Here is a 142,700-nt window from a genome sequence, read left to right on the forward strand (position 1 = left end):
GCCATTTTGATTATTATGTGTCTAGGTGTGGGTCTTTTTGGGGTTGTCTTTATTGGAACTTTCTGTGCCTCCTGAACTTGTATGACATTTTCCTTCACTTGGTTAGGGAAATTTTCTGTCATTATTTCTTTAAACAGGTTACTCTCTTCCCCTTCTGGCATTCCTATAATGTGGATGTTATGTTTCATGTTTTCCCTGAGCTCCTTTATGCTATCTTCCTGCTTTTAATTCTTTTTTTTCTATTTGCTGCTCTAATTGGGTATTTATTTTTATTTAGTCTTCCAAATTTCTGACTTGGTCTTCTGCTTCTTCCAGTATACATTTAATTTTTTCCAGGGTGTTATTGGTATCAGGTATATCATTTTTCATTTCTTTCTGGTTCTTGTTCATGGCCTCTATTTCCTTTTAACTGTTGTAATTTCTTTAAACATCTTTATAACTATTGCTTTGAACCCTGTCTCATAGGTTGCTTGCCCCATTTCATTTCATTCTTTTTCTGTAGATTCCTTCTTTTCCCTCATTTGGGGGTTGTTTTTTGTCTCCCTATTGTATCTGTCTCTCTGTATTTGCTTCTATGTATTAGGTAGAACTGTTTTGCCTCCCAGTCTTTGTGGGATGGCCATATGTAGAAAGAATCTTGAGGGGTCCAGTGGTGCAGTCTCTTTGTTCACCTGAGCTGGATGCTCTAGGAATGCCCCTTGTGTGCCTTATTTGGTATCTCCTGTTGTAATTTGGACTTTATTGTTCATGTCCAATTTGTGAGAGGGATCTCCCCTCTGACTTGTTGCCAATGAGGTTCAACCCCAATTGTGTGCAAGTTGTTATACAGGCACTGACAGAATAGAACAAGACACAACAGGACCAAACCAAAAATAACACCACAATAATCAAGCTACTCAATGCAACAATAGTAGGAAAGACTAAGAAGGAAAGGGAAGAGAAAGCAAGCAAAGAAAAAAATAATACTATACTAAAAGGCATGCAACCAAATTCTTAGAGGAGATATAAAGAAAAAGGGAGAAAGAAGAAGATAAAAAAAATGGCTATATGGAAGCAAGGAGGAAGCTAAAAGAAATAGTATAGGAGGAAAAAAGAAAAGGAAACAGAAAATAAGTGAAATAGTAATGAATTTAAAATGTATTGATAATGGACTTTAAGATATAGAGATAAAAAATAAAGCTAAAAGAAAGGAGAAAAGATAAAATCAAAAGAAAAATTAGTAATAACAATAAGAATAGACAAAGTAGAATACAATCAAAGGGAACAAAGGAATTAGAGATATGCAAGAAAAAGGAAGAAAGGAAAAAAGGGCTGGGAGGAAACCAACCAACCTGCGCCCCCCCCCAAAAAAATCCAATCACACATATCATAGCCCAATAAACAAAACCACTCACACTCTTACACTAAAAAACCTTTGGGTCCACTATTTGTGGAGCTCACTGGATTTTGCTCTGATGTTGTTGTAGCTGGCCCCTTGGTGTACCTATCCTGGGCCCCCTGGAAGCTTCTCGGGTGCAGGTCAATGTGAGTCACTGTTCTTTCTGGCCCTGGGAAACCTGATTGAGGTCCAAGAGGTTGAAGCCTCTGGTAATCCCATGAGCAGGGACTCCTTAGGCCAAAGACTAGATCCGCCTTGAGTCTCTCACCTTGATTATCCCTGTTCTGAGCTGGAACTCCCTTCCCCCATGGAGCTGGGCTCTGTGAGGGTATCCTGTTCTTGGCCAGGATGGTTTGAGAAGACTCATGTTGAGGGAGGTGCCGGTAGCCTTTAAGGGAGGGGGGGGGCGGGCCCTTCCTCTTCTTTTAATGCAAGTATGTCAAACTCAAATGCTAACTCGGGCCAAATAAACAAGGTTTATGTTTATGTGCGCTGCAAAAAAACAAAAGCTTCAATTTTCATAGAAATGTAGGTTTATTTTGATAGAGACATGCTGAATACAAAGGGCTGAAATAAATGAGTAATTGTTATAAAATAATAGAACATTTTAAGAAAAATTAATATTTTTCTTGAACATTAACTTACCAGACATTGAATAACTGCACAAGTTAATAAACGTAACTCAAATAAACCTATTTTTCTTGTTTTCCAAAAGTGAAATATTTCCTGTTGTGCACACCAACCAAGTCAGTACAAGACTAATGATGTGGCAATTGGCTGCTAAAATATTCGCTGCTAGTATTAGGGGAGAGAAATGGTGTGCCTGCACATAAGGCACTTAAGGGAAGTGAATGCAATACAATTATAGTAATCAGTCATTAGCGAACATTGTAGCTCATTATTAATAACTAGGGGCCCGGTGCACGAAATTCGTGCACTGGGTGTGGGGCGGGGAGGGGGAGTGTCCCTCAGCCCAGCCTGCCCCCTCTCACATACTGGGAACTCTCAGGCGTTGACCCCCATCACCCTCCAATCACAGGATCGGGCCCTTGCCCAGACCTGACGCCTCTGACAGAGGCGTCAGGCCTGGGCAGGGGACCCTCATTTCCCCCCATCACTGGTTCTGCCCCCAGCCCAGGCCTGATGCCTCTGGCCTAGGCATCTGGCCCGGGCAGTGGGGACCTGCAGTGGCAGCGGGGGGCGCCGCGATCACACGGGCTCCACCCCTGTCCCAGCAGGATGCCTCTGGCTGAGGCGTTCAGCCCGGGCAGCAGGGACCCACAGCTGCAGCAGCCCCGCGATCGTGGGCTCCGCTTTAGGCCCAGGCAAGGGGCCCCTAGCTCCTGGGACTGCCAGCTTTGACCGTGCCCAGCTCCCATCGCTGGCTCCACCCCTACTTCCTGCTATCACTGGCCAGGGTGGAAAAGGCGCCTGATTCTCCGATCATGGCTGGGGGGCAGGGCAAAGGCGGCCCCAGGGCCGCCTTTGCCCTGCCCCCCAGCTCTTAGCTCCCCGCTGTGTTCCCGATCACTGTCAGTGGCAGGGGGCTTCTTCCTGGTTTCCCTTTCGCCTCCCTGCATTATGCCTACGTATGCAAATTAACCGCCATCTTGTTGGCAGTTAACTGCCAATCTTAGTTGGCAGTTAACTGCCAATCTTAGTTGGCAGTTAATTTGCATATAGCCCTGATTAGCCAATGAAAAGGGTATCGTCGTATGCCAATTACCATTTTTCTCTTTTATTAGTGTAGATTATGTATAACAGGATATTGTAAAATTTAAGTTGGGAAATTTTTATTAAAATGTTTCTTACAAACCATTATATTGGCTGGGCTGCAAAAATATTTGTTGTGGTCCGCATGTCGTCTGCGGGCCACGAGTTTGACATGCTTGTTCTAGTGCCTCAGCTCTTTCAGGTTTGCTGGCACCTCCTCTCTGTCACATACAGGGGCACATATTTCCTGCCACGGGATGTTCCTCGGTGCCTCAGGTCACTGCAGGTTGGGTCAGAAGCAATTTTTTGCCAGTGGGAAAGCGGGTACCTCCCCTGCACTCCAGGTGGGCAGGGATGACCTCCTTCCTAGACCTACTCTCTAGCCCCCTTTCTCTTCACCATCATGACTTCTTCCAAGAAATAGAGCCCCCCCCCCCTCCGATTCAATCTTAAATGTATCCTTCAGACCCCTCCAGTGTATGCTGGCCCTGAGATCCACTGTATGACCCTTCTCACTGGTCAGAGGAGATTCCCAGGCTGCAGGATGACAGGGTGCTAGCACTGTTCTATCCAGGGACTTCAACCCCAGGCTTCCACTGCTGCACCCACTCCCAAGTCTCCACAGCCAGTGCTCTCAGGCCCCTTTTCTCAGTCCCAGGTCCTCCTGTCTCACCTATAGATCTGCAGCCTCTTCAGTCTCCTTATGTCCTCAGTTCAATAGGTCCATGTCAGGGGAGGCTACATCAAAGTCCTGGCTTTCAGTTTAGTTCCTGCCCCCAATTCCTGGTGGTGTAGCTGAGCAGCTGAGCTCTAGTGTGGCAATGGCAGCATAGTAGTGGTGGCAGTGGGTAAATATAAGGCAGGGCAAGAGCCCTTCCATGTCATTCTTGGTCACCCAGAGGTGGCACAATGTCCAGGCTGGTTCCTATCAGGCACATGGTGCAGGTTGGATACATGCCAGGCATGCAGAGGTTTCTAGTTTGTTGCAGGCATATTGTTTTGGGTTGTGACCTCTGTGGGTGCACATAAGTTCAGGCCCAGGCCACCTAGCAACAGCTGCTCCCCACAGCCTCTTCCCAAGGAGGACCTTGTCAAGCCTTCAAGGTGGCCCACTCTCTAAGCTGGAGCTATTCCCTGGGAGGGGCTGTGGAGGTGGCGATAGTGTGGAGTCCCACAGCTCTCAGCTGCAGGCATGTGGGGTCTCACTTCTCTTTACTTAGGTGTTGGCAGGGCTTTATCTATGGCAGGTGAAAACAGGGCCTTGCTGTTGCTGCCACTATTAACATAGGTTCGCAAACCAGGCATTGTTTGCAGCAGATGTGTGTGGAGTCTGGGTTGTGTCCTTGGTGGACACAAGTATATGAGGTCCGGTGGGGGGGGGGCGTTGCCCATGGTTTCTGGCTCAAGCTGTGGCTAGTGTGGGTGGTAGCGAGGCTGGGCACCTAGCTGCTGCTGCTCCTCACCTCCTCCTCCCAAGGACCTTGAAAACTCTTCAAAATGGCATGGTCTCTGAACCAGAGCCACATCTGGGAAGTGCCTATGGGTGTAGCAGGACCTCTTTGGCTAGGAGAGCCAAAACCGCCTGTCCCCAAGACTCCCCATGATTGGACTGCCCCTCCCCCATGACACACACAACCACACACCTGTGTATGTCCACACACTCTCACTCTTTCACTCACTCAAACTCTCTCCCTCACTCCAATTCTTCCATACTTATAGGGATTTATGTTCCTCTTCATTCTTTTGATTGGAGCATTTAATCCATTTTCATTTAAAGTTATTATTGATAGGTACTTATTTATTGCCATTTTAATTCTCTATGCCTGTGTTTCTCTCTCTCTCTCTCTCTCTCTCTCTCTCTCTCTCTCTCTCTATTACAGCAATTCCTTTAACATTTCTTGCAATGCTGGTTTGGTGGTAATCAACTCCTTTAGCCTTTTATTTTTGTCTGAGAAACTCTTTATTTTTCCAACTATTTTGAATGATAGCCTTGCTTGATAGAGTAGTCTTGGATTTAGATGCTTACTTTCATTTCATTGTATACTTAATACCTATCCCTTCTGGGCTGTAGAGTTTTTGTTGAGAAATCAGCTGACAGCCAAATTGGAGCTCTTTTATAGGTAACACATTGCTTTTCCCTTGATGCCTTTAAGATTATCTCTTTGGCTTTAATTTTCAACATTTTAATTGTGATGTTTCTGTGCATGGTCCTCTTTGGGTTCATCTTGTTTGGGACTCTGTGCTTCATGAACTTGTGAGACTTTTTCCTACACCAGGTTAGGGATGTTTTCTGTCATTATTTCTTCAAAAGGTTCTCGTTTGCTTTTTCAGTTTATTCTCCTTTGGGTACTCCTATGATTCAGATATTATTACGCATTCATGTTGTCCCACAACTTTTTAAAACTGTCTTCCTGGTTTGTTCCCCACTGTCTGGTTAAGTGATTTTTTTTTCTGTCTTCTAATTAGCTAATCTAATCCTCATCTTCCTCTAGTCTGTTGTTTATTTCTTCCATTGTTTTCTTTATTTCCACTATGTCATTCTTTATTTCAAACTGGTTTTTCATAGTTTCTATATCTTTTTTTTCATGCTGGTGAGCATCCTTATAATCATTATTCTGATTATATCCATTTCATTTAGCTCTTCTCCTGGACAATTCTCTTGTCCTTTTATTTGGAGCTTGTTTCTTTGCCTCCCCATTTTTTGTTGCCTTGTTTGAGTTTGCTTCCATATATTAGGTACATCTGCTCTGACTCCCAGTCTTGGTAGGGTAGCCTCATGTAGTAGGTGATCTGTGGGGCCCAGTGCTACAGTCTTCCTGATCACCAGATCTGGGTGCTCTAATAATGCCCATTGTGCACATTATGTGGACCCTCCTGTTGTAATTGAGTCTTAATTGCTATTGGCCCACACATGTGTGGGCTTGACCCACTCATGTGTGGGCTTGACCATCAGGCTGACAGTAAGGCTCAAGTGTGTAGGCTGCTATGCAGATGCCTACTACACAAAGTGGAATTCACCTCAGTAGGTTTTATAGCCTGCCAATATCTTCCTTTTGATACACTGCTTGTGAAGATTATTGGATCCTCTTCTGTTCTTGTCTAAAGTTAACCACTGGGTTTATTGGTTTTGGGTCCCTTTGGAGGGTCTCTGGCACAGGTCAATATCAGGTGCTGTTTTGACTGGCCCAGAGTACCCTCTTTGGAGCTATCAGCAATCCACAAATTGTGTCTCCCTCTGCTGGGGCTGGGTGCATGCGGAAAGGACCAAAATGCACACAAAGGTCTCCTTTTCCTAGCCCCAGTCCCAGAAGCAGGTTAGGCAAATACTTAAAGCATCCTGAGATCCGCCTAGGGCCTACAGGCTGACTGTTAGTCTCAGTCACTTAATGGACCTCAGGCTGCATACCTCAGCAAGGTGAAAACTCTACAGGCTGGGGCAAGAGGATTTCCAATGGGTGGGGCTATTGCTTCCCCCCAGGTTAAGGCTGCATTGATGGGAAAGCTCTGCCTGAGAAAGATGGCTTCTGCAGCATGGGGAAATGACTCAACACAGGGATCCTGGCAGCTGTCTTCCCAGCTCTCTCTCCTGAGCCATCAGCCCCATATTCTCCTCATGCAGCTCTAGTCCACTTTTTTATCCCTCTGTTGGAGCCCAAGGTGAGTGGCTGCAAATTAAATTTAGTGTGTTGGCCCTTTAAGTGATTGTCTGTGTTTCTAGCCATCTCTCTCTGCCTGACAAAACCCTCAATGCTTTTTACAGCCAGATGTTATGTGGGCCATTTTCCCAGTTCTGTTACTCTGGAGGAGGATCCCAGCTTGGGGGTTAGACCCAAGACTTCTCAAGGAAACCCCCAGCAGCTAAGATATCCCTCCAGAACTTCAGCTGCTGCCCATGAGGGCCTACTCAACCCTCTCATGCCTCTATACTTTCGACCAGTCTTGATGTGGCCTTCTCTTCATGTTCTTGGTTATAAGGGTTCTCTGCTAGTCTTCAGTTGTTTATTCAGGATGATTTTTCCACATTTTAGTTGTTATTCCAGTTTGGTCATGGGTGAATGCCCGTGTAGATTCCACTTATTCTTAACAACTTCAAGGGCTATCTTTATTTATTTTTTAAAATTTTATTGAATTTATTGGAGTTACATTGTTTAATAAAATTATATAGATTTCAGGTATACAATTCTATAATACCTCATCTTGTACATTGTATTGTCTGTTCATGATTCCATGACTTTTATAATCATTTATCTTCCCTTTACCCTCTTCTACCTCCCTCCATCCCCCCTTTTCCTCTGGTAATCATCATAATATTGTCTGTTGTTGTTTTTTTCTTAATCCCTTCACCTTTTTCACCATCACCCCCAACTTAAACTGGACCAAAAAATTAAGTCCATCACTGCCTGTCACTACTGAGCCATTAAGCAAAGACAAGATTGAATCATTGATGTGTGTTTATTTCATATTTCCAGCAATGTGGAATGAGCAACAGTGATGATCCCTTGGAAAAAAACCTGCTTCCTGACATTTCATTTTAAACAAACTCATATAGGATTAGTGGGTCAAAAAAAAAATCTAAAGTTAGTGAATTCACAAGGTCTGCCCTTAAAAAAATCTTTATTGTTGAAAGTATTACATAGGTCCCCTTTTTGCTGCCATTAACCTTTACAGACCACTCCTACAACTCCCCTGCCCCCTGCCCAGGAGCACACCACCTCATTGTCTGTGTTCATGGGTTATGCATACAAGTTCATTGGTTGATCTGTTCCCACCCACCCTCCCCTGCCTTCCCTCTGAGGTTCAACAGTCTGTTCATGTTTCTATGTCTTTGGGTCTCTTTTTGTTCATCAATTTATTTGGTTCATTAGATTCCACGTATGAGTGAGATCATGTGATATTTATCTTTCTCTGACTGACTTATTTCACTTAGCATAATACCCTCCAGGTTCATCTATGCTGCTGCAAATGGTAAGAGTTCTTTCTTTATTATTGCTGTGTAGCATTCCATTGTGTATATGTAACATAGTTGTGTTTTTTTGTTTTGTTTTTAATTTTATCTACTCATCTGCTGAGGGCACTTAGGCTGTTTCCAAATCGTACTACTGTAAATTGTGTTGCTATGAACATAGGGGTGCATATATTCTTTCTGATGAGTGTTTCTGGTTTCTTAGAAGATGTTCATAGAAGTGGGATCACTGGGTCAAATGGGATTTCCATTTTTAAGTTTTTGAGGAAACTCCACACTGTTTTCCACAGTGGCTGCACCAGTCTGCATTCCTACCAGCAGTGTAGTAGGGTTTCCTTTTCTCAACACTTGTCATTGGTTTGTTGGTTTGTTGATGATAGCCATTTTGATGGGTGTGTGCTGATATCTCATTGTCATTTTGATTTGCATCTTCCAGATGATTAGTGACTTTGATCATTTTTTTATATGTCTCTTGGCTTTCTGAATGTTCACTTTAGAGAAGTGTATAAGTCCTTTGCCCTTTTTTTTTAATTGAATTGTTTGTCATCCTTTTGTTAACTTTATAAGTCCCCTATATATTTTAGAGAGTAACCCCTTATCTTATCTAATAAAGAGGGAATATGCAAATTGACCTTCACACCGTAATGGTCAAGATGGCTGCGCCCACAGTGGAGGCAGGGATTCCATAACACAAGATGGCTGTGCTCACATTGGAGGCTGAGTTCCTGTAATGAGCCTTAACGAGCAATCAGCAGGGACCTGAGGCTGCACCCACCCTGCCTGGTGGGGCTTGACAGGGGGCCTCAGGCCACACCACCCACCCAGGCAGAACTTGATGGGAGACCTCAGGCTGTGCCCCCCACTCCAGCACTGGGCCAGGGGACCAGAGGCCATGCCCCCCACCTGGTGGAGCTTGACAGGGCACCTCAGGCCATGCTCCCCACCCAGTGGGGCTTGACAGGGGGCCTCAGGCAGTGCTCCCCACTGGGCAGGGATTGATGGAGACCTCAAGGTGCACCCCCTGCCCAGCCCAGGCTGGGGGACCTCAGGCCAAACCCCCTGCCCAGAAAGGCTTGACGGGGGACCTCAAGGCACACTCCCTACCTGGGTGCTGGGCCGGGGAAACTCAGGCTGCTTTCCCTGCCCTAGTGCCAGGCCGGGGGACCTGAGGCTGCACCCCCCACCCAGATGGGCTTGACAGGGGACCTGAGGCTGCGCCCCCTGTCCGGCGGGGCTTGATGGGTCTGAATCTTGCCCAGTGGAGGTGGGGCCAGCCAGGTCTGGGTTTTGCATGATTTTGAGGCATGCACGGTTGGGCAGGGACTTGACTCTGGGTCCCATGGTGTGCCCAGACTCTCACAGAGGAAGATTTTCATATACATTTTACTAATTTTCTTTCATCTCTGACACTTCTATTATAAGGGCAAATAACATTATTAAAATATTTCCTCTAATTAATTCCTTTCTAATGTGCATAAATTTCTTCCACCAGGCCACTAGTAGAATGTATAATGGCAAATATATTATCCCATGTAGTGGGCTCTATTGATATATTGTTGTGCAGCTATTTATTTTAATGTTGTCCCATTTATTTTCTCAGTTTACATTATCCTAGGAGATGTATCAGTAAACATATTGCTACAAGAGATGTCTGAGATTTTGCTGCCTATGTTTTCTTCTAAGATTTTTATGGTTTCACAGCTTATAAGTATTTTATCCATTTTTGATTTTATTCTTGTGTATGGTGTAAGTTGGTGGTCTAATTTCATTTTTTGCATGTACCTGTCCAATTGTCCCAAAGCTATTTATTGAAAAGATTGTTTCTGCTCCATGGTATTTTCTTACCTCCTTTGTCAAATACTAATTGAGCATAGTGGCTTGGGTTGATTTCTGGGTTCTGTGTTCTGCCCCATTGAGCTATATACCTGTTCTTTTGCCAGTACCCAGTTGTTTTGATTACAATCGCTTTGAAGTATAACTTGGTATCTGGTATTGTGATCCCTCCAACTCTATTCTTCTTTTTCAAGATTGCTGTGGCTATTTGGGGTCCTTTTCTTGTTCTATATGAATTTTTGGAGTGTTTGTTCTAGATCTGTGAAATAAGCATTGGTATTTTAATATGGATTGCATTGAATCTGTAGATTGCTTTTGGTCGAATGGACATTTTAATTATGTTGAGTCTACCAATCCACGAACATGGTATATTCTTCCACTTATTTAATATCTTCCTCTATCCCTTTTTTTTCAACATCTTATAGTTTTCAGAGTACAGGTCTTTTACCTCCTTGGTTAAGTTTATTTTGAAGTATCCTAATTGTTTTTGTTGTTGTTGTTGCAAAGGTAAATGGGATTTTTTGTTGTTGTTAGTTTATCCTTCTGAGAGTCCATTATTGGTGTATAAAAATGCAATGGATTTTTGGGTGTTACTTTTGTATCCTGCTATGTTTCCAAATTCATGTATTAAATCTAGTAGTTTTTATGGAGTTTTTGGGGTTTTATAAGTGCAATATCATGTTATATTCAAATAATGAGAGTTTTACTTACTCCTTTCCAATTTGGATGCCTTTTATTTCTTCTTCTCCTTTTCTGATCGCAATGGCTAGGATTTCCAATACTATGTTGAACAAGAGTGGTGAAAGAGGGCATACTTGTTTTTAGGGGAAATGGTTTTAGTTTTTGCCCGATGAGTTTGATGTTGGCTGTAGGTTTGTCAAAAATGGCTTTTAATATGTTTAGGTATGATCCCTCTATTCCCACTTTGCTGAGAGTTTTTATCAAAAAAGGGTGTTGGATAGTGTTGAATTCTTTTCCAGCACCAATTGATATGATCATGTGATTTTGGTCTTACAAGCTGTTTATGTGCTGTATCACATTTATTGATTTGCAAATATTGTACCAGCCTTACATCCCAGGAATAAATCCCACTTGGTCATGGTGTATTATTTTTTTAATGTATTGCAGCATCCAGTTTCCTAAAATTTTGTTGAGGATTTTAGCTTCCATGTTCATCAGGGATATTGGCCTGTAGTTCTCTTTCACTATCTTGTCTTTATCTGGTTTGGGAATTAGAGTAATCCTGGCTTATTAGAAAGAGCTTGGAAGTGTTCCTCCTTTTTGAATTTTTTGGAATAGTTTGAGGAGAATAGGTGTTATTTCTTTGAATATTTGGTAAGACTCCCCTGTGAAACTGTCTGGACCAGGGCTTTTATTTGCTGGGATTTTTTTTTTTTTTTGATTACTGCTTCAATTTCATCAGTAGTTACCAGCCAATTCATGTGTTCTGATTCCTCCTGATTGAGGTCTGGAAGGTTGAATTTTACTAGGAACCTGCCCATTTTGTCCAGATTCTCTCATTTGTTGGAATAAAGTCATTCTAAGTATTTTATTACAATCCTTTGTATTTCTGTTACTTCACCTCTTTGGTTTCTGATTTTGTTTATTTAGGTCCTCTGTGCTTTTTTTCTGGTGAGTCTGGCTAGAGTTTCATACATCCTGTTTATACTTTCTAAGAACCAGCTCTTGGTTTTATTGATCTTTTGTATTTTTTATTATTTGTCTCTATGTCATTTATTTCCACTCTGATCATTATTATTTCCTTCAGTCTACTTACTCTGGCTTTCCTTATTCTTCTCTTTCTAATTTTTTTAATTGAAATAATAGATAACTTATTACCAATTTTTCTTATTTTTTGAGGTAGGCCTGTAGTGCTAAGACCTTCCCTCTCAGAACTGTTTCACTGTGTCCCATAGATTTTGGATTGCTGTATGTTCATTTTCACAATTTTTTATGTCTTCTTTGATCTCTTTGGCAACCTACTCATTGTTTAATAGCATGCTATTTAGCCTCCACGTGTTTGATTGCCTTATGAGCATTTTTATAGTAGTTGATTTCTAATTGCACGCCATTGTGGTCTGAGAAGACGCTTGATATGATTTCAATCTTCTTGAATTTGTAGAGTTAGTTTGTGACATAATATGTGGTCTATCTTTGAAAATGTCCCTTGTACACTTGAGAAGAAATTTTATTCATAGCCTTGGGGTGAAATGTTCTGAAGATGTCAATTAGTTCCATCTGATCTAGTGTGTCATTTAGAAATGCTGTTTCCTTGTTGACTTTTGTGTCTAGAAGTTTTATTCAGTGATGTCCCTGGGGTATTAAAGTCCCTTACTATGATTTTATTGATGTTGATATCTCCCTTTATATCCCCCAGAATATATTTTTAAGATTATTTATTGTTTAAAGTATTACACATAGTATTATTACATATGTTTAATTTTTGCCACATTGAGCTCTCCCTGGCCACCCTCACCCCCCAGCACATGACTTCACCCCATAGTGTTGGTGCCCATGGGTTATGCTTATATGCATGCATACAAGTCCTTTGGTTAATCTCTTACCCCCACCACCTTCCCCTGTCTTCCCTCTGAAGTTTGATGGCCTGTTCGATGCTTCTCTGTCTCTGGATCTATTTTTGTTCATCAGTTCATGTTGTTCATTATTTTCCACAAATGAGTGAGGTCATGTTATATTTATCTTCCTCTGACTGGTTTATTTCATTTAGCATAATGCTTTCCATGTCCATTCATGCTATTGCTAATGGTAAGAGTTCTTCTTTTATAGCAGTATAGTATTCCATGGTGCAGATGTACCACAATTTTTTAATCCACTCATCTGCTGAAGGGCACTTAGGCTGTTCCCAAATGTTAGCTATTGTAAATTGTGTTGCTATGAACATAGGGATGCATACGTCCTTTCTGATTGGTGTTTCTGATTTCTTGGGATACATTCCTAGAAGTGGGATTATTTGGTCAAATGCCAGTTCCATTTTTAATTTTTTGAGGAAACTCTGTACTGTTTTCCACAGTGGCTGAAGCAGTCTGCATTCCCACCAGCAGTGCACAAGGGTTGCTTTTTCTCTGCATTCTTGCCAGCCCTTGCAGTTTGTTGATTTGTTGATAATAGCCATTTTGACAGGTGTGAGATACTATCTTATTGTTGTTTTGATTTGCATCTCTCAGATGATTAGTGACTTTGAGCATGTTTTCATATGCCTCTTGGCCTTCTGTATGTTCACTTTTAAAAAGTGTTCACTTAGGTCCTTTGCTCATTTTTTTTGTATTGGATTGTTTACCTTCCTTTTGTTAAGTTGTGTGAGTTCCCTATAAATTTTAGAGATTAAACCCTTATTGATATAACATTGGCAAATATGTTCTCCCATGCAGTTGGCTTACTTGTTGTTTTGTTATGGTTTCTTTTGCTGTGCAGAAGCTTTTTATTTTATGTATTCCCATTTGTTTATTTTCCCCTTAGTTTCCATGGCCCTAGGAGCTGTATCGGTAAAGATATTGCCACCAAATATGTCTGATAATTTTGCTGTCTATGGATTCTTTTCAGATTTTTATGGTTTCCCGTCTTACATTTATGTCCTTTATCCATTTTGAGTTTATTTTTCTGTATGGTGTAAGTTGGTGGTTTAATTTCAGTTTTTTGCATGTATCTGTCCAATATTCCCAATAAAGTTTATTGAAGACTTTCTTGACTCCATTGTATGCTCTTGCCTCCTTTGTCAAATATAAATTGAGCATAATGGCTTGGGTTGATTTCTGGGTTCTCTGTTCTTTTACATTGGTCTGTATGTCTGTTCCTGTGTCAGTACCAGGCAGTTTTGAGAACCGTGGCTTGGTAATGTAGCTTGGTATCTGGTATTGTGATCCCTCCAACTTTGTTTTTCTTTCTCAAGATTTATGTGGCTATTTTAGGTCTTTTTTTATATTCCATATGAATTTTTGAAGAATTTGTTCTAGGTCTGTGAAATGTGCCATTGGTATTTTAATGGGGATTGCATTAAATATATAGATTGCTTTGGGTAGTAAGGACACTTTAAGGATATTGATTCTATCAGTCCATGAACCCGGTATATTCTTCCATTTGCTTAGGTCTTGCTCTCTATCGCTTTTTTCAATTTCCTGTAGTTTTCCAAGTACAGGTCTTTTACCTCCTTAGTTAAGTTTATTCCTGGGTATCTTAAATTTTTTTTTTTTTGGTTCAATGGTAAATGGTATTATCTTTTTGTTTGTTTGTTTCTCTTTCTGTGAGGTCATTATTCATGTATAAAAAAACCATAGGTTTCTGGGTGTTAATTTGTATCCTGCTACATTGCCAAATTCATTTATTAAAACTAATAGTTTTTTTTAAAAAGAGTCATTGGGGTTTTCTATGTACAAATTCATGTCATCTGCGAATAATGACAGTTTTATTTCTTTTCCATTTTGGATTCCTTTTATTTCTTCTTGTCTGATCGCTACGGTCAGGACTTCTAGTACTATGTCGAACGGGGGGGGGGGGGGGGTGAGAATAAACATCCCTGTCTTGCTGTCTTGTTCCTGTTCTTAGGAGAAATGGTTTTAATTTTTGCCCATTGAGTATGATGTTGGCTGTAGGTTTGTCATTTAATTCTTTTATTATGTTGAAGTATGGGCCCTCTATTCCCACATTGCTGAGAATTTTTATCAAGAAAGGGTGATGGCTTTTGACAAATGCTTTTTCTGCATCAATTGATATGATTATGTGATTTTCATCTCTCAATTTGTTTATGTGATGTATCATGTTTATTAATTTGTGGACAATTTAGTTGTATTCCCAGCCCGGCCCTGGGAGGAGTTGCCCAACAGGTCTGACTATTCAGCTGCCATTTTCTCTTCCCCTACCTTTTTTTTATTGTCCTTGCAAAGATTAGCCCTGAACACTGTAAAGATTAGTCCAGAATGCTGTCTCCCTTCAGATAGATTCTGACTGTTAACTGGGCTCCAGGCTGCCTTATCTCCAGGGCCTATTCTCCTTCTTGCAAAATGCCCTTCAGTTTCCCAGGGTCTGTAAGAAAATCTCTTCTTTACAGTGAGTAGCTATTAAATAACTCTAATTCACCTATGTGCCCCTCCCGTATCATAGCCATCCTCCCCTTTGACAGCCTCCAGTCTGTTCATTGTATCTATAAGTCTGTTTCTGGTTTGTTCGTTAGTTTACTTTTTTCATTAGATTCCACATATAAGTGAAATCATGTGATACTTGTCTTTCTCTGATTGGCTTATTTCACTTAGCATAATACTCTCCAAATCCATTAACATTGTTACAAATGGTAAGAGTTCCTTCTTTTTTATGACCAAGTGATTATTGAATAATATTACACTGTAATGCACCACAGTGTTTTTATCTGCTTATCTGTTAACTAGGGGCTCAGTACACGAATTTATGCACCTTGAAAAGAACTGTGGGTTGTGAGGCTGCGGTGGGCACAGGGACAGGCTCATCCTCTGTGACCCCACCCAGGCCCTCCTGCCAGTGCCCCGAGTCCCCTGCCTGCTGGCAGCTCTGCTCCCACTGTCACCGCTCCCACGTGCTGATGGCGCCAGCCCCACTCGCACCTCCTGACAGTGTGGAGTGATTGGTGGCTGCTGCCCCCATCTCCCCTCAGGAGCAGGGGGAGGTGGAGAAGCCCTCAGGGGTGATCGGGGCTGGCAGCTGCCTCTAGCACCCGCTGATAGTGCCGAGTGATCAGAACTGGCACTGGGTGCTGGCAGTGGGTGCAAGCAGTGGGTCTGGCACCGGCAGCAGGTGCAAGTGGGGCTGTCGCTGGCAGCGGGTGCAAGATGTGGCTGCTGGCCCTGATCACCTCTCAGGAGCAAAGAATTTTCAATAACCACCAGAGGCTCACCTCGATGACAGCAACTGGTGCCCAGCCTTGGTCTGGCACCCTCGCTCACATGCTCCACTATCCCACCGTAGCCAACGCCTGCTATGATCCGCACTCTTCTGCCTACTGCTGACGCCCGCCATGTTCCGTCATACCCCCTGATGGTCAGCGCTTGTCATAGCAACTGGTGGTTCAGTTGTTCTGCTATTTGGTCTATTTGCATACTAGGGTTTTATATATATACATGGGCACTTGGGCTGCTTCCAAATCTTGGCTATTAGAAATAATGCTGCATTGAACTTAGGAGTGTATATATTCTTTCAAATCAGTGTTTCAGGTTTCTTTGGCTATTTTTCCAGAAGTGGAATCACTGCATCATATGGAAGTTCCAATTTTAATTTTTTGAGAAAAATCCTGATATCAATGAATCAACAAACAACCAGTGTTGGCAAAGATATAGACAAAAGGGAACCCTCATGCACTATTGATGGAAATGCAGATTGATACAGGCACTGTGGCAAACTTGATTGTTTTAAATTGTCACCCATGCAAGAGTCTGTTGAACGAAATCAGTTACTTGTGATGTGTTTTTTTCCTCAGGGAGATTAAAAAAGTACTATCTATTATTTTTAAGAGAATTAACATTTGTAAAGTCATTGCTATAAAATAAAATATAAAGAGAAAGAAAATATTCTGATTGGACTCATACAGATGCAGAAAGTTTGTTCTGACAGGAAAAAAAGATGCAGTAGTCTAGACATATTTTTTAGTGAAATATATGGAGAAGAAAATTCAATTTATTATTCACTTCCTATACATATATAATTATAGGGTTTCATAATGGAATATTTCAGAGAGTATATTTGACCTCCTTTTTTTAAAAAAAAAAAGCAGCAAATTTACTTTAATGCTACAAGTAAAAAATTGTATTGTGCTCTTTACATACCTTAATATGAAGATAATTCAAAGCTGACATTTATTTAACATAAAATAATTGCTGGTCAAAGTTTAATCTAGCAAATATTTTTCTCAAATCACATCCTATCTAATAAAAGAAAACCATGGTAATTAGCCATACCTCCGCTACCCTTCCAATTGGCTAATCAGGGCGATATGCAAATTAACTGCCAGCCAAGATGGCGGCCAGCAGTCAGGCAGCTTGAAGCGAACATGAGGCTTGCTTGCTTCAGTGACGGAGGACTCCAACGTTCCCCGCTTGCCGCTGCTGGCCTCTGAACTTCCAGTTTGAAACATTGTTACAAATATAGAAGCTAAACAAAATCCCAGAAACCTGCTTTCAGTCAGCCGGGATCTCAGAGCTGGAGTTGAAACAGTGTTTCGATTATAGAACCCAAACAAACCAGATACCTGCTTTCAGCAGCTGAGGCATAAGAGCTGGAGCCAAGCCTCAGAGCTAAAGCTGGCCCAGAATAAAAAAAAAGAAAAAAAGGAGCAGTTGGGAGCTTCAGTCACCCGCCAGCCTGAAAACAGCCCTCATCCCCTTACCCAGACTGGCCAGGCACCCCAGGGGTGACCCCCACCCTGATCCAGGACACCCTTCAGGGCAAACCAGCCACCCCCCCACCCGTGCACCAGGCCTTTATCCTATATAGTAAAAGGGTAATATGCCTCCCGGCACCGGAATCAGCGTGACAGGGGGAAGTGCCCAAACTCCCTGATTTCCCTGCGGCTCTGTGTGTGACAGGAGGCGGGGCCACAACCTCCCTATCCGCCCTGCTCTGTTCGTGACAGGGGAAGGCACCCCAACCCCCTGATCAGCCCTGCTCTGTGCCTGATAGCGGGGAGCTCCCTGACCCCCTGATCGCCCTGCGGCTCTGTATGTGACAGGGTGTGGTGCCCCAAATCCCCCCCATGGGCCCTGCTCTGTGTGTGATGGGGTAGAGCCATAACCTCCCCATCGGCCCTGCCCTGAATGTGACAGTGGCGGCGCCCCAACCCCCTGATCGGCCCTGCTCTGTGAGTGATAGAGGGCGGCGCCCCAACTGCCCCCCACGGACCCTGCTCTGTGTGTGACGGGGTAGAGCTATAACCTCCCCATCGGCCCTGCCTTGAGTGTGACAGGGGGCGGTGCCCCAACTCCCCTATCGGCCCTACTCTGTGAGTGACAGGGGGAGCTCCTCAACCCCCTGATCAGCCCTGCTCTGTGCGTGACAGGGTACGGAGCCCCAACCCCCCTGATGGGCCCTGCTCTGTGAGTGACAGGGGGCAGTGCCCCAACTCCCTGATTGGCCTTGCTCTGTGCGTGACAGGGGGTGGTGCCACAACCTCCCCATCGCCCCTGCCTTGAGTGTGACAGGGGCTGGTGCCCCAACCCCCCAATCGGCCCTACCCTGAGCATGACTGAGGGTGGCATCGCAAACCTCCCAATCCGCCCTGCTCTGTGCTTGACAGGGGGCGGCGCCCCAACTCCCCAATCAGCCCTGTTTTGAGCCGGACCAGGGGCTGCACCCAGGGTTGGGCCTGCACTCTGCCACCCAGGAGCAGGCCTAAGCCAGCAGGTCGTTATCTCCTGAGGGGTCCCAGACTGGGAGAGGGCACAGGCCAGGCTGAGGGACCTTCCCCCGCGCCCCAGTGCACAAATTTTTGTGCACAGGGCCTCTAGTGTTATATAATTAAGGAATGTTAAGATAAATAGCACATTATCTACACATTAAATATTTTAAAAATAGCAATTCATTGACATCCAGCATGATTTGTAAGTTAGGTTTTATTTACATTTAAGATATAACAGATACAAAGTACTTACTGTTATGCCCATATTGGCCATTACTATTTCCACAGTAACCGACCACTACTTCCACTCATTTATATGTAATTTGTATCATACATGCATTTCTCTAGAATAGCCAAGGGTTTCAAATATGGTAAGTAAAGTCATTGTTACTTTGTTAAAAATTTAGTGCCTTTCATTTATAATGTGTTTTTCTTTGTTACAATGATATTGCTATATTTTTCCATTGTAAAATCAGATTTCCCCCTATATAACACTTCCGTTTTTGAAATTCCATTGGAAAGGCAAGAGTAGATGTAATTCACATATTAATGAATACTACAAAAGTCAAGGACAGATCAGAAAGTCACTTTAATTGAAGTTTATAAATTATAAATTAACTAGAGGCCCAGTGTATGAATTTGTGCACCAGTGGGATCCCTTAGCCTGGCCTGCAGGATCGGGCTGAAACCGACTCTCCAACATCCCCTGAGGGGTCCCAGATTGTGAGAAGGCACAAGCCAGGCGGATGGGCCCCATTGGTACACAATCAGGGTCAAGGAGGGAGATGGGAAGTTGGCCAGCTGGGGAGGGACCACGGGAGGGCTCCAGGGTATGTCCATCCCATCTCCTTCAGTCCCAATTGGTCATACACCAGCAGCAAGCTAACCTACCAGTTGACTGTCTGCCCCCAGGGAGTCAGTGCACGTCATAGTGAGTGGTTGAGTGACCATAGCATATCAATAGCATATTACACCTTCATTGGTTGAACAGAAAACTGGACACTAAGCATATTAGGCTTTTGTTATATAGGACTAGAAGCCTGGTGCACAAAATTTGTGCACTTGGGAGGGCCCCCCAGCCCAGCCTGTGCCCTCTCGCAAATGGGACCCCTTGGGGGATGACCACCTGCTGGCTTAGGCCCACTCCCCGGGGGACTGAGCCTAAGCTTAGAGTCAGACATCCCTCTGGCAGCCCGGAAGCCCTCGGGGGATGTCCACTTGCCAGTGGGTAGCAGGCCTAGCTGTAGTCGGACATCCTTAGCGCTGCTGAGGAGGCCAGAGAGGCTCCCACCACCACCGCTATACTGGCAGCCGGCAGCCTGGCTTGTGGCTGAGCAGAGTTCCCCCTATGGGAGCACACTGACCACCAGGGGGCAGCTCCTGCATTAAGCATCTGCCCTCTGGTGGTCAGTGTGTCATAGTGACCAGTGATTCCCAGTCGCTCTGCTGTTAGGGTCAATTTGTATATTACCCTTTTATTATACAGGATAGAGGCCTGGTACATGGGTGGGGGCCAGCTGGTTTGCCCTGAAGGGTGTCCCGGATCAGGGTGGGGGTTCTGCTATGGTTCCTGGCCAGCCTGGGTGAGGGGCTGAGGGCCATTTTCAGACTGGCCACACCCCCTTCAGGGTGGGGGTCCCCACTGGGGTGCCTGGCCAGCCTGGATGAGTGGCTGATGGCTGTTTTCAGGCTGGACAAGCCCCCCAGGGAGGACCCTTACCCCATGAGGGTGTGGCCAGCCTAAGAGAGGGGCTGATGGCTGTTTTCAGGCTGGCCACAGCCCCTTCAGGGTAGGGGTCCTAGCTGGGGTGCCTGGCCATCCTGGGTGAGGGGCTGAGTTCCATTTTCAGGCTTGCCTGCCCCACAGCAGGGACCCTCACCCCATGAGGGTGTGGCCAGCCTGGGTGAGGGTATGATGGCTGTTTGCAGGCTGGCCACAGCCCCTTCAGGGTAAGAGTCCACTCTGGGATGTCTGGCCATCCTGGATGAGGGGCTGATTGCTGTTTGCAGGCTGGCCAAGACCCCAGCAGGGACCCTCACCTCATGAGGTTGTGGCCATCCTGGGTGAGGGGCTGATGGCTGTTTGCCAGCTGGCCACAGCCCCCAGCCACCCAAACTCCCAGTGGAGGCTGGCTGGAAGCAGGTATCTGGGATTTATTTAGCTTCTATAATTGAAACTTTGTTGCCTTTTGCAGAAGCCACAGCTGTCCCAGGCCAGTGGGAAGTTTGGCTTCTTCCATCACCGGGGCAACCAAGCCTCCTGCTTGCTCCAGCTGGGTGCCTGCCGGCCGCCATCTTGGTTGGGTTAATTTGCATATAGTCGCTCTGATTGGTGAGGCTTTGGGCGTAGCAATGGTACGGTCAATTAGCATCTTTGTCTTTTATTAGTTTAGATACTTTTTTTTTTTTCTGATTAGTATTGCTGCCATTGTTGTGGAGGACATCAGCTTCCTGAAAAAGTATCCTGGTCTGACATATTTATATGTATGCATTTGTTTTACTTTTTGTTTTTTTTCTTTTCTTCAGTACAGTGCTCTTAATCCTCGAGAATCTTGGGACATGTGGCATCCCACTCTGGTGGCTGAAGCTTTATTTGCAATTGCAAACATCTTCAGTTCCCTACGCTTGATCTCACTGTTTACTGCAAATTCTCACTTGGGGCCTCTGCAGATATCTTTGGGAAGAATGCTCCTGGACATTTTGAAGTTTCTATTCATATACTGCCTTGTGTTGTTAGCATTTGCTAATGGCCTAAATCAATTATATTTCTACTATGAAGAAACAAAAGGTTTAAACTGCAAAGGCATACGATGTGAAAAGCAGAATAATGCATTTTCAACGTAAGTCCAAACATTTCTATCAATAACATGCAGAAATTTAGAATGCCATACATTATGAATTTGAAAAATTGTTGACAAGTGGTTGCAAAGGAAATTACATTTAATGCAGAGAACAGAATTAACATGCCTTTAAATATTTAATTAATTCATTCATTCATTTTACTTTTCTCAGTGCTTCATATAAATGATGTCACATCATATGTGAAAAGAAAAATAATAAAATTATAATTTATTCTGTTATCTTCATGGTATTCAAAGTAAATAGTCCTTTTCTTATAATTTTATTTTAATTGTTGACACTATTACAGATGTCCGCATTTCCCCCTCCCTTTGCCCACCTCTACCCAACCCCTGTTCCTTCTTTCCTCTGGCCATCACTATATTGTTGGTTGTGAATATATGTTATTTAGCTAAGTTTTAGTAAAATGATAATTTCTTTCAAAATGACCTCATTAAAGACACCTATATATACTTTTTTGAATTATTAAATTTATTGGGGTGACATTGGTTAAAAGGATTATATAGGTTTCAAATATACACTTCTGTGATACATTTCTCTATATTGTACTTGTGCACACAGTCTTTTTCCATCACCATATATTTGGCCTCCTTTACCTATTACTAACTCCACACCTGCTTCACTACCTTACTTTGTCTGTCTATGAATTTCGGTTTTATATCCCACATATGGGTGAAATTATATGGTTTTTCTGACTGACTTATGTTGTTTAGGAAGATATTCTCAAGGTCCATGTAAACTCTTAAAATGTGGAATAAGCCCACCAGAGTGGCTCAGTGAGCATGGACATATGAACCAGGAGGATACAGTTCGATTTCTGGTCATGACATATGCCCGGGTTGTGGGTTTGATCCCCAGTGTGTGGCATGCAGGAGGCAGTCGATGAATGATTCTTTTTCATCATTGATGTTTCTCTCTTTCTCCCTCTCCCTTCCTGTCTAAAATCAATAAAAATATAATTAAAATCAATAAAAAATATAATTAAAAATAAAATAAGTAAATCATAAATAAAATGTAGAATAAAATGGAAATCTGTGTCCTACTGATAGCTTACACACCCATTAAAAATATAATGTGTACATGTAAAAGCAATTATATAAAAAAATCCAAGTGCTTCTCAGTCCTTTTTCATGTGTTTTCCAGATGTTAAAGTCCTTTCATATCTCTTTGATTCTCTAGTTTTCCATACGAAAATGTAAGCATATAGAAATAATCCAAACCTTATTATGCACACAAAAATTTCTGTGCCCTTCCATCTGAGAAGCAACAGGCCTTGTGTAGTATCACCATCTATATCTTACAATCAGATTTGCTGGACAGCACAGGTTCATCACCACTATGTTTGATGTTCACACAGTCCTCATACAATAGACCTCTATATATCTGTGTCCATTTTCTTCCCACTCTAGTAAACAGTTAATTAGCAGATTAATGGAGAAGTTGGGTAATTTTTATCTACACAGTAATCATATGTGAATACATGGTCTTTTGTAGTTGACTTTTAAAAGTCAGACCCTATTCATGGACCATTACAGAATTTTATGTAATATGAGAGAGTACAGTAATTTTTCAAGTATAAGGAAATTAATAAACTCACATGAACTAAGTCACTCATAGTTAAAAAAATTGTTGATTAAATTCTGTCTTTTATCTTTGATTCCAGTACTTAAAACTCCATTTTAATTAATCAAGATCTGATTATTTGCACATGAAATTTTAAGTGCTGCCTTAATTGCCTTAAATATTTTTAGAAATAGATTTGCTACAACCACGAATCATAAATAAAACGAAAAGCCGTTCCAGCCTCTTCCTGCCTTGTCTTCGGAGCTTAAGTAGCGTCTCTTCAGCTGACCAGCTTACTTGGCTTGGTTGTCTTCCTTTATTCTCTCTGACTCTGGGCAGGGCAGGTTCAACGAACCCCTTGTAGCAACATCCTTGTGACTAGCATGGTTTTGGACTGTCTCAGTTTTGATACCTAAACCTATCTTTCCCCACTCATTTGTGATCCTTGTCTTGGTATTTGCCCGTAGCAACTAGGTCCAGGGATTTACAATGGCCAGATCGTACCACTTTTCCCTAGAATTCCACCTCCAACAAGCTGCCTGTATATTATCTGTCTGCTTACTGGACTGCTGGATTTCTGGTGAGCTCTTATGCACGCTGTGTCTTGCACAACTCCTTTGCTACTTTGTACTGCATGCCCTGATGCAAACTGCTTGCCAAGACCACTCCATCTATATTTCCATCTATATTTGTTGTCATATCCTTCTGATTCCATGCTTTGTCTTCCAGAAATAACTTCTACACAGCACCTAGAAGTGAGTAAATTCCCATGTCTTTTTTAAATTCAGGGAAAAGCTCTGGTTCCAAGACCCCAATCCCTTCTCAGAAATCTGATTCATCTGCAACCAACAGGATTATACTTAACCCCATCCTAATTTATGTTCCCTAAGATTTCCAGAAATCCTTTTGCTTCATGGTAAATGATTAAATATTAACTAATTTAAATCTCCATTCAAGAACGTATGGCTAGAAAATTCTGATGTAAGATATCCAATATAAATTGTATCTTAAAAGCAACTGTATTGAATTTTTTAATTATGCATTATTTTACTTTGTCCATACTGATGGTTTCCTCTGTTATAATAAAAAACAAACGATAATTGCATGCCTCAAATATTATAGACCCAAATCATTCAACCTAAATAAATCGAGTATTCTACCTGAAATTTTTCCAATGTAAACTTTCAAGGAACAAATTATTTTTGTTCAAAATTATTCAAAATCTAAAATATATATATTCATAACTTCTCATTTTTTAATATACTAGAATATATAGGATGTAGTAGGCAGGCATGAATGACTTATCCCTTAATGACCCTGTTTGGCTAAATGGATATGAATCACTGAGGGGATAACTAGTGGTGTCCTCAGGACTCCTGCTCTACACCTTATTTCTGTGCTTTTGTTGCCTTCAGTTTTCTTTTCATAATTATATAACTGCTATAAATTTTAAGCTTTCACCCTAGCCTGTTTGGCTCAGTGGATAGAGTGTTGGCCTGAAAGGTCCCAGGTTTGATTCTGGTTAAGGGCACATGTGGAGGCAACCAATCAATGTGTTTCTCTCACAAAGATGTTTCTCTCTTTCTGTCTCTCCCCATTCTTCCACTCTCTCTAAAAATCAATGGCAAAATATCCTTGGGTGAGGATTATTAAAATTTTTTTCAAACTTTCTTTTACTAACTGCTCTTTCAGAGATTTTATTCCATGTGAGGATTAAAAAAAACACATAATAATTTATGTAAAGTACCTGAATACAGCAGCTGTCATATAATATGAAAAAATGTTAGCTACTTTACTTCTTTTTATTATTAGTGGTAATAGTACAGTGTTATCTCTCACTTATATCTCAAATGGTTACTCTCTTTTACTCCTTTCACTCAGGGTAAATATGGACGCTGAAACTTTATAACCTTGTGTTTCTCATTAGTTACCACTCCTGTTTCTCTTCTTTCTTTCATCCAAGCAGCCATGAAATGAAGCCTGAACATGATACCTTGTTTTCTTGCTTCTTATTCATTCTTCACCCAATTGCAATTTGGTTGTTGCTTCCATGACTCCATCAGAACTATTCTAGAAAATATCTAGAGCAGTGGTTCACAACCTTCCTAATGCTGTGACCCTCATGTTGTGGTGACCCCCAACTATAAAATTATTTTCGTTGCTGCTTCATAACTGTAATTTTGCTACTGTTATGAATCATAATGTAAATATCTGATATGCAGGATGTATTTTCATTGTTATAAATTGCACAGAATTAAAGCATAGTGATTAATCACAAAAACAATATGTAATTATATATGTGTTTTCCGATGGTCTTAGGCAACACCTGTGAAAGGGTCGTTCGACCCCCAAAGGGGTCATGACCCACAGGTTGAGAACAGCTAATCTAGAGCCTTCATATCACCACTATCGATGGATTTTATTTCTTTACATTTTCTTCAGTATATCTGAATCATTTAACCCTGTTTAACACTTTCATGTTTTAACATTATTTTATTTTTCAATTACAGTTTATATTCAACATTTTTTTATTAGTGACACTTTCATTTTTGAAATCTTGTCCTTTTTAAATTATGTTACTCTGCTTTAATATTTACAGAGAGGAAGGGAGAGAGATAGAGAGTTAGAAACATCAATCAGCTGCCTCCTGCACACTCCCCACTGGGGATGTGCCCACAACCAAGGTACATGCCCTTGACCGGAATCGAACCTGGGACCTTTCAGTCCACAGGCTGACGCTCTATCCACTGAGCCAAACCGGTTTCGGCGACCACAGGACTTTTTACTATGAGAACCAACATTAACATGACTTAGCTAGTCCATGTGTACTTTCTTTTCATCCTCAATTCTCTGCTTCTTAGTTTGTCTCTCTTAAACTTTTGACTTCTCATAAGTCCAGTGATCCCGATCTTACATCATAACTCCTGTCATTTCAGTCACTTTGGCAACTACCACATTCTCTTGATATTTCTAAAATAAACTCTCTTAGAGAACAAATCTGATTGTTTAGGCTCATCTTCACATTAGGCCATGTCCCTGCTTAGGTCATTTGACCTTGACCAATCTAATCCATGTGGCTTTGGGTGGGGAGGGTCAGAGACCTACATAAAGATCGCCCTTGCGTGAAAGGGTGCACATGAAATAATGTCACTCGGGCTGAGAGCTGCCAGAAAACATTATTGACTTGGTCCGACATCATGATTCCAAACTAATGTCAATCTCACTAAAGATTGAAATCCTAGGTATATGTTATGTATGAGATATTTTTTTTTTATTTTTACAATATAATTTAACTAAAGACTTATTGTAACCATTTATCAAAGCGTATAAGACTTTTGTCTTTTTACAGCATTATATTAAGGTAATAAAATGGTCCTTTTGAAACAAATAATTCTTCATTAAGTTCAGACATTCTTCCTCTTATTCTATTTCTTGCAGTAAGTGAAATAAACTTAACTTTTAATTAAATCACCTAATTCATTCATTGACAGGAATAAGTAAAATATTCTCTGAAATATTAAAAAAAATAACAAATTTTATTAACTCAGCATTCTCAGACACTGCTATCTTACAGCATTTATTATGTGCAACTTAAATAGCCAATGTGGAAACCAATATTGGTAACTTTATCTTTTTAAATATATTTTTATTGATTTCAGAGAGGGAGGAAGAGAGAGATTTAGAAACATCAATGATGAGAGAGAATCATTGACCAGCCACCTGCCGAATGGCCCCTACCAGAGATCAAGCCACACCCTGGGCATATGCCCTGACTGGGAATTGAACAATGACTTTCTGGTTCATAGGTCGATGCTCAACCACTGAGCCATGCCAGCCAGCCAATAAATTTATTCTTAATCCTATTACAACTAAAAGCAAAATCAGGAAAAAGAAATGACATTTTTCAAAGATTAGGCTTGAGGATCAATTATTTGTTAACTCTTGCTAATTGCCCTAAGATGGGACAAACTTTTTATGAAAAAGACACATAGTAAATATTTTAGGCTTTTGTGGGCTATATGTTTTCTGGTACAGTTAGCTCTGCCATTGTAATACAAAATAAATAATAGGTGATGCATAAATAAATGACTGTGGCTGTGTTTCAATAAAACTTTGTTTATACAGTATGAAGTTTCCTCAAAAAATTAAATATGGAACTATGATTTGATCCAGTGACCCCACTTCTAGAAATATATCCTAAGAAACCCAAAACACCAATCAGAAAGAATGTATGTAGGCCTATGTTCATAGCTAAGATCTGGAAATAGTCCAAGTGCCCATTAGTAGATGAGTGGATAAAAAAGCAGTGGTACATTTATACCATGGAATACTATGCAGCAGTAGAAAGAAGAATCTCTTACCCTTTGAGACGGCATGGAGGCACCTGGAGAGTATTATCCTAAGTGAAATAAGCCAGTCAGAGAAAGACAAGTATCACATGATGTCACTCATATGTGGAATTTAATCCTATATAGTAAAAGGCTAATATGCAAATTGGTGGAACCACCAGTTGCTATGGTGCTCACTGAGCACCAGGGGGCAGACGCTCATGTAAGAGCTGCCCCCTGGTGGTCAGTGCGCTCCCACAGGAGTAGCGCAGCTCAGCCAGAAGCTGGGCTCACAGCTGGCGAGTGCAGCGGCAGTGGTGGGAGCTTCTCCTGCCTCCACAGCAGCGCTAAGGATGTCCTCTCCAGGAGAGCAGGCCTATAAGCTGTCAGTCGGACATCCTCTGAGGGCTCCCAGACAGCGAGAGGGCGCAGGCTGGGCTTAGAGACCCCTGCACCCGAGTGCACAAATTTTGTGCACCAGGCCTCTAGCGAACAAAATAAACTGTTAAACAAAATAGATCCAGAAAAATAGAAGCATGGAACAGACTGTGGAATCCTAGAGGGAAGGCTGGTGTGGGTTAGGGGCGGAGAGGAAATAGGGGAAGGCAGTGGAAGAGATCAACAAAACCCATGGACACAGACAATAGGGTGGCCTGGGGCAGAGGTGAGCTCTAAAGATTCAATGGGAGAAAAAAGGGGACATATAGACATATATAATATTTTCAACAATAAAAATTTTAAAAATAAAAATAAATAAACTCTAAAAAAAACCCTTTGTTTATGGACATTAAATTGTGAATTCATACAATTTCATATGTCATAAAATATCACCCTTTTTCTGTTTTTTTTTTTTTTCAACCGTTTGCAAAAGCAAAACTTATTTTTAACTCAGGGGTCATACAAAAACAGGCTGTGGATCAGTTTTTCATCTCTGACCTATAAAAGTAAATATAACTTTCAAAGCTCTTAGGAAAATCAAGTACACCATTTACACTAGTATGATTAAAACAAATTTTTAATTCTTTTTATTAAGTTTAATTTTATAATCACACTAAAATTTTATTTTACTACTGACCTGTATTTTTTCTTTTGTCATTCATGCATTTATTTATTTTTCTTTTTAATTAAATTTATTGGGGTGATATTTGTTAATAAAATTATATAGAATTTCAAATATACATTTCTATGAGACATAATCTGTATATTGCATTGTGTGTCCTCTACTCAAAGTCAAATCTTCCACCACCACATATTTGATCCCCTTTAGCTTTTACTACCTCCTTATCGTTCTGGTGACCACCATACTATTATCTGTGTTTATGATTTTTTGTTTGTTTTTCTTGTTTGTTCATTTGTTGCTTTCAGTTTTATATCATATGGTTTTTGACTTTTTCTGACTGACTTATTTTGCTTAGTATGATATTCTGAAGATCCATCTATGTTGTCACAAATGGCAGTATTTCATCTTTTCTTATGACTGAGTAGTATTTCATAATAGCTATAATAATAAAAGCAATATGCAAATCGACCGAACAACCAAATAGCAGAAAGACCATCTGGACAACCTTCCGGATGACCACACTATGACACACACTGGTGCCAGGCCAGCTAAGGCAGGTGCAATGTGATTGGTTGGGGTCCTGGCCATCACCCCATGATCGCCCTGCCGAGGGAGGCCCAGGCTACCCGCCAGCAGGCTGTGGTGGGTGGGAGGGGCCTCCCTCTGCAGGGGCGATCCATCGTGGAGCCCTGACCAGGTGGGCGGGGCCTACCTCTTTGGGGTGATCGATCGAGGGGTTCCTGGACTGTGAGAGGGCACAGACTGAGCTGAGGGACCCCCCCCCCCCACCCCTGAGTCTATGAATTTTTTGCACTGGGCCTCTAATATATATGTATATCACATCATATGTTTTTTATCCAATCATCTACCAAATGACCCTTCTGTTGTTTCCATATCTTGGCCACCTTAAATAATGCTACAATGAACAAATGGGTACATATATTTTATGATTAAATGTTTTCAAATTTTTGTATAGATACCCAGTGGAGGACATGTATTTTTAAATTAATTTTATATACATAACAGTATTCCAGTTTTACTGTTATGTCTTTGTATACTGGTTCTATTAATATAGTTATTAGTTCATTTTACATTTATTCCAGGTTATTTGAGACACTCCAGTCCCTGTTTTGGTCAATATTTGGCCTCATCAATTTATATGTGACCAATGTTAAAGCACAGCATGAATTCACTGAGTTTGTTGGTGCCACCATGTTTGGGACATACAACGTCATCTCTCTGGTTGTCCTACTCAACATGTTAATAGCCATGATGAATAATTCTTACCAACTTATTGCTGTAAGTTGAATAATTTTATTTTAATACAGTATTTTACCTTAGAATGCATTGTTCATCATCATTGTAAATAAGGTTTGGAATTGGCTATTGATAAGACAAAAGTATAATATAAATGGTTAATTTGAAGTTTCTAAGCAGTATTCACCATATTTAGCTATATACTACTCTAGTGTTTTACACATGATTATAAAATAAACTACATTTATCCTTCCAGGTAATCATTATAGCTATGGCAAGCAACAGGTAAGTGTCCTTTGGAATTTGCTTTGTGTCTTTTCATTTAACCTACAATCTTGATATAAGCAAACTCAGGCCAGCTTGGCAAGATACAAAAAATAGTCCAGAGGAGAATCTGAGGGAAAAAGTCACAGGATTTTTAGTTTCTTAAAGCCTAGCAAAAGCAATATAAGTATAACCCTGAATTCTGTAGCAGAATATTGTATATTCTGTATATATTGTATATTCTATATTGTATATTGTATATTGAATCTGGAATCCAAACACTTAGTTTAACTTATTTATTCATTCATTCTACAAATTCTTATTGAATACTTACTCTGATGCCAGGTACTGTTCTAGGAACTAGAAATACAGCAACGAACAACGAAGATAAAGCCCTTCATCCCCTAGAGCTTACATGTATAACTATAGCCAAACACAATTGTAATAAAGTAAATCATGCTGGAATGAAATATGTTTTTAAGTCTTTAATATTTAGACAAGTATCATTTTATAAGGATAATTATAGGCTTCTCAGTTTCTCCATAAATAACTACAATTATATTGCATTTTGGAATTTATTGCTAAAACTCTGAAATGTTATTATTGTTATTTTGAGAGGCAACATTCTGAATTTTACTTAAACCTCTCACAGATGAAAAACTGCATAAATATAAGAAAAAATATTTTCATTTACTGATTCACAGTCTAACATATTCCCATGTGCATGTACCTAGGTCCTGGGATTTACATGTTAATAGCTAAATTTGTGGAGCTTTATTTAAACATCTTACAAATCTAAAAATTTTTAGATACTCCCTATATATTTGTATCAGAACTTCTGTATTCTTCTAGTTAACACATTTTCCTAATGGGAATTCTATTTTCTAAACTACCCCTTCAAAAACATTAGGAAGCCTCTAATTATAAAGCTATACACAGAGAAGCTGTATATACAATTTGGATTCTATAAAACATGTATGGTGTATGGAGTTTATGAAGAGAACACTATTCAAGAATAGTATGACATTTTCTTTTTGCTTCTTTGTGGAGTGTTACTTTTTACATAGATTAAAATAAGCTTCAAATCTCTATTTTTGTTTAACCCAAATACTAAAACTACTTGAGAAGAGACCAGGCACTCAGAAGCTGAACCAGGTGTCCTTTCCAGGATCCTGCATATGATGCCTCCTTGAAGCATGCACATGACAAGTATTTTATTTCCTCCTGTCCTAAAATACCTGAATTTACCCTGAGGGCTTTTTCTTTTGTCCTGCTAATCCTAACTCAGAGCTTTAGGATAAAGTATTTTAAAAATAATAAAGTTTAATGGTTAAAAGGAAAAAGCAATCATGCAGGCCATATCTAAAGCCTGTTTCTCATTCACTCATGTATTCTTTAAACAAATATTTATTGTGCATCTAATATATGCCAAATATATGCTTGCTTTTAGGGATAAAAAGAATAAGGAAGTCTCTGCCCTCAAGAAAAATGTGATGTAGTAGGGATAAAATAAGTAAATGATTTCAATATTGAGAAAATGGATTTGCTAATGTGATGAAAGTACAGAAGAGAAGGACCATGCATGCTGGGGTGGGAGGCAGCTGAGATTGATGGTGGTTGGGGCAGGCTTCCTATGAGAGCAAATAGCTAAGTGAAGCCTTAAATATTGACTAGGTTAGAAGATGGGTAGCAGTAGGTGGTTTTTAGTCATCACCATCATAGTTCAGTTCCAGTTTTTCTTTTTTTTACTTTCAATTACAGTTTACATATATCATTAAATTAGTTGCAAGTATACACCTCAGTGACCAGACATTACAGAATTTAATAAGTGATCACCCCAATAAATCCCATACTCATTCAGCACCAGAGTTAGTTATTAAAATATTATTGATTATATTCCCTATGCTGTACTTTGCATGCCCATGGGTACTCTGTAACAACTAATTAGTACATCTTAATCACTTAACCTTTATTGCCCAGTCCCCCACACCCTCCCATCTAGCAACCAACAAAAATATCTCTGTATCCATGAGTCTGTTTCTGTTCTGCTTATTCATTTTGTTTGTCAATTCAATTGTTGATAGATATGTATTTATTGCCATTGGGACAACTTTAAGTGTACTGACATTTATATCATGGGAGAGTGGAAGGAGAACAGTGAGAGCAAGAAATTGAAAACCTATTTGAAAAAATAATAACAGAAAACTTCCCTAACTTGGAGAAGAAAACATACATATAAACCCAGGAAGTGCAGAGAGTCCCAAACAAGATGAGCCCAAAGAAGCCCACACCAAGACACATTGTAATTAAAATGCAAAAAGTTAAAGACAAAGATAGAATCCTCAAAGCAGCAAGAGGTAACAGTTACCTATAAGTGAGACCAATAAGACTTTCAGCTGATTTCTCAAAAGAAACTTTGCAGGCCAGAAGGGAGTGGCAAGTAATATTCAAAGTGATGAAAGCAAGGGCCTACAACCAAGATTATGCTATCCTGCAAAGCTATCATTAAAATTGATGATAAAGTTTCCCAGACAAGAAAAAGCTAAAGAAGCTCATCACCACCAAACCAGAATTGTATGAAAGGTTGAAGGGTCTTCTTGAAGAAGATGGTCAATAATATGAACAATAAAATGGCAATAAATACATATCTATCAACTGTTCCAGTTTTTCTAACCATTGGAGACTTTGTGTAGACTCTTTCAGAATCACAGGCTTTGTTTAGTAGTAAAATAGCATAATGAAATCAAGATAACACTTAATATATGACTCCTTAAGAATCAGGAGGATCAGAAGCTACTCATAAGCCAATAATTTATTTATTTATTTATTTATTTATTTATTTATTTATTTATTTATTTATTTATTTATAAAATATGTTTTATTGAAGGGAGGAAGGGAAAGGGATAGAAACATCAAGATGAAAGAGAATCATTGATCAGCTGCCTCTTAGGAACATTTATGGCAACTAGTTAGAGAGCAGCCATTCTCCTCTTGAATTAGCCATAAATTGAATTAAGTAGACAATCTGGGAAGTAGGAAGTGCTAGAAACTGAACCCACAACTGACATGTGTCCTGGCCAAGAATTGAACTGGTGACCTCTTGGTCCATGGGTTGACAGTCAATCACTGAGCTATACTGGCCAGGCTAAGCCAATAATTTAGGTGACCACCTTTTTATTATCTTAAGCAGATTCTACTGAATCCCATTCTCCATAACTGCAGCAAACAAATATACTTTTCTTCATTGCATTAGAATCATAAGCTTGTTTAGAAAGAAAGTAAAAAAGAGAGAACTAGAGGAGAGGAACAGGAAGGAAAATGCGTGGGAAACTACAGCTTCTGTGCTTCCATCTAATGATTGAAGCCTCCAATCAGACAATTGCTAAGCAACAATGGAGGCTATGCATTTTCTAAATATAATGATTCCTATTGAAAGCACAATTTGTCCAGTGCCTAGACCAGCCGTGGGCAAACTACGGCCCGCGGGCCGGATCCAGCCCATTTGTAATGAATAAAACTAAAAAAAAAAAAAAGACCGTACCCTTTTATGTAATGATGTTTACTTTGAATTTATATTAGTTCACACAAACACTCCATCCATGCTTTTGTTCCTGCCCTCCAGTCCAGTTTAAGAACCCATTGTGGCCCTTGAGTCAAAAAGTTTGCCCACCCCTGGCCTAGACTAAAGTATATATTGTTCATAGTAGAAAGATATATACAACCTATGCATTCATTGGCACCTAGCAATTTTGTAATATTGGAATGATGTATAATCTAACATTATCTTACTCCAAAATCTGAGTTCGTTTTTATAATAGTAATGGGTTAAAATGAATTATTTTGAATTATTTAACTGTATGTATACCTAGTTTCTAGCACTTCCTACTTCCCAGATTGTCTACTTAATTCAATTTATGGCTAATTCAAGAGGAGCATGGCTGCTCTCTATCTAGTTGCCATAAATGTTCCTAAGTTTTCTCAGGAGATAATAAAATCCTATATAATAAAAGCCTAATATGCAAATTGACCAAATGGCAGAACAACCGGTTGCTATAATGTGCACTGACCATCAGGGGGCAGACTCTCAATGCAGGAGCTGCCCCCAACCTGCATGCCCCAGATCAGCCAAGGCGGGTGCCAGCGGGGCCCCCTGATCGCCCCACTGGTCGCCCCAGAGATCGGCCCTGATCGCCAGCTAGGCCTAGGGACCCTAAACATGCAAAAATTTCATGCACCAGACCTCTAGTAGAATGATAAATAAATGATAATGAAGGATAACCTCAGGCTTATGGTCAACCACCAGTCATACTCCTATCTGGTGCCATTTGGCCAGGATTAAGTCAAGGTTCAATGTTGTGTCATAGTCCCAACTCTGCATTTGTTAGAGGAACTTCTCTCTGAGTTTATGTCTATTCCCTAAAGGTGGTCACTAATTATTCACATGGAAATGTATCAAATAAGACTTTTCCTAGAAATACCAGGAGGCTAAGCCATGAGCAGCCATGAGGGTGACATTCACATAAGTAGGGGTTCAAAGTCTTGGATAATACATAAAGCCCTGTTTGTGGCCAGAATCTAATGAAACTGAGCTAATGAAACTGAGCAATGCAGGAAATTAAAATTCATCCTCAAGGCATAAGTAATCACTGTAGTCTCTTTAACATGGAATTATTTTAGATGTCTGTTTCAGGGAAGAGGGAAGGATGAAAAGTTACATGAAAGCTGTGACTCTTACCAGTATAAGCCATCATCTGAAATGTTTAGATGGCTATCTCCAAGAGTCAGCAGTGTTTTCATGAGTAATTAATGTTCCAAGAGCTACACAAGTCAGGTTACAGGCTCTCTGTGATGTTTATCTGACATTAATAATTAAGAAACCTGTCATCAATTATCATGTTCTTCTCTTCAGGACCATGCAGATATAGAATGGAAATTTGCTCGAACAAAGCTTTGGATGAGTTATTTTGAAGAAGGAGGAACCCTGCCTACTCCCTTCAATGTCATTCCGAGCCCCAAATCTCTTTGGTTCCTGATCAAATGGATATGGACACACCTGTGCAAGAAAAAGATAAGAAGAAAACCAGAAAGCTTTGGAACAATAGGGGTAAGAACATAACATGTTAGTATTACTCTTTATTTTAATTGTTCTTTAACTAAAGAACTTGTAAGCATATATGCATAACTCACAAACACAGACAATAGCGTGGTGGAAGGTTTGGGGTCAAGGGCAGGTGTGGGCTAGAAGGGTACAATGAGGAAAAAAAGAGGACATCTGTAATACTTTCAACAATAAAAATAAAACAACAACAGAAACCTACATGACTATAATTCATTTCTAGTAAAGCATCATCAAAAATAATTTAAAAATAATTGTGTATTTAAATATATTTGTATTTCATATTGAATATTTTCCATTATTCTTAGAGTCTAACACAAGAGCATATTATGTTTAATAAAATGTTCTCAATTAAATGATTATATGAATATTATAACTAGAAAATACTGTGCCATATTCAAGCACAGTGATTTTGTAACTGGACAACCAAAGAGTCCAGGCTGTCTGTCGCTACTTCAACCAATTAAGCAGAGGCAGAGTTGAATTTATATGAGCGATTATTCCAATAACACTCACAGTATGTGAGAGCAACAGGTCATCCACAAAAATCTACTCTTCAACCCACCATAAGCCAGCTGCTTATATTGGGTAGAAGGACAAAGATTATGTGGGGAAGTAGGAATTACAGGCATGGAAAAGTAGGCATGGGATAATCGTTACAGGTTATAAGTCATGCAGGCATGGAGCAGGGGGAGGGCGGTCACAAGAGGGCAGGCACCTCCGGACACTCTGGGACCAGATTATAGGTAATAGGGGCTGGGGGTTGGAAAGAGCAGGTGCCTCCCAGACTAGATTGTTTCAGCCACAAGGTTGTAAATATTGCCATAATGACAGGCAGTTCTTGGGTAGGAGGATGAACTGCATTCCAATTCCAATGTTAGCTCCCATGTCCTGGGGTGTACAATTCCCAGCCAAGTTAGAATGTCCTTTCTTTAATCAGAACAAAACAATCATGGTTTACAGAGCATGATTAATATTTCTTATTTTATTTCTTATAACTAATAGCTAGTCCCCCAATATTATGTTTCTACCCCTAACATTCCCCACTGGTTTTGTTTTTTTTTTTAATCATCTCATATATATGAGATTAGGTTTATATGAAAAACCTCATCCTGCTGGACTATATTTGCTTTTGTCTTGAAAGCAGTTCCCAGGGATAGAATACAGCGAATGTACGATCTTGAAGATGGTTTCCCTAATTTGATGAACGTTGTTTTCTATCAATTGAGAATTGTCCGAAAGATTAAAACAGAACATTTCTTTCAAGTCCTCACAACTGTGTTTATGCCACAACAACAAATAATCTATTGCTGCCCAATTCTCTAGAACTGCTCCCTGATATTTCTCAGCTCTCAATTTATCCCTTGAATAGCCCTGGAAGTGGCATTTGGAGCTTTTACCATGCTAAAGCCAGCCAGGTCACTTCTACATTAAAGGAGCCTACCATTACCAAAATGTTTAAAGAAATATATTCAGCAGGGCTCCACAGATGGAGATCGTTGTTGCAGTCTGGTGCCACAGCTGTGAGAAGGTCTTTTTGGTTGGGACCCTGTGATGTTTCTGAGACATAAAGACAGTCAGTCGTCCTAAGGAACAGGTGCTGTTAGCACGGATATATGAATAGATAGTTACCCCACATATCAGAAAACAACCAGCTGGCAGCTTAGTATGTCCATTATTATAAGGGATTGTGTAATTATCAGAACAATTCATGTTGTAGTTATTAGATACTGAAGCACTCCCAGTAAAATGTCTCACATTCTCCTCAGATAACTACTGCGGTAACCTTTAGAGACAACATCCCGGCATCCTTTTCCCAAACAATGGGTCCCAACAAACAAAGATCCCAGTGTATGACTTTCCTCCCAAAATAAGTAGAATGAATATAATTCAATATATTAACAATAGGTATCCCAACTCCTACTAGGCAAAATGTCAAGTTCTATTCTACATAGGTTCCTCAATTGCCAGCTTCAGAGCAGTTGGAGTGGTGAGATACATGTCTCAGGGTCCCATCCATTTCTCCCCCAGTTGGCCTATCTTCTTTGCTCTGCTCATGTCTGTCTGACTACCACATCCCCCTTCAAGGATCCTGCTCTGAATTCTTTCAGAGAAAAGGGGCACAAGGTTTCTTCTGTAGCTGTTTCAAGCTGAAGAGGGATGAAGTTTTCTTTCAGAGCCAAGAGATCCTAGCTCTCTGTCAGCGGTACAATGAAGCCTGGGCATGGAAGGAGGTGGCAATGGTGTCTAGAGGTGGTATTCCTTGAGTACAAGTAGGGCTTGAAATCTGGTGGAGACAAACTTTGTTATAAATTTTTGTATTATTGGGGTAAAAGCTAGAGATAAATTCAGGATCCAGTTTAATTCATAGGTAAAAAATAAAGCTTTGAGTCTAATATTCACAATTGTGTCTTATAGAATCTACTGAAAGACAATTACTCCCCCCCCAAAAAAAGAAATCACCCTCATCTTTATTAAGGAGCCAAATTAAGACCAATTGATTTATTGTATTAAGTCTAGTTTCAATTTGGCCTGATCACTTACATGAACACAATAAGAATAGCAATTGATCATATAGGTTTTTAAAAAAATTTATTTGCTGGAGTTTTATGACTGAGCTTTAATTATCCCCCCAGGGCAAAGACAGTGAGCCACTTAGGTGCCATCAGGTTTTCCTGCAGTACCTGTTGACTTGGGTGAATTTCCTCACATTCTTGAGGTTTCCAATATGCCTTGAGGTTCCTTCATTGCCATCTCTCAGGAAAGCAACTTTTGTTCCTTACCTGGAAAGACTGCCATGAACCACTGACCAAGCAAGGTATCAGGCTATTTCTCCAAGGCTCACTTATTGGCTTCAAAGTTAGTCTTCATTCCTTAAAGCTTTCTGGTGACATACAGAGTCCAGGCATTTCTCTTTCAGACATGACATTCCAGTCAGTCTTGGTTTATAAAACACAATTAGAAACAGGTCTTATAGAATTCATGCAACGAAGCATCTTGCCATAACTCACTTAGTAAGAATTGCCAAATTCTGGAGGGATAAGGTACGGAGAAAAATACATAATTTACCAAATTGCTTTAAGAAAAGAATCAAGTTTCCTTATGTCTGAAAAACAAAAAAGATTAAAAATCAGCAATATTTTCCACTAAAAATATATAATTCTTTTCTGTTCATTCAGTCCCACAATCATTTTTTGTTTCTCCTGATTTTTTTCTGCCAATACTTCTATAAATCCAGATACTCTGTAGAGTTCTAATAATTTTCATCCAGTTAGAAGGGGATGATCTGAAAATGTCAGAGTCCTTTCCATGGATCTCTCAGAAGATGTAACATTTTTCCAAATGCATCATAACAAAACAGTGACTGTCTCTAAATGACAAGAAGAAATTTAAAATGACACAATATTTAAGCCTGTTTGGCGTGGCTCAGTGGTTGAGTGTCGACCTATGAACCAGAGGATTGCGGTTCAATTCCCAGTCAGGGCACATGCCCAGATTGTGGGCTTGATCCCCAGTGTGGGAGCATACAGGAGGAAGCCAATCAATGATTCTCTCTCATCATTGATGTCTCTCTCTCTCTCTCTCTCTCTCTCTCTCTCTCTCTCTCTCTCTTCCTCTCTGAAATCAATAAAAATATATATCTTTAAAAAGGATAAATAAATAAATTAATTAAATGATACAATATTTCAGAATAACAATTAAGTTATAAATTAAATTATACCAGAATTATTATTTCTTTATTTGACAAAGCTTCCCATGTACCTTAAGCAGAAAATTTTCCTTCATAAGAAGATAAAACAAATCCTTGAGGCATTCAAGGGCCAATTGGAATGACCTAAAGCCAATTCTAGGTCAAGAAAAGTTTCTGAAAATTCAAACCCTGGGAAGGTTGTCAAACTTATTTTACTAAAAGGTTATATATCATCCTTATTATTATTATTACGCAACAGTATTATTATTCAATCAAAGTGACAAAAGGTATTAAACACAACCATAGGCTATCAAAACTTCAGTTCCCACAATTAAGAAGGTAGACTTTTTAAGCAATCATGTACCTGATTAATATAACATAATATATAACCATTGCCATAATTTATAGAACTTTTGCTTCCTGGGAAAAAACAGGAAAGACTTTTTTTTTTTTTTTTTTACATTTTAGCAGACTAGAAAAGAGTAAACAAATTCTGTATTAGCTTACTTTAGACTCATTTATGAAATTAAATTTATTATTCAGATTATCTATAATTTCCTTTTAATATTTTTCTTCACAACCCTTCCATAACTTTCACAAACCTTTCTACAACTTTCACAAACCTTCTTAGGTATTCAGAAATAACCAGCTTTAGAACTCACTTTCTTTTTTTCTTCAAAATGTATCTTCATGCCTCATTCTTTCTATTACCAAAACTATATAATTTCTTTCCAATTGGTTATAGAATTCTTAATTCTCAGAAACCTTAATTTTTAGGTGATCACTAAAAAGTAAACAGCATTATTTAGATTGGCAAGTATATTTTCACTTTTGAGAGACATATTTCTATTATAAAATATTCACTAACAGTTTCAAGTGTATTTTCTAGCTTTTCTGTAATAAAAGGTCAAAAGTAGGCAAACTCAGATTAATTAATATTTCAGTATCCTGTTATTTCAAAATACCTAGATATTTAATAATTTCTACTACTTAAACCAGCAGAACCAAAGTTTTAAGTTACCAAAGACTTTACAAAGTGGGAGTGGCCCCCTTCCTTGAGGGCACTTCTGCAGTTCAGGCCCTTCTAGGAGAAAAACTTGGGGGGTGGGGGTGGGTAGAAGTTTTATTTCCCATAATTTTCTTTCTGAGTAGACTGTAACAACATGAAACCTTGCATATAAGAAGAGATCTTACCCTATTTCAAAATAGAAACAAAAACAACCCCTAAATAAATAGATGAGTATTCCCAATAGTAGGGACTGGGACATTAACTTTAGAATATTATCTTACACTAACCCAGCACAGCAAATGACCTTTCATTCTGAGTAGTGCAAGCCTGAACAGTAGAAACAGAGGATTCCTAGTGTTCTTAAAATAACAAAGAGTAAACTAAGTCCCCCAAAGATAAGAAAGGAAGCAAAGAACACCCTTAATCAAAGTTACATTACAGACAGACAAAACTCTCACTAGCAAAGAATTTGGAGTGGCTGATGTCTTGAGAAGGAAAGTAGGGAGGGTCCCCAACATTAAGAATGCTCAGCAGCTGCTGGGAAGTTCCTCCATGCCATGGGTTCAGCCTGCCAGAAGCAGCTGGAGCCCCCAGAAAAGTGGGATGTGCCCCATCTTTAAACAAGTAAACCAGACAACGAAGAGTCACAAAATAACAATCAACAGAGATACTCTATGCATCATATTTACAGGCACACACAACCCCCAGACAAGAGCTTCACACCATGCTTCTTGTCTGTCCAGCCACAGAAACTTCAGAATGCCCTGCATTTAAAAAACAAACAAATAAACAAACAAACAACACAAACACTGAAGCAGAGCAATGTCTCTTGTCCCAGAATGGATCAGACTAAGGGCTTGAATACCAGTCAAGGACCACTAGAGGTCTCTTGCTATCAGGACCTGGTCAGGCTCATCCAGTAAATGCATGCCTTAAGCCCAGATGAGAGGCAGCAAATGCTTCTGGTGCCATACAAACAAGATTGATTCTTCTGTCATACAGAAATGCTTGATTCAGCTTACATCTTAGGTGAGATGATGGAGATTGCTGAGGCTGAGGCTGGGGCTGGGACTCAAAACAGGAAAATTCCTGGCAGTGCTGCAAATAAAAGAGTCCAGTCCTCAGTCCCAGGAACCCCGAGTCCAGACAGCAAGCTGGATCGCCAGTATTCACCCCAGAGGAGTCGCTCGCTTACATCCCACCAGAGTCACTAGATTATGTAACCTGACAACCAAGGGTTCCGGGCTTTCTTTCACTACTTCAGCCAATTAAGCAGAGGCAGGGTTGGATCATACATGAGTGTTTATTCCAATAATGCTAGCAGTACAGGAGAGAATCAGGTCATCCACAAAAAATCTGCTCTGCACCCCACCATAAGCCAGCTGCTTTATATTGGGTAAAAGGACAAAGATTACATGGGGAAATAGGAATTACAGGCATGGGAAAGTAGGCACGGGATAATCATTACAGGTTACAAGTCACGCAAGCTCAGGGTGGGCAGGGGTCTCAAGAGGGCAGGCACCTCTGGGCACTCTGGGACCAGATTACAGGTAATAGGGATTGGGGTTTGTAAAGAGCAGGTGTCTCCTAGACTAGGTTGTTCCAGCCATGAGGATGTGAATCTTTCCATAATAATAGGCAGTTCTTGGGAAGAAGAATGGACTGCATTCCGATATTAGCTCCCATGTCCCAGGGAATACAACTCCCAGTCAGGTTAGAATGTGCTTTCTCTCATCAGAACAAAACATTCATGGTTAACAGAGCATGATTAATATTTATTATTTTATTTCTTATAACCAATAGCTAGGAGAATATTATGTCTCTTCCCTTAACAATTTCAGAATATGTTTAATTGTCCAACATTTTGCTTCTACTATCAATCATATTAAATGCCAAGAAGTTATGTTTGTAAAAAACATTATGACTGCTCAGAAACATGTTTCTCTTATACTGGAAAATTATACTTCCTTTGAAAAATGTTACTGGAAAGCAGAAAATACATGGACTTAGGTATGTGCTTTCATCATACCACTGACATGAGACAAATCATTCCTCACTTATTTCCCACTTCATATCTTAATTTTTAAAGTTCTCATAGTGATGTTTTGGGAATTAATACCCTGACATTCAATAGTCACTTTGAACTTCTAAGATGAATTGTTTTGGGATGTATACTAATATGCCTTTATATTATAATTACCAAGGAATAAGAATGGGTTTGCAAAATAATAATGGGTATTCAGGCATGGGGGAAGTAGGCAAAAGGAATAAAAATGAGTATAATGTTTACAGATTACAGACAATGAGGTCTGGGGGTTTGCGAAGGGTTGGACATCTCAGTTTTCTACAACAAGGTTATTAATCTTTTCATCAAAGAAAATAGGCATCTCTGGGATGAGGAGGATGGGCTGCATTTCCAGGTTAGCTCCTAGGTCCAGGGGAGTACAACTCCCAGCTAACTTATAATGTGCTTTCTTAATCAGAACAAAACAATCACAGTTAACAGAGCATGATTAATATTTCTTATCACTATAACTAGTCTCCACTATTCTCTTTCTTCCTCCTGCTCCTAACAATTCTAAAAAAAGTTAAATTAATTTACTCCAAATATTTAATTTCTCTGTTAAAAAAAAAGTTGAAATTATTTACACAAACCACATATGGTTGCAAAAGAAATGTAATGATTAAGTTTTAATAGGCAATTATTGCATGTGTTCCACATGCTAGTAATTGAGCTAGGAATTGGGGGTGGTGTTCGTTTTTCTATTATGGGAGAAACAGATATGAGAACATATTGCTATAATACTAGGGGCCCAGTGCACGAATTCATGCACCTTGAAAGGAATTGTGGATTGCAGTAGGCACAGGGGCCAGTCTCAACCCATCCTCCGCACCCCCGCCTAGGCCCTCCTGCCATAGCCCCCGGTCCTCTGCCTGCCAGCAGCCCCGCTCCTGCTGCCGCCGCTCCCATGCAATAACAGCACAGGCCCCACTTGCATCCACTGATGGTGCAGAGCGATTGGGGCAGGCACCAGCAGCGGGTGTGAGCAGCAGCTGGTGCCCTGATCGCCCCTCAGGAGCAGGGGGAGGTGGACAAGCCCTCAGGGGCGATCAGGGTTGTTCGCACCCACTGATGGCACTGAGTGATCGGGACCAGCACTGGGCACCAGCAGCGGATGCGAACAGCAGCTCCAGCACCAGCTGCGGGTGCAAGCGCCGGGTGGGACTGCAGCACGCAGGAGCAAAGATTTTCAGTAACCACCAGAGGCTCGCCCTGACTACAGTGACCAGCGCCTGCCTTGGTCTGTCACCCCTGCTCACCTCGTCCACTATCCCGCTGCAGCCAATGCCTGCCATGTTCCGCACATGCCCCCTGTGGTTAGCGCACATCATAGCGACCGGTTGTTCGGTTGTTCCAGTTTTTCTGCCATTCAGTCTATTTGCATATTAGCCTTTTATTATATAGGAGGATGTGCTATGTAATATATTTAACATTGTAAGATAGTCACATGCAAAAGACAATTTAAACAGTGTAAGAAATAATGTTTTTTTTTTAAGATAAACAGGGAAGGGTTTCAAAAAGCCAAACTCTGGCTTATTCCTTTCCACATCAAAATATACTTGCTCTTTTTTCTATGTTTTTCTTAAATTTATAAGAAATTGATTTAATCCCTAAGAAGCTATTAATGAATAATACTATATTATGTTATCTGTCATAGGAGTATATCGATTTAAAAAGTGTTTCTGGGTCCAAAAATAAAGAGTACATGCAAAATAAATTTCTCTTTACTATTTTCTTTTTGGGCCATAGCAGTGGGAATTTTGGGTTTTAATATGCCACAAAACTTACAAGAAGATATGAGGATCTGTTCTAATATTTTAAGAAATTCATGTGTGCTGCCACCAGAATCATGGAGAACCACTCCAAAATTTTGACTTCCAACTCTCCCTCCCACACCCCATAGAATTACCACACTTTTGATGCATTGTTAGGAATATGTTACCATCATTTCTTAGATGCAAAAAGGAGTTTAACACTGACTTGGGCTTTCCTATTAAAACAATGATTCACTCCTTTCAGGGGGAGAAGGTAAAATTTAAAAGCTTTACTTGTTATAAATTGCTAGGCTTGAAAATTTTATTTTTATATTCCTTTCTCTAAATTTAAGTATTTTGATTCAAGTTGCTGCACATGAAACCGGACAACCAATGGGTCTGGGCTGCCTGTCACTGCTTGAGCCAATTAAGCAGAGACAGGGTTGAATCATATGACTCAACCAATTTCAATAATGCTGGCAGTATGGGAGAATAGCAGGTCATCCAGGAAAATCTGCTCTCTAGCCTCCCTTTGCCATAGCCCAGTTGCTTATATGAGGTACAAGGACAAAGATTACATGGGAAAGTGGGCAAAGGTATAAGAATGAGTATGCAAAATAAAAATGGGTATTATAGGCATGGGGAAGTACGATAAAGAATAAGAATGGGTATAATAGCTACAGGTTACAAGCAATGTGGGCAATGTGGGCTGAGGGTTTGCAAAGGGCAAGGGGCATCCTGGTCTCCATTATTTCCTTTCTGCAGCAAGGTTGTTCATCTTTCCATGGTAATAGGCAGATCTCAGGTGGGGAGGAGGGGCCAAATTTCCAGGTGAGCTCCGAGATCCCTGGTAAAACTCTCAGCCAGGTTAGAATGTGCTTTCTTTAATCAGAACAAAACATCATGGTTAACAGAACATGATTAATATTTCTCATAATTACAGCTGGTCCCCAATATTCTATTTCTGCCCCAAACACACATAAAGATAATTAAAGATTAACTGTGATATCAAACCATTTCTTTTTCCTTATCCATGTTAATTTTACTAACCCTTGGATATTTTTATGCTTCGGGAATTTATGACAAACTAAATAAATATTGTGAGTCATGTCTCTTCTCCAGCCTCATCCCACTCTCAATCCTGCCTCTTCTCTACCAGCCTAACCAAACTCAATTAATGTTATATATTTACTCTTTATCTAGACTACATTTCCAGAATGAGGTTATATTAGTTTGGTTTGTATACTCATAGTTGAGTTTTAGACATTTATATTTTAGATGAAAATAAATAGTGCATATTATTTGTAAGAAAAAATATAAGATAAATGAAAGCCAAATTAAGAAGATTCTGATAATAATGTTTCAGAAGACCAGAGAAAAAGCAAGCCACACTTAGAGAAAGGGAGTTACATTATTTATAAATTCTGTGCAGGCCCAGAGAAAAATGTGTCTTTCAAATTCTGGGCCCCCAACATGGAGGAAACTCTCTTTATTTATACTTTTTTTCAGTCCTTTGTCTCCCATATTTGGAATGAGACTTCCGGGCCTTCTGAGAAAGAAGGCCTGCGTGCTGGGAAGGGGCCATGAGACCATATCTTAAGGCTTGGCTGGCCTGGTGTCAGCACTGACAACTCTGTCTGGGGCATAGTTTATGGCCTCTCTGGAATGGGAGTAGTCTTATTTTCCTTATTATTTAAGACAGAAGCCAGAATAGCAGGGTTAAAATTTCAAACAGCAGTTTTTATATAAGATGGATGCTTCAATAAGAGGAGTTAAATGAGAATCAAAAAGTAATTGCTTTTGTTCTGAATTCCTTTCAGTTTGAATAATCTTCCTGAGAGTTATTTGTATAAACATGAAGACAAGGGGATATACACATATTCATTAATAAAAAGGTGGAAGTCACTTTGTATAACCAAGATATGGCTTAGAATATCAAATCACACTTCAAAGGGACTTTAGAAATCATTTAACTCAACCATTTCCTTTAAAAGAGAACTTATTTACCTTGCTCAGCATTTCAGGATCCCTTGGTGACAGAGCTGGGAAAAAAAACTGGGTGATTGTTTCCCAATCTCATGTGCTTTTTACTGCCTTAAATTGTTTCCCTGAAAAGTCTGATGAGCATGCAACAATACCTTCCATGTTGTGTATTTATCTTTTAAGTTTTCTCAACAGCTCTTCCAGATCCTATCACTGTTTTCAGTTTCCTCTTAGATTCCTGTATCTCAAAGTTCTCATTTAACAAGATGGCATGCCTTCTGCTCTCATCCTAACTTGCTTATATTTAAGCCACATTTTTGAAACAGAAAATTAAAACTAAATTCTAGGTAGAGTTTATACATGTTTTGAGTCATTTTTCTCTAACCTTCCTAGTTGTGATTCACTTACTGGCTCTTGTCACCTAGCAGGTGCTCATTCTCTTCCCTGCCCTTCAGGGTTACCACCATTGGTCCTCTCTAGATTCCATCACTGGTGATTTTATCTTGCTATTTATGACCACTGGGTAACAATTAACCCTGAAGAATTAAATAACTCTTAAAAAACAACAACTTTGGACTTGTTAGGGTCACTGAAGGAGTAACGCACAAGGCCAAAAGTGGTAAAGAGTTATACACTTATTAGGTCATCTGGTAATCAGATGGGCTGAGCCCCCAAATAATGCCAGCAGCCAGGAACAGGGAGTCAGAGATTTTATTTTATTTTTATTTTATTATTTCTTTTTTTAATTAAATTTTATTGGGGTGACATTAGCCATCATGAACATATAGGTTTCATGTGTGGATTACTAATTTACAAAATCTGTATATAGGACCATGTGACCACCACCCAAAGTTAAATCTTATATTAGGACCCCTTTCACACCTCACGCCCCTTACTCTGGCAACCACCACACTGCTGTTTGTGTTCATAAATTTCAGTTTTATATTCCACATATGAGTGAAATCATATAGTTCTTAGCTTTTTCAGTCTGACTTATTTCACTTTGCATAATGTTCTCAAGGTCCATCCATGTTATTGTAAATGATGCTATTTCATCCTTTCTTATGGCCGTGTAGTACTCCATTGTGTATATGTACCACCTCTTCTTTATCCAGTCCTCTATCACAGGGTACTTTGGCTATTTCCAAGTCTTGGCCACTGTGAATAATGCTGCAATGAACATAGAGGTACATATATCTTTGTGTATAAATGATTTTGAGTTTTTTGGGTATATACCCAGGAGTGGGATTGTTGGGTCATATGGTAGCTCTATTTTTAATTTTTTGAGGAATCGCCAGACTGCTTTCCAAAGTGGTTGTACCAGTCTTCATTCCCACCAGCAGTGAATGAGGGTTCCCTGTTTACCACAACCTCTCCCACACTTGCTGTTGTTTGTCTTGCTGATAATAGCCACTCTAACTGGTGTAAGATGGTATCTCATTGTAGTTTTCATTTGCATTTCCCTGATTGGCAGTGAGGTTGAACATCTTTTCATATACAGGACTCTAGGCAGGCTTTTTTGGCAGGGACTTCTCTGGGCAGGTCCATATCCTGGGCATGTCCTGAGGGGAAAGATAGTGGTCTTAGCAAATGGAATGTGGTCTAAGCAAAAGAAAATGTTGGCTGTGAAGTAGTCTACAGGTCAGTTCCCAGGGGAGGGGATATCGATTCAATTATTTGATCAGATCTAATAGGACTTTCTTATATGGATAACTAGGTGTTCCAGGTAAATTAACCTTTCACTTGGAATACTTTTTGGGGAAAGCATAAATGAAGCAGAAATGTTTTATTGATCAAAACCTTTACTGTAAGAAGAAAACTCATTGGGAAATGGCTTCTCTCTGGGAAATCATAAAAAATCCTACCTAAGGGGAAACCTATTGGGAATTTTTAGCTAAATCTCATTTTAGCAGCAAAACCCTCTCAGTATTAAAACACTGGTTCTCAAACTTTAATGTGTATTAGAATCATAGGGAATGTCCATTTTAACAAGCACTTACAGCTTGTAGCTTTAATTAGAAACTCCTGTTTACAAAATCACTGGTGTCAGCTATTTAAACTAAAACAAAACTAGTGTTTCTACTTGTGGCTCCAGAGTTTGGATCACTTAATTATAGTAAAAAGATGTTATGCAACACTTCACCAAAGTATTTAATTAATATGAAATATATACATACAATATATATATATAATCTAATAAAAGACAAACATGCAAATTGACTGTACATTCGCTATGCCTTAAGCCATGCCCACCAGCCGACTAGAGCAACTATATGCAAATTAATCCAACCAAGATGGTGGCGGCACCCATGGAGCTGGAGCAAGCAGGAGGCTTGGTTGCCCTGGTGATGGAGGAAGCCAAGCTTCCCGCCTGCCCTGGCCAGCTGTGGCCTAGGCTCAAGGCAACAAAGTTTCAATTATAGAAGATAAATAAAACCCCAATACCTGCTTCCAGCCAGCCTCTGCTGGTGGCTTGGGTGGCACGGGGCTATGGCCAGCCTGAAAACAGCCATTAGCCCCTCACACAGGCTGGCCAGGCACCCCAGCAGGACCCCCTACCCTGAAGGGTGTGTGGCCAGCCTGAAAATGGCCATCAGCCCCTCACCCAGGCTGGCCAGACACCCCAACAGCACCCCCACCCTGATCTGGACACCCTTCAGGGCAAACCAGCCAGCCCCCACCCATGCACCAGGCCTCTATCCTATATAATAAAAGGGTAATATGCAAATTGACCCTAACAGCAGAACAACTGGGAATGACTGGTCAATATGACACACACTGACCACCAGGGGGCAGATGCTCAATGCAGGAGATGCCCCCTGGTGGTCAGTGCGCTCCCACAGGGGGAGCTCTGCTCAGCCACAAGCCAGGCTGATGGCTGGCAGTACAGCAGTGGTGGCAGGAGACTCTCCTGCCTCCTCAGCAGCACTAAGGATGTCAGAATGGAGCTTAGGCCTTCTCCCCACTGGCAAGTGGACATCCCCTGAGGGCTCCTGGGCTGCCAGAGGGATGTCTGCCTGGCAGCTTAGGCCCAATCCCCCGGGGAGGTGGACATCCCCCAAGGGGTCCCAGACTGTGAGAGGGCAACAGGCCGGGCTGAGGGACCCCTCCAAGTGCACAAATTTTTGTGCACTGGGCCTCTAATGTATATATATATATATATATATATATATATATATATATATATATGATATGCAAATTAACTGCCAACCAAGATGGTGGTTAATTTGCATATGTATGCGCCAAGCCATGGACTGAGGCTTTAGGCCTGGGTCAGGGAGGAGCAAGCCAGCGATTGTTGAGCCAGCAATCGTTGATGGCAGTGGCGGAGGGGAACCGGGACGAAGCCAGCCAGTGATCATTGAGCCAGCGATCATTGATGGCGGTGATGGTAGGGAGCTGGGGGTGCCCCGGCCCTGGCTTAAACCTTTGGACAGAGGTTTTAGGCTTGGGCCGGGGAGGAGCCAGCCAGCGATCGTTGAGCCAGCGATCATTGATGGCAGTGGCGGCGGGGAGCTGGGGGTGCCCCGGCCCAGGACTAGCACCTCAGCCAGAGGCTTCAGGCCTGGGCTGGGGTGGAGCCAGCCAGTGATCCTTGATGGCCATGGCGGCAGGGAGCTGGGGGTGCCCCCGCCCAGGGCTAATGACTCGCCAGAGGTGTTAGGACTGGGCAGGGGCCGAGCTGGCAATTGGTGTGAACTACAGAGGAAACACCTTTTCTGACTCTGATTGGTTAAGCTCCCTGTATGCCACTGATAATATTCTTAGTAAATGGGTAATAAGAGTCCAAATAGGTGATCTAGGGTTTTTTTTTTACCACACTGCTGGAGAAAAAAAAGGAAGGTCTGCTGCTGGAGGGTTAAGAAATGTCATATCCTACCCTAGCCAGTTTTGCTCAGTGGATAATGCCTTGGCCTACCCAACACAGATTCTGGGTTCAATTCTGACCAAGGGCATGTACCTAGGTTGCAGGATCCTCCCTGGCCCAGGCCCAGGTCAGGACTCATGCAGGAGGCAACCAATCAGTGTTCCTCTTACTTTGATGTTTCTCTCTGTCTTTCCCTTTCTCTTCCACATTCTCTAAAAATCAATGGAAACATATCCTCAGGTGAGGAGAAAGAAAGAAAGAAAGAAAGAAAGAAAGAAAGAAAGAAAGAGAGAGAGAGAGAGAGAGAGAGAGAGAGAGAGAGAGAGAGAGAAAGAAAGAAAGAAAGAAAGAAAGAAAGAAAGAAAGAAAGAAAGAAAGAAAGAAAGAAAGAAAGAAAGAAAGAAAGGTCATAGCCTATGAAAGACACTTCTTGAAAATGCCTAAATAAAGTTGTCATTTTTTCATGGTAAAAGGACTGGAGTTCGTGTTGATGAAAACATCTTGGTGGCTGCGGTGACTGGCAGTGGCTGAAACAGTGCGGTGATGGGGCTGGTGCCTTCCCCTGATCAGCCTGGTCGACTCCCACAAAGGGAGGCCAGACTGTGGCTTAGGCCTGCTCCCCAAGGGGAGCAGGGAGCAGGTAGTAGGATATTCCCTAGGGCTCCCAGTATGTGATAGGGGGCAAGCTGGGCTGAGGGACCCTCCCCTCCAGTGCACAAATTTTTGTGCACCGGGCCTCTAGTATCCTATCTAATAAAAGAGAAACATGCAAATTGACCATAACCCCAACACCCTTCCCATTGGCTAATCAGCAGGATATGCAAATTAACTGCCAACCAAGATGATGGCCTGCAACCATGCAGCTGAAGCAAACAGGAGGCTTCCTTGCTCCAGTGATGGAGGAAGCCAACATTCCCTGCCTGCCACTGCCAGCCTCTGAGCTGCACTCTAAGCAACTATGTTGCAATTATAGAAGCTAAACAAGCTCCAGAGACCTGCTTTCAGCCAGCTTTGGCCTCAGAGCTTAGAGCTGCTGTGCTGGCAACAGAGTTTCAATTATAGAAGTCAAACAGACCCAGAAACCTGCTTTCATCCCTCAGAGCTGGAGCCGGCTCTCAGCTCCAGTGACAGCTATAGAAGGTAAATAAGTCCCAGAATTAAAAAAAAAAAAAAAAAAAGAAAAAAAGGAGAGGCTGGGAGCTTAAGTTGCCCTCCAGCTTGAAAATGGCTCTCAAGCCCTCACCCACACTTGGCCAGGCATCCCAGTGGGGACAGCCACCCTGAACGGGGTGTGACCAGCTGCAAACAGCCATCATCCCTTCATCCAGGCTGGCCAGGCACCCAAGTGGGACCCCCACCCTGATCCGGGACACTTTCAGGGCAAACCAGCCATGCACCAGGCCTCTATCCCATACTACAGGCAGGGCGGGACGGCGCAAGCTGCCATCTGGGCTCCAGGTGAAGCCCTGGGCAGTAGGGCATAAGCCCCGCCCCCAGCTGGGACCCCAGTGTGCCACCTGAGCCCCCAGCCGGGACCCCTGTGCCGCCTAAGCCCCGCACTGCTAAGCGTCGCCCCCAACCAGGAACCTATGACTATTGGAGAGCAGGAAAGTGCCGCTGGGTCCTGGATTGCTGTGGTGATCTGGCCATAGGTAAGTAGAAAAGTGCGGCCTGTAGGCAGCCCCCAGCTGTGCCTGATCCAGGAGCAGGAAAGCAAGCCTGGCCTGTGGGCAGCCCCCAGCTATGCGTTCTCCCCAGTCACCATGAGGATCTGGGAGAAGGAAAGCAAGCCTGCCCAGCGGACAGCCCCAAGCTGGGCCTGATACAGGAGCAGGAAAGCCCGGCCTGTGGACAGCCCCCAGCTGGGCCTGCTTCACGGTCGCCATGGGGTTCCGGGAGCAGGAAATCCCAGCTTGCAAGCAGCACCCCCATCCTGGCCATAGATCAAGGGAGAGTACAACATGCAGTGGAGGCCAGGAGCCTGAGAGATCAACACAGAGGGGCTCCTGCTCCAAGCCTCCATGGTGTGGCTGGGGGCAGGCCCCCAGCAGACACACACATACAAACACATACAGTGCCTGCTCTGAGCCTCCAATGTGGCTTGGGGCAGACCCCCAGTGGGGACACACACACACACACACACATACACACACACGGCAACTGCTTGGAGCCTATGTGGCGCGGCTGGGGGCAGGTCCTAGCAGACACACACACACACACACACACACACACACACACACACGACACCTGCTCTGAGCCTCTGCTGCCAGACTGTGGCCATCAGTAGGACATCCACTGAGGGCTCCTGGACTGTGAGAGGGGCAGGCTGGGCTGAGGGAACCCCACCCCCAGTGCACGAATTTTGTGCACCGGGTCTCTAGTATATAATAAAAGCCTAAGCGACCATTATGGCAGAACTACCAGAATGACCAGTTGCTATGATGCGCACTGACTTCCAGGGGGCAGACACTCAACACAGGAGCTTACCCCTGGTGGTCAGTGTGCTCCCACAGTGGGAGAGCCAGTCAGCCAGAAGCTGGGCTCATGGCTGGCAAGCTCAGTGGTGATGGCAGAAGCTTTTTCCACCTCAGCGGCAATGCTAAGGAGTAGTGAGCCAGGTGGTAAAGAGGTAGGGGTCCTGAACTGCAAGAGGGTGCAGGCCTGGCTGAGGGACCCCGCCCTCCCCCAAGTGCATGAATTTCATGCACCAGGCCTCTAGTATATATATATTTGGTGTCCCAGATCAGGGTGGGGGTCCCTGCTGGGGTGCCTTGCCAGCCTGGGTGAGAAGCTGATGGCCGTTTTCAGGCTGGCCACACCCACAGGGTGGAAGCAGGTATCTGGGATTTATTTAACTTCTATAATTGAAACTCTGTAGCCTTAAGCAAAGCCCAGGTGGGGTTTCCCCTGGCAACCAAGGCTCCCAGTCCCTCCTTCAGCAGAGGCCATCGTGGCTGGAAGCAGGTATCTGGGATTTATTTATCTTCTATAATTGAAACTTTGTAGCCTTGAGCAGAGCTCAGGGATGGTCAGGGCAGGCGGGAAGCTTGGCTTCCTCCATCGCCGAGGGCAACACAAGCCTCCTGCTCACTCCAGTTCCGTGGCCGCAGCCATCTTTGTGACGGACTGAGTGAGGAGTGATGGTTAATTTGCATTTGCATATTACTCTTTTATTAGATAGGATACACACACACACATACACACACACACACACACACTCACACACACATGAGGCCCAGTGCATGAAGTTGTGCACGGGTGGGGACCCTCGGCTTGCCCTGCCATCAGGGCCAATCTGGGGGGGCCAGCACATGGGGGGAGGGACCACGGGAGGTTGGCTGGCAAGCCCACCCCCCATCAGGGTCCATGGGGGGCCAGCCAGTGTGGGGAGGGGCTGCAGAAGGTTGGCCCCAGCAGCAAGCTAACCAACTGCCGATTCCACATGGAATTGGGCTCCCTCTTCCTTCCTGTCTGGGTCCAGCAGCAAGGTCTTGGTCAGTGTACATCATAGCTTCTGGCTGGTCATCCGGTCATTCCTGCCGTTCCGGTTGTTCAGTCCTAAGGGTTGCTTAATTTTTCAATTACAGTTTACATTCAATGTTATTCTGTATTAGTTTCAGGTTTACAGCAAAGTGCTTAGAAAATCATGTACTTCACAGAATGTTGTCCCCACTGCTTCAAGTACCCACCTGCCCCAAACATATTTATCACAATATTATTGACTATATTCTCTATCATAAAATCTATACCTCTGTGAACATTCTGCAACTAACAACTTTTATTGTTTAATTCCTTCACCTTTTTCACCCAGCCCCCAGTATCCCTCCCCTCTGACAACTATAAGTCTGTTCTATGTATGTATGAGTCTATTGTTTATTTTATTTATTGGTTTATTTTGTTAATTAGATCCAAATATAAATAAAATTATATGGCACTTGTCTTTCTCCATATGTCTTATGTCACTAAGCATAATAACCTTTAGGTCCATTTATGCAGTTGCAAAGGGTAAGATTTCATGTTTTTTATGGTCCAATAGTATTTCATCGTGTTAATGTACCACAGCATTTTTATTCACTCATCTATTGAGGGGCACTTGGGTTGCTTCCATATCTTGGCTATTCTAAATAATGCTGCAATGAACATAAGGATGCATATTTTTTTGGTTTTATTTGGATATATCCTCAGAAGTAGCATCCCTGGATCATAAGAAGTTCCACTTAAAAATTTTTTTAAAAACCTCCACACTGTTTTTCATAGTGGCTGCATCAATCTGCATTCCCACCAATAATGCACAAGGGTTCCCTTTACTCCATATCTTCACCAACACTTGTTTGTTGATTCGCTGATGATGACAACCATTCTGACAGGAGTGGAATTGTATCTCATTGTGGTTTTCATTTGCATTTCTCTGATGATTAGTGATTTTGAGCAACATTTTATGTCTATTGGCCATCTAGATGTCCTCCTTGGAGAAGTGTCTCTTCAGGTCTTCTGCCCAGTTAGGGTATTTGTGTGTGTGTGTGTGTGTGTGTGTGTGTGTGTGTGTGTGTGTGTGTTTATGGGTATTAACTTGTCTGAGTTCTTCATAGATTTTGAATATTAACCCCTTACCACATGTATCATTGGTGAATATGCTCTTCTGTTCAGTAGGTTGTCTTTTTGTTTTGTCGATGGTTTCCTTTGCTGTGCAAAATCATTTTAGTTTGATTTAGTTGATGTAGTCACATTTATTTACTTTTTCTTTTGTTTCCCTTGACCTAGAGATATATCAGAAAAAAATATTGATAAGTGAAATGCCAAAAAGTTTATTGCTGATGTATTCTTCTAGAATTTTTATGGTTTCAAGTCATACATTTAAGTCTTTAATCCTTTTTGAGTTTATTCTTATTAATGGTGTGAGAAGGTGGTCAGGTTTCAGTTTTGAATGTATCTGTCCAATTTTCCCAACACTGTTTATTGAATAAACTGTCTTTACCCCATTGTTTTCTTGCCTCCTTTGTCAAATATTAATTGACCATATAGGCATAGGTTTATTTATGGGCTTCTTATTCTGTTCCATTTATCTATATGTTGTTTTTATGCCAGTAGCATACTATTTTGATTGCTATGACTTTGTAATATAGGTTGATATCAAGTAGTGTGATACCTCATACTTAGTTTTACTTTTTCAAGATTGCTGAGGCTATTTGGGGTTTTTGGTGGATTTATATAACTTTTTGAGTTATTTGTTCTGACTCTGTAAAAAATGCCATTGGTATTATGATAGGCATTGCATTGAACCTATAGATTGCTTTGAGTAGTATGGACATTTTAATGATGTTAATTCTTCCTACCCATGAGCATGGTATATACTTCCACTTATTTGTATCTTCTTAAATTTCTTTCTTCAATATCTTATAATATCTAAAGTACAAGTCTTTTATAACCTTGGCTAAATTTATTCTTAAGTACATTCTTTTTTATGCAATTATAAATAGCATTGACGTCTTAGTTTCTCTTTATATTTTTATTGTTGACTGTATTACAGATGTCCCACATTTTCTTACACTTTGCTTCTCTCCACCCTGCCCCTGCCTTCCCTAGACCTTCCCCACAGTATTTTCTGTGTCCATGGGCTAAGCATATATGTATATAAGTTCTTTGGTTGATCTATTCCCATCCTCCCCACCCACCTCCTCTTTGAGATCAGTCAGGCTGTTCCATTTATTCATGCCTCTGGTTCTATTTTGTTTGTCAGTTTATTTTGTTCTTTAGATTCCACATATGAGTGAAATCATGTGATACTTATCTTTCTCTGACTGGCTTATTTCACTTAGCATAATGTTCTCCAGGTCCATCCATGCTGTTGCAAATGGTAAGAGTTCCTTCTTTTTTGCAGCCATGTAGTATTCCATTGTGTAAATGTATTACAGCTTTTTTATCCATCTACTGATGGGCACTTGGGCTGTCTCTAGATCCTGATTATTGTAAATAATGCTGCTATGAACATAGATGTGTATATATTATTCCTGATTGGTGTTTCAGGATTCTTAGGAGATATACCCAGAAGCTAGGTCAAAATGTGATTCCATTTTTAATTTTTTGAGGCAACTCCATACTGTGTTCCATAGTGCCTGCACCAGTCCACATTCCCACCAACAGTGCCCTAGTTTACATTTTATCTGCATCTTCACCAGCACTTGTTGTTTTTGATTTATTTATAGTTGCCATTCTGATCAGTGTGAGGTGGTACCTCATGATAATTTTTATTTGCATCTCTCTCTCGATTAGTGACCTTGAGCATTTTTTTTTTCATGTCTATTGGCATCTGTATGTCCTCTTTGGAGAAGTGTCTTTCAGGTCCTTTGGCCATGTCGTTAATGGGATTGTTTGTCTTCCTGATGTTGGGTTGTATAAGTTCTGTATATATTTTGGAGATTAACCCCTTATCTAATAAATCATTTGCAAATATGTTTCCCCATATGGTAGGTTCCCTTTTTGTTTTGTTGGTGGTTTATTTTGCTGTTCATTAGTTTATTTTTCTCAGAGTTTATTATGTATAACTAGAGGCCCAGTGCACAAAAATTTGTGCACTCAGGGGCGGGGGGGTGTTCCTCAGCCCGGCCTGTGCCCTCTCGCAGTCTGGGACCCCTTGGGAGATAATGACCTGCTGGCTTAGGCCTGCTCCCGGGTACAGAGGGCAGGCCCAATCCCTAGGTGCAGCCCCTGGTTGGGCTCAGAGCAGGGCCGATTGGGGAGTTGCGATGCCACCCTAAGTCACGCTCAGAGTAGGGCCGATTGGGAGGTTGGGGCACCGCCGCCTGTCACACTCAAGGCAGAGTCGATGGGGAGGTTGTGGCGCCACCCCCTGTCATGCACAGAGCAGGGCCGGTCAGTAGGTTGGGGAGCTCCCCCATCATGCACAGAGCAGGGCCCATCAGGGGGTTGGGGAGCTCCCCCCTATAACACAAAGAGCAGGGCCGATAGGGAATTTGGCACACACAGAGCAGGGTGGATCAGGGGGTTGGGGCGCCGCCCTCTATCACCCACAGAGCAGGGCCGATAGGGAGGTTGTGGCCCTGTCCCCTGTCATACACAGAGCCTCAGGGCAATCAAGGGGTTTGGGCGCTGCCCCCTGTCACACTGATCCCAGTGCTGGGAGGCATATTACCCTTTTACTATATGGAATAGAGGCCTGGTGCACGGGTGGGGGCCGGCTGGTTTGCCCTGAAGGGTGTCCTGGATCAGGGTGGGGGTCCTCACTGGGGTGCCTGGCCAGTCTGGGTGAGGGGCTGCGGGCTATTTTCAGGCTGGGACTGAAGCTCCCAACTGCTCCTTTTTTTCTTTTTTTTTCTTTTTTATTCTGGGCCAGCTTTAGCTCTGAGGCTCCAGCTCTTAGGCCTCCACTCCTGAAAGCAGGAATCTGGTTTGTTTTGGTTCTCGAAACTCTGTATCAACTCCAGCTCTGAGATCCCAGCCAAGTCTATATTTGTTACAATGTTTGAAACTGCAGGCTCAGAGGCCTGCAGCAGCCAGCTAGGAACTTTGGAGTCCTCGGTCACTGAAGCAAGCAAGCCTCATGTTTGCTTCAAGCTGCCTGGCTTCCGGCCGCCATCTTGGCTGACAGTTAATTTGCATATTGCCCTGATTAGCCAATGGGAAGGGTAGCAGTCGTACACCAATTACCATGTTTCTCTTTTATTAGTGTAGATAATAAAAGCATAATATGCTAATTAGACCAAACACCCGAACGACCTTCTGGACATCATTCTGGCCGTCCTTCTGGACTAAGCTACAGTGGCGGGAGTGGAGGCAGCGGTGGTTAGGGTCGATCAGGCAGGCAAGTGAGTGGTTAGGGGCGATCGGGCAGGCAGACAGGCAGGCGAGCGATTAGAAGCCAGTGATCCCAGACTGCGAGAAGCATGTTCTACTGCCAGTTTAGGCCTGATCATGCAGGGATCTCTGTGGGATTGGGCCTAACCAGCAGTCAGACAATCCCCTGAGGGTCCCAGATTGCAAGAGGGTGCAGGCCAGGCTGAGGGACCCCCCTCCCCCACCATGAACGAATTTCATGTACCAGGCCTATAGTTGCTGTATAAAAATGCAACCGATTTCTGAATATTAATGTTATATCCTGCTACTTTACTAAATTTATTTATCAGTCCCTGTAGTTGTTTGGTGGAATCTTTAGAGTTCTCTAAACACAATATCATGTCTTCTGCAAATAATGACAATTTTACTTCTTTCTTTCCAGCTTATCACTTCTTCTTGTCCAATTGTTGTGGCTAGGATTTCCACTATTATGTTGAATAGGAGTGGTGAAAGTGGACATCCCTGTCTTGCTCCTGATCTTAAGGGAAACACGTTTAGTTTTAGCCAATTGTGTATGATATTGGCTGTAGTTTTGTCATATGGGGCCTTTATTATATTGAGGTATGATCCTTCTATTTGCACTTAAATGAATTTTTTTTAACCTTATAATGAACTCAGAAAGGGAAACCAAACAAACAATCCAATTTACCATTGCAACAAAAAAATTAGATACCTAGGAATAAACTTAACCAAGGAGATAAAAAAAAAACAAACCTATATTCGGAAAACTACAGACATTGAAAAAGGAGATAGAGAAAAATATACGCAAGTGGAATAATATACCATGTTCATGGATTGGTAAAGTCAACATCATTAAAATGTCCATACTACCCAAGACAATCTATAGATTCAATGCAATCCTTATTAAAATACCAACAGCATATTTCAAAAAGCTAGAAAAAATTCTCCAAAAATTTATATGCAATCAAAAAAAGACCTGGAATAGCTGCAGCAATCTTAACAAAGTAAAACAAAGTTGGAGGAATCACAATATCGGAATTCAAGTTATACTACAAAGCCAGTGTACTCAAAATAGCCTAGTACTGGCAAAAGAACAGGCATATAGACCAATAGAACATAACAGAGAACCCAGAAATTAATCCAAGTCATTATGCTCATTTAATATTTGACAAAGGAGGCAAGAGCATACAATGGAGTTAAGACAGTCTCTTCAATAAATGGTGTTGGGAAAATTGGACAGATAGATGCAAAAAAAATGAAATTAGACCACCAACTTACACTATACACAAAAATAAACTCAAAATGATAAAAGACTTCAATATAAGACGTAAAACCATAAAAATCTTAGAAGAAACCATGGGCATCAAAATCTCAGACATGTCTCATAGCAGCATGTTACAAATACATCTCCTAGGATGATGGAAATTAAGGAGAAAATAAACAAATGGAACTACATCAAAATAAAGAGTTTCTGCACAGCAAAAGAAACCACCAATAAAATAACAAGAGTGCTCACTCCATGGGAGAACATATTTGCCAATGATACATCTGATAAGGGGTTAATTTCTAAAATCTACAAAGAATTCAAACAACTTAGCAAAAGAAAGATAAATAATCCAATTTAAAAATTGGCAAAGGACATCAATAGATCTCCAAAATGGACATACAGATGGTCAAAAGGCATATGTATGCTCAAAGTCACTGATCATCTTAAAGATGCAAATCAAAATGATAATGAGATACCAACTCACACCTGTAAGAATGTCTATCATCAACAAATCAACAAACGACAAGTGTTGGCGAGGATGTGGAGAAAAAGGAACTCTTGTGCACTGTTGGTGGGAATGCAGACTGTTTTCCTTGGTGGAAAACAGTTTGGAGTTTCCTCAAAAAATTAAATATGGAAATCCCATTTGACCCAGTGATCTTATTTCTAGGAATATATCCTAAGAACTCAGAAACACCCTTCAGAAAGAATATATGCACCCTGCCCTAACCGGTTTGGCTCAGTGGATAGAGCGTCAGCCTGAAGACTGAAGGGTCCCAGGTTCGATTCCAGTCAAGGGCATGTACCTTGGTTGCAGGCACATCCCCAGTAAGGGGGTGTGCAGAAGGCAGCTGATAGATGTTTCTCTCTCATCGATGTTTCTAACTCTCTATCCCTCTCCCTTCCTCTCTGTAAAAAATCAATAAAATATATTTTTAAAAAAAGAATATATGCACCCCTATGTTCATAACAGCACAATTTATAATAGCTAAGATTTGGAAACAGCGTAAGTGCCCATCACAGATGAGTGGATTAAAAGACTATTTTACATCTATACAATAGAATACTACACAGCTGTAAAAAAGAAAGAACTCTTACCATTAGCAACAGCATGGATGGACCTAGAGAGCATTATGCTAAGCAAAATAAGCCAGTCAGGGAAGACAAGTATCACATGATCTCACTCATATGTGGAATCTAATGACCAACATAAACTAATGAACAAAAATATACCCAGAGACATAGAATCATCCAACAGACTGTCAAAACTCAGAGGAAAGACAGGGAAGGGTGGAGGATGTGTGGAGGGGGGAGGGAGAGATTAACCAATGAACTCATATGCATATGTGCATAACCCAAGGACACAGACAGTGGGTGCTGAAGGCTTGGGAGTGGAAAAAAGGGAGAGGGCAATGGGGGAAAAAAGGGAACATATGTAATACTTTCAATAATAAAGATTTATTAAAAAATAAACAAACAAAAACCAAACATTAAAGAAATAAAAACTTACCAAAAGCAAGACATTTCCAGATTTAATTTTCTATTGTCATTCACATATGCCAAAATATCAGAGAATCTCAAAAGAGCTGGGATATTTGATTTCATCTAGTTCAGCAATTATCAAAATTGTTTTTTGTTTCAGGACAAGTTTACAGTCTTAAAAATTATTGAGGACCTCTAAAGGACATTTGTCTATGTCAGTTATATCTATTGGTATTTACCCTATACTATTTGAGATTATAAACTAAAAAATATGTATTTGTGAATTTTTTAAAGATAATAAATAACAAAAAAAAGTGTGATGGGTTTTGTCAAATGCTTTTTCTTTAACTATTGCTATGATCATATGTTTGTTTTTCATTTTGTTTATGGTTTATGTGGTAAATCATGTTAATTGATTTGTGGATATCATACCAACATTGTATCCCAGGAATAAATTCAATTTGATTAGAGTTATGAGCTTTTTAATGTATTGCTGAATTCAGTTTGCTAATATTTTGCTCAGAATGTTTGCATCTATAGTCATCAGGGATGTTGGCCTATATTTTATTTCTTCATAGTGTCTTTACCTGGTTTTGTAATTAGAATAATGAACTTGTGATTTTTCCCTTCTCTTGAATTTTTTGGAATAGTTTTCAAAGAATTGGTGTTAATTCTTCTATTAATGTTTGGTAAAATTCACTTTTGAAGCCATCTGGTCTAGGATTTTACTGCCTTTGAGGCTTTTGATTACTGTTTTGATTTATTAGTTGTAATCTCCCTATTTAGATTTTCTGTTTCTTCTTGATTCTGTTTTGGATAATTGTATGTTTCTAGGAATTTATCCATTTCTTCTAGATTGTCCAATTTATTGGCATGTTATTATTGGCTCATATTATTTCTTAAAATTGTTTATATTTCTTTGTTGTTAAGTCATTACTTCTCCTCTTTCATTTCTGGTTTTATATATTTGGGTCCTCTTTCTCTTTTTTTAATGAGTCTGGTTAAGGGTTTATCAGTCTTGGGTTTTTTTGTTTGTTTGTTTTTCTTTTTTCTTTAAAGAAAACTAGCTCTTGGTTTCATGGATCTTTTTCATTTTTTAGACTCAATTTCATTTATTTCTACTCTAACTTTTATTATTTCCTTTATTTTACTCACTTTGGTCTTTGTTTCTTGGTTTTTTTTAGTTCCTTTAGGTGTAAGGTTAGATTGTTTATTTGAGATTTTCTTGCTTTTGAGGTAAGCTTGTATTGTACTTTCAAATTGTTTCATAGATTTTGTGTTATTGTGTATTCATTTTCATTTGTCTCAAAGTAACTTGATTTCTTTCTTGACATCATTGTTAACCCATTCATGTATTATGTTATTTAGCCTTAATGTGTTTGTGTATTATTTTAGTTTTTTGTGTTTTTTTTTTTTTTCTTATACTTGATTTCTGGTTTCATACCATTGTGGTTGGAGACGATTCTGATATTATTTCAATCTTCTTGAAATTATTGAGATTTTTTTGTGACCTAACATTTGGTCTGTCCTAGAGACTGTTCTATGTGCACTTAAAAAAAAAAAAGTATATTCTGCTACTTTGCAGTGAAATATCAATTAAATATCAATTGTCTGAAAATATCAATTAAATCCATCTGGTATAGAGTGTCATCTAAGATTGTTGTTTTCTTGTCCACTTTCTTGTCCATTTTTTTGTCTGGAAGATCTATCCATTGATGTCAATGGGGTGGTAAAATCTCCTGCTATAACTGTATTACTGTTGATCTCTCCCTTTGATTTCCACCAAGATTTTCTTTACATATTGAGGTGATCCTATGTTGGGTACATATATCTTGTTGGGTTAATCTCTTTAGTATTATACTAGAGGCCCAATGCATGAAGTTCATGCAAGAGTGGGCCTTCGCAGCCCCAGCTTCATCGGGAAGGTTGTCCAGATGGGCGTTCCGCTGTTCAGCCGTTTGGTTGATTTGCATATTATGCTTTTATTATTAGATAATTTTTCTTTGTCTCTTATTATGCTCTTTGTTTAAATCTATTTTGTATGATATAAATATTGCTACCCCACATTTTTTGTTTGCTTTTTTCCATTTGTATGAAATATTATTTGCCATCCCTTTACTTTCAGTCTGTGTGTATATTTTGTTCTGAGGTGGTTCTCTTATAGACAACACAGATATGGGTCTTGTTTTCTTCTCCATTCAGCTACCCTACTTCTTTTGATTGGAGCATTTAATCCATTTACATTTAAAGTAATTCATTATAGGTATATATTTATTGCCATTTTATTCTTTTTATCTAATTCCCTTTTTATTATCATTTTTTTATTTCTTCTTTTTAAAGTAGACCCTATAACATACCTGGTTATAATGGCTTTTTGGTAATTAACTCCTTTAGCTTTTTATTTTCTGGGCAGTACTTTATTTCTCCTCTAATTTTAAATGATAGCTTTGCTAGGCAGAGTAGTTTTTGTTTTAGGTCATTGCTTTACATATTTCATATCAATCCTTTTTGGCCTGAAGTGTTTCTTTTGAGAAATCAGCTTACAGTTTTATGGGAGCTGCCTTGAAGTTAACTAAATGTCTTTCTATTGCTGCTCTTAAGGTTATCTGTTTATCTTTGACATTTGTCATTTTAATTATGGTGTGTCTTGGTGTGGGCCTCTTTGGATTAATCTTGATTGGGATTCTCTGTGCTTCCTGAACAGGTGTTTCTTTTACCTTTACCAGGTTATGGAAATTTCCAGCCATTATTTCTTCAAATAGGTTTTTGATCCCTTGCTCTTCCTCTGGTAACCCTCTGATATGGATGTTGTTAAACATGATGTTGCCCCAGAGGTCCCTTAGACTTTGTTCCTTTACATTTTTGTTGTTGTTGTTGCTCTGATTGGGTGTTTTCTGCTACCTTGTCCTCTAATTTGATGATTCAGTCCTCTGTTTCATCTAACCTGCTGTTGATTCCTTCTAATGAATTATTCATTTTATATGTTATATTCTACATTTCTAACTGATTATCTTTTATGGTTTCTATGTTCTTTTAATGGTTCCTATATGTTTAAATTCTCACTGAGATCATCCATTTTTTCCCTAAGTATATTGTGCATCCTATAGCCACTGTTTTGAACTCTGTATCTGGTGGTTTGATTGCCTCTATTCCATTTGTTTTTTTTTTTTCTGCAAATTTCTCTTGTACTTTCATTTGGGGTGTGTTTTTTTGTCTCACCATTTTGTCTGACTTTTTGTGTTTGTCTATTGTTATCTTATATAGTAGGCTTCTTCTGAGGTTCAGTGGTGCAATCTTTATGATCACATGAGCCAGGTGCTCCAGAAACATCTCTTGTGTGTGTCATGTGAGCAGTTGCTCCAGGATTGTTCTTGTGTGAGTGATGTTAGCCCTCCTATTGTAGTTGAGTCTTGAATATTGTTGGCCTGTCTGTGAGAGGGGTTTACCTTCAGTCTGGCTGACTATGAGAATCAGACCCAACCACAGTGTATAAGCCACAATGCAGAAGCTGCCCTCCTAAGTGGAATTTGTCCCAGAAGAGACTTGATGCCTACTGGTATTTCCCTTTGGGGTGTACCACTTTTGAGGCTAGCTAGGTCATGCTCTGGTGTGCTCTGAAGCACACCACTGGTTATGTTATGTCTGGGTTGACATGGGAGGGCCTCCTGTGCAGGTCCATTTAAGACTCTGGGTATAACTTGCCTTGGGCTAGTTGTCTACAGCTACTAAGAAATCCACAGTTTGTGGCTACCTGTAATGAGCCTAGGTGTGCATGGGAGGATCCAAGCTATGTACAAAGATGAGCTTCCACCAACTCTTAGCTAAGATAGTTAAAGACCAAGATCTGTGAATCCCAAGATCCGCTCCACCTGTCTGCTTCTCTACCACCCCCTGAGGTTACCTGGACTTCCTCAAAGCTTTCTAAATAAAGTCTGTAGATTGACCCCAGCCTGGCTGTCTCTTCCACAAGATGTGAGCTTGATATGGGGGGATAATAGGGTCAGGAGGAAGGACCTAGTGGATCTCCTGTTTAGAAGCTCATGGTCAGGCACTCAGTGGTGAGAAAATGGCTCCTACTCCAGAGCCATACCATTTAGTCTCTCTGAATATCTGCACCTGAGATCCCCAAAAAGAGCACAGCACAGGTTCTGGACTGGGTGCAGCCAGCCAAGCCTTCTTTGGGACAGGAACTTAGCAAGATGAGGCCACGTGGAAGTTGGAAGGATAGAACAAGTGGGTTTCTCATTGGAGAACTGTCGTTGGTGTTTTAGTGTGGGGATAATGGCCACTGCTCTAAGTGTCTGTCTGAATTCCCAACTAGAGCTCCTCAAAAAGGAAAGTGCACTGAAGATCTCAGTTACACACAGCCAGCCAACCCCTCTGGAGGACTCGAGCTCAGCAAGGCAGGGTCACTGGAAGTTGGAAGAACTAGACAGATGGGTCTCCTGTTAAGGGACAGGTGCTGATGGCACAAAATGGGGAACAAGTGCTCCCTGCTCTGGAGCCACACAACTGCTTGAGTCTCTGACAAGAGCTTCCCAAGAAAATGAGGACTCCAAAGGTCCTGGCTGGGTGCAGCCAGCAGACTTTCTGTGGGAAGAGAGCTCAGCAGGATGGTGTTGCTCCTAGTTAGAGGACTGGGCTAGTGCACTCCTCAGGCTGGTGCTATAAGGATAGGAGTGCTTGACCCAAGGAGGATGGCATCTGTGGATGGTGTGGGAGGCTCAGGACAGAGATGTCTGTGTCTGACCCTCCAGATTTATTTTGGGGGCCATACAACCCAGATCTTCTCTGTATGACTCTAGTTTGTGCTCAGTCACCATTCTTCTATCACAGTCCTGGATGCATGGCAAAGGGTTATACTGACCCTTTAAGAAAGCTCTTGGATTTCTAGCAGACTTCCATGTCTCCCTGGCAGACAGAACCCACACTGATTTTTACAGCCAGATGTTATGTAGACTCCTGTTCCTAATTCTGGCACTCTGGTTGGGGATCCCAAAATAGGATTGAAATACCTCGCTTAGAAGTGAGGACCATTGCAGGCAAGATACCCTTATGGATTCCCAACTGCTGTATATGCATGCGGGACCAGCCATTTCTATATTTCTGCTGCCCTTCTTACAGTCTCTATGTGGCTCCTTCTGTAGATTCTTGGTTATAATATTTCAGTTCAGCTAGCCTTCAGTTGGTTATTCAGATTGATTTATCTATAATTTAGTTGTTAATCGGTTAGGTATTGGGAAGATATGAGTATAGTTTCCACTTACTCCATAGCCATTTCGGCTCCTTCTCAATATGAAATGTGTTTAATGCCATAGATTGATTTTCTAAATGGAATATTTAAGTTAATAAATAGGTCAATATACTTAAACAAGGAATATTAGGACTTCTCAAAATAAAAATGACTTTTATTTCTTTAATTTAGCGTTTTCCACTTTCTAGTTTTCTCTGGAGTACATATTGAGGGTCATATGAAACACTATACTTTTTGGGTAATTTATAACCCCACAGTTCTGGACCTACAGGTGGAATACTCACACCTGATGAGTTGCCACAAAAATGCTCAGTTAAGTCACTGCAAAAGAATTAGAAACTGTGAATAGGTTGGTGCCACCTATAATCACTAAAGGAAAAAAAAATGCTAATAGTGCATGCCTTTCAGACTTCATTTTAGTGGAAATTTATCAAATTGTATTGTTCCTTAATTGTCATCACTTTCAGTAGGCCTACCTACAAATCTTACAGATTTGAGAGTAAACATCTGTAACTAACTTAATTACAGCTGGAAGATTTGCTAAGAGGGCCCTTTACTTATATTGCCTTTCCCAAGTGGGGATATAGAGGAATGAATTTCTTGATATTCTTGGTATTTTAAGAATGAGATCTTGAATACTTGTTTTGACAAGGCCACAATAAAAAATTTTATCTTATTTTCTTTATATGCTTAAGAACAATATGTAGAGCCACCTGTAAATGTTAGGTCAACAAAGGAGGAACACGCAAGGCCAGAATAGTGAGGGATCACAAATTTATTCGATTATCCACACACCAGGTGGCTGAACCTGGATGGCTCCAGCACCCAATGATGGGAGTCAGCAGCTTTTAAAGGACTTTTGGCAGGCTTTTTCCTGGGCGGAAACTTCTTTATGCATACCTGGAGGGGAGATAATGGAATGTAGTCACCACAAGTGAAATGTGGTCTCAGCAAAAGGAATGTCCATAGTGAAATGACCTGAAAAGTCAGTTCCCGGGGCAGAGCTATCAATGCAATTGCTCAATCAAACCTAGCAGTAAATAAGCAAAACTACAATTTTTAAAAAGAGATCACACCTTGGAATGGCCCCTCACATTTTTACTTTTTTAAAAAAGAGAACGCAGCAAGCTGCATCTCTTAAGGGACTCATTGAGGAAAGCAAAGAATAAAAGGCATAATTCATGGGCTTTAAATTAATGGTCAACCCACACTAGAGTGGAAAAGAGAGAAAAGGACACTGAAAATTGACTGCAGGGAACCAGCTACATGAAGTAAGGCTGATATCCCACATGATAGAACTGGAGAGAACTCAGAAAAACAGTGAGAAAAAAGTTATGGCTGATTACCCAGAGACTTTTCTTTCAGGGCTGCAAAAACCTTCCTGTTCTAAAGCAACCTAACAACACCTCTATTAAAATGCAGAATTACCTCACAGGTTTCTCACTAGTTGCTATTTTCCTTTATCATTAGTTCAGTGATACAAATACTACCTTTGTCTTACACTAACAATTCAGGAGAAATCTGCAAACTGAGAGTTATGTTAATGTGGCACATAGGTGTGATTTGGCACTTCTGAAGTCACCCAGCTAGGGAAGATTCTGTACGCAGTGCTAAACTTCTGGTATAATTTACAAAGAAAGCTGCCAATTAAAAAGGATCCTCTTCCTATGAAACATTCTTCCTAGACACCAAGTTAATTGCTCCTGTGGTCCTGTTTTTTTCTGTCTTAAACATAACTGACAACCAATTTAATTTTTTTAAAAAGCTGAAACATGCAAAATTTTCAGTAACATTGTATTCATTAACTCATTCATGGAGAAATTATTTCTAACCTAGGTCTGTCATGCTATAATTCCACTTAGTTAATTATCTATATACTAGAGACCCCATACATGAAATTCATGCGGGGATCAGGGGGAGATCCCTCAGCCTGGCCTGCACTCTTTCACAATGCAGGACCCCTTGGGGGATGTCTGACTTCCAGTTTAGGCCAGTTTTAAACCCTAATATGCAAATCAACCAAATGGCAGAATGACCGGTCACTATGACACGCACTGACCACCAGGGGGCAGACACTCATCACAGGAGCTGCACCCTGGTGGTCAGTGCACTTCTACAGCTGGAGTGCTGCTCAGCCAGAAGGTGGGCTCATGGCTGGTGAGTGTGGCAGCGGTAGTGGGAGCCTCTCTCGCCTCCACAGCAGCACTAAGGACCCCTTGGGGGAAGTCCGACTGCCAGCTTAGACCTGCTTTCCAGGGGAGCGGGCCTAAGCCAGCAAGCAGACATCCCCCGAGGGGTCCCGGACTGCGAGAGGGTCATGCACCAGGCCTCTAGTATAGGATATAAAAGGCTAAGCAACCGGCTGACCAGCTGGTAGGTATGACATGCACTGACCACCAGTGGGCAGATGCTCAATGCAGTAGCTGCCAAGCTGCGGTGACTTGGCAGCGTGGTTCTTGAGTGACACACCCGGAACCAGAGAGGAGGGAACCTGATTCCGGGGTGTGTCACCTGAGAACCACCCTCTTGCAATCCGGGACCCCTCGGGGGATGTCAGAGAGCCAATTTTGGCCCTATCCCCACAGGCCAGGCTTAAGGACCCCCACCAATGCATGAATCCATGCACTGGGCCTCTAGTTTCTTAATAAAAATACAGAACACATAATCATTGCAGATTACTTCATTAATAAAAGTTTAACATGTGAGTGGCTTGAAAAATTAAATACCCTTTAACCACTTAGGTAATTTTTAAATAAATATCTTTTATTATGTTATTTTCATAAACACAAATTTGTCAATTCTGATCTTGGTTATTCCCAGTGATAATTATAAGCTCTAATGATGGCATCCCTTATAAGTGTAAATCCCTTTGAAGCCCAGCTGGTCTTTACCTAACAAAAATTTTGCAAATATTCTAGGTACTATTGGTAGTTCTTGCTAGGGTCGCTGAAGGGGAAACACATGAGGCCAAAAGGGATGAAGAATTATGAATTTGTTATGTCATCTGGATATCAGATGGGCTGATCCCCAAAATAGTGCCAGCACCCAAAGATGAGGAGTCAGAGGTTTTTAAAGGACTCTAGAAGGATTTTTTCTGGGTGGAGAATTCTATGTGCAGGTCCAGATTCTGGGAAAATCCATAGGGGATAGATAATGGTCCTAGCAAGTAGAATGTGATCTAAGCAAGTAGAATGTTCATTGTGAAGTGGCCTAAAGATCAGTTCCCAGGGGAGCGGGTGTCCATTCAATTATTTGATCAGACCTAACAGTTCTAGTATATAATATTTAAGGATGCCACTAATTATCAAAAATTATCATCATGTTTCTTGCAAAATAGTACGTAGTATAGGTAGAATTGTTTCCCAAAAAAGATATGTTGAAGTCCTAATCCCCAATACCTCAGAATGTGTTTTATTTGGCAATAGGATCTTTGCACATGTAATTAGTTAAGATGAGATCTTATTGGAGTAGAGTCCTTATAGGAATATGACCAGGTGAAGACACAGAGACACAGAGAGAACACTATATGAATGAAAATGGAAGCAGAGATTGGAATTATGCAGCTGCAAATCAAGAAACACCAAGGATTGACAGCAAGGCCAGAAACTGGGAAGAGGAAAGGAAGAATTCTGTCTATTATCAGAGTAAACATGTTCCTGACAACCTCTTGATTTGAGACTTCTGGCTTCCAGAGGTATGATATAATTATTTTTGTTATTTTAAGCCACCCAGTTAAAAGTACTTTGTGGAAGCCTTAAGAAAATAACACAACATATACCATGCATTTTGTGGTTATTAATTATTATTAAAATAAATATGGATCCTGTATGCTAACAATGCTGATTCTCAAATTAAGGGGTGCCTGGCCAGCCTGGGTGAGGAGCTGATGGCAGTTTGCAGGCTGGCCACAGCCCCTTCAGTGTGGGGGTCCCCGCTGGGGTGCCTGGCCAGCCTGGGTGAGGGGCTGATGGCTGTTTGCAGGCTGGCTACAGCCCCCAGCCACCCAAGCTGCCAGTGTAGGCTGGCTGGAAGCAGGTATCTGGGATTTTTTTGTCTTCTATAATTAAAACTTTGTTGCCTTGAGCAGAGGCCACAGCCGGCCAGTGCAGGTGAGAAGCTTGGCTTTTTCCATCACCAGGGCAACCAAGCCTCCTGTTTGCTCCAGCTCTGTGGCTTCCAGCCGCCATCTTGGTTGGGTTAATTTGCATATAATCACTCTGATTGGCTGGTGGGCATGGCTTGGGGCATAGCAGAGGTGTGGTCATTTGCATGTTTCTCTTTTATTAGATTAGATTAAATATTAAAATAGAATGGTGAAATGCTATAAAACCATAAATTATTAAAACTTGAATCAACTAAATCCCATATTAAATTCAGAGTTTCTATTTATTTAAATTGTGGAACATGGATCTCCTGTACAATTTTTATAGTGAGAGTGTTAAAGAAGTTAGTATACCATTGGCTTTAGTAATTTTGTTCACTTAAAGTGAACTTAAGGAGATCTAAAAAGTTTGTTTTTTTGTCTTGGATTTTAGCTGAGCTATGTCTCAAAAAGAGTTACATATCTCTATCTGGTATGTCATAAACTATTTTTCACGAGTAATCAGAAAACACTAATCCATTCTCATCACAATGGAAAATGCCATTGTCTCTTATCCCTGTAAAGAGGAGAAATAAAAAAAATTGCTTTTTGAATTGTTTGATATCTTTTCTAATATCATTTCACAGTGATGTATGTATACCTCTTTTAAAAATTCAATTTTAACAGTCTGTTCATGCTTCTATGACTCTGTTGAACATAAGCAGAAAGCCAGGGGAGGGTGGGAGGAAAGAGATTAACCAATGACCTTTATACATATATGCATAACCCATGGACACAGACAATGGGGTGGTGAGGGCCTGTGGGGGACGTGGGGGACCCGAGTGGGCTGGAAGAGGTTAATGGGGGAAAAAGGAAGATCTATGTAATACTTTCAACTTTTCATTCAATTTTATCAGCCTAGTAAAGAACAAGATCAAAAGACTTATTTAAAACTAAAATATATGAGATCCAAGATGACAACAGAGGGGAGAGCAGGCTGCAAGATAGTGTGAGTGAGAGAGCTAAAGGAGAATGCGTGGACATGCAGGGAGTGTCTGTATTTGTGAGTGAGGGACAGTTATATTCCACAGGACTGTTGGGGACTGGAGGACCAGGCTCCCCTGGCTGGGCAGCCTCTACTACCTCTGAAATCTCTCCCAGAGCAGCCAGCTCTGCCGCGAGACCACACCATTTTAAAGGGGAGAGTGGCTGTGATCAGAAGCCCAGCCTTACCTTCAACTGGGAAGACCTTGGATACCTCCTGGGACCCTACAACCACAATGCCCAGGGACCAGCTGTCTAAGCTGAAAACCCATGAATACTGAGACTCCAGCCTCCCCAGCCGCAGGCACCTAAAAAGTTTGTCTAGGGGGAGACAAGGTGGTGACTGAATACATGTGTGTGTCCTGAACCTTCTCACAGAGCAGAAAGGAGGAAGAGCTGAATCAAATAACATCCACATGTAATTGGAAAATTAAACACACCTGGTGAGGCAATCCAAGGACAGAAAGGTCAGAGATTGCCTTGAGCTCTTCAGATTCATCTGGGTGTTTGTTGTTTTGAGTGTTTGTTGTTGGCATTTTTTGGATTAGTTGTTTGCATTCTTCTCTGGGTATTTGTTGTTTCCTTTTTTTGGATTAGTTGTTGGTGTTTTGGAGTTTTCTGCCCATATACATATATTTTCCCCCCTTCTTCTTTTTTTTCTTTCTTTTCCCTCTTGCATTTTTTTTCCTTTTCTCAATATAATTTTTGCACTCTTTTCTCTCCCCTAATTCTATTTTATCTGGTGGTCACCTTTATTTGGGGTTATTTGTATCATTAATACATTTGTGTTTGGTGCCCTGTGTGTTGTGCCTTGTCATGCTGTATTTTGTGCCTTTAAGTCAGTGCAGGAGAGAGAGAGAGCTACATAAATAGACACCCTGAGAGGAGTGAACCTGGGGAGACAAAGGAACAGCCCCATAGGAAAGAAAAGGAGGACTCACCAGAAAAGGAAGTAAATGAATAGAGACAAGCAATATGTCAGAGAAAGAATTCAGAGCAGTGGTCATAAGGACACTAAAATGTATGGAAGATAAATTCAACAATATGTGTAAGAATCAAGAGGAAATGAAGAAGAACCAAGAAGAAATGAAGAATGACATCAATGCAATAAAGAACACAATAGAAAGCATCAACACTAGACTAGAAGAAGCAGAGGGCCACATTATTGAGCTAGAAGACAAGGTAGGAAAAAATACCCAAGCAGAGCAGAAACTGGAAAAAAAAAAATGGAATAACATGAGGAGACCCTAAGGGAACTTTGGGACAACATGAAACAAAACAACATCCACACAATAGTGGTGTCAGAAGGAGAGGAAAGTGAGCAAGGAATAGAAAACCTGTTTGAAGAAATAATGACAGAAAGCTTCCCTGATGTTAGGAATAAAAAAAGCCACACAAGTCCAAGAAGCACATAGATTCCCAAACAAGATGAATCCAAAAAGACCCACAAAAAGACACATCATAATTAAACTGGCAAACATCAATGACAAAGTAAGAATCTTAAAGGCTGCCAGAGAGAGACAGAAAGTTACCTACAAGGGATCTCCCATCAGACTATCAACTAATTTCTCAACAGAAACACATCAGGCCAGAAGGGAATGGAATTAAATATACAAAGTCATGCAAAGCAAGGGTCTGAGTCCAAGAATACTGTACCCAGCAAGGCTATAAATCAAAATTGATGGTGAAATCAGGAGCTTCACAGACAAAAAAGGACTAATGGAGTTTATTACCACCAAACCAGCGATGCAAGAAATGCTAAAGTGTCTGCTGTACAAAGAAGAAATAGGAAGGGAAGAAGGAACACAGACATAAAGAATAAAAATGGCAACAAACAAGTACCTATCAATAATAACTTTAAATATAAATGAATTAAATGTCCCAATCAAAAACAAAGGGTAGCTGAATGGATAAGGATACATGACACATATACCTGCTGACTACAGGAGACCCACATCAGAACAAAGGACTCACACAGACTGATGGTGAAGGAATGTAAAAAGGTTTTACAGGCAAATAGAAATGAAAAAAAAAAGCTGGGGTAGCAATACTTATATCTGACAAATTAGAACTCAAAATGAAGGTCATAACAAGAGATAAGGAAGGCCACTTTATAATACTAAAGGGAGCAATTCAACATGAAGGTATAATTCTGGTAAACATATATGCACCCAATACAGGAGCACCCAAATACATAAAAAAAAAGACCTTCTGGAAGATATCAAGGAAGAGATTGACAGCAATACAGTCATAGTAGGGGACTTTACTACCTCACTAACACCACTGGACAAGTCCTCTAAACAAAAAATCAGCAAAGAAACATCAATCCTAAATGACTCATTAGGTCAGATGGAATTAATTGATATCTTCAGAACATTAGACCCTAAGCCACAGAATATTCATTCTTCTCAAGTTCACAAGGGTCATTTTCAAAGATAGACCACGTATTGGTACATAGGCAAAGTCTCTTCAAATTCAAGTAGATTAAAATCATATCAAGCATCTTCTCAGATCACAATGACATAAAACTAGAAATCAACTACAGCAAAAACAATGAAAAAAATCAAACACCTGGAGGCTAAATAGAATGCAATTAAACAATGATTGGGTTACCAAAGAGATCAAAGAAGAAGTAAAAAGCACCATGGCAACAAATGACAATGAAAACACAACAATCCAAAACCTTTGGGACACAGTGAAAGCAGTCTTGAGAGGGGAGTTCATAGCTCTACAGGCCTACCGCAAAAAAAAAAAAAAAAAAAAAAAAGAAACAGAAAAAATGGTAATAAATTATCTAACCCTACAACTCAAAGAGTTACAAAAAGAATAACAAGAAAAGTCCAGCATAAACAGAACAAAGGAAATAATAAATATCAGAGTGGAAATAAATGACATAGAGACTGCAAAAACAATACAAAAGATTTAAAAAAAAAAAAAAAGAGCTGGCTCTTTGAATGGATAAACAAGAATGATGAAACCTAGCCAGACTCACCAAGAAGCAAAGAGAGAGGACCCAAATAAACAAAATCAGAAATGAAAGAGGTGAAGTAACAACCGATCCCACAGAAATACGAACAATTATGAAAAAGTACTATGAACAACTCTATTCCAACAAAATGGACAACCTAGATGAAATGAACATATTTTTAGAAAAATACAAGCTTCCCAAACTCAATCAGGAAGAATAAGAAAACCGGAATAGGCCAACAAGTACCAAAGAAATTGAAGCAGTGATCAAAAATCTTCCAGCAAACAAAAGCCCTTGTCTGGATGACTTTACAGGAGAGTTCTACCAAGCATTCAAATAGGAACTAAAACCTATCCTTCTCAGACTATTCCAAAAAATTCAAGAGGAAGCACACTTCCAAGCTCTTTCTATGAAGCCAGCATTACCCTAATCCCAAAACCAAATGAAGATACCACAAAGAAAGAGAACTACAGGCCAATATCCTTGATGAACATAGATGCTAAAATCCTCAACAAAATTCTAGTAAATTGGATTCAGGATCATATTAGAAAGATCATACACCATGACCAAGTGGGATTTATTCTGGGGATGCAAGAATGGTACAATATCTGCAAATCAATAAATGTGATACATCGCATAAACAAACTGAGAGACATAAACATATCAATTGATGCAGAAAAAGCATTTGACAAAATCCAACACCCTTTATTGATGAAAAACCCTCAACAAAGTGGGAATAGAGTAATAGTACCTTAGCATAAGAAAAGCCTTATATGACAAACCTACAGCCAACATCATACTCAATGGGCAAAAAGTAAACTCATTTCCCTTAAGAATGGGAACAAGACAGGATGCCCACTTTCGCCCCTCCTGTTTGATGTAGTATTGGAATTGCTAGCCATAGAGATCAGACAAGAAGAAGAAATAAAAAGCATCCAAATTGGAAAAGAAGAAGAAAAATTGTCCTTATTTGCAGATGACATGATAGTATACATAGAAAACCCCAAAGACTCCATCAAAAAACTACTAGACCTAATAAATTAATTCAGCAATGTAGCAGGATACAAAATTAACACTCAGAAATCTATGACCTATTTATACATCAATAATGAACTCACAGAAGGCAAAACTAAAAAGACAATCCCATTTATCATTGCATCAAAAAAATTAAGATACCTAGGAATGAACTTCAGTAAGGAGGTAAAAGACATGTACTCAGAAAAATATAGGACATTGAAAAAAGAGATACAGGAAGACATAAACAAATGGCAGAACATACCATGTTCCTGGATTAGTAGAATCAACATCATTAAAATGTCCATACTACCCAAAGCAATCTACAGATTCCATGCAATCCCCATTAAAATACCAATAGCATATATCAAAGATCTAGAACAAACTCTCCAAAAAATCATCTGGAATAAAAAAAGACCCCAAATAGCCACAGCAATCCTGAGAAAGAAGAACAAAATTGGAGGGATTACAATACCAGATATCAAGCTATATTACCAAGCCACGGTTCTGAAAACTGCCTGGTATTGGCATAAGAACAGACATATAGACCAATAGAACAGAACAGAGAACCCAGAAATCAACCCAAGCCATTATGCTCAATTAATATTTAACAAAGGAGGCAAGAGCTTACAATGAAGTAAAGACAGTCTCTTCAATAAATGGAGCTGAGAAAATTGGTCAGATACATGAAAAAAAAAAAATGAAACTAGATCACCAACCTACACCATACACAAAAAAACCCTCAAAATGACTAAAGTACCTAAGTGTAAGATTGGAAACCATAAAAATCCAATAAGACTCCATAGGCAGCAAAATAGCAGACATATATCATAGCAATATCTTTACCAACACAGTTCTTAGGGCAATGAAGATTAAGGGGGAAAAAAATAAACAAATGGGACTACATCAAAATAAAAAGCTTCTGCACAGCAAAAGAAACCATCAACAAAACAAGAAATCCCACTGCATGGGAGAACATATTTTCAAATGCTATTTCAGATAAGAGTTTATCTCCAAAATTGACAGAGAACTCGTACAACTTAAAAGGAAGATAACTGATCCAATAAAAAAAAATGGGCAAAGGACCTAAATAGACACTTCTTGAAAGAGGACATACAGAAGGCCAAGAGACATATGAAAACATGCTCAAAGTCACTAATCATCTGAGAGATGCAAATCAAAACAAAATTGAGATACCATCTCACACTTGTCAGAATGGCTATCATCAACAAATCAACAAACAACAAGTGCTGGTGAGGATGTGGAGAAAAAGGAACCTTCCTGCACTGCTGGTGGGAATGCAGACTGGTGCAGCCACTATGGAAGACGGTATGGAGTTTCCTCAAAAAGTTAAAAATGGAACTCCCATTTGACCCAGTAATCTCACTTCTAGGACTATATCCCAAGAAACCAGAAACACAAATCAGAAAGGATATATGCACCCCTATGTTCATAGCAGCACAATTTACCATAGCTATGATTTGCAAACAACCTAAGTGGTCATCACCAGTTAAGTGGATTAAAAAACTGTGGTACATCTACAGAATGGAATACTACACTGCTATAAAAAAGAAGGAACTTTTACCATTTTCAATAGTATGGATGGAACTAGAGAGCATTATGCTAAGCAAAATAAGCCAGTTAGAGAAAGATAAATATCACATGATCTCACTCATATGTGGGATATAATGATCAATATAAATTGATGAAGAAAAATAGATCCAGAGACAAATGGCAGGGGAGGTTGGAGGGGGGGAGGCGTAGAGAGCAACCAAAAGACTTCTATGGATGCATATTAGTATAATAGACACAGACACTGGGGCAGTGGGGGCTTGCCCAGTGTGGGAATGACTGGGGGGTCAGGGGATAGGTCAATCGGGGGGTAGGTCAATGGGGGGAAAAAGAGATATATGTCAAATTTTAGACAATAAATTAAAAAAAACCCCTAAGATGTGTTATTTCTTTTTCTCTCACAATTTAATAAGTTCATTCCTTTATTTCAGAAATAATTTTATTTTAGACTAGTAGGCGGGTGCACGAAATTCATGCACATTAAAAGGGAATTAATTGTCCTAACCCGTTTGGCTCATTGGATAGAGCATTGGTCTGTGGACTCAAGGGTTCCAGGTTTGATTCCAGTCAAGGGCATGTACCTTGGTTGCGGGCACATCAGTGCAGCTGATCAATGTTTCTCTCTCATCGATGTTTCTAACTCTCTATCCCTCTCCCTTCCTCTCTGTAAAAAATCAATAAAATATATTTTTTAAAAAGGGAATTAATTTGCAGAGATATTTTAATATTGCTATTTGCCCTTTCTCTATAATAGAAGTGTGAGAGATGAAAGGAAAATGTATATGAAAATCATATATAAATTTATTAATAAATAAACAGTAACAAAAAGATATAACAGCAGAGGCATGATATAAAAACTTCAAAAACATGATATGAAAACAACAAAAACATGATATGAAAACAACAAAAACATGATATAAAAACAACAGTGATGCAAACAATGACTGATAAAGTGATTAAACTTTTTCTAATATCTCCCTGTACACCACATTAAGAGTGAAAACACTTTCAGAGTGCTTGATTAATTTCCCTTGCGATGAAGTACTTAGAACTTTAACTGTAACATCACATGCTCTTCAAACTCAACAGAAAGCAACATATAACTGACCATATGCAAAAACGGGTTCAGGTAGGAATATGCCTATTTTGTCTGGAGTTTGTCCATGTGATTTATTAATAGTCATCACAAATGCTGACATCACAGGTAACCATCGTCAAATCAATTTAAATGGGAAGCCAGTGTCAGATGGGGACAAATTAATTCCCGGAATCAGAACAGCCTCTCCCTCTGCAGATCCTGTTAATACTTCAGCTTCGATAATGTTAGGTCACAATCTTTTGATAATAAGTCTGGTACCATTACAAAGACCCCATTTATTATTGAGATTTCTCAATAGGATGATGATTGCACCCACTTTCAATTTTAATTTATGACACGGCATTCCCGAAGGAGTAATACTGTTAAGAAATTCAATGGGAATATTTTCCTTTCAGCCTCATCTGTGGAATCAATGGAATCATCACTCAAATATGTGTGAAAATCTCCATCGAGTATATCCAAATTTTCTTCATTTAATTTTTGAACATACTCATTTTTTTGGACAAAGAATTGCATGTTTAGATATATTTTTAATATTACCTATAACAGTGGTTCTCAACCTTGGCTGCACATCAGAATCACCTTTTTAAAATCCTGATTCCTGGGCCTCATCCTCTGGAAATTGTTTCTTTGTTATGGGGTGGGGCCACAACATTAGTAACAAAGAAACAGGTTAAAACTTTATTGTGGGGAGCCACTACAGTGTTTTGGACAGGTTCAAGCCTTGGACTGAGGAAAGGGCACAGTCCTCTCATTGCCATGTGAAAGTCCCAGCTTGGAGGGCAGGGCCCTCCCAGCACAATTATAGCCAACAGCTGTAGTTGTAAGCTTGAACCTATGGTCCAACACGTGGCCCCATGTGCCTGAGTGATGTAGGCTTGTTAGAGTTCAGCTGCATGTAGTTGTGTAGGATTGAAATCTAGGAGAATGTTGTAAACATCTTGGTCACACCCTTACTTTGCCTCATAGCATCTGCTATAAAATAAAGGCATGGCTGTGGGCATGGTCACTGTCTCTCAGAGAAGCAGCGTCCCACTGAGACCCGGCTTTCATTCTCTTGTCTGTCTTTTCTAAGCCTTTCAGCCACCCCCACTCAGGTTCACCCTTGGTTGTGCTGATGTGGCACACTTTATAAAGATATATGCCTCCACGCTACCAGGGTGGGTTCCTGCCTCAAACCCCGCCCTTACAGGAAACAGCTCCAGGAAACAGCTTGGGGGAGGGCGCAGCCGTTGCCAAGACAACCCCTGCAGGACTGACTTCCTTCCGCTTGGTCTCACAGTTCTGGTCATGATGAACACCACCCAGGGTTTTTATATAAGTAAATTATTTTGGACAGTTTTCTGCTTTATGATATTTATTTAACAAATATAAAATAGAAATTTTGATAGCTTTTTTTCCTAGTATCTTTAGATTAGTTGTGCATCTGCAAATGCATAATTTTAGTATAATTTATTATTTAACTCAATTTTTAATGGACTATTTTTAATCATTAAACATCTCTCTTCATTCTGCACTCTAGAATCACTGTTTTGTGCTAACCTTCATTTTGCTTCCAAACTATTCTTATCTCTTCAAAATGATATCTGTAGTCATATTTATGTAAAAAAATAAGTATAAAGTAAGTAACCTTATGTTTTAACAGAATCCGTTATTTATTTATTTTGGTTAAATCTAACCATATAATTAAACCATATTTTGGTTAAATCCAACAGCATAATTGAAACAGCAATTCCCTCTTAATGTTCATCTGATTGAAATTATTTATTGTGTAGCAATGCTTCTGATTACATGTTAGATATCATGGTTAAATACTTAATCTTGCTATGTGATATTTATGAAGAACTTTATATTATTGTAATAATAGCTATTATTCTATTAAATTTTTATTTGACATTTTTTATATTTTTCAATTTGATATGGCTCATCTGTTTCTCTTAGCATCATTTCAAGTGATTTCAGGTGTGTATCAACTATAATTACTGATTTCCCTATCCCCTTATATTAGAAAAGCAATATTTATATTATTTTAAACTTATTTTGTATATCAAATGCCATACAGATTATAACCTTGCACTTTGCTCTTTTGGTTCACTCGTTCTTTTGATTCATGTGAAGCACTCTCTGGCACTTACCCACTGTCTAATTAAAGTCTCCCTCTGAAAAAATGAAAAAAATATTCTTCATTAAAAGAACAAATTAATTATTTTATAGAATGGTAAACATCCTTTTCCTTTTCCTTTTCAGAGGCGAGCTGCTGATAATTTGAGAAGACATCACCAGTATCAAGTAAGTTAATCATGTATTATATCTTGAAATTTTGACATTAAAATAAAGTCCAATCTTCAGAACTAACCAAAGAAAGAAATCATATATATGCACTGAATATCAATTGTGTTATTTTTAAATACCTCAGGAAGTTATGAGGAACCTGGTGAAGCGATATGTTGCTGCAATGATTAGAGATGCCAAAACTGAAGAAGGCCTGACTGAAGAGAACTTTAAGGTACCTATTTTTATTTTAATGATGAAATCACCAAGAGTCAGATTCTGCAGAGCATGGAACCTAACATAGCGCATTGAAAATCAGAACTGGAAACACAGCTGTGTGTTCCAGCTACATTTTGTGTCTTCTAAATTAAAGCACTATTGTATTATCCAAAAGAGTGATGGCATTTCTTCTCAAAATGCATTGTTTTCAAACATACTTACTCTGAAATGTCGAGATGACTTATTGAAGCCATCCTGGCATTCTGACTGCCTACCCTACTGAGTGAGCTTTAGTTTTTGAAATTTCAGGCTGATTTCTAATCCTGAAATGTTTAGTAACCAACATGCTAAAAACAAAATCTTTGTGTTCTGCACAGCTTTGATAGAAGAAAATTTTGCACTTAATTGTAACTTATAAACTTAGTGTTTCTCCCTGAGTTTTATTTTTATTGTAACCAGAGGAGATAGGTAGAATACATGAAATATATGAATAAATATAAATATATTATGTGTGTAAAATACCTCTGTTATTCTGCCTGAGTTTTTTGATATTTTGGAGGAATGATTAAAGTCAATAAGATCTTATAGGCAAAATCTAACACATAAGAATCATCCTACAGGAGACCTTTAACAGTGAAAAGTATAAGTTTGAAAGAGAACAAATATAACCAGCCAATTAGGTAAGAAAATAGATAAATTGCAAAACTTAAAGCACATTGATAGTTGGCTAGGATCCAAAATGTTCTTTACAGGCACAACATCCAAGTTTTAGAATTAAATGGTCCTTGGTACTTTGGAAGGTAGATTGGAGGCAGGGACCCACCTTAAAGGCCACCATTAGATTAGAGCTGAGAATTCAGATGTCCAAAAAGAGAAGAAAAATGAATCTCAGAAATGCTATCTGATTGAATTAAGCAATTTGCAAGATTTAGTAGCTAACCGAGATGCTGGGGTAAAAATCAACTTTAAGGTAGTAAATAATGGGAAGTTACTGCCCACACTAGAAAGGTCAGGCTTCACTTTTTTTTTGTTATATGTGTCCCTTTGGACAGCAAAATATACCTATGTTAAAAAATATTTACAAAACGTATCCCTGAGAGAGTGTGAAGTGATTTCAAAGCAGATGGGTATTTGCAGAGGAAGTACTTGAAAGTGTAGCCCCCACAAAAAACAATATACTTGACTACACAGCAGTGAAAAATAAGTCTTCCTGTTTCTTTTCACATAAACCTTAGGAAGTCTCCTCATTATTACAGAACTTGAATAAGAAATTAATAGATATCACAATGACACAAGTACCAGGAAGAAAACTAGAAATTCTAGGTAGAACCACAGCAGAGTGGAATCCTAGTTCTTAAAAATGCGTGAAAACACATCAGCCCCATGTATGAAATGAGCAAATGATGTTTACTAATGTTTATTTAAGTCACAAATTTCATCATTTTAAATTTCACTTAGGAACTAAAGCAAGACATTTCTAGTTTCCGCTTTGAAGTCCTGGGGTTACTAAGAGGAAGTAAACTCTCTACAGTACAATCCGCTCAGGCTACGAAGGACACTGCTAATTCAGCAGACTCAGATGAAAAGACTGATAACGAAGGTACCAGCAAAGACAAGAAGAACTTCAGCCTTTTCGACTTAACCACCCTGATCCACCCACGATCAGCAGCAATTGCTGCAGAAAGACACAACATAAGCAATGGTTCTGCGCTGGTGGTGCAGGAGCGCCTGCGGGAGAAGCAGAGAAAAGTGAATTTTGTGACTGATATAAAAAACTTGGGGTTATTTTATAGACGATCAAAACAAAATTCTGCTAAGCAAAATGCAAACCAAATCTTCTCTGTTTCAGAAGAGGTTGCTCGTCAACAGGCTGAAGTATCATTGGGGAGAAATATTCAACTGGAATCTCCAGGATTATCTTCAAGGGGTGACCTGAGCATCCCTGGTCTCAGTGAACAATGCATGTTAGTAGACCACCGGGAAAGGAATACCGACAGTCTGGGTTTACAAGTTGGAAAGAGAATGTGTGCCTTCAAATCAGAGAAGGTGGTGGTAGAAGACACTCTTCCAATAATACCAAAGGAGAAGCATGCAAGGAAAGAGGATTCTAGTACAGACTATGATGCAACCCTCACTAACACAGTCATCCAGGAAGATTATGTGACCACAAGATTGTGATACTTGAAGGAAGGAGGAAGTGTTTATCATACATATATCTTTTCAATAGTGCTCTGAGTTGGGGAGAGTGTTTAAAAGTAAATTAGCAAATTCTAACTTATATTCTAAGCATTTATCAACTCTAGCATACTAACGTGTAACATGTTTAAATAAGGTAAAAGCTATCAAAAACCCTTGTTCTGTAGCCCACTTTTGCTTGCACAATTTGTTTTACATTTTTTGTTGTTAATAAATAAACTCACCTTGTATCTTGCACTGTTGCAGTAACATGGGCAATTTTTAGCTCTTTTTCAATTAAATTCAATGTCATGATTTAGTTGACTCCTGCAATAGATATTTTTATATCCAAAAATTAATATAGCTAAAATATTAGAGCTTTTCATAAATTTTAGGGCCTCTAGAGATGGGTACTTATTAAGGACTTTTCACTCAGGCCTATGGTTTAGCTTTAATTTACAAATATTAGCAAATTATTTCTTAAGAAAAAATGAATAATTATCATACACAATTAAAGCAAGGAAGGTTTCTCATAGGGTCATGATCAAACTCTTTTTTTAAAATGAAAGTTGGGCCCTGGCCAGTGTAGCTGAGTTGCTTGGAGTGTCCTCCTGTGCACAGAAAGTTGGCAGGTTTGATTCCCATCAGGGGACATACCCAAATTATGAGGGTTTGATGTTTATCTCTCTCTCTCTCTCTCTCTCTCTCTCTCTCTCTCCCTCTCTTTCTCTCCTCCTCCTTTTTTTTCTCTCTAAAATCAATAAAGGTATCCTTGGGTGAGGATTAAAAAAATTAAAAATGTAAGTCTGTATACTTCATAGAGTTTTAGTTTGACCAGTTTTTTCTTTCAGAAAGTAAATAAATGTTTGTTCTAATAAATTTGGATGACTGGTGATTTTTAACATTTTACCAAAAAAAAAAAAAAGTTTTACTTAAAGTTTTATTTTTAACCAGCCATTTTCAGGTGCAGTATAAATATGAGGCTTTATGAATAGAACTGAATTTCAAAAAGGTGACAAAAGTTGTTAGTGCCAGAAAAGAATCACAGTCAATAAGAATAGTTTAAGTACCTTAAACAGAAGAACAACAACAATAACAATGCCAGCCAGCTTTACGTGCTATGCATGTATTAGCATATGCACTGCTCATAACAACACTCTGAGGTAGCTACTATTCTTATCCCCACTTAATAAATTAAGAAAATGAGACAAATACTAATTAAGCTGTGTTCATAATAAGTGATGGAATAAGCAAAAACATGTTCACGTAATAATACTGGGATTTAGATGAGTGAATGGTTCTCTAGTCTCATGACTTTTTGTGTTATTTTTATTACTTCTGAAATGCTATGTTTTGAGAGAAAATGAGTAAACTCCATACATCTGTGACTCTTGTTGTAAAGCAAGAAGAATGTGCAAAATTAATGATGCATGTGATTCTTTAGACTCAATTTTAATCTAGATTAAAAAAAATTTTGGTATGTAATATCAGAATTCAACTTGAAATATTAGATTTTAGTTTCAGAAAAGCCATGGGCACTGATAACTGCTTATTCCTAAACCTGGTTTTGTCCTATGGATTTTAGAATGGAACAGGTAGGTTTGGAGAAAACAATAATGCTAATGAATGTTCTTCTTGCTTCAAGCTTACTTTTATCTCAAGTATGTTAGAACTCAAAATAAGCCCTGGAGATAGTGAAATATCTAAATTGTTCTAAATCAGACAGACAGTAATAAGGGAATTGTAGGCCTAATCTCAATACTTGATGTATTTTCCAATAATTTCTTTTTTACTGCAGTTTTTTGTTTAGTTTAGCTTTGTTTTGTTCCCCAAAATAAAGATCATATACATCACTATTATATATAAGCTATAAGAATGTAATTTCAAATTTTTTTCTGTTCTTTCAAATAACACCAACAACAACACAGGCAACAACAATTTTTTCCCCAGTAGCTTACTTATATTCAGGGTTAGAGAGAAAATATTTTACAGATGAACATGGTGATCATAGAGGAATTTATTTGGAGCCAGTAACATCTTACTTTTCAATGTTCCAGAAAAGATGGCTTCTAACAGCCCCTGAGGACACTGAGAATTTAAACAAATTGTTGGATATTGTTAGTACCAGATGTTCTAGAACTAAATATTATTCTAAATATGTGATATTAGTTAACATTAAGGAAGATGAGCAGTAGGGGAAAAATAAGAAAACATAAAACAACAGCATGATTGCAAGTAAGGATGATGTTTCTGAAGTCTTTAAATGATCAATTTGGAGTTTCTTTTCATTTCTACTCAGATTCCTATCAGCAGAAAATCCTAAGCACACCTTCATTTGTATAATGTTTCTTGTATTTCACACCCTCTTGATCATGCTATGGCTCACATACATTTATTTAATTATTTAATTAATTAATTATTTATTGCAGGGTTGAGTGGAAGAGTGTCTAGAAAACTTAGTTTAATTTTAATAAAATTAAGTTAAATTTCAAAGCTCTCAATTATCATTGATATAGCTTGAAAAACACATTGACAAGAAAGAATACTATAGCCCTAGCCAGTTTTGCTCAGTGGATAGAACATCAGCCTGAGAACTGAGTGGTTGGATTTCCAGTCAAAGGCTGGGTTGCAGGTTTGATCCCCAGCCCTGGTCAGGGGGCATGCAGGAGGCAACCAATGAATGTTTCTCTCTCACATCAATGCTTCTCTCTGTCTCTCCCCCTCCTTTCCACTCTCTCCAAAAATTAATGGAAAAATATCCTCAGGTGAGAATTAACAAACAAAAATCAATACATAATTTTAAAAAAAGAAAGAAAGAATGCTATAAAGATGTACCTCACTGTTTGTGATTGATGTATTCCTGAAAATGTCCATGTAAATAAATGTATATTAACTTTAGTAGGTAAACTATGTAAAAGCAAAAAATAAAGAAATAAAGAAAGGTAGTGAATTATTTTGTAAAATGATAAATTATTTTTTCAAAGTGATAATTATCCTCAAAATGTTAACTATTTCATAAGTTGGACATTTGTATGTCAAATTTTCTTAAATTAGATATTTTATTTATTGGCTGGTAATTAAAATACTTCAAAATTGTTTTCACTTTTTTTCCTTTGACCCAGATAGCAACTTGACATAGTAATAAAATACATAGACCCAAATGATAAAATTTCTTGGGATGAAATTTCTCTTGGGATGTAAAAAATAATAATAATAATAATAATAATAATAATAATAATAATGAAGAGTAGCACAAAGCCCAAATGATTCAGGACTGTGATGGTGTTGAGCAAATTGTCTTTGAAAATATTGCTAGCTACTAATAAGTTGTCTCCATACTATAGAAGAATTCCCAATTTAAATGGAGTATTCCTTAAGTCTTTTGCTAATATTTCTCAAAATATGGTCAGGGAATTTCTTGTGACAATACAGTCTAACAGTATTGGAGCATGGTTTTCGTTTCTGGACCTTCCATTCAAAGGGAAATAAATGTTGAACCTGTTCATCTATTGGGATGCAGAAAAAGACATCCTTCAAGTCTATGCCTGAAAACTATTTGCTATTTTCAAGCATGGTGGTCAACAAAAAATAAGGGTTGGACACTGATGAATGTCTTAGGATTCTGTACAAATTTATATTCATCAGAGTGAGGCTTTTTGACTGGAAAAATGGGGTGTTATAGGGAAACTGGCATGGCTGAATTATTCCTGATTTTAAGAAGTCCTGCAATACTGGTTGAATTCCCTCTAAAACAGTCATTCTCAACCTTTCTAATGCCGTGACCTTTTAATACAGTTCCTCATGTTGTGGTGACCTCTAACCATAAAATTATTTTCGTTGCTACTTCATAACTGTAATTTTGCTACTGTTATAAATTGTAATGTAAATATCTGATATGCAGGATGTATTTTCATTGTTACTAATTGAACATAATTAAAGCATAGTGATTAATCACAAAAACAATATGTAATTATATATTGTGAAATATTTATTTATAATTACAAATAAATGAAATTTTTTCTTGAAGCATGGTGTAGCATGGGTAACAGTCTTAATATAACAACAGTAAACTACATTGCTAAATTTTGCGACAGTATGCGTAAAAAGCCAACATCAGTGCGAAGGTTGAGATTGCTTCTTTCTCACCAGATCAGAAATACTCGGGGCAGTCTTTGCAAGAGCACAACAAAGATCATCTTCCACAATAAGTCTACTTCTGTATTTAGACTTGATAACCAACAAGCTGGAAAACCCTGTTTCACAAAGATATGTTGTTGGAAATGGAAGAAGGCGCAACACAGTCTCAGACAGAACAGGATATGACTGCAAACACTTTATCCAGAATTTTGTAACTGGCATTGTAGAGAAATCAGTTCTCGCTGCATCGTTGTTAATAAGTTCAATGAACTCCTCTTGTGCTGTCTCAGGAACATATTCAACTTTGGCTGTGAATGGGCTTCTGGCGAGTGCAAATGGGGTGTCAGGTAGATTTGGAAAGTATGATGAAATTTCATCTGCAAGCATGTGCAAGTGTTCTTTCACAGAAATTATCATTGTAATCCTTTTGTCTGGTTCAATGTCATGTTCCTCAAAGAAAGCAGATAAGGTAGGCAACATGTAAATTTTTTTTCATCCAATTTTTTTTTTCCAAAGCTGAAGTTTCATTTGGAATGATTGGATCTTTTCAGACAAATCGAGGCATGTTGCATTTGGTCCTTGCAGTGATAAATTTAACTCATTCAAGACAGCAAAGATGTCAACCAAGTAAGCTATTTTCTGCAGTTCACTTTTTTTTTTATTGCTTAAAGTATTACAAAGGGTATTACATATGTATCCATTTTATCCCCCCGTCCTAGACAGTCCCCTAGCCTCCCCTATCACCCAGTGTCTTATGTCCATTGGTTATGCTTATATGCATGCATACAAGTCCTTTAGTTGATCTCTTACCCCCCTACCTCCTGCCCCCCAACCCTCCCCGGCCTTCCTGCTGCAGTTTGACAATCTGTTTGAGGCAGCTCTGCCTCTGTATCTATTATTGTTCAAAAGTTTATAATGGTCTCTATTGTCCATGAATGAGTGAGATCATGTGGTATTTTTCCTTTATTGACTGGCTTATTTCACTTAGCATAATGCTCTCCAGTTCCATCCATGACGTTGCAAATGGTATCGCCGAAAAGTGCTTCAAACTACGGTCTTCCTTTCTGATTAAAAAACGTTTTGGGTTCATCACAAAGCTCAAAAACACATTTTTAAATTTTTCCTCTAGACAACCATCTCACTTCAGTGTGAAATAGCAGAGCATTGTTCAGCGCATGCAACTCGTTGCACAGTTGCGAAAATAGTCGACTGTTTAAAGTGCTCGCCTTTACAAAATTGACACAACTTATGATGCTTTTCATTACTTCTTGTAACTCTTGTGGCAGTGTCTTCGTTGCTAACATTTGCCAATGAATCATACAGTGAGTTCCAATGACTTTTGGTGACTCATTCAGTACCAAACGTTGAAATCCAGATCGACATCCTAGCATAGCTGGAGCACCATCTGTGCAAACACTACAAACCTTTTCCTAAGAGTTCTTATGCTCTTTCATAAATGAACCAACTGTCAAATACATCACGTGCAGTAGTTTTCATTTCAAGAGGTTTGCAAAAAAGAAACTCATCTTTAAAGTCGCCATCATTAATATACCTCACCTAAACCAGTAACTGTGAACAGTTTGCAATGTCTGTAGATTCATCAAGTTGGATACTAAATATTGGAAGTGGAGCAGATTTAATTTCCTGGATTACCTGATCAAGAATAGCAGCAGACATGTCATTTACTCTTCTTCGGATAGTGTTGTTAGATAAGGAAATTGCACTCAATTTCATAGCAAATTCATCTCCAATCATAACTTGAACAATGTCTTTGGCCTCTGGCAACAGTAAATTCTCAGCAATGGTGTGAGGTTTCATAGCTCTGGTGATTCTGAGTGCCACAAAATATGAAGCTTCAACAGCTGCTACGTTTTGTTTGTAGTACTTGCCACCAGTGTCTAGTCTGGTTTTCTTGAGTCCATCAGCTTTGCTTCTAAAATGGTATCCTTGCCGGCAAAGCTCGATGCTTGCTATCAAAATGGCCTTTTAGTTTGTTCGGCTTCATAGATTTGGCTGATAGAACTTCACAACAAATAACACATTGCAGTTTCTCAATTCCTGCTGTAATTATTGAGGTAAAGCCATACTAAAAAAATCCTCACTATATTTTGTTTTCTTAACATTCTTCTCTACACGATCCATCGTCATGGGATGGTTTGCTAATGAAAATAATATATAACAATGGCTTTAATAATACAAAAGATGATACATGGCATAGTTCAGTAAATACAGTTCATTAAAGTTTCCTATGATTTACCATTCTCTGTGTTGTTTTTTTTACATACCTGTTACTATCACAAGGGGGCAGTATTCACATCAACCACAGCTGAATATAAAAAGACCGATCAGCATCCAGATTAAGTTCCCATGGTACAGATATATATTTTTTTTTTGCAGTAGTTGATGATTTTACAGTACATGATTTTACATTTACCCAGTAATTATAATTCATGAAGTGTCATTTTACCTCCAATACTGCTGCTTTCAACACAGTAGCTGCTTTTAACAAAGTAGCTGCTTTCAACACAGCAGCTGCTTTCTACACAGTAGCTGCTCTCTACACATCTGTGACTGGTCCGCATAAGTACATTATGGTGCCAACCCTGTCACATACACCTGTATTTGTATGGGGTGTATGTGATGGGGTTGGCATGATGATGTCATCATGCTGGGTACTTGTATGTGGGTGTATCTGCATGTGGATGGACCCGCCTGGAGACGGATAGAGGAGTGGTGTCTAGGTTCCTAATACCATGGAAAATATGTGTTTTCCAATGGTCTTAGGCGACCCCTGTGAAAGGGTCGTTCGACCTCCAAAGGGATCATGACCCACAGGTTGAGAACCCCTGCTCTAAAATTCTTTCTAAGCGGGTAATTTTTCTTCCATGGAATCCACGCCCCTTTTTTACAGGCAATTTACAAAATAAATCTCAGCCCAATGTTGAAATGAGGCAGTCTGGCACATAAAGAAAACTGCATATGTTTTATTTTTATTTTTTTATTTTTATTTTATTGTTTAAAGTATTATAGATACTAGTACATATGTCTCCTTCTCCCCCCATTGACCGTCCCCCAGCCTCCGCTACCCTCCCCACCCCTGGTACCTTTACTGCTGGTGGGAATGTAGACTGGTGCAGCCATTGTGGAAAACAGTATGGCGTTATACCAAAAAGTTAAAAATGGAACTCCCATTTGACCCAGTAATAACACTTCTAGGAATATATCCCAAGAAAACAGAAACACCAGTCAGAAAGGATATATGCACACCTATGTTCATAGCAACACAATTTACAATAGCCGAGATTTGGAAACAGCCTAAGTGCCCATCAACAGATGAGTGGATTAGAAAACTGTGGTACACCTACACAATGGAATGCTATGCTGCTATAAAAAAGAAGGAATCCTTATCATTTGCAGCAGCATGGATGGAACTGGAGAGCATTATGCTAAGTGAAATAAGCCAGTCAGTGAAAGAAAAATACCACATGATCTTACTCATTTATGGATAATAAAGAACATTATAACCTGATGAAATAAAGATAGATACAGAGGCAGAGAAGCATTGAACAGACTGTCCAATTATAGTGGGAAGGCTGGGGAATGTTGAGGGGTGGTAAGAGATCAACTGAAGGACTTGTATGAATGCATATAAGCATACCAATGGACACAAGACACTCGGGGGGGGGGGGGGGGGTGAGGGCAAACTGCCAATGTTTTGATCACCAAGCTGACATTCTAGAGCAGTGGTTCTCAACCTTCCTAATGCTACGACCCTTTAATACAGTTCCTCATGTTGTAGTGACCCCCAATTTCATTGTTACAAATTGAACATAATTAAAGCATAGTGATTAATCACAAAAACAATATGTAATTATATATGTGTTTTCCAATGGTATTAAGTGACCCCTGTGAAAGGGTCATTCGACCCCCATAGGGGTCATAACCCACAGGTTGAGAACCGCTGGAGCAGGGGTGGGCAAACTTTTTGACTCGAGGGACACAATGGGTTCTTAAACTGGACCAGAGGGCCGGAACAAAAGCATGGATGGAGTGTTTGTGTGAACTAATATAAATTCAAAGTAAATATCCTATCTAATAAAAGAGAAACATGGTAATTGGCGTACGACCGCTACCCTTCCCATTGGCTAATCAGGGTGATATGCAAATTAACTGCCAGCCAAGATGGCGGCCGGCAGCAAGGCAGCTTGAAACTAACATGAGGCTTGCTTGCTTCAGTGATGGAGGAAACCAACGTTCCCCCCTGCCTTGCCGGCCTCTGAGCCTGCAGTTTGAAACATTGTAACAAATATAGAAGCTAAACAAAACCCCAGAAACCTGCTTTCAGCAGGCCGGGATCTCAGAGCTGGAGTTATACATTGTTTTGATTATAAAACTGAAACAAACCAGATACCTGCTTTCAGCAGAGGAGGCCTAAGAGCTGGAGCCTCAGAGCTAAAGCTGGCCAAGAATAAAAAAAAAAAAAGAAAAAAAGGAGCGGTTGGGAGCTTCTGTCACCTGCCAGCCTGAAAACAGACCTCAGCACCTCACCCAGACTGGCCAGGCACCCCAGTGGGGACCCCCACCCTGAAGGGTGTGTGACCAGCTGCAAACAGCCATCATCCCCTCACCCAGGCTGGCCAGACACCCCACTGGGGACCCCCACCCTGATCCAGGACACCCTTCAGGGAAAACCAGCCGGCCCCCACACGTGCACCAGGCCTCTGTCCTATATAGTAAGAGGGTAATATGCCTCCCAGCACCGGGGTCAGCGGAGCCGCAAGGCCTCCCGGCACCGGGATCAGCGTGACAGGGGGCAGCACCCAAACCCCCTGATCACCCTGCAGCTCTGTGTGTGACAGGGGGCGGGGCCACAACCTCCCTATCGGCCCTGCTCTGTTTGTGACAGGGGAAGGCGCCCCAACCCCCTGATCAGCCCTGCTCTGTGCCTGATAGGGGGGAGCTCCCCAACCCCCTGATCGCCCTGCGGCTCTGTGTGTGACAGGGTGCAGCGCCCCAACCCGCCCCCCCCGCCCCATGGGCCCTGCTCTGTGTGTGACGGAGTAGAGCCATAACCTCCCCATCGGCCCTGCCCTGAGTGTGACTGTGGCGGCGCCCCAACCCCATGATCGGCCCTGCTCTGTGGGTGATAGAGGGCGACGCCCCAACTGCCCCCCACGGTCCCTGCTCTGTGTGTGACGGGGTAGAGCCATAACCTCCCCATCGGCCCTGCTCTGTGTGTGACAGGGGGCAGTGCCCCAACTCCCCTATTGGCCCTACTCTGTGAGTGACAGGGGAGAGCTCCCCAACCCCCTGATCGGCCCTGCTCTGTTAGTGACAGGGGGAGCTCCCCAACCCCCTGATTGACCCTGCTCTGTGCGTGGCAGGGTACGGAGCTCCAACCCCCCTGATGCGCCCTGCTCTGTGTGTGACAGGGGTGGTGCCGCAACCTCCCCATCGACCCTGCCTTGAGTGTGACAGGGGGCGGTGCCCCAACCCCCCAATTGGCCCTATCCTGAGCATGACTAGGGGTGGCATCACAACCTCCCGATCCGCCCTGCTCTGTGCATGACAGGGCACGGTGCCCCAACTCCCCAATTGGCCCTGCTCTGAGCCCAACCAGGGGCTGCACCTAGGGATTGGGCCTGCTCTCTGCCACCCGGGAGCAGGCCTAAGCCAGCAGGTGGTTATCTCCCGAGGGGGTCCCAGACTGTGAGAGGGCACAGGCTGGGCTGAGGGAGCCCCCTTTCCCCCCTAGTGCACAAATTTTTGTGCACCGGGCCTTTAGTTTTATTCATTTCAAACGGGCCGGATTCGGCCCGCGGGCCGTAGTTTGCCCACGGCTGCGCTGAAGGTTGAAAGAATGCCCTAATTTCTTTTTTTCCAAGTGTCTGGTCACCCCAGTAATTTAGATCACAGCTGAACTTTTTTTGGTTAGTTTTTTATTTTGTACTGAGTATGTATCTATCTATGAGGAAGTCAGTTAGCTTGTCCCCCATAGTCATTGTACCTGGGGTTCCTATGGGAAATAGTAATAAGTCGTTAATTGTCTAGGAGAGCCCCTGGGCCTCTTCATTTGTTATCAGATTGGTCATTCCTTTCTAAAATTGCTGCAAGGGATTCTATCCTTTTTATGTTTCTCTTTTAGTTTTGGGTAATCCTTTCTCCAATGACCTTCCTCTTTGCAATAGGTGTATTAATTGACCTAGTGGGTCTTTCCCTTTTCCTTTTGGATCCGTCCTCTCCTGTTTCTAAGAAAATGGTGGTCTGCTTTAACTTCCTTGTTTCCCAGGCATTGTAAACTTTAAAGGCTATGTCCACCAGCTGGGAGGGATTTATTCCCAATACCCTATCTAAACAATGGCACTTCCTTCTGATATCTGGGGCACTTTGTCCAATAAAATTCATATTTACTATCCAGACTTTTTCTGTATCAGCATCAGTGTGCTTTCTATAGGCCTGATGAATCCTTTCTAAAAATTCAGAATGATCCTCATTTGGTTTTTGCTGAATGGATTATATCATATTCAGTTTCTTTTGTTTAGGCATCCACTTTTTAAGCCCTTCCAATATGTATCTTTTGTAATGCTCTAGGAAGCCCAGGTCCCCACCATTCGGGACCCAGTTGGGCTCTCTCAAGGGCATCACCCCAGCTATGTTGTGGGTCCCTTTAAGATTCTCTTGATGAAGGTGATGAGCCCTTTATTAGCCTTATCTAAAACTAGGCACCTTTCGTCTGTTATTAGCAAGATGTTAAGAATAGTCTATATATCTGCCCAGTTTGGATGGTAAGTAGCAAAAATAAAGGTGATAAAATATGCCATTTTCTGAGGATCCTTTCTATATGAGAGATTGAAATTCTTCCAATTCAGTAAATCTGAAGTAGAAAATGGACTATGGGCCCAGTATTGTCCAGCAGGCTAACCTTCCTGGTTTATTTGGCCTATAAACTACTGCCTCAAAGGGCATTATCCTGCTCAGTATATGGGTATTTCCTGGCTAAATAGGGTGTCCTGCTAGGTTTCTAGAGAGAAATAGATAATACCTTCCTCATGCGGCGGTGCGCTGTTGCTCCTTTAGAAGTGGGGGTGGTGGCAGGGGAAATCTTTCTTCTATTAATCCTGGGTCCCCTAGATTCAGGACCTTAAAGAAACTAATATCCTCATTTTCCTTTTCTTACTGTTTCTTACTATAATTCAGGGGTTTTGAAGCCAGTTCTTTACTCTTCATCATTAGGTTGTTCCCTTACATTGCCAAATCTTTATTGGGTAAAGATATAAACACTTAGACACAAGAGATTTTGTCCCATGTCCCTGATCATTGACAAAACAATTCAAACTGTATGATGGTGTAGTAATTTAGGGAATCATTTAGAGGCAATTTTCCCCATAGTCTAAAGTATGCACATTACAATGCCAAGCAGTATTACAATAGGGGGGAAAAAATTCTTCTTAGTCATTGGATCATAGATGTACATGGACCAATCTGCTAAATTTCAGCCCAGTGTTCTCCCATAGGAGTCAAAACAGCACAACCCCTCAAGGCATGAAAGTACAAAGACGAAGCCATAAACATAGAAAGATTCAAACAAAGTGGGAACAGATGAGTAAAACTTGGATCCATAATTCCATTATTGCAAACAAGTGCTCACAAGAAAGTCCTGGAGTCTTATATCCTGCCAACTATTACCACAAAAGGTCCTGTTCAGACCAAAGTGGCACAAAGCCCTAGTAGCAAAAGCCCAAATGGCATAAAATTTAAGTTGCATGAAGTCCAAGTGGCATGAAGCCCAAGTGGAATTAAACAGTAGGGATAGAAGCCTTCTGGTGTGCATGCTGGTTAAATTAACCAAGGTTTGGATTATGTCTACTTCCCAGAAACCCATTTTCTTTCACCAGCTAAGCATTTCAGGTGGCTAATGCCTTGAGAAGGAGGGCTGGGAAATTACCAGAAAAAAGCTCTCAACAGTGCTAGAAAGTCCCCACAGTCTGATTAACAAGGTCTGCCTGCCACAGGGAGGTAGGACCCCAGCTCAGGCACTTTGGGACCTACTAAGTTCCATGTTGTCCCACCAGAATTGCCAAAACCTGTAACTGAAATGCAAGTTTGGCTGCCTGCTGCAATGAAAGCCAAACTCATTAGATAGGTGCTCATTTAAAAGGAAAGTGGTTTATCCAGATGCCACAACAAGGGAGAATGGTGGACTCTCATTTCAAAGACTATTCCCCGTCCTTGTTCAAGCCTGCAGTTCTTATAGGGATAGGGAAGGGAGGGCTCTTTTTCTATCTAATTATATATTTTTTTTAATTTTAATTTTTTTTATTATTAGTTAAGGTATTACAAATGTGTCCTCATCCCCCCCCATTAACCCCCAACCTCCCCCCCACACACACAAACTCATGCTCCCATCCCCCTGTTGTCCATGTCCATTGGTTTGGCTTATATACATGTATACAAGTCCTTTGGTTGATCTCTTCTATCTAATTATCTTGCTAGATTTTGGTGCTCTTGGCTCTGCCTGTTCATTCATCTTTCTAGCTTTTGACACTCTCAGTGCAAAACCTTCCCCTGTGCCATCTTGACAAATGGGGGAGAATCCCTGGCATTTCCTGTCTATAGTATCAGACTCGGTTTGTGGGAGAGGTGCTGCAGGATCTGCCCTTATGAAGCCTGAATATGCCACAGCCTTCACCCTCCTGCCAACACTGGGTGTGGTGCCTGCACATCAAGGTGAGCCAGTTTGAATGCACCCCTGGATTCTGACACACCTATGACCTCTGTTTAGCACCTGCCAGACCTGACCCTCTAGGGTAGCCAGCCAGTCCAGTACTCACCTTGCCTCTGGCTGCCCATGCTCCAACTAACTGTTTATGGTAATAGCACGAGCATCATTTATCAGCATCATTCTTCCACATACACTTAACTCCTGCCATTCTGAAGTTCTTTTAACTATTTAAGACAATATTTCTCTTTTCTCAAAAATTTATAAATACTGTTCCTCCAGGCTTAGAACATAATTGGACCAAAATGTTATTACTTTAAAGTATTTTATTTAATCCAGGATTTTAATTAATTCTAATTGATCTGTGTTTAGGGTTTACTTTATATCTCGTTTAAACAAATATTTTTCATAAAGATTATGTTTTAGTAATTCTGCAGGTTTCCTCATGCTAGGAATAAGAGGTTATCTGTATTGACCTACTTTCTGGCCATCAATGTACTTGTGAGGCAGGAAACCTAATTAGAAGTGCCAGGTCCTTCTCCCTCCCCTTACTAAGAAAACACACTTGCAAGAGGAAACAAGTTTACCTTAGGAAGAAAGTCACAGAGACAAAAAAGGACCAGTTCTATCCAGTTAGATCAGGCACCCTTACTGTAAAGTGACTATAGCCAATTATTATGCCATTATAACATCATTTATATTGCAGATAGACCAGTATTCATCATGCACTGAGGCCAAGACAGTTCTATAAAGGACCACATAAGGACATAACCTCTCCCTCCATTGGAAAAGTGGTCCCTTTCCTGTTTAACCTCAGCTCCACCCATAACTGCTCCATGAGTTTCTCCCCATTAGTCCAAAAATAAGCCTAACCCTTGAAACCCTTGGGGTGACTAATTCTTGAGTCTTCCTGCACTCTCCAAGTGTGCACTTTCACTTTAATAAGTCCTCTAAACTTCACTGAATTGTTTTGCCCCACTCTCGAATCCTTTCTTATGCAATAACAAGAACCTGGACACTGCACTGGGTTGAGGCCTCACTGTGAGTCTCCAACATCACTTAGAGAGGTTTAATTTGATCCCAGCATATAACTCATTGTGTTCAGAATGCAAAATGCCCTGTGATCTGGAGGAAAGCAGGAAGCCTGCATTTTTTCATAGCTCCTATGGGTGACTGACTGTACATTGGGCATTTCACTCATTTAGACCTCATCAGCTGAAAGGAAAATAATAAAATGAAGTCACTGAAGTAAAAAAATAAAATAAAATAAAGGTTAAACTTCTGGAAATAACAATTTAGCATGATAAGAATGATGTCCTTGGTGAGCATCTAGGAGAGGCACCTAACTCCATTTGTGTATGGAGAAAAAGAAATGTCTATATCACTTCTTAACAATGAGTAATAGTTATTTGGAACTTGGTCTTTATCCTGTGCACAATTGGGAGCCATTAAAGAATTTAATGTAGGGATTTGCCTTGACACAATTTTCTTGAAGTAGAAATAGAAGGAGATGTGGAAATCACCACATTTGCACAACAAAATAAAGTAGAAGTGAGTACTTTCAATTATGAAGAGTTATTTTAGGATTTCACCCAATGATTTTAAATAGACTAAATGCAAGTCTGCAGATGATAAATGGATAATCAATTTTATAAATCAAAACAAATAGATTTAATTCTAATGAGCTTTATATTTTATCTTTTAAAAAAGCCAAATATATTTTATATTCAATCATAATGACTTTTCTGGCCACTCTTAATCATGGAACGAACAATTATCTTTTTAAACAATTTTATTGAGAATATAATCTATGTACCATTCAATCCAATAATTTAAAGTATAAAAATCAGTGGGTGTTTTGTATATTCACAATTATGAACAATCACCACTATAGTGAATTTTAGAACATTTCATTGCCTCACAGAGAAAACCTGTATCCTTTAGCTATCATTATCCTATATCCCCATTCCATGCATCTCTAGCCTTAACTGACTGACTATTAATTTCCTTTCATTTTTTATAAATATATTTTTACTGATTTCAGAGAGGAAGGGAGAGGAGAGAGAAATAGAAACATCAATGATGAGAGAGAATCATTGATCAGCTACTGCCGGAAGCCTGTCCATCCTTGCTGCTTGACACAGTCGCTGCAGGAAAGAAACATCTGCACAGCATATGTTTCAAGGGACCTGGCCTATATGGCGTACTGTTCTTAATATGTTTGCTCCCCTTAGAGCTAAGTGTTTTAACCAAGGTCACCTCTCTGAGAAAGGTTGTTTCCCCAGGTAGGGATTTTTCCCTGAAGTTAGGGAGAGGATAAAACCCCTTAACTAAGTGCCAGGTGGGTAGTTAATCACTTTAACTACAAACAATCACACTTAAGCTACAGTATCTTTACTCCCTGGAATGGAGATAAGAAACGCCCTAACTTTTGCAATAGAAATTGACAGGATTAAAATCAACTGGTATAAATACAGATGTAACAAGACAATAAACAACAGAACTTGGCTGGAGATCCTGGATAGAACTTGGCTGGAGATCGTGGCTAGAGATCCTGGCTAGTAGGCTGCTGATCAACTGAATGCTGTTGACGTGTCATTCCTTCTTCTCTGACTCTGTCCACACCTTTGGGGACCCCTTAACCTGCTGGGGTTGGACCCCAACAAGCTACCTCCTGCAAGCCCCACACTTTGGTTTGAGCCAACAACCTGGGCATGTGCTCTGACTAGGAATCAAATCGCGACCTCTTGGTTCATAGATCCAGGGTCTACCACTGAACCATGTCAGCCAAGCTATTAATTTCCTTTCTATCACTATAGATTTCCTATACTAGATTTTTAAATGAATTAGTTCATGTGTATGGTGTATTGTGACTGACTTCTTCCACTTGTCATAATGTTTCCAAGGTTTATCCATGTTGTAACACGTATGAATATTTCATTTCTTGTTACGGCCAAATAACATTCCATTGTATATATGTATATACCACATTTTGTACTAGTATATTTTTTCCCTTGTTGATGATCATTTAGGTTGCTTCTACATTTTGGCTATTATAAATAATGCTGCTAAAAACTTTCATATTCTAGGTTTTGTTTGGATATCTGTGTTCTTTTATCTTGAATAAATAGGTGGAGTGCAATTATTAGGTCAAATGGTACTTCAGTGTTTAATTGTTTGATAAACTGCCAGATTGTTTTCTACAGTGACTGAACCATTTTACATTCTCACCAGCAGCAGTGTACGAAATTTTTGTACACTCTCATTAATACTTTCTCTCTCAGTTTTTGATTCTAGCCATCCCAGCGAGTGTATAGAAGTATCCATGTGGCTTTGACTTACATTTACCTGATAATTAATGATGCCAAGCATCTTTTCATGTGTTCATTGGCTATTTGTATATTATTGGAGAAACATCTATTCAGATCTTTTGCCCATTTTTTCATGGGTAATTTGTCTTTTTTTTTTCATATTTCTTTTTTTTATTTTATTTTAGTAAATCTTCATCGTTCAGATTATTACATTTGTTCCTCTTTTATTCCCCCCATAGCTCCCCTCCACCCAGTTCCCACCCCACCCTCTGCCCTTACCCCTCCCACTGTCCTCATCCCTAGGTGCACAATTTTTGTCCAGTCTCTTCCTGCACCTCCCACACCCCTTTCCCCACCAAGAATAGTGAGTCCATTCCCTTTCTATATCCCTGATTCTATTATAATCACCAGTTCATTCTGTTCATCAGATCATTTATTCACTTGATTCTTAGATTCATTTGTTGATAGATGCATATTTGTTGTTCATAATTAGTATCTTTACCTTTTTCTTCTTTTTCCTCTTCTTAAAGGATACCTTTCAACATTTCATATAATACTGGTTTGGTGGTGATGAACTCCTTTAGTTTTTCCTTATTTGTGAAGCTCTTTATCTGACCTTCAATTCTGAATGATAGCTTTGCTGGATAAAGTAATCTTGGTTGTAGGTTCTTAGCATTCATCACTTTGAATATTTCTTGCCACTCCCTTCTGGCCTGCAAAGTTTCTGTTGAGAAATCCGCTGACAGTCGTATGGGTATTCCCTTGTATGTAACCGAGTTTCTTTCTCTTGCTGCTTTTAAGATTCTCTCTTTGTCTTTTGCTCTTGGCATTTTAATTATGATGTGTCTTGGTGTGGTCCTCTTTGGATTCCTTTTGTTTGGGGTTCTCTGTGCATCCTGGACTTGTAAGTCTATTTCTTTGACCAGGTAGGGGAAGTTTTCTGTCATTATTTCTTCAAATAGGTTTTCAATATCTTGGTCTCTCTCATCATCTGGTACCCCTATAATTCTGATGTTGGTACGCTTGAAGCTGTCCCAGAGGCTCCTTACACTATCTTCGTATTTTCGGATTCTTTTTTCATTTTGCTTTTCCGGTTGGGTGTTTTTTGCTTCTTCGCATTTCAAATCTTTGCCTTGATTCTTGCGCTCCTCTGGTCTGCTATTGGGAGTCTGTATAATATTCGTTATTTCAGTCCGTGTATGCTTAATTTCTAGTTGGTTCTTTATCATAACATCGAGGGTCTCATTAGATTTCTTGAGGATCTCATTAAGTTTATCGGCAGCTTCTAGACAGTTCTTGAGAGACCTTAAAAGTGTGGTTCTGAACTCAATATCCTCCATTGACAGTTTTGTCCTGTTTCTTTGTCTCCGCATTTTTATGCTTTCTTGGTGCACCCCCTAGTGGTCTTTGTGTGCAGTCTTGTTGTAGTTAAGCCTTGATTGTTGTAGTTAATACTAGGGGGATTTGACCTCCAGGCCAACTGGGTAATTTGTCTTTATTATTTAATTTTAAGAGATCTTAATATATTGTAGATCCCTTACCAGATATATGATTTGCAAATACCTTTACTCTCTCTGATGGTTATTGTTATTAAAAAATTATATTGTATTTTTTATTGTTACCATTATTACAGATGTCCACCATTCCCCCCTCTTTTAACCCTCTACCCAGACCCCATCATACCTCCCGCTGGCCCTCATCCCATTGTTGTCTGGGTACAATCAATACTCCATTGTATGCTCATGCCTCCTTTGTCAAATATTAATTCAGCTTAATGGCTTGAGTTGATTTCTGGGTCTCTGTTCTGTTCTATTGATCTATATGCCTATTCTTGTGCCAGTAGCAGGCTGTTTTGATCACAGTGGCTTTGTAATACAACTTGAAATCTGGTATTGTGACCTACCAACATTGTCCTTATTTCTCAATATGGCTGCAGCTATTCAGGGTCTTTTTTGGTATCATATAAACTTTGGAGTATTTGTTCTGGATATGTGAAATATGATGTTGGTATTTTAATAGGGATTGCATTGACTCTATAGATTGATTTGAGTAGTGTGGACATTTTAATGAAGTTAATTCTATCAATCCATGAACATGGTATATTTTTTTCATTTGTATATATATATATATTCCTCTATGTTCAGTTAATATTTGACAATAGAGGCAAGAGCATACAACGAGTAAAAACAGTCTCTTCCATAAATGGCATTGGTAAAATTGGACAGGTACATGCAAAAAATGAAACTAGACCACCAACTTACACCATATACAAGAATAAACTCAAAATGGATAAAAGATTTAAATGTAAGTCATGAAACCATAAAAATCCTAGAAGTAAACTTAGGCAGCAAAAGGTCAGACATCTCATAACAGAATTTTCGGATACATCTCCCTGGGCAAGGGAAACAATGGAGAAAATAAGCTAATGGGACAACATCAAAACAAAAAGCTCTGCACAGCAAAAGAAACTAGCGTCAGAATGAAAAGGGAACTCATTGTATGGGAGAATATATTTGCCAATGACACATCTGATAAGGGGTTAGTTTCCAAAATATATAAAGTACACATACATCTCAACAAAAGGAAGACAAACAATCCAATTAAAAAATAGGCAGAGGACCTGAATAGACACTTCTTTAAAGAGGATATACAGATGGCCAAGAGACATATGAAAAAGTGCTCAACATCACTAATTATCAGAGAGATGTAAATTGAAATGATGATGACGTACCACCTTCCAACTGCCAAAATGGCTACCATCAATAAATCAACAAACAACAAATGCTGGCAAGGATGTGAGGGGGAAAAGGGAACCCTAGTATTTTACTGATGGGAATGCAGACTGTTGCAGCCACTATGGAAAACAATATATAGTTTCCTCAAAAAATTAAATATGAAACTCCCATTTAACCCAATGATCCCACCTCTAGGAATATATCCTAAGTAACTCAAAACACCAATCAGAAAGAATATATGCACTCCTATGTTCACAGCAGTGCAATTTACAATAGCTAAGATCTGGAAACAGCCCAAATGCCCATCAGTAGATGAGTGGGTAAAAAAAAAACAACACAAAACAGTGGTACATTTACCTCATGAGATACTATGCAGCAGTAAAAAAGAAGAATCTCTTACCCTTTAAATTAGCATGGAGGGACCTGGAAAGTACTATGCTAAGCGAAGTAAGCCAGTCAGAGAAAGATAAGTATCACATGATCTCACTCATATGTGGAATCTAATGAACAAAATAAACTGATTAACAAAATAGAGCCAGATACATAGAAGAATGGAACAGACTGTCAAATCTCAGAGGTATGGTGGGATGAGTGGGTAGGTGGAAAGAGATTAACCAAAGAACTTGTATGCATAACCGTGGACACAGACAATAGTGTGGTGAAGGCCTGGGCCTGGGGGCAGGGACAGGCTAGAAGAGAACATATGTAATATTTTCAACATTAAAGATTTACTGGAGGAGAAACCAAGATGGCGGCATAGGTAAACACCGGAAATTGTTGCCTCCCACAACAACTTCAAAAATACAACTAAAAGACAAAACAGACATCATCCAGAACTACAGGAAGGCTGGCTGAGTGGAAATTCTACAACTCAAAGGAAAGAGAAAAGCACCCTGAGACTCAGAGGAGGCGTGGAAGTAAAGTGCAGAGGTACGGAGGCGCACATGGAAAGGGCTGGCAACTGAGGACGTGGCTGTCTTTTTGAATCAGGAGGTAGTCACAAGCCCCAAACTGCTCTAAACTCCAATTCTGGAAAGTCTCTGGGGACCCAGACTCATACAGGGAGAAACTGGACTGTCTGGCAGCAGGCGGAGCTCTGAAGTCAAGGGCAGCTTTCTCTCAGAGGTGCTTGCAGCGATTACCGGGACACTGAGACAGGGGGCCTCTTAGGGCAGAGCTGAGGAGCAGCCATAGCTGTTTGTTCCGCCCTGTTGATTCCCTGAGACCCCACCCTACTCAAGCTGCAGCAGAGGCTTTTGCATATGAATGCCCTGGCCCTTTGCAATCTGAAAATTACCTAACAAACTGCAGGTGGGCCAGACAGACCCAGAACTTCCAAGATAAGGCCCAAGGTCTCACAGCAGCTTGCATTGCTTCACAGTTGGGCCTCATCTGGGCACCACCAAAGCCCAAACAAGGAAGGGGAATCTGCAGACCTCTTCGTAGCTCCTGCTGGGTAGCCTCAGGCTGAGGCCAAATTAGCACCTCCTTAGATCCAAGAGCCAGTGTACCCAATGGTCAGAGTGGGACCATCCAGATTACAATTCAGATCCATAAGGGACACACTCAGGGGGCAGACTCAGTGAGCACCAAAGCCCCACTGAAGCAAGTCTTGCCCCATAAGGGTGTCTTCAGCACAGAAGTTCTCCCACTGCAGACACAGCTGATTCTCATAGCCAATTGGCCTGGAGGTCAATTCCTCCCAGTGATACCTACAACAATCAAGGCTTAACTACAACAAGACTGTGCACAAAGCCTACAAAGAGGTGCACCAAGAGTGTCCACTTCAGGTAATTGGGGAGGCTGAGCCACTGGGCCTTATAGGACACCTAGCACACAAAGCCACTCTACCAACACAGGGAAGCACAAAAAATGCGGAGACAAAGAAACAGGTCACAAATGACAGAAATGGAGGAAAGCAAACTATTGGATATAGAGTTCAAAATCACGGTTATAAGGTTTTTCAAGAATTTTCTAGAAACTGCAATTAAATTTAGTGAGACCCTGGAGGTTATGAAAAAAACAACAACTAGAAATTAAGCATACACTGACTGAAATAAAGAATTATATACAGAGATCCAACAGCAGACAAGAGGATCCCAAGAATCAAGTCAAAGATTTGAAATACAAAGAAGCAAAAAAAAAAAAAACCCAACTGGAAAAGAAAAAAGAAAAAAGAATCCAAAAATATGAATATAGTGTAAGGAGCCTCTGGGACAACTTCAAGCGTACCAACATCCAAATTATAGGGGTGCCAGAAGAAGAGAGAGAGCAAGATATTGAAAACCTATTTGAAGAAATAATGACAGAAAACTTCCACTACCTGGTCAAAGAAATAGACTTACAAGTCCAGGATGCACAGAGAACCCCAAACAAAAGGAATCCAAAGAGGACCACACCAAGACACATCATAATTAAAATGCCAAGGGCAAAAGACAAAGAGAGAATATTAAAAGCAGCAAGATAAAAACTGTCATTTACCTACAAGGAAGTACCCATACGACTGTCAGCTGATTTCTCAACAGAAACTATGCAGGCCAGAAGGGAGTGGCAAGAAATATTCAAAGTGATGAATAGCAAGAACCTACAACCAAGATTACTTTATCTAGCAAAGCTATCATTCAGAATAGAAGGTCAGATAAAGAGCTTCACAGATAAGAAAAAGCTAAAGGAGTTCATCACCACCAAACCAGCATTATATGAAATGCTGAAAGGTATTCTTTAAGAAGAGGAAGAAGAAAAAGGTAAAGATAAAAATTATGAACAGCAAATACATATCTATCAACAAGTGAATCTAAAAATCAAGTGAATAAAAAATCAGATGAACAGAGTAACTGGTGAATATAATAGAACCAGGGGCATGGAAAGGGAGTGGACTAACAATTCTTGGCGGGAAAGGGGTGTGGGGTGCAGGAAGAGACTGGACAAAAATCATACACCTATGGATGAGGACAGTGGGAAGGGTAAGGGCAGAGGGTGGGGTGGGAACTGGGTGGAGGAGAGCTATGGGGGGGAGGGGGAAGGAACAACTGTAATAATCTGGACAATAAAGATTTAATAATAATAAAAAAAGATTTACTAATAAAGAAATAAAGAAATACAATTGAAACATCAAAAAACAGAAAATTAGAATAAAGAAGAGAGGAAGGAAAATAGTATTAAAAGAAAAAGGAAGAAAATAATTGTGATGACGAGAATACTGGTAATGTTTACAATTCTGGCTACTTTACTTGGCGAGTTCAGAAGAAAGTTCTTTCAAACATTAAGAATTATTGCTTACAGAGCTGAGGATTTGTGTATAAAACCTTTAAATGATGAGAATACTGTTTATATTTATGACTGAGGCTGAATTGGTTATCGTTTTTTGAATAAAACAGCTTAAATACTGAAGTTTCTTGTATATACTTCTAAGAAAACTATCTAATTGTGTTATAACTCTTAAGGTACACAAGGATAGTCCCAGGAAATGATTAGGAACTTGTAAGAAACACATGAAATTCTAGTAAATAGAGCCGTACTATCTTTATGGCCGTGTGCAGTCACTGAGATTTCAGGTAGAAAGCTGTATAATGACGAGAATACTGGTAATGTTTACAATTCCGGCTACTTTACTTGGCGAGTTCAAAAAAAGTTCTTTCAAACATTAAGAATTATTGTTAACAGAGCTCAGAATTTGTGAATAAAACCTTTAAATGATGAGAATACTGTTTATATTTACGACTGAGGCTGAATTGGTTATCGTTTTTTGAATAAAACAGCTTAAATACTAAAAAAAAAAAATTGTGAAAAGGAAAGTAGAGGAGAAAACAGATAGACAAAAATAAGAAAAGGAAAAACAAAGAGAAAGAAGAAAAAATAGTGAAGAAAAGGGAAGGGAAAATTATATCTATGAAAAAGAAAAAGAGAGACTAAAATAATAAATCAATAAAGAAGAAAGATAAGGAAGATAAAGGAAAAAAATGTAGTGGTGTTCATCTCAGTCTCAACAGAGTTTCATGCTTCCTGGAGCTCCCTTTTGATTCTGCTCTTCTGATGATTGAGGCTGACTGTTCTGTCTGCCAATTCTGGACCTCCCTGGAGCTACTTAGAGGCTAACCACTGTCAGAAACTGTCCTCCTTTGGCTCTCATCAACCTGTTTGAAGCTTCAAGTGGCCCACAGTTTGTGTCTTTTTCCACAGCACGTTTCTGTGTATGGGAGGGGCCAAGCTGCACTCTGAGGCCAGTTTGTTGGCTACACAGGCCCAGGGGTGGGTCCATAAACTTCCCCAGGTTCCCCAGGCTCCGCCTCCGCCTGCCTTTTCCTGCTAGCCAGTTGTCAATCTTAATAACTCAGAAGTCTGTTTCTGAAAGTGTTTTTTCCCAGAATTGGAGTCTAGACCTCTGGTTCTCCTGTGAGGGGGAGGTGCTGTTCAGATTTTAGAGAAAATGATGGGTGTGTTTCCCCATCCTAGAGCCACTCCTCTTCTAGAATATTTCCCTGTCTAGGCTGGGCAGAGATCCTTGTATGCAGTCCAGAGGGATCAGCTGGAAACCTGGAGTTTTTATCAGCTCTCACATGAGGGAGAAGCACCAGTTAGTGGAGTGAAAGGTCCCACCCTTACACCAGTGACTGATGGCTTCCTGAGACTGTTCAAACCCATAAGCATGGCCTCAGCTTCTGTCTCCTCTGCAAATGTCAAGATGCAGGGTGTGGCAGGTAGAGCTCCTGAGGGTGGGTGAGCTGTATTATCTAGAGCACGTTTTTCTTTTTCCTTTTTCTGAACTATGGCTCCTGGATGGGGCCAGCGCCTCTCAGGAAAAACAGGCATTTGGTTGGGGTGGTGTGATCAAATGCAGGTTTTCTTTTTTTTTTTTTTTATCAGAATATGCTTTCTTTAATCAGAAAACAAAACAAAACAATCATAATTAACAGAGCATGATTGATATTTCTTACAACTATAGCTTGTTTCTACTATTCTATTTCTTTTTTTTTCTTTTTTTTTTATTGCTTAAAGTATTACAAAGGGTATTACATATGTATCCATTTTATCCCCCCGCCCTAGACAGTCCCCTAGCCTCCCCTATCCCCCAGTGTCTTATGTCCATTGGTTATGCTTATATGCATGCATACAAGTCCATTAGTTGATCTCTTACCCCCCTACCTCCTGCCCCCCAACCCTCCCCGGCCTTCCCACTGCAGTTTGACAATCTGTTTGAGGCAGCTCTGCCTCTGTATCTATTATTGTTCAAAAGTTTATAATGGTCTCTATTGTCCATGAATGAGTGAGATCATGTGGTATTTTTCCTTTATTGACTGGCTTATTTCACTTAGCATAATGCTCTCCAGTTCCATCCATGAAGTTGCAAATGGTAAGAGTTCCTTCCTTTTTAGAGCAGCATAGTATTCCATCGTGTAGATGTACCACAGTTTTCTAATCCATTCATCTACTGATGGGCACTTAGGCTGTTTCCAGATCTTAGCTATGGTGAATTGTGCTGCTATGAACATAGGGGTGCATATATCCTTTCTGATTGGTGTTTCTGGTTTCTTGGGATATATTCCTAGAAGTGGGATCACAAGGTCAAATGGGAGTTCCATTTTCAGTTTTTTAAGGAAACTCCATACTTTCTTCCATAGTGGCTGCACCAGTCTGCATTCCCACCAGCAGTGCAGGAGTGTTCCTTTTTCTCCACATCCTCTCCAGCATTTGTCGTTTGTTGATTTGTTGATGATAGCCAATCTGACCGGTGTGAGATGGTACCTCATTGCTGTTTTGATTTGCATCTCTCAGATGATTAGTGACTTTGAGCATGTTTTCATATGTCTCTTGGCTTTCTGAATGTCCTCTTTTGAAAGGTGTCTATTTAGGTCCTTTGCCCATTTTTTGATTGGATTGTTTATCTTCCTTTTGTTAAGTTGTATGAGTTCCCTATAAATTTTGGAGATTAGGCCCTTATCAGATATGTCATTGGCAAATATGTTTTCCCACACAGTGGGTTTTCTCGTTGTTTTGTTGATGGTTTCTTTTGCTGTGCAGAAGCTTTTTATTTTGATGTAGTCCCATTTGTTCATTTTTTCTTTAGTTTCAAGTGCCCTAGGAGCTGTATCAGTGAAGAAATTGCTTCGGCATATGTCTGAAATTTTCTTGCCTTTGGATTCTTCCAGAATTTTTATGGTTTCCTGTCGTACATTTAAGTCCTTTATCCATTTTGAGTTTATTTTTGTGTATGGTGTAAGTTGGTGGTCTAGTTTCATTTTCTTGCATATATCTGTCCAATTTTCCCAACACCATTTATTGAAGAGACTATCTTGGCTCCATTGTATGTTCTTGCCTCCTTTGTCAAATATTAATTGAGCATATTGGTTCAGGCCGATTTCTGGGCTCTCTATTCTATTCCATTGATCTATATGCCTATTCTTGTGCCAGTACCAGGCAGTTTTGAGAACAGTGGCTTTGTAATACAACTTGATATCTGGTATTGAGATCCCACCTACTTTGTTCTTTTTCAGGATTGCTGCAGCTATTCGGGGTCTTCTTTTATTCCAGATGAATTTTTGGAAAGTTCGTTCTAGATCTCTGAAGTATGCCGTAGGTATTTTAATGGGAAGTGCGTTGAATTTATAGATTGCTTTGGGTAGTATGGACATTTTAATGATGTTGATTCTACCAATCCATGAACGCGGTATGTTCTTCCATCTGTTTATGTCTTCCTCTATGTCTTTTTTCAACATCCTGTAGTTTTCTGAGTAGAGGTCTTTCACCTCTTTAGTTAAGTTTATTCCTAGGTAGCTTAATTTTTTTGGTGCAATGGTAAACGGGATTGTTTTTATAGTCTCTCTTTCTGAAAGTTCACTATTCGTGTATAGAAATGCTTCAGATTTCTTGGGGTTAATTTTGTATCCTGCTACATTGCCAAATTCATGTATTAAGTCTAGTAGCTTTTTGATGGAATCTATAGGATTTTTTATGTATAATATCATGTCATCTGCAAATAAGGACAGTTTTACTTCTTCTTTTCCAATTTGGATGCCTTTTATTTCTTCTTCTTGCCGAATTGCAATGGCTAACACTTCCAGTACTATGTTGAACAGGAGTGGTGAAGGGGGCATCCCTGTCTTGTTCCTGTTCTTAGGGGAAATGGTGTTAGTTTTTGTCCATTGAGTATGATGTTGGCTGTGGGCCTGTCATATATGGCTTTTATTATGTTGAGGTATGATCCTTCTACTCCCACCTTGCTGAGAGTTTTTATCAAAAATGGGTGTTGAATTTTGTCAAATGCTTTTTCTGCATCAATTGATATGACCATGTGGTTTTTTTCTTTCAATTTGTTTATGTGATGTATCACGTTTATTGATTTGGGGATATTGTACCATCCTTGCATCCCTGGGATAAATCCTACTTGGTCATGGTGTATGATCTTTCTGATGTACTGCTGGATTCGATTTGCTAAGATTTTGTTGAGGATTTTGGCATCTATGTTCATGAGGGATATTGGCCTGTAATTCTCTTACATTGTGTTGTCTTTACCTGGTTTTGGTATTAGGGTGATGCTGGCTTCATAGAATGAGCTTGGAAGTGTTCCTTCCTCTTGAATTTTTTGTAGTAGTCTGAGGAGGATAGGTTTTAGTTCTTCCTTGAATGTTTGGTAAAACTCCCCTGTGAAGCCGTCTGGTCCTGGGCTTTTGTTTGATGGAAGCTTTTTGATGACTGCTTCAATTTCTTCCATAGTTATTGGCCTGTTGAGATTTTTAGATTCTTCCTGATTGAGTTTTGGAATGTTGTATTTTTCTAGGAATTTGTCCATTTCCTCCAGGTTGTCTAATTTGTTGGAGTAGAGCTGTCCATAGTATTTTTTAACAATCATTTGTATTTCTGTGGGGTCTGTGGTTATTTCGCCCCTATCGTTTCTGATTTTATTTATTTGGATCCTCTCTCTCTGCTTCTTGGTGAGTCTGGCTAGAGGTTTGTCAATCTTGTTTATCCTTTCAAAGAACCAGATCTTGGTTTCATTGATTTTCTGTATTGTTTTTTTTTTTGGTCTCTATGTCATTTATTTCTGCTCTAATCTTTATTATCTCCTTCCTTCTGCTCACTCTGGGGTTTTCTTGTTGCTCTCTTTCTAATTCTTTGAGTTGTAGAGTTAGATGATTTACTACCATTTTTTTCTTGTTTTTTGAGATAGGCCTGTAGAGCTATAAACTTCCCTCTCAGGACTGCTTTCATTGTGTCCCATAGGTTTTGGATTGTTGTGTTTTCATTGTCATTAGTTTCCAGGATGTTTTTAATTTCTTCTTTGATCTCATTGGTAACCCAATCAATATTTAATAGCATGCTATTCAGCTTCCAGGTGTTTGAGTATTTTGTGTTGTTTTTATTGTAGGTTATTTCTAATATTATGCCATCGTGGTCTGCGAAGACGCTTTTTATGATTTCAATCTTCTTGAGTTTGGGGATACTTTGCTTGTGACCCAATATATGGTCTATTTTTGAATATGTCTTATGAGCATTTGAGTAGAATGTGTATTCCCTGGCTTTGGGGTGAAGTGTTCTGTAGATGTCTATTAAGTCCATCTGATCTAGTGAGTCATTTAGGATTGCTGTATCTTTGCTGATTGTTTGTTTAGAGGGCTTATCCTGTGCTGTCAGTGGTGTATTGAAGTCTCCTACTATGATTGTATTGTTGTCGATCTCTCCTTTGATATCTTCCAGGAGTTTTTTATGAATTTGGGTGCTCCTACATTGGGTGCATATATGTTTACCAGGGTTATATCTTCTTGTTGTATTGATCCCTTTAGTATTATGAAGTGGCCTTCCTTATCTCTTGTTATGGCCTTCACTTTGAGGTCTATTTCGTCCGATATAAGTATTGCTACCCCAGCTTTCTTTTCCTTTCCATTTGCCTGAAAGATATTTTTCCATCCTTTCACTTTCAGTCTGTCTGAGTCCCTTCTAATGAGGTGGGTTTCTTGTAGACAGCAGATGTATGGATCATGTTTTTTTATCCATTCAGCCACTCGATGTCTTTTGTTTGGAGCATTTAGTCCATTTACGTTTAAAGTTATTATTGAAAGGTACTTGTTTGTAGCCATTTCTTTTTTTGTGTGGCTCTTTTCTTTCTGAGCTTTTTATTTCTTATTTTTTACCAGTCCCTTTAGCATTCCTTGCATTGCTGGCTTGGTGGTGACAAACTCCCTTAGCCTTTTTTTGTCTGTGAAGCTTCGTATTTCCCCCTTCAAGTTTGAATGATAGCCTTGCTGGATAGAGTATTCTTGGATTCAGTCCTTTGCTTTGCATCACTTTGTAAATTTCAGTCCATTCTTTTCTGGCCTGATGTGTTTCTGTTGAGAAATCATTTGACAGTTTAATGGGAGATCCCTTGTATGTAACTTTCCGTCTCTCTCTTGCAGCCTGTAAGATTCTCTCTTTGTCCTGAACATTTGCCATGGTGATTATGATGTGTCTTGGTGTGGGTCTTTTCGGGTTCACCTTGTTTGGGACTCTCTGGGCTTGTGTGACTTTTTTCTTCCCCACCTCAGGAAAGTTTTCTGATATTATTTCTTCGAGTAGGTTTTCTAATCCTTGTTCATCCTTCTGTTGTTCTGGTACTCCTATTATTCATATGTTGTTTCGTTTCATGTTGTCCCAAAGCTCCCTTAGGCTCTCCTCCTGTCTTTTAATTTTTTTCTCCAATTGCAGTACATTTTGGGTGTGTTTTGCTTCCTTGTCTTCTAATTCACTAATTCGGTCCTCCGCTTCTCCTAGTCTACTGTTGATACTTTCAATGGAGTTTTTCATTGCAGCTATATCACTCTTCATTTCTTCTTGGGTCTTACTTAAGTTGTTGATTTTTTCATCTGTTTCTTCTAGCTTCTTCCATATGTTATCGATTTTTTCATCTGTTTCTTCTAGCTTCTTCCATATGTTATCGATTTTTTCATCTGTTTCTTCTTGCTTCTTGCAGAGGTTGTCGATTTATTCCTCCATCTGGTTTATGCACTCTAGGACCCTTATTCTGAATTATTTTTCTGTCATGTTGCATGACTCTGTATTACTTAGCTGCTTTTCTGGAGAGTCCTCTTTCTCTTTCCTTTGGGGGTTTCTTTGTCTACCCATGTTTGATCTCACTGACATATCTAGATGTTGAGTCGTTCAGTGTTTGCTCCCTTGGTGGCAGTGACTCCTTGGTCTGTGGTTGCTCTTCAGGCGGTTGCGGTAGCAGCTGCTCTTCAGTTGGCAGCAGCTCCTCTGGTGGGTGCTGTTCACAGCTGTGGTGGCTCTTCTGGCTGGTGGGGCGAGGTTTCACGTACAGCTGCTGTTCCTCAGCAGAGGATGTGGTGCTCAGGAGGTTGCTGTTGCTTGGATCTGCTGCGTTGAGTTAAAGGCACAAAATACAACACAACAAGGCACCACGTACCAGGCACTATACACAAATATATTCACGATATTAATAACCCCAATTGAAGGTGACCACCTGAATTAAGAGAATTAGGGGATAAGGAAGAAGGAAGAGAAAAAGATAAAAGAGAATAAAGAAAAGAAAAGTATGGACCAAAAAAAGGAGTGCAAAAATGAAATTGGGAAAAAGGAGGGGGGAAAATAAAAGCGAGAAAAGAAAAGAAAAGAAAAAAGAGCGAAAAGAGAGAATGAAGTGGAAGAGGGGAAGAGACTTTTTATATGAGGAGAATACTCCTATAGAACAGCCATTAATCCCAACAAATTCCAGCAACAGCTCCCTGGAGATGAATGCAAACTAGAAACAACCAATAATATAAAGATGAAAATAGAATGGAGAACACTAATCCCAAAATAAAATAAAGAGAAAATAAAATGGCACTTTAAAAAATGGTAAAATGGTAGCAGTAATAATACTGGTTAAAAATAAGAAGGTAGTAATTAAAAGGGTAAAATCATGTGATGGAAAAAGAAGAAAAGAAAAAAAAATTGGTTTCTTAGTTAAAAAGTGAAAAAAGAAAAAAAAAATTGCAGTAGTGAAGGTCCTTCGGTTCTTCTATTCTTCAATGTGGCTCGCCTTAGACCTGCCAGGTATTCAGGAGAGTGTTGAGTTTCCCTGCGATATACTGTTCCTCTGTGTTGTAAACCACAGTCCTTATTTTAAAGCAGGCCGCATTTATTTCCCAGACTGCCTTATTTTGTGTTTAGCAAAGAGTCAGTTTGTGGGTCAGCCTCTGGGTGGCAGTGTTCTGGGGTTGGCCTCTGAGGCTATAGGGCCTCTCTGTCCAGTGGAAGTTCACTGCCCAGAGCTGACTGGGTAATAGTTAGTTACCGGCGCTATGTTGTTGCTGGGATCGAAAATCCCTCTATAGGCCAGACCCTGTTAACTCCCAGGGACTGATCAGGTTATCTTAATCCTTGATCTCGTTCAGGGTGGAATATGGGTGTGGCTGTGCTCCTTGCCTGGGGGCTGGGGGGAGGAGTCTCATTCTCTGGAGAGGATGGCTGCCCCAGTCCTGGGCTCAGGGGTGTCTCAGCACTCAATTCGCTGCCACCTCTCCCGGCTCCCCCTCTCTCCCCAGTCTCTCCCCAGATTCCACTCCTCTGCACACTCTCCCTCTCTTCAGCACAGGTGAGTGTCTGTATCCGAAATGTCCCATGAACAGGATTCAGTGAAAACAAACAAACAAATGCCGGCCGCGCGAAACAGGGAAGGCTTGGTTTCTGTAAGCTTCTTCTCTTACCGGGACTGCATGGTCAGGTCAGCTCTTCAGGCTTCCCCCTTTAGGCTCAGTCCTCCGTGATCACAGAACCCAGCTCTCAATTCCCCCGGCGGCACCAGGAATCCCGCGGTTCTCCTTTCCTCCTGTCAGGGGCTGTGCCTGTCCCAAGGGACGCGGCTGTCTGCCACGCGGTCTCCCTCCGACTCTCTGGGCTCAGAGGTCTGGCAAACTTTCCTGCCCAAATCCCTGTTTTTTTTTTACCTTTCCAGGGGAGTTCTGCTCTTCCCGGCTGCAAACCCTCTCACCAGCTGAGCAATTTCACCAATTCGGTGTGAGTGTTACTAGTTTCAGCTGCTCACTCCATTTGCTCTGGGACTGGACCTGGGATGCGTCTGCCTATATCGCCGCCATCTTCCGTCTAAATGCAGGTTTTCTGGCCACCTCCTGCAATGCTTCCTACTCCAGTCTCTCCTCAGGCACCTTCAGTCTACACTGCCCTCCCTTTCACTAAAGCCTCAGTTGAATAACTACAAATTAAAATCCTGTACTCTGTTTCATTTGTTTGTTTGTTTCCTTTTATAAAAAGCACACCGAATAAACAGGCAAACAAGCAAAGAAAAGTCTGTGGCTTTATCTTTGACCAGTTCCCTAGCAGTTAGAAACATTGCTGCTTTTCATGGCTGGATGTTATGTGGGCCACTGGTCTTGGCTCTGGTGCTCCAGACCTTGATCTTCTCAGGTAGAAGATCAAGCCAATTGCAATGGCTAAGGATCAATAACCAAAAGATCCTTCTTCACTCTTGGCCTGCCACCAGTGGAAGCTGGGGCAGCCCTCTCATAACCTTGCCCTCCCTAACAGTCTCCAGGTGTTTTCTGTTCTTCCTTGATATACTTCTCCTCCTCAGCTGGACCTCAATTGGGTCATTGTGGGTGAATGTTCCCCAATTGAATTGTATTTTGTTTGGCCCAGGGAGATCAAGAAAGGTCTGCCTATTCAGCCAACATCTTCTCTCTCTTTTTCTTGTTTCTTGAGATAGACCTGTAATGCTATGAATTTACCCTCTCAGAACTGCTTTCTCTGTGTCCCACAGATTTTTGGTTGTGTGTTTATTTTGTTTTTAGGTAATTTTTATTTCTTCCTGGATTTTATTGATAACCCATTCATTGTTTAATAACATGTGTTTGAATGTTTTGAGATTTTTTAATTGTTTTATTGCTTAAAGTATTACAAAGAGTATTACATATGTCTCCATTTTTTCCTGCCCTTGACAATCTCCTGGCCTCCCCTACCCGCCAGTGTCTTATGTCCATCGGTTATGCTTATATGCATGCATACAAGTCCTTCAGTAGATCTCTTACCCTCCCCTCCTACCCCCCAACCCTCCCCGCCTTCGCCTTCCTGCTGCAGTTTGACAGTCTGTTCGAGGATGCTCTGCCTCTGTATCTATTTTTGTTCATAAGTTTATAATGGTCTTTATTATCCATAAATGAGTGAGATCATGTGGTATTTTCCCTTCATTGACTGGTTTATTTCACTTAGCATAATGCTCTCCAGTTCCATCCATGCTGTTGCAAATGATAATGATTCCTTCTTTTTTTACAGAAGAATAGTATTCCATCATGTAGATGTACCACAGTTTTCTAATCCATTCATCTACTGATGGGCACTTAGGCTGTTTCCAGATCTTAGCTATGGTGAATTGTGCTGCTATGAACATAGGGGTGCATATATCCTTTCTGATTGGTGTTTCTGGTTTCTTGGGATATATTCCTAGAAGTGGGATCACTGGGTCAAATGGGAGTTCCATTTTTAGTTTTTTGAGGAAACTCCATACTGTCATCCATAGTGGCTGCACCAGTCTGCATTCCCACCAGCAGTGCAGGAGTGTTCCTTTTTCTCCACATCCTCTCCAGCACTTATCATTTGTTGATTTGTTTATGATAGCCATTCTGACAGGTGTGAGATGGCACCTCATTGTTGTTTTGATTTGCATTTATCGGATGATTAGTGACTTTGAGCATGTTTTCATATGTCTCTTGGCTTTCTGAATGTCCTCTTTTGAAAGGTGTCTATTTAGGTCCTTTGCGCATGTTTTGATTGGATTGTTTCTCTTCCTTTTGTTAAGTTGTATGAGTTCCCTATAAATTTTGGAGTTTAAAACCTTATCAGTGATAACATTGGCAAATATGTTCTCCCATGCAGTGGGCTTTCTTGTTGTTTTGTTGATGGTTTCTTTTGCTGTGCAGAAGCTTTTTATTTTGATGTAGTCCCATTTGTTTATTTTCTCTTTAGTTTCTAATGTCCTAGGAGCGGTATCGGTGAAGAAATTGCTTCAGCATATGTCTGAGATTTTGTTGCCTTTGGATTCTTCTAGTATTTTTATGGTTTCCCGTCATACATTTAAGTCCTTTATCCATTTTGAGTTTATGTTTGTATATGGTGTAAGTTGGTGGTCTAGTTTCATTTTTTTGCATGTATCTGTCCAATTTTCCAAATACCATTTATTGAAGAAACTATCTTGACTCCATTGTATGTTCTTGCCTCCTTTGTCAAATATTAATTGAGCATATTGGTTTGGGTCGATTTCTGGGCTCTCTATTCTATTCCATTGAACTATATGTCTGTTCTCATGCCAGTACCAGGCAGTTTTGAAAACAGTGGCTTTGTAATACAGCTTGATATTTGGTATTGAGATCCCACCTACTTTGTTCTTTCTCAGGATCGCTGCAGCTATTCGGGGTCTTTTTTTATTCCAGATGAATTTTTTGAGAGTTCATTCTAGGCCTGTGAAATATGCCTTTGGTATTTTAATGGGAAGTGCGTTGAATTTATAGATTGCTTTGGGTAGTATGGACATTTTAATGATGTTGATTCTACCAATCCCAGAACATGGTATGTTCTTCCATCTGTTTATGTCTTCCTCTATCTTTTTTTTCAACTTCCTGTAGTTTTCTGAGTAGAGGTCTTTTACCTCTTTAGTTAAGTTTATTCCTAGGTAGCTTAATTTTTTTGGTGCGATGGTAAATGGGATTATTTTTTTTGTCTCTCTTTCTGTAAGTTCACTACTGGTATATAGAAATTCCTTAGATTTCTTGGGATTAATTTTGTATCCTGCTACATTGCCAAATTCATGTATTAAGTCTAGTAGCTTTTTGATGGAGTCTTTTGGGTTTTGTATGTATAATATCATGTCGTCTGCAAAAAAGGACAGTTTTACTTCTTTACAAATTTTGATGCCTTTTATTCTTCTTCTTGTCTAATTGCAATGGCTAATACTTCCAGTACTATGTTCAACAGGAGTGGTGAGAGTGGGCATCCCTGTCTTGTTCCTGTTCTTAGGGGAAATGATGTTAGTTTTTGTCCATTGAGTATGATGTTGGCTGTGGGTTTGTCCTATATGGCTTTTATTATGTTGAGGTATGATCCTTCTACTCCCACCTTGCTGAGAGTTTTTATCAAAAACGGATGTTGGATTTTTGTCAAATGCTTTTTCTGCATCAATTGATATGACTATGTGGTTTTTTCTTTCAATTTGTTTATGTGATGTATCACGTTTATTGATTTGCTGATATTGTACCATCCTTGCATCCCTGGGATAAATCCTACTTGGTCATGGTGTATGATCTTTCTGATATATTGCTGGACTCAATTTGCTAATATTTTGTTGAGGATTTTGGCAGCTATGTTCATGAGGGATATTGGCTTGTAATTCTCTTTCATTGTGTTGTTTTTATCTGGTTTTAGTATTAGGGTGATGCTGGCTTCATAGAATGAGCTTGGAAGTGTTCTTTCCTCTTGAGTATTTTATAGTAGTCTGAGAAGGATAGGTTTTAGTTCTTCCTTGAATGTTTGGTAAAACTCCCCTGAAAATGCCATCTGGTCCTGGGCTTTTGTTTGCTGGAAGCTTTTTGATTACTGCTTCAATTTCTTCTGTAGTTATTGGCCTATTGAGATTTTTAGATTCTTCCTGATTGAGTTTTGGAATGTTGTATTATTCTAGGAATATGTCCCTTTCCTCCCGTTGTCTAATTTGTTGGAGTAGAGTTGTCCATAGTATTTTTTTAACAATCATTTGTATTTCTGTGGGGTCTGTTGTTATTTTACCTCTCATTTCTGATTTTGTTTATTTGGGTCGTCTGTCTTTGCTTCTTGGTGAGCCTGGCCAGAGGTTCATCAATCTTGTTTATCCTTTCAAAGAACCAGATCTTGGTTTCATTGATTTTATGGGGTTTTTGTTTTGTTTTGTTTGTTTGTTTTTTGGTCTCTATGTCATTTATTTCTGCTCTAATCTTTATTATCTCCTTCCTTCTGCTCACTCTGGGATTTTCTTGTTGCTCTCTTTCTAGTTCTTTGAGAGGTAGAGTTAGATGATTTACTACCATTTTTTCTTGTTTTTTGAGATAGGCCTGTAGAGCTATAAACTCCCCTCTCAGGGCTGCTTTCATTGTGTCCCATAGGATTTGGATTGTTGTGTTTTCATTGTCATTAGTTTCCAGAATGTTTTTAATTTCTTCTCTGATCTCATTGGTAACCCAATCAATATTTAATAACATGCTATTCAGCTTCCAAGTGTTTGAGTATTTTGGGTTGTTTTTATTGTGGTTTATTTCAAATATTATGCCATAGTGGTCTGAGAAGATGGTTGGCATGATTTCAATCTTCTTGAATTTGGAGAGACTTTGTTTGTTACCCAATATGTGGTCTATATTTGAATATGTCCCATGAGCACTTGAGAAGAATGTATATTCCGGCTTTGGGGTAAAGTGTTCTGACGATGCCAATTAAGTCCATCTGATCTAATGAGTCATTTAGGATTGCTGTTTCTTTGCTGATTTTTTGTCTAGAGGATTTGTTCAGTGATGTCAGGGGTGTATTAAAGTCCCCTGCTATGATTGTATTGTTGTCGGTGTCTCCTTTGATATCTTCCAGTAGTTTTTTCATATATTTGGGTGCTCCTGCATTGGGTGCATATATGTTTATCAGGGTTATATCTTCTTGTTGTATTGATCCCTTTAGTATTATGAAGTGGCCTTCCTTATCTCTTGTTACGGCCTTCACTTTGAGTTCTATTTTGTCCGATATAAGTATTGCCACCCCTGCTTTTTTTTCATTTCTGTTTGCCTGAAAGATATTTTTCCATCCCTTCACTTTCAGTCTGTCTGAATCCCTTCTTCTGAGGTGGGTCTCTTGTAGACAGCAAATATATGGATCATGTTTTTTATCCTTTCAGCTACTCAATATCTTTTGGTTAGAGCATTTAGTCCATTTACATTTATTATTGAAAGGTACTTGTTTGTAGCCATTTCTATTTTTTTGTGCCTGTTTTCTTTCTTAGCTTTTTTTTTTCTTCTTCTTCTTTTTACACCAGTCCCTTTAACATTTCTTGCATTGCTGGCTTGGTGGTGATAAACTCCCTTAGCCTTTGTTTTTGTCTGTGAAGCCTCTTATTTCCCCTTCAATTTGGAATGATAGCCTTGCTGGATAGAGTATTCTTGGATTCAGTACTTTGCTTTGCATCACTTTGTAAATTTCTGTCCATTCTTTTCTGGCCTGATGTGTTTCTGTTGAGAAATCATTTGACAGTCTAATGGGAGATCCCTTTTATGTAACTTTCTGTCTCTCTCTTGCAGCCTGTAAGATTCTCTCTTTGTCCTGAACATTTGCCTTGGTAATTATGGTATGTGTTGGTGTGGGTCTTTTCGGGTTCACCTTTTTAGGGACTCTCCTTGCTTGTGTGACTTTTTTCTTCTCCACCTCAGGGAAGTTTTCTGATATTATTTTTTCGAATAGGTTTTCTAATCCTTGTTCCTCTTTATGTTGTTCTGGCACCCCTATTGTTCGCATGTTGTTTCGTTTCATGTTGTCCCATAGCTCCCTTAGGCTCTCCTCCTGTCTTTTAATTTTTTCCCCCAATTGCTGTTCAGTTTGGGCGTGTTTTGTTTCCCTGTCTTCTAATTAGCTAATTCGGTCCTCCACTTCTCCTAGTCTACTGTTGAAACTTTCAATGGTGTTTCTTATTGCAACTATATCACTCTTCATTTCTTCTTGGTTCTTACCTAAGTTATTGATTTTTTCATCCATTTCTTTTTTATTCTTACATAAGTTGTTGATTTTTTCATCTGTTTCCTCTTTCTTCTTGCATTAATTGTTGATTTTTTTCTCCATCCAGTTTATGCACTCTAGGATCCTTAATCTGAATTCTTTTTCTGTCATGTTGCATGCCTCTGTATCACTTAACTGCTTTTCTGGTGAGTCCTCCTTTTCTTTCCTTTGTGGGTGTCTTTGTCTACCCATGTTTGATCTCACTGACATGTCTAATTGTTGAGTCATTCAGTGGCTGCTCCCTGGGTGGCAGTGGCTCCTCAGGCTGTGGTTGCTCCTCGGGCGGTTGTGGTAGCAGCTGCTCCTCAGTTGGCAGCAGCTCCTCTTGTGGGTGCTATTCACAGCTGTGGTGGCTCTTCTGGCTGGTGTGGGGAGGCTTCACACACAGCTGCTGTTCCTCAGACAGAGGGTGTTGTGATCAGGAGGCTGCTGTTGCTTGGATCTGCTGTGTTGATTTAATGGCACAAAATACAACACAACAAGGCACAACCTACCAGGTACTGAACACAAATGTATTCATGATATTAATAACCCCAAATAAAGGTGACCACCTGAGCAAAGAGAATTAGGGGATAAGGAAGAAAGAAGAGAAAAAGAGAAAAAAGAAAAAAAAAAGGAGTGCAAAAATGAAATTGGGAAAATGGAGAGAAAGAAAGTAAGAGAGAAAAGAGAGAATGAAGTAGAAGAGGGGCAGAGACTATTTATATGAGGAGAAAACTCCGATAAAACCGCCACTAATCCCAACAAATTCCAGCAACAGATCCCTGGAGATGAATGCAAACTACAAACAACCAATAATATCAAGTGAGGCAAGGGAAAACAGAAGCACAAAAATAACCGGGGGGTGCGGGGGGGCAACAGAAAAAGAAAAAGCAAAAGCAGAACAACCTCACAAACAATCCTAAATACTCAACAATCAAGCAAACAACAACAAAACAATAGAGAGAGAAAAGAGGAAAAAAAATGGATAGTGAAGAAAGATAAGGGAGAGGTGTATAAGGATTTAGAGCAGGGGATTGGAAATAGGATATATAAGTAGTGTGAACTTTAGACAGGGGGTAAAAAGAAGGAATAGGTTAAATCTAAAGCAGAAATAGGGTAAGAGAAACAGGACAACCAAAGGGGAAAAGTGAGGAAGAGAGTTTTGGCATAAAGCTAAAGTTGGGGTAGAGAAAAATGATGCTAAAGGAACAATAAAAATGGAATGTAGAACACTAATCCCAAAATAAAATAAAGAGAAAATAAAATGACACTTTAATAAAATTGTAATATGGTAGTAGTAATAATACTAGTTAAAAAATAAAAGTGTAGTAATCAAAAAGGTAAAATCAGGTGATGAAAAAAGAAAAAAAATAATTTCTTAATTAAAAGGTGAAAAAAGAATTAATAATAAAAATAAAAATGTACAGTAGTGAAGGTGCTTCCGGTTCTCTACTCTTCTTTCTGGGATGCCTTAGCCTGCCAGGTATTCAGGAGAGTGTTGAATTTCTCTGTGATACACTGTTCCTCTGTGTTGTAAACCACAGTCCTGATTTTAAGGCAGGCCGTATTTGTTTCCCAGACTGCCTTTATTTGTATTTACAGAAGAGTCAGTTCATGGATCATCCCCTGGGTGGCAGTGTTTCTGGATTGACCTCTGAGGCTATAAGTCCTCTCTATCCAGCAGTTGGGTTTATTTTCCCTTTCGCACTTAAAACTGGTTTGGGAGAGTCAACTGTCCTAGAACCTGTTTTTCAGTTGTTACTCCCGCTCTGTTTCCCAGGTTCCACAAAAACAACTTTTCCCTGCAGTCTCTGTGAGTGACCCCAACTGGGCAATCCCATGTACTGGGTTTAATAATCAAACGCAAAGATTCAATGGGAAGAGAGAGAACAAGGGTCTGATAGGTTGCGCGAATTCACAACCTCCCCTCCCCCCCTTTTAGTTCTGTGCGCAGTCTCTTCCGTGCACCCTCTCTTCCCCAGTGCTAAGCAGCCGGCACACTGGCAAAATCCAAAGCTGCTTTTTTTGCACCTAGTCCAGCTATGGGCTTATTTTTAGCATTCCCTTCTGCCAGCAGCCCTGCGGGAGCCCTTCCACATTCGCGGATCACTCTGGCCCCAACAGCCGCGGACTCTGTGGGGCTCAGATTTTCCCCACACTGCGCATTCCTCTCTCCAACCTGAGTTGCAAACCGCACCTTTAGGGGGAATCTACCTTTCCATGGGGGGAAGCAGGGTTCCTCTAAGTTCATATAGTCCCGCTGCTTGGGGTCCGTTGATTCCGGGTTAGTAGCCAATCTCTGGATGCCATGGATGCCGGGTCTTTGGCTTTATATACTCCCATTAACAGCCACTCAAGATGGCGTGGTCTCCGCAGCTGAGCCGGCACTCTGGGAGAGATTTCAGCCGCAATCTCCAACCGTTCTCTTTCTCCGGGAGTTCTCTGTCTTTCCTGGCTTCAAACTGTCTCCCAGCTGAATATCTTCTGCTTATTGGGGCTGTATGTTACCCATTTCAGCTGCTCACCCTTATCTGCTCCTGGACAAGGCATGGGACATGTCCATCTATACCTCCACCATTTTCTTCCCCATTTGTGTTTCTATTTTTTATTCTTTTTTTCTTTTTGCTCTTCTGATTGTGTATTTTTTTCTTCCTCATATTCCATATCATTGATTTGATTCTTGGGATCCTCTACTCTAGTGTTGAATCCCTGTAAATTGCTCTTTATTTCAGTTAGTGCATGCTTAATTTCTGACTGGTCTTTGTTTATGTCTTTGACATTCTCACTAAGATCCTTGAAAGTCTCACTAAGTCCCTTGAAACTCTCATTAAGTCCCTTTAAACCCTCATTAATATCTTTGAGTAACCTTATAATTATTGTTTTGAACTGTGTATCAAGTAGCTTGCTTGCTTCCATTTCTTTCAAGTTTGGCTTTTCCCCTCTATTTTTTATATGCATTAGGTAGAGCTGTTATGTCTCCTGGAATTGGTACAATGGCCTTGTGTAGTTGATTTCCTATAGGGGCCAGTAGCTCAGCCTCCCCAGTCACCTGAGATGGACACTCAAAGTGCACCCCTGTTGTAGTTGAGCCATGATTGCTGTTGGCATCACTGGGAGGAATTGGGTGTGAGGAAATCCAGGCCAATTGGCTGTGAGGACCAGCTATATTTACAATGGAAGAACTGCTATGCAAGAGATACCCTTATGGAAAAGGACTTGCTTCAGTGGGACTTTTTCTTTTTTTAATGTATTTTTGAGTTCAGAGATGAAGGGAGAGGGAGAAAGATAGAAACATCAATGATGAGAGAGAATCATTGATTGGCTGCCTCCAGCATGACCCATACTGGGGATTGAGATTGCAACCTGGGCATATGCCATGACTGCAAATTGAACTCATGAGCTCTTGAGTCATAGTTCAACACTTAACCACTGTGCAACACCAGCCAGGACAGTGGGGCTTTGATCCTTCCTGAGTCTTCCCCTTGAGTTTGTTGCTTGAGGATGTGTAGTATTGTAAACTGGTATGGTTTGAAGCTGTCCACTGGGTACACTGGCTCTGGGGCCTTCTGAGAGTTCCAAAGTCAGCCAGCCACTGCCTAGGGCTACCAGCAGGAGCTACGGAGAGATCTACAGATAGCTATTACTTGTATTAGGCTAGGAAGTGTACAAGCAAGGCCCAGCTGTGAAGCAAGGTATGCTAGTGCTAATGCCTGGTTTTGAGCCTTTTATTGATAGGTTTGGGGCACTCTGACTCCAGTTGATGCTTATTTAAGAGATTTTAGCAAAGTCTTAAGCCTGAGCCAAGACAGGCCATTTATGTGGAAAAGCAGCTTCAAATAGCTTGCGTGGAAATGGAAATACTATGGGTTGGAGTCTCACGGAATCACCGGGGTGGAGCAAAAAGTGCAGGCCAAACTGTTGGAGACTCAGATATGGCTGCCAGTCAGCTCTGTGATGGAAAGGTCCCAGCACAGGAACAATGACCCCTGTGAGCCCTCCTGCCTGGGAGAAAGCTGCCCATGACTTCTTGCCCCAATGCCAGACAGTCCAGTTCCTCCATGTATGTTCCTGGAATCCCCCAAAGCTGCCACCCAGGGCAGGAGGTAATATAAAGCATAACTGTGTAAGTCTTATGTGGTCCTTTTAAGAGGAACATCTGGGACTCCAGCAGCCTTCATGTCACTCAACCACAATCCCCACTAGTTTTTACCGCCAGAAGTTACAGTGACTTCTCTTCCCAGTACTGGAACCCTGAGCTGTGTGTGGGGGCGTCTTATGTAGAGTTGGACCCCCTGTTTCTCACTGGAAACCTTGGAGGTATTCCTCCCAATTAAAAAAAAAACAAAACACTACATGTGGGTGTCAGACTAGACCTTTCCAGGCCTCCACCCCTCCTACCAGTCTCAATGTGCTTTCTTCTTCACTTCTCTAGTTGTAGGACTTCCATTCAGCCAGATTTCAGGTGCTTCTGAATGATGGTTGTCCTATATTTTTGTTTTAATTTTTATGTGTTTGTGGGAAGCGGTGAGTACTGGCATTTACCTATGCCGCCATAATGGTTCCCCAGTTGACTTTTACCTTTAATAAATTAACAGGTAAGCCCAGCTGGTGTTGCTCAGTGGTTAATCATTGACCCATGAACAAGAGATCAAGGTTTAATTCCCAGTCAGGTCATATGCCAGGTTACGGACTCGATCCCCAGTAGAAGGAGTGCAGGAAGCAGCCAATCAATGATTCTCTCTCATCATTGATGTGTCTATCTCTCTCATGCCCTCTCCCTTCCTCTCTGAAATCAATATATATATATATATATATATATATATATATATATATATATATATTTAAAAAATAGCTAATAACAAATGAAAGTTTTACTCCTGCTTCTCAGAGAAAGTATAGTTTAACATCTATACATATATATAAAACCCTAATAAGCAAATAGACTGAATGGCGGAACAACCCAACAACCTAACAACCAATCACTATGACGTGCACTGACCACCAAGGGGTGCGTGCAGAACATGGTGGGCATTGGCAGCAGGCAGCAGAGTGCAAAACATGGCAGACATCGGCCACGGTGGGATGGTGGAGCAGGTGAACAGGGGCACCAGAACAAGGCAGGGCACCGGTAGCTGTGATCCAGGCGAGCTTCTGGTGGTTACTGAAAATTCACCAGGTGCTTACACCTTCTGCCAGAGCCTGCACCTGCTGCTGGCACCTGGTTCCAGACCCGATCACTCAGCGCCATCAGCAGGTGCAAGTGGCAGCTGCTGGCCGCAATCGCCCCTGAGGGCTTCTCCACCTCCCCCTGCTCCTGAGGGGCGATCGGGACAGCAGCCACCACCTGCACCCACTGATGGCACCAGCCCCACTTGCACCTGCTGCTGGTGCTGACCCCAATCGCTCTGCGCAGTCAGCAGTGCTAGTGGGGCTGGTGCCGTCAGCACATGGGAGCAGTGGTAGAGGGAGCAGGGCTACTGGCAGACAGGGTACCAGGGCCCGCAGCAGAAGGAGCCAGGCCAGGGTGCAGAGAATAGGCTGAGACCTGCCCCTGTTCCCACCACAGCCTCATGGCCCACAGTTCCTTTCAAGGTGCATAAATTTGTGCACTGGGCCCCTAGTATAAAATAATTAAAAAGAAAGCATTTCATACATTGTAGTTTTATGCTACATCACTATACATCAGGTAAATGCAAATGAAAGCCACAATGCAATATCACCTCCCAGCTCTTAGAATGGCTATTATAAAAAAGATGAGAGATAAAAAGTACTGTTGAGGTTGTGGAGAAAAAGGGAACCTTAATGTTCTGTTGGTGGGAATGTACATTGGTACAGCCACTATAGAAAACAATATGGAGGGTGCTCAAAAATTAAAAATAGAACTACCATATGATCCAAAAATCCCAGACCTAGATGTAGAAATGAAATCGCTATCTCAAAAAGATTCATGTATATTCATTTTTATTGCAGTATTATTCCATTGTTTACAATATCCAAAATATAGAAACAACCTAAGTATCTATAGACTGGTGAATGGATAAAGAGTATATCTAATGGAATATTATTCAACCATAAAAAGAAGAAATCATTTGCAACAATATGGATGGCCCTTGAGGGTATTGTGCTAAGTGAAATAAGTCAGGTAGAGAAAGATAAATATTTTATGATATCATATATATGGAATCTAAAAACATTAAACTCATAGTAAGAGAGAGTAGAATGATGGCTGCCAGGGGATGAAAGGTGCAGTAAATGGGAAAATGTTGGTCACATCATAACAACAGAATGATAATCATGTGAGGTGAAGGATGTGTTAACTAACCTTATTGTGGAACTATTTAACAATTTATATTAAAGCATTGTATTATACACATTAAACTTACATAATGTTTTATGTTAATTATGTCTAAATAGAGCTGGAAATAAACACATATTAAGAGATAGAAGAGAAAAAAATGTTATACTGTTTAAGTACAAAACTATAGAATGATGATTAGCTAATTTAATAATGAGAAGGCAAAATTCAAAACAAAGATAATTGTAAGAGTTAAAGATTTAAAATTCATAACTATCAAAGGGTCAATTTAGAAAGTAGACATACAAATCCTAAAAAAGTGTACTCAATATCAGAGCTTCAAAATACATGAAGCAAAATGGAGTGAAATGAATTGAGGAGTAAACACATAGTTAGAAATTTTGCAATCAAGAAGAGCCTTGCCCAGCAGGCATGACTCAGTGATTGATGGTAAACCTATGAACTAGGAGGTAAAAATTTGATTCTCAGTCAGGGCACATACACAAGTTGCAGGATTATTCCTTTTTTTCATTTTTGAAATTATATTTATTGTTTTATTCTACATACTGGAGGCCCGATGCACAAAAATTTGTGCACTCAGGGGAAAGGGGGTCCCCTCAGCCCGGCCTGTGCCCTCTCGCAGTCTGGGACCCCTCAGGAGATAATGACCTGCTGGCTTAGGCCTGCTCCCGGGAGGCAGAGGGCAGGCCCAATCCCTAGGTGCAGCCCCTGGTCGGGCTCAGAGCAGGGCCGATTGGGGAGTTAGGGCGCCGACCCTGTCATGCACAGAGCAGGGCAGATTGGGGGGTTGCAATGCCACCCTCGGTCACACTCAGGGTAGGGCCGATTGGGGGGTTGGGGCACTGCCCCCTGTCACAGTCAAGGCAGGGTCGATGGGGAGGTTGCGGCGCCACCCCCTGTCACGCACAGAGCAGGGCCAATCAAGGGGTTGGGGCGCCGCCACTCTCACACTCAGGGCAGGGCCGAAAGGGAGGTTATGGCTCTACCCCATCACCTACAGAGCAGGGCCTGTGGGGGGGCTTGGGGCGCTGCATCCTGTCACACACAGAGCAGGGCCGATCAGGGGGTTGGGGCGCCGCACCCTGTCACACACAGAGCCACAGGGTGATCAGGTGTTTGGGGAGCTCCCCGCTATCAGGCACAGAGCAGAGCTGATCAGGGGTTTGGGGCGCCTTCCCCTGTCACAAACAGAGCAGGGTGGATAGGGAGGTTGTGGCCCCGCCCCCTGTCACACACAGAGCTGCAGGGCAATCAAGGGGTTTGGGCGTTTTCCCCTGTCACACTGATCCCAGTGCCGGGAGGCCTCTTCACTCCGCTGATCCAGGTGCTGGGAGGCCTCAGGGCTCCGCTGATCCCAGTGCTGGGAGGCATATTACCCTTTTACTATAGAGGATAGAGGCCTGGTGCACAGGTGAGGGCCGGCTGATTTGCCCTGAAGGGTGTCCTGGATCAGGGTGGGGGTCCTGCTTGGGTGCCTGGCCAGCCTGGATGAGGGGATGATGGCTGTTTGCAGCTGGTCACACACCCTTCAGGGTGGGGGCCCCACTGGGATGCCTGGCCAGTCTGGGTGAGGGGCTGAGGGCTGTTTTCAGGCTGGCGGGTGACTGAAACTCCCAACTGCTCCTTTTATACTTTTTTCTTTTTATTCTGGGCCAGCTTTAGCTCTGGCTCCGGCTCTGAGGCCTCTGCTGCTGAAAGCAGGTATCTGGTTTGTTTGGGTTCTATAATCGAAACACTGTATCAACTCCAGCTCTGAGATCCCGGCTGGCTGAAAGCAGGTTTCTGGGGTTTTTTTTAGCTTCTATATTTGTAACAATGTTTCAAACTGCAAGCTCAGAAGCCAGCAAGGCAGGCGGGGAACGTTGGATTCCTCCATTACTGAAGCAAGCAAGCCTCATGTTAGCTTCAAGCTGCCTTGCTGCCGTCCGCCATCTTGGCTGGCAGTTAATTTGCATATCGCCCTGATTAGCCAATGGGAAGGGTAGCGGTCATACGCTAATTACCATGTTTCTCTTTTATTAGATAGGATTGTATTCTATTAGAACTGAGACAAGGAGAGGGCCAAGAGTAGAAATACAAGAGGCAGCTGATCGATGATTCTCTTTCATCATTGATGATTCTCTCTCTCTCTCTCTCTCTCTCTCTCTCTCTCTCTCTCTCTCTCAAATCAATAAAACATATTTAAATAAAAAGAAGAGGTTTATCTCCCTTTCTTCCCAACCAAGACCATCTGTGTGACCTGTCAAGAAAAAGCAAAGGTAGGCTCTCTGTCTTGCTGGGATTTAAAATTGGGCAGTTTCTAGGGCAGTGATGGTGAACCTATGACATATGTGTCAAAGGTGACACTCGAACTCATTTTTTTGGTTGATTTTTCTTTGTTAAATGGCATTTTGATATATAAAATAAATATCAAAAATATGTCTTTGTTTTACTATGGTTGCAAATACCAAAAAATTTCTATATGTGACATAGCAGCAGAGTTAAGTTAGGGTTTTTCAAAATGCTGACACGCCGAGCTCAAGAGGTTCGCCATCATTGTTCTAGGGGAACCTCCCACCTCATGGCCCTTCCTTCTAAACACAATAATAATAATAATAATAAATTGCTCACCTACTTACCAGATCCTCAATGAGCCTTTTTTTTTTTCTACTGGAATCCCCCACATGTTGTGAGTACTAAGCAAATTTTATTTATTTATTAATAATGGTATGTGTCATCAGTTTCAACATCCAAATAAACTTCTGAGTGAACTGCTCACCTGCCTCTGTGGAAACTAAGCAGAACATTTTTCAACACTACTTCTCAAGAATGGTTAAAAATATGTTCTCACACAGTTAATAAGATATTGAAGAATTAACTCTATCCACCAATTTGATTTCATTGACATTTAACATTTATTGACATGACACATTTACCAAGCTAGATCATATGTTGGGCCATAAAAAGTCACAGTTAATATCAAAAGATTAAAAGTATACATAGTATGTTCTTAGCCAGATGAAATTAGATAAAAATCAATAACAATAAGACATATAGAAAATATCCAAGGTTGAGTAATACAAGATCAACATACAAAATCAATTATATTTATATATGCTAGCAATGAACAATTGAAAAATTAAAATGAAAATATCTACTATTTGTTATAGCATCAAACAGCATAAATACTTTGTGAAGATGCATCTTTAAAAAATGCTTAATTTACAGCTGAAAAATTGTTGCAACCCATAGAGGTCAGACATTTAAGTGCAATATGATACTCCAATGCTAAAGTCATCCAGTCTAGAATTCTGTATCCTAATTTTCAAGTATTTTCTAAATGTTATTACATCATTAAAAGTTTTTTTAAAAAGCTCAAAGCATTCCCTGCCTGTTTGGATAGTTGTTTTATACTATATATAATCCAACTTGCAAAATTCAAAAGAGCAATGTAATCCAGAAACAAAGAAGGAAAGCACTATCAGCATGGTGATTTTCTGAAAATAAAGTAAAATTAAAGTAACAATGGCGTCATAGTTCCACATACAATCTTATCTAATAAAGATGGAATATGCAAATTGACCATAACTTCACAACAAAGATGGCGGCGCCCACAGCCAATAAGGAGGGAATATGCAAATTGGCGTGACAAGGCGAGAGGCGGAAGGCAGCTCCAGTCCTGAGCAAAGGTGGAAAGGCGGCTCTGGGCAGGAGTGAAGGCAGTGCCGGGAGCCAGGGGAAGGAAGGCCTATTCTTGCATGAATCTTTATGCATCGGGCCTCTAGTATCCTAATAATAGACAAACATGGTAATTGACCATACCTTTGCTACGCCTCCCATTGGCTAATCAGCGAGATATGCAAATTAACCGCCAACAAAGATGGCGGTTAATTTGCATACATAGGCGCGAAGCAGCGGAGCGAAGACTGAAGGCGGCTCTGGCTGGAGCAGCGCAGGCTTGAAGGCGGCTCCAGCCAGAGCAGTGAAGACTGAAGGCGGCTCCAGCCGGAGGGACGGCTTGGGTCCCGGGTGCTGGAGGAAAACCAGTGCTGGCAGCCAGGGGGAGGGAAGGCCTATTGCAGGAATCTTTTAGTGCAACAGGCTTCTAGTCTAATAATAATAGGTTAGAGAACTCTTAAGGCATTTCAAAACCTAACTACCATTGGGAACATAACCACAAGTATGTGCTCTCTTCCTATATTTGAACTGACATGTGACAGCATCTGTAGCAGCAGATCACCATGAATGCTCTGAGGCCAGCTTATAATAGGTCAGGCATATTCTACGTGTTAGGTGGATCACTGAGCTATCATGTACAAAATCCAATTACTCTGAGGCCACCATGCTGGAGAAGCCACATGAAGATGCTCTAGCTGACAATTCAATGTGAGCTCACCCTCAGTATCCTTGCCAATGTGTTAGACAAGCCAGTGAAGACACCATTTTGGAAGTGGAGCCTCCTCCAGTCTGCAGTGGAATCTGGCAGTCATTGGAATTGCTCTAGCCATTCTGGTCATCCAAGATGAAGCCACAGACATCACAGAAAAGGAAAGTTTATACGCAATCTCCACTGGGCACTGTGACAATCCCTGACCCATAGGAACCATGTTCCTATTTTATGCCAATAAGTTTGGAGTGATGCTTTAGGCAGCACTGGAATACACAGTGAAATTTACTGGGCTTTTGTAAAGCAGAAATACCCAAAGTGTGGGTCAACCTGGGCAAATACTTTGTCTGTTTTTATCAATTATCCCCTGCCTATGTAAGAGCAGGGGGAAGAAAAAGCTGTTGCATGGTAAAAATATGTGGTGGTAGATGTTTAAATACAACAGAAAAATTAACATAATATCTTTCAAATTCAAAATTCCCAAAATGTTCTCTTATGCTGAAGAAATATTAACTTACAACCTCAATGATTTTACACTGGTTGGTTATTAAAGTTCTTTTTGTACCAGCACTATCAATTCCCACCCAAAATATTGGATTTTCTACCACATTTTACTTTGTATATAAACTGCTAAAATACAAGTATATATCCATAAAAATGAATTCCTCTTGTTGTTGTTTTTATTTTAAACGTAGTCTACATAATTAAGAGTTTATTTTACTAAAACTGAAAATGACTTGCTAAAGGCAAAAATGTACATCTGTGTGTTTGTTTCTATGAAATTTTAAAAGATTCTTTTCTCACTTATTCTTTTCCTTATTGAAATCTTTTATTCTAAATTTGTTGGTGTTTAATGAAAATAGCATTGTCCATAATTCATTGTGCTTTGTGTTAGGTATATTCTGAATCCTTTCTCTGTGTTCAGTATTCTCCCATATTTCCCCACTTATGGCTCCTCCCCTCTCTGCAGTTTTCCTGTTATTCTCATTTCTGGTGTCACAAGAGGCAGCTGAATGGCTGAGAAAAGTAGCTTAGACCTGGTTTCTTGCAACCAGCTGCACCTGTATCTGGCTTAACTGTTAGCCCTGACCTTTATAAAAGACATATAAATATCCCACCCTCCCTACTCTTGCTTGCAGACACCAATATACTGGTCTCAGCCTGCTGTGCAAGAATGTAATAACATTTCTTAAACTATCACAATGTCTCTTGGCCTGGTTCCTGTTGGCTCAAACCCAACACCCTGAATTTATGACACCAACTTATATTTGGCCAATTGGGAACCAGGTCAAACTGCATTATTCTTTGAAGGTCTAGTCAGTTGATAACTGACAATTATTTCTTTCATGTAACCTTTAACAGAAATTCATAAGTATCATTGATTATGCCCCAAAAGATGAGGGACCCGTGGTAATTCAGATGGGCACCTCTGAAAAGATTTGTCTGTTTTCTGTCCAGTTGTAACCAGATTATTTTTAAAACTTAATTTTAGGAAAAGACTAAAATTCCCCTTCAATCTGAAATTGCATGCAAGTTTGTACAACATTAACTGGAAAAAACAAGATTCCCACCATGGAACTCAACAAACCTCCATAGAAAAAATCATTGATCAATGAGTAGTGGCAGTAGGCAGATGTTCCTTAATGGGACTCTCAAGGGCAACCCCCCCACAAAACACACACACACACACACACACACACACACACACACACACACACACACAAACAGGACATTGCTAAACCCATTATGGAAAAGAACAAGTGTCAAGACACAATAATACTCTCCAATTCCATGTCATTTTAGTCGCTTGAAAGCCTGATAAAAGTGTTTATAAATTTGTTATGATGTTTGTGTTCTTGAAGCAATGTTTGAACTCTTTCTAATGAAATGAAAATTGCTTCTGTTGTCCCTGCAAGTAATGCTGCCATGCTATGGGTTGCAAACTCTGGGTTACTGATACACTGATGGAAATGGCAAGATGAAACCTCATACAGACTAAATGTAAGTTCCAGTGTAGTTGTCTTCTGCATTAATGGGGGGAGGATTCTACCATAAAAGTTTTGAAATACATCCATTTTAAACTGAAGCACTACATCCCTGATTTTGATTACATACAGCTGTTGCCAAAAGAGGACCTCCTGAATGGGAAATGTTATCACTACATTGTTGAAAGCTACATAGCATCCATACAAATGATGTTGCATTTCACCAAAATCTGTAATATAAAGTGATATATTTTATTTTGAAGATGCTATGATGGACAAACTCTTTTCATGAACTTCTGAATCCATCATGTGGCTTAAGGTCTGTCTTCTTCATGAAAGATTTTTTAACCCTTAGTTGTGAAGAATTATGACTGGATATTACTGCAGGCCCAAAGTCTCACCTGTAACAACATCTGAACTAGGTGTTTTGAGGAACGGTAGCTTTTTGGTAACATTCTCAATATTTTTCCATTGTTAATGGTCGGTTAGGTTCTCTCTTCTAGAGTCAATTTTGATAACTGAATTTCCTGCTTCTCTCACTCACCAGTTGGGTGCCAGGCTCCATTCTAGGTAGCCACTTGTAGGCAGGTCAGTGAGCAATCCCTCTCAGGCAGGCACAGACCTTTTCTTACTGCACTTCTCTTTTCTCGTTTTAATGCCAAAAAGGTCATTATAGGTGTTTAGTCGGCAACATGGCGACCAGTAGGATGGGAGTGAGTGAGAGAGTGTGAGTGAGCAAGGAAGTGAGAAGGGAGTATGCGGATGTGCCTGGTGCATGTGTGTGTGAGTATGTGTGTGTGTGAGTGAGAGACAGATCTTGCAGGAGTCTCAGGGGCTGGAAGATCAGGCACTGATCTGTGCTACAGGCACTTCCCAGGTAGAAAAAAAATACCCAATCATAGCAGCAATTGGGAAAAAAATTAAAAAGTGGGAGGAGAGTTTAAGGGAGCTATGTAACAACATGAAATGAAGCAACATCCACATAATAGGGCTCCCAGAAGGAGAAGAAGCTGAACAAGGAATAGAAAGCTTGTTTAAAGATATAATGACAGAAAAATTCTCTGACTAGGGGAAGAAAAAAGTCATAAAAGTCCAGGAGACACACAGAGTCCCAAACAAGATGAATTGATTATTGGGAAAAAATAATCCAAAAGACCCACTTCAAGACACATCATAATTAAAATGGCAGAAATTAAAGACAAAGAAAGAATCTTAAAAACTGTAAGAGAAACAAAATTACCTACATCCCTTGTATTATTACAATATCCACTGATTTCTCAACAGAAAAACATCAGGCCAGAAGGGAGTGGCATAAAGTATGCAAAGTAATGAAAAGCAAGAGAATGAATACAAGAATATTCTATCCAGCAAGGCTATCATTCAAAATTAAAGGTGAAATAAGAAGCTTTTCAGACAAACAAAAGGCTAAAGAAGTTTATTACCACCAAACCAACAATGCAAGAAATCCTAAAGAAAGAGAGGGAGGAATACAGGCATAAAAAAAATGGCAACAGACAAATACCTATCAATGGATTAAATATTCCAATTAAAAGATATTGGGTAGCTAAATGGAGAAGAAGACATGACAAGAGATAGGAAAAGCCACTTCATAATGCTAAAAGGTCTATATAACAAGAGGATATAACTCTGGTAAACATATATGCACCCAATACAGAAACAACCGCATATATTAAAAAAATCTGGAGGATATCAAGGGTGAGATAGACAGCAATACAATCATAGTAGGGGACTTCAATACCCCACTTTCATCACTTGATAAATCTTCAGAGAAAAAAACTCGACAAGAAAACAGCAATCCTAAATGACACACTAGATCAAATGGAACTAATTGACATCTTCAGAACATTTCACCCCAAAGCTATGGAATATACATTCTTCTCAAGTGCACATGGGACATTTTCAAAGAGAGACCACATGTTAGGTCACAATCTAAGTCTCTGCAAAGTCAATAAAATTGAAATTATATCAAGCATCTTCTTAGATCACAATGACATGAAATTAGAAATCAGCTACAATAAAAATGCTCAAAAACAATCAAATACACTGAGGCTAAATAGCATGTTATTAAACAATGAATGGGTTACCAAACAGATCAAATAAGAAATAGAAAATATCCTGAAAAGAAATGAAAATGAACACAAAACAATCCAAAATCTATAGGACACAGTGAAATCAGTCCTGAGAGGGAAGTTCATAGCCCTACAGGCCTACCTCAAAAAACAAGAAAAAATGGTAATAAGTTATTTAACTATACAACTTAAAGAATTAGACCAACCAAATTAGAAAGGAGTAAGTAAAACTGTCATTATTCACAGGTGAATGATATTATATATAGAAGACCCTAAAGACTCCATCAAAAAACTACTAGATTTAATAAATGAATTCGGCAATGTAGCAGGATACAAACTTAACACCCAGATATCTATTGCATTTTTATATGCCAACTAAAGGCCTGGCGCACAAAAATCATGCACAGGCACAGCAAGTCCCTAGGCCTGGCCTGCAATCAGGGCCATCTTTCCCAGCTGCCTGCAGCTGGCCCTGCCCCCCCCCCCCTCAGTTCTCCGTTTGCCATCGGGTGATCGGGGTCTACCGGTTGGGGGGAGGAACTGAGAGGTCAGCCATTCCACCCACTCGCTGGCCCAACCCCTGCAGCGGGTTACCTTCTGTGTGTGGGGCAGGGGCCTTGGCCTGGCACCACCCGCATACCCCTGGTTCCCCATTTGTCATTGGGCAATCAGAGCCTGCCAGCCAGGGAAAGGGACTGAGAGGTGGTCAGTGCCCCTCATAGTGCCTGATCGAGCAGTCCTTCTGGTTGTTCCACCATTAGGGTAAATTTTCATATTACCCTTTTATTATATAGGACTAGTGGCCTGGTGCATGAAATTCATGCATGGGGGGGTGTCCCTCAGCCTGGCCTGCACTCTCTCCAATCTGAGACCCCTGGGGGTGTGTCCGACTTCCGGTTTAGGCCCGATCCCTGTCCTAAACTGGAAGTCAGACATCCCTCTTGCAATCCAGGACTGCTGGCTCCTAACTGCTCACCTGCCTGCCTGCCTGATTGCCCCTAACCACTCTGCCTGCCGGCCTGCTCTCCCCCATCTGCCCCCCACCAGTCTGCTTGCCCCCAACTGCCCCCCTTGCTGGCCTGATCGCCCCCACTGCCCTAGCTGCCAGCCTCATGGCCCCCAGCTGCCCTCCAGAGCTGGCCTCATGTTCCCCAACTGCCCTCCCTGGCCAGTTTCCCGGTCTAATTAGCATATTACCCTTTTATTAGTATAGATAGAGGCCTGGTGCATGGGTGGGGGCCAGCCAGCCTGCCCTGATGGGGGCCCCGGATCTGGGTGGAGGGTCCCCACTGGAGGGTGGGGCCAGCAGGCATGAGGGGCCATGAGTGGTTTGCAGGCCAGCCATGCCCCCAGTCTGGTAGCAATATGTTTACAGATATATCTCCTAGGACAATGGAAACTAAGGAGAAAATAAACAAATGGAACTACATCAAAATAAAAAAACATCTGCACAGAAAAAGAAACCAAAAAAATAACAAGAGAGCCCACTGCATGGGACAACATATTTGCCTATGATAGATTTGATAGACACTTCTCCAAAGTGGACATACAGGAGGCCAAAAGGCATGTAAAAAAATGCTCAGTCACTAATTATTTGAGAGGTACAAATCAAAACGACAATGAGATATCACCTCACACTTGTCAAAATAGCTATTGTCAACAAATCAGCAAATGACAAGTATTGGCAAGGATGTGGAGAAAAGGGAACCCTAGTACCCTGCTGATGGAAATGGAGACTGGTGCATCCTATGTGGAAAATAGTATGGCATTTTCTCAAAAACTTAAAACTGGAACTTCCATTTGACCTAGTGATCTCACTTTTAGGAATATATCCTAAGAAATCAGTAACACCAATCAGAAAGAGTATATGCACCCCTCTGTTCATAGCAGTGTGATTTACAATAGCTAAGATTTGTAAACAGACTAAGTGCCCATTCGCAGATGAGTGGATTAAAAAACTGTGGTGCATCTATGCAGTGGAATATGACACAGCTATAAAAAAGAAAGAGCTCTTACCATTTGAAACAACATGGTGGCCCTGGAGAGCATTATGTTAAGCGAAACAATCAAATCAGGGGAAGATAAGTGTCACAGTATCTCACTGATATGTGACATCTACTGAACAACATAAAGTGATGAACAAAAATAGATCCAGAGACATAGAAGCATGGAACAGACTGTCAAACCTCAGAGGGAAGGCAAGGGAGGGTGTGTGGTTGGGAATAGATCAATGAACTTGTATGCATATAAGCACAACCAATGGACACAGACAATAGGGTGGTGAAGGCCTGTGGTGGGGGGTGGGAATAGGCTAGCAGAGGTCAATGCGGGGGGAAAAAGGATGTATGTAATACTTTCAACAATAAAGATTTAAAAATGATAAAACATAAATTCCAAAGAATTTATTAACTGTTATAGGTCTTTTACTTCTCTGAATAAGAACCATATAATTAGTTTTTATGCCCAGTGGAATAATTTCCTCCCCAGAACTTTTTCTAATATGATCATCATCTCTTTTGTTTTCCATTAACTACTGGGAACCTATGAAACCCCTGTGCAGGTAATGCATGCAGGCATGGCCTGAGGTCCCATGACTTGTCTAATTCTACTTTTACCACAAGCATTGGTGTCTCTGGGAATAAGAATACTAATATTGAAATGTTACACATGTGTTAACATAAAGAACAGGAGATATTTTTTGTTTTTGCTTCCCCACAGTACTAACAAAGAACCCTGATATTGGTTTGCATGTAAGAAAATTGTAGTGAATAACAAACTTAATCAGTTGCAATATTTAGAAAAAATTATATTTTTGAACAAATTTGAGCAAGGAGAGCAGGAACCCTCATCATATATGGAGTGAGCAAGAAGAATAAATCTCTAGTAGTAATGATGCTGAATAGCTGCGATTGTCAATTAATCATATATGATCAATATCTGTAGAAGTGGAGAAACACAGTTTATTTTGGAGCACAATATCTTTGGTTGGCATTTTTCCTGGGAAGAAGTAAAAGAAGCTTTTCAGATATGGAGAGAGAGGATATAGACAATGCAGTATAAACATCAAAAAAAGAAGATTAAGGGAATTTGAGGACAATGTTAACATGGATAAATAAACAAAGGAATTATCAGCAGATACCGATCTAAATATGGGACCTAAGAATGTTGCTATTTCAGAGGGACAGGGTCTCAGGAGGGTGATAAATGAATGATTATGAATTATAGAGTTATCATAATTCAGACTATTGTTTCACCAGACCAACTGTGCCAGATGGTATATTGAAATTCCAGTACTATAAAGGCTGGATGTCTACAAAATTTTGTAAATTGCAGTAATTACCCATAGCCTCATTTTAAAGTGTGATCTGAAAGAATACTGGAAGTTATCTGTAAGTTAGAGACAGATGATGACCAGAATATTAATTAGCTCTGAAACAAAGTTGTTCATATGTAAAAAAGAGAAAAGCTGAAAGGCACAGTGTTCGCAGTGTCAAGCAGACCAACAATGACAAATACATGGTGTATAAATGTGATGGGAACCAATGACGAAAATAGACTGCAGAAGTGATTATTTCCAATCATTGATTTGAAGTAGAAAAAACCTGTCACAATTTCTTATTCACAATTTTCTATTCTTGTCTCCAGTCTATGTAAGTGTAGAGCAACAACAACAAAAACTCAGGTAAAAGGTAAAGCAATTTATTCTTTAGTCACATACATACAAAAAACAAAGTAGATTTTTCACTTTTTGTCTAGAGTTGACATCATTTATTTTGGTCAATCTAAATCAGCTTTAAAATATTTTATATAAAGATAATTATTAATGTTTAGATTTTTGGAATGTATATATGTCTGTAAAGAATTTAAGATTATTTTATGTCGATCTCATATTTATATTTTAATCAAAATATAATAGATGGTATCTGTGCTTCTAGAAATGTATACTGTACTTTCTCCACTAGGTGTCTCCAGAGAAATACAAGTAAATACTGCTAAAAAGAAATTCTGCTTATATACACTCAATTTTAAGATTTCAAAATCACAACTAGGGACAAGTAGTTACAGTGGTTACTTAGGATGAGAGTAAGATCTGTCACTTGATGGCATACTAGACACATTTATTAAATAATTCCTTCTGCTCTGCTTCTAAATGAATTAGCATTAAAGACATGTCATTTAATATTTACTTTGGGGTCAAGTTAGTCATTTCTTTCTCTCGATATAAGTTTATTATCTTAGATATGTTAGGCCATAAGATAACTGGAAGATCTATGGGAGTAGAGGAGGAAATTCTCTAGAAATATATTGGGAGGAGGACTTAGGAAGTCCCACCTTTTCTAAGCTCTACAATGTGTCAGCAAAAAAAATCTGAGCTTATATATTACCCTTTTGACTTAAGTCAGACATTGATATTTAATTTTATTTTGGCTGTATGAGTGTTTTATGAAGAAAAAGATCACAAAATTTAATTTTTATTTAATTTGAATTTCTGTTGTCTTAGGTCAGAACAATGTAATAATTTTAAGAAAACATTTTCTCTCACTCTAAGGAAACAAAGATAAGTGGGTCTTTGCCAGAACTTCAGTTTACGGAGCTGCGACCCCAGGTACCAGGGAAGGCTGAGATGCTCCATGGCCAAGGTACTTGCATCAAATTCAAGGCCTTATCAAAATTTACAAATAGGCCAGTAGAAAAGCAAAGTGATACTAAGAAATGTCATATACCACATGTTATAAAGCAGGGGTTTAGAAACTTGGGGCAAAGAACCATTCTGGATCATTCAAAACCAAGGAAATTCTCTCCTAAAAGTCTACTCTTGGCTTGAATATCCAGTTTTGTTTTAAATATGTTTTTATTGATTTTTAGAGAGTGAGGAAAGTAGTAGAGGGAAAGAGAGAGAAACATCAATGTTGAGAAATATTGATTGGCTGCTTCCTGCGTGCCCCCTAATGGGGATTGAGCCTGAAACCTGGGAATGCTCGCTGATCAGGAATTAAACTGTGTGACCTGGTTCATAGGTTGACACTCAACCACTGAGCGACACTGGCCAGGGCCAATCTATTTTTAATCCAGAGGCCATGTCCAATGCTAGAGAGCATAAGTCTAATATTGGTTGCATGCCAGTGATTACAAGCATATTACTGCAGTAACTTCACAATTTCTAGAGGCTACAAGGCTTACTAAAAAGATCTACTGGACAATTTGGGAACTGACAGTGAATTAGCATCCTGATAGCTAGAAACAAATGTCTCTGTCTTTTGGACACATTATTTTTCTCAGATTGCATTATAAGTGGTTTCTTTTTCACTAATGGCTTGCATTTCTGGGTCAGACTTTGTAACCCGGAATGTCCCAAGACTTCAATCTTTCTTCAAACCATGAATAAAATTATGTAGTCAAACCAGGGGCAGGATCTTTTCATGAAATAGAAGAATATGGGTTCTATGTGGAGAAAGAGAGAGGGAAAGAGTGAGAGAGATACAGAGAGAGAGAGAGAGAGAGAGATCCTTGACGAGTGCTTTGAAAGGAGAGAACTGTATTCCTCTTGATATTTTTTAATCTCTTCTCTATAATTTAGATTATCTTTCTTCCCACTCTTGGGAATTTCCCATTCCTTTCCTTATCCTACAACAAACTGTTGGTTATGGACCAGAATTCAATTATTTGCCTCACTGAAGCCAAGATTCTGCCTGAAGTAGTTGCTTGGACTTTTTCCCACTGTTACCTTCATTAGCTAGTTATTGAAAGGAAGAGAGTGAAGGAAGTCAGAAATTGTTGGGCATGGTCAGCTGGGAAGCAGAGGCCTATTTGCTTCACCAGGAAGCTACAGCTTCACACTCCCCCTAGAAAACCACCAGTCCATTCCCCACAGATCACTTGAGGAAGGGATAGAAGAAAAGGGGCATTAAACACATAAGCAATAAAGTCAAAATGACACAGAGGGATGTACTTAACCACAGAGACTGTCGGTATAATCTGGGGAAAAGATCACTGGCTAATGGGGGTATGGAGCCAATGCAATCCCTCAAAATCTTGGGAAGTTAATTGGTTATTTTGAACAAACTCCTAGTTAAAATCCCAGGAGAGGAAGAGCATTCTCACTCTCTCTCTTACTGGTGACCTGCACTTGCCCTGTTCATTGTGTTCTCTCCTGCCCAGAGTATGCAACCATATGGGTCTAGTGGCCACCTGGGTTCCACAGTAGATTGAGGGAGCTCTGAAGGACTATGAAGCAGAAACTCTGGGCACTGGCCTTTGCCTTGGCCTTGGTGAAGACATGTTGTACATGGAAGGAGATGGCACATTAGAAACCCAGGGGTAGGGGGAGCTATCACAAATAAACCATGCCACCATACCACATTCTCATGTGTGTGGATCCTTGAAATGCTTTCCTTGTGATCCCATGGAAGAGCCTGATTTCCACCAACACCACCACTATTTCTTTGCTGAGCTCAGCTTTTAAGCTGCAGTACTTTAATGTTTTTATATTTACTCTAAAATTTTCCTTCCTTGGAATGTTCTCCAAACTCTAAACTTACATGCAGTTTATATACACAATCTGTCTCTCATTTCCTTGATTGCATTACTCATCTTGAGTGTAAATATTTGTTGAGAACTAGCATTTGTTGACTTCCATGGGACTTAAACAAGTTCCAAATATGAGTCTCATGGATATATTTAAGACTCCATTGTTAGAAACTCCAAAAAGAAAAATTTAGGGAATATCTTTCTACTGAATGAGCATATCTCATGTTTTTGTTTTGTTTTGTTTTTATAGAAAGGAAACCTATATGTCCTTTCAGAAAGGGAACAGTCCTCTTGAATTTACAAATACATTTCCATTTTCACTACTCATCTTATGCAATTATTTGTTTATTCAGACGACTGAAAGATAAAACTGTGGTATCAAGGAACAACTAGGTGTTTTGGGGTTTTTTTAAGAATTAATATATTTTCAATTTATTACAGGCACTGTTAAGAAAGTGGGTGACATGGCAGTAAATTATTAATTCTTTCTTCACTGTTATAATCATAATCAAGCTTATCTGTTATTATTCTGGACTATATTTAAAGAGCTCTTTTACTCTTAATACATATTATCCAAGTCTATATCTCTTTATCTCTATACCCCATTACTTCCTCTTCAATAGCCACATTAGATTTGAGCAAATTTTAGCTTCATTACAGAAAAATTTATAACAGTTATAGTTATCTAAAATCTAAAAAGTTGCATCAATAATAGTGAGCATCCCAGTAAAGAGTAAATTACTACTTATAGTGATGATGTTAGAGCGATTTCTGTATTTTAAGTTTGATTTATTTTCTATAATTCCAAGTCTCTATTGTTATGTTTTAAGAAAATAATCTACACCAGTGATGGCGAACCTATGACACACGTGTCAGAGGTGACACGCGAACTCATTTTTTTGGTTGATTTTTCTTTGTTAAATGACATATAAATATATAAAATAAATATCAAAAATATGTCTTTGTTTTAATATGGTTGAAAATATCAAAAAATTTCTATATGTGACACGGCACCAGAGTTATGTTAGGGTTTTTCAAAATGCTGACACACCAAGCTCAAAAGGTTTGCCATCACTGATCTACACTATAAATGTCTAAACAATAAGGTCTGGAATTGAAGATTTTTATAACTATGTTATCAATAATGTTCTAACACCTAATTTGCAGATATTAAATAGAAATTATTTTTATAAAAGTTTTTTCATCCTACTCAATAGGCAAATTGCACAACATAAAAGGAATAGAAGTCTATTATATAACACATGCCAGCAACATATGGATGAAGTTAGAATATTTCATTTACAGAAATATAAAATATAGGCTACAGTAATTCTCTTCTTCCCATAAGGGACTAGGGAAAAAATATAATTTACATTTTATGCCATTTTCTCTTCATCTCTCCTTTTAAATAGCTCTTTTATTTTCTATACTAGAAGCCCGGTGCATGAAATTCATGCGTGGGGGAGGAAGGGACCCCTCAGAGGATGGCCAACTGCCAGTTTAGATCTGATCCTGGGGATCGGGCCTAAACCGGCAGTTGGACATCCTTCTCACAATCCAGGACTGCTGGCTGCTAACTGCTCACCTGCCTGCCTGCCTGACCACCCCTAACTGGCCCCTCTGCCAGCCTGATCACCCCAAACTGCCTCTGCCTGACAGCCTGATCACCCCTAACTGCCCCCCCTGCCAGCTTGGTCCCCCCTGCCAGCATGATTGCCCCTTACTGCCCCCCCTGCCAGCCTGGTTACCCCTCACTGGCCCCCCTGCTGGCCTAGTCGCCCCCAACTGCCCCCCTACCAGCCTGGTCACCCCACGCAGCCCGCTGCTCAGTCGTTTGGTTGTCCCTCACTAACCCCCCTGTTGGCCTTGTCGCCCCACTCAGACTGTTCTGTTGTTTTGGATGTGACAGCCCCTGGCTTTTTATATATATACTAGAGGCCCGGTGCACAAAAATTTGTGCACTCGGGGGGGGGGGGTCCCTCAGCCTGGCCTGTGCCCTCTAGCAGTCTGGGACCCCTCGGGAGATAACGACCTGCTGGCTTAGGCTTGCTCCCGGGTGGCAGAGGGCAGGCCCAATCCCTAGGTGCAGCCCCTGGTCGGGCTCAGAGCAGGGCTGATTGGGGAGTTGGGGCGCCGCCCCCTGTCACACTCAAGGCAGGGCGATCGGGAGGTTGTGGAGCAACCCCCTGTCACACACAGAGCAGGGCCCATCAGGGGTGTTGGGGCTCTGTACCCTGTCACGAACAGAGCAGGGCCCATCAGGGGGTTGGGGTGCTGCCCTCTATCACCCACAGAGCAGGGCGGATCAGGGGGTTGGGGCACCGCCACTCTCACACTCAGGGCAGGGCCGAGGGGGAGGTTATGGCTCTACCCCGTCACACACAGAGCAGGGCCCTTGGGGGGGGGGAGCTCCCCCCTATCAGGCACAGAGCAGGGTGGATGGGGAGGTTGTGGCCCCGCCCCCTGTCACAAACAGAGCCGCAGGGCGATCAGGGGGTTTGGGTGCTGCCCCCTGTCATGCTGATCCCGGTGCCGGGAGGCCTCTGGGCTCCGCTGATCCCAGTGCCGGGAGGCATGTTACCCTTTTACTATATAGGGTAGAGGCCTGGTGCACGGGTGGGGCCGGCTGGTTTGCCCTGAAGGGTGTCCTGGATCAGGGTGGGGGTCCCCACTGGGGTGCCTGGCCAGTCTGGGTGAGGGGCTGAGGGCTATTTTCAGGCTGGGGGTGACTGAACTCCCAAACGCTCCTTTTTTCCTTTTTTTTTTTTTTTTTTTTTTAATTCTGGGCCAGCTTTAGCTTGAGGCTTGGCTCCAGCTCTTAGGCCTCCGGCTGAAAGTAGGTTTCTGGCCTTTGCTTACAATGTTGCGAATCTGCTGGCTGAAGTTGGGCGTATTTGTTACAGAGTTTCTTAAACTGCCAGCTCAGAGGCTGCCGCAGGCGGGGAACATTGGTTTCCTCCGTCACTGAGGCAACCAAGCCTCATGTTAGTTTCAAGCTGCCTGGCTGCCGGCCGCCATCTTGGCTGACAGTTAATTTGCATATCTCACTGATTAGCCAATGAAAAGGGTATCGGTCGTACGCCAATTACCATGTTTCTCTTTTATTAGATAGGATATATATATATATATAGATGTGACTACCAAGATTTTTAAATTGAAAAAAAAAGCCTTTGAATCATACTTCAGAAATTATTGTTTCATTTTATACTTTCTTAATAATATGGCAGCAAGGTGAAAAATTATGTATTTCCCCAAGACAAAATCCAAGCTTAATATAACTATCCTGATACTTGGAATTCTCTCTGGTCCAATCCAGATTCCCCAACAACACTTCCAATTGGACACATGGAGATTCATTATATAATTTCTTTATATTACCAGTAGGAAAGCAGAACTATTGTGCCATTGCAGCAGAAGCAATTTGCCACAAGAAAAATTTGA

The 142,700-nt window shown here is 40.4% G+C and overlaps 1 protein-coding gene and 1 pseudogene across 1 annotated transcript; one reads left to right on the forward strand and one right to left on the reverse strand.

Moving 5' to 3' along the window:
- Nucleotides 1-3,236: 3,236 nt before the first annotated feature.
- Nucleotides 3,237-81,586, forward strand: TRPC4 (transient receptor potential cation channel subfamily C member 4). Its single transcript, XM_059681191.1, has 7 exons — nt 3,237-3,293; nt 20,785-21,098; nt 29,172-29,367; nt 34,499-34,693; nt 78,913-78,954; nt 79,082-79,171; nt 80,614-81,586. The coding sequence occupies exons 1-7, from the start codon at nt 3,237-3,239 to the stop codon at nt 81,331-81,333; spliced, it is 1,614 nt and encodes a 537-aa protein (XP_059537174.1). The 3' UTR covers nt 81,334-81,586.
- A 48,414-nt stretch (nt 81,587-130,000) lies between these two features.
- LOC132226307 (mitochondrial nicotinamide adenine dinucleotide transporter SLC25A51-like) lies at nt 130,001-130,950 on the reverse strand (annotated as a pseudogene).
- Nucleotides 130,951-142,700: the final 11,750 nt, after the last annotated feature.

This window comes from Myotis daubentonii, chromosome 2 (genome assembly GCF_963259705.1).
Source record: "Myotis daubentonii chromosome 2, mMyoDau2.1, whole genome shotgun sequence".
NCBI lineage: Eukaryota > Metazoa > Chordata > Mammalia > Chiroptera > Vespertilionidae > Myotis > Myotis daubentonii.

Excerpts from the sequence above, each read along its gene's own strand:
- TRPC4 (XM_059681191.1), top strand. The coding sequence starts at position 3,237 with ATGTCGTCTGCGGGCCACGAGTTTGACATGCTTGTTCTAGTGCCTCAG. Across the intron at positions 21,099-29,171 it reads CAGAATAATGCATTTTCAAC|GTTATTTGAGACACTCCAGT; the intron begins GTAAGTCCAAAC and ends CATTTATTCCAG. Across the intron at positions 29,368-34,498 it reads ATTCTTACCAACTTATTGCT|GACCATGCAGATATAGAATG; the intron begins GTAAGTTGAATA and ends TCTTCTCTTCAG.